Genomic DNA, 130,687 nt, shown 5'->3' on the forward strand with positions numbered 1-130,687 from the left:
CAACAACTCAGGTATTAAAGTATGAAGGTTTCTATTGTACGAGTCTTGTTTTTTTTTTCCACTTTAAAAGTGCGACACTGAAGCACGCGTGAGTATCTCACCCATCTTTACACTCTAACACAGCTAAGGGTTTTGCATATCTCGACCCGATACTGCTTTTTGTCGATTCCACATAGTATTCAGAAAAAGCCACGTGGAACTCATCTTAAAAGAGATATAATGATTGAACAAAACCATCCATGAAACAATGTCTTTAAGGGGCAACAAAAACGTAAGATGGGGGCAACTTTCAAAATTGTTGAAATAACTCCAGAAGCTCTCAAAATGTAAATGTAATATACTAATATTTCTTATACATACCAACGCAAACATGGAAAATCTGGATTGAGGATACTATAGAGGAGAAATGATAAAATTTAGAAGCTAAAGAAGAGAAAACAAAGACAACAGAGTGTAAGAGAATTGTCTGACTACCAGCTAATCTTTAATGGTGAACATAGCACCTGCATGCTCTGCCGCATCTTTATCGAGACTCGAGCACATGTCACAGATTGTAAAACAAAAACAAAAACATAAGTCAAACTCGTAAACTCCGCATTGCAAATGTTATCGTATTCACTGGTTTCTAGTCAATCTTTGACAATAACCGTGACCGTCTACAGAAAAGACTGGTATAGTCACATTATAATGTGGTACTGATCATATAGCATAAACAGGTAAAGTGAATATTGCAACATCTTCATAAGAAAACACACACACACACACACACACACACACACACACTAAAAAACAGATAGCCGGAAAGAAGAGAGACTCAATTACAAAACTCTCTTTGCCCAACCCTTTTTATTAGAGACAGCTGATACAGGATAGCATAAAAACGAATACGTTACAATATGAATCGATACAGTAAAACCAATAAATTAATGAGAGAGCGAGCTTGCTCTTGTCTACGAATACCGATCCTACCAAGTCAAAGCTGGATGACCACGTCCCAAAGATACAGTTCCTTCTCCGGTACTCCTAATGTAAATGTTACCAAACCGGATTCCCCATCACACCGGTACTCCACATCCTCAGAGTCCACCGTAACACTCCGTGGTCGTCCAACAGACGAGTATACCCCAACCAAACCACTTCCTCTTAGTTTCATCTTTACCACACAATTAGTCCCATCATCATCGCATCTTAAACTCACAATAGCTCCTCCAGAATTAAACATCTCTATTAGCCCCACCGGAGCAAACTTGGTTCCATCAGAATATTCTTTCACCGGAACCACAGTAAAAACTTCGTACTCACGTGACTTCAACGTGATTGGTAAAGATGTATCTTTGGGGAGATACACTAATTCACCTGGTAACGCAAACCAAAAAATGTGAATTGTTTGACAAAAAAGAAAGAACAATCAGAGAATTTAAGACTGATTGTTGAGTTTGGTGTTACCTCTGAGATGGGAATAGACGACGGAGTCACCTGTCCATTCAGAGGCTGCTACTTTATGAAGGTAATGAACATCATTGGCTCGGACATAACCAGAAATGGTCCCAGGTTGTTGGTCATGGATCATGTATCTCTTCTCCTTCTTACACCACCCGGCTCCTTGGCAGTTGAACACTCCAATAACTCCCGTGAATTCGTTTAGGTTCCATATTTTCATAAGACTAGCCAAAGTCATCAACAACAACAACAACTGCTGTTAATATACTATTCACTTCTATTGAATCTTTCTTCACTGGAAAAGGAGGGAAATTAGATATACTTACCTTTTATTGTCTCTGACTGGATCACTGAAGAAGCAATCACTGGTTGGTCTTCCTGGAAGCTTTGCCCTGAGGATGGAACCGTCTGGAAGGACTAGCTTCCTTAAGAGGTTGAAGTCATGTTGTCCCGGTTTGTCGCTGTTAACAAAGTTTGAGTTTACTTGCAGCCTATATTACCATATGGTATTTTGTTACTGAATCTTATGATTTACCTGACATAAATGGCACATCCACCAACCGCTCGAGCTGCAGCATGATATTCAGCCATCGGATGCAAACTCTGCAATGAGTCACCAATAGATTCACATTTATCATCATCTCACAAAGTTGGAAAGCACATTATAAATGATAAATGTTGTTGTACAAATTAAACGTACATGGAACATGTCCCAATCCGGCTGCATAAACTCGCCAAGGAAAAGTGTGTTATATGCAACAGAAGCAATGTGGATGGTGTGCGAGGCAGGATCTCTAGGCCAGAAATCGTCTGATGCCCTTATAACAGCCGTCTTTTTTGCGCTGAATATCATCATTACATAAAGAAACAAATCACATTGAATTGAGATGATTCTAGAGAAAATAACTTCACAGGTCTAGATTTTTTTTTTTTTTTAACCTGTAGAGACCATCCGTGTTATGGCTCATGCAAGATATAATACCATTGTCAGGGAAGTTTCTTGAAATGGAAGCTTCCAAAGCATGGTGATACTTCTTTGCTAGTTTGACACGACCGCCATGTCCAGCTCCAAGAGTTTCCAGAATGTTTTGGACGTCGACTTTGACACCGTCGATCCCAACGGAAGCAAGGTAGGAGTGAAGGTCGTTGTAGAAGGTAAAGACTTTCTCAGGGTTCACCAAACCGAGTCCATTCTTAGTAATGCTTTCTAGAGATTCACAGCTCTGGTTGGACATAACTCCTGGTGAAGAAACTGGATAGGAGACCTTTGATTCGTAATGCTCCATACCGGAAACGCCAGGTTTGACTCCTCCCCAGTACCCTGTTAACGCATGCCAAACGTAAACATACTTGAGCGAGTTGTTACTCTTAATGTCTGTGATAACATGTCTAAGACTCAATGCAGGGTCCTCCACTCGGTGGCCCTCTCTCCGATCCTTCTGAAACTTGTAATTCTCCTTGATGTGTGTTAATCTGTTGGCGAAACTGAAGAAGCAAAGATAAAGAGTAGCTATTATTAGCACCAGACGAAATATAGAACCGATACAAATCAAGTATAGTCTTGAAAATAGAGCTTACTTGGCAGCATTATCAGCGTTAAATTCAACACCGGTCTCATCCATGCCAACAGATTGCCATCCATCATCAATAATGACAAATTTTGGGGGAATCCCACCGGCTTCAAGGCTGCAGAGAAATGTTGCAGGTTTAGTCAAAAAGAGAATAAAAAAGATGCATGTGTGGTTTTGAGTAAGAAAGACTCATGAGTACCTTTGAAGACCTTGCTTGACGTCACTAGCTGTGACATTGGTGTAGAAGGCATCCCAAGTGCACCAACCGAACCAGTTCAACATATCTGGCATCTGCACAGCAACCAAAACAGGGGAATGAGATTCTTCACGGTAATTAAATCTGAGAAAATTGATGTAGAGACAGACGGGTTTCCTTACTTTCTTTCTCTCGCGGTGTGAAAATGTCTGAAGATGATGTTCAACAGCCCTGCATAAATCATTGAAAGACAGAGAGATTCTTCTTAACACAAAAATTCTCGATACAAAAGAGAAATGAAGAATCTTTAGTAAGTAAAGAAAAGGTTACAGACTTGACAGCTTTGGTGATGACATCAAAAGGGTCAGACCCAGCAGCCACAAAAACCAAATGATCCCCCTTGAATTGGTCAACGGTAGGATCACCTAACCATACAAACACACAGAGATACTCTAAGCAAAGTTACCAAGTCAAAAATCTAGCACTGTGGAACACATACATACCGCTTTCAAGACAAATCTCAAGCTCATTCGATTGGTTGCCTTGAAGAACAGCTCGAAAATCTCCTTCGAGGATGGGCAAGAACACAACGTAGGAGGCAGGCTGATGTCCTTCCAAATCAGAGCCACCGTTAGCTTCTACGATTAGAAACTGAGTCTCGAAAGGAATCTCTTTCCCGTGAGTCCCCATTCTCTGCGTCATCCACCATAGTTTGAATCGGAACACACACATAAACCTCAAGTCTCTGCCCAAACAAAAATCCAAACTCTATAAATGAAACGGATTCTCAAAATGTGAAGTTTCATTGATTAGCACAATGCTGACAATTTAATTAAGTGAGAGATACAAAGAGAGACAAGAGTACTCGAGTTTCCCTAAGGGGAAGACACGGTGGCTTCCGGTTTGATCCGACGATACGCCGATGAAAGCTCCGTCCATCAACGAGTTCCCTGAAGCAGGAGTGACCACAACATTCTCCGGCACGCCGCAAAGAACACGGTGTCCTAACACCACCAAGTCCGAGTTGATGACGCTGATTCCGGCACCAACCGTCATTGTTGCTTCAACCGGATAAAAGATGAAAAATAATGAAACCTCACGATGAACAAGAGAAGCGTAAACAATGAGTTTATTTATAGAACGTAATTGATGACGTGTCCCCCATCAGCTTAATAATTTTTTATTGTTTTATTTACCACGTTTTTTTTTTACTACTCAGACGTCATAACTTTATTTACCCATCCTGAAAATGCGAAGAAAAAAACAAAAAAAAAGTAAGATATGCATCTTTATCTTGGTACATTAAACTATAAATATGAAAATGCTAATTGGTTTCGATTTTCTTGAAGAACAGATACGCGTATAATTACGTGGAATTGCATGGCATAAACCTAAAACATCATACCCTCTTTTTTCAACCATCTGAATTAACATGTTTTATTTAAGGAAGAAATGATAATCATATAGCTTACGTATACGTAAATGTTATTACCCCCGTATTATTCCATGATTCGGATATGATTGCTGACTGTGTAATCCGTGTTGAAAACGATGTTTACTGTTGTCTGTTTGACAATTACATCTTTGGGAAAATTAAAAAGGAAGAACAATGACTCATATTAGAGCAAGAGCATACTGAACCTCCTTTGCAGTTCATCTTTTTAATTTTTTTATTATTATTATTATTATTTTTTTTTTTGATTTAGAAAAAAAAAAATTAGACTAACCGCGGACCGGCTCGTGCCATGGGGTCTGCGCTACAGTGATGAACTTTAGGAGAGAGGGGTTCACGCGGAAGAAGCAGGACGAACCAAAGTCATCGGTTATACTTATTTTAAATTTTTTTTTTGTAAAACGTGCGACCCCCTGTGAACCCCCGCTGCTCATGCCCTTACTAGTAGATTTAAATAATGAAAATATCTACTTGTGTTGTCAGTTATTATTAATAGAGCGGCGTAGATCTAAAAGAGCAGACTGGGACCATCACATGCACGGCCATTGGACGGTTGTTATAAGAATAAGGTCACACATCTATTACCAATGCGACAGTAACCAACCGATATGGATCCTTGTGTCGGGTAAATAACTTCAAGACAAAGAAAGACTAGATTCATTTTTCTTTTTGATATGTGTAGTGAGTGTGTGGTCACGCTATATATTTTCTTATTTGATAGTAGATACTTGTTCATGCATCTTCTTCTGATAAAGCATTATCCAGAGAGAATATATATGTTCAATAAATGAAAGTATTATCAGAATCTAACCCAAGAAAAGGTTAATCATCCAATCTTTGATTAACTGTCAGTTTACTTTGTAAGTTGCACTTGCACTTTATTCTAAAGAAAACGAAGGCATGAGGGTTACTTATGATTTTAGCATATATATATAGTCCGTATGAATGCGTATGTATAAATCATGAACAATGTAATAATTAATTTGAAGATCATTGTCACCTGAATCATCGTCTACTGCATATCTGAGACGATGTAATCTTTCATCTTTAACACAAACGCAGTAAAGCAAATTAAACGCATAAACTATGAAACTCGTTATCTATAAGCCATATAAACACACAACCATAACTATAATCTATGAAACCGAAGCAAATTGCGCAGGAACAGTTACAGATCCCTAAAGTCATAGTCTTTCATCTTTAACCCACAAACGTAATAATATGATACACATACCAAATTAAAGGATAAATTCTGAAACTCATTAACGGGCAAGTAGCAAACAAACGATGAGGAACATATTACAAGAACAAAAGCATAAGATAAGTACCCACACAAGCAGTAGAAGGGAAGCTAAGCAAATCAATCATCAGCACCATCACTCTTCCCAGCACCAAAAGGGTCATGATTCGGACCCAACTCTTCTCCCATATGACGCTGCACAAGCCTCGACAAATCAGACATCACCTTAGCCTCGCGCTTAGCCTTCTCCTCGTAGTTAAACATCGCCAACGCACGTTTGTCTTCAGCACTGTAAACCTGGTTCTCCTTCCTGATACGAATAGCATTCATCCTCTGATGCCTACTCCCACTCATCACATACCCAAGATCCTCAAACCTCTGAATCTCATCAGCGTTAAGACCCACTTCTCCTCTACGTGGGATACGTTTCCCTTGCTGAACGTACTGAGCTATAGCGTCTCCTTCACCGGGTCGTAAAGCACCACCGTAGCTGATGTGTCCTTCAGCTTTAGGTAACGGCATTGGACCCACCTCAGCTTCTTCTTCTTCATCTTCTGGTAAAGCTTTCTTCTTCGATTCAATAATCATCTTCATCTCCTCTTCGTCAAGCTCAGGCTCCTTCACCGCTTCTTCCAACTTCCCCTTCGAATCAGTGTCCCTCTTGCTCTTTGATTTGCTACGTTCTTCCCCAGAAGAAGAAGAAGCGCTAATCTCAGATTCATCATCAGAATCACTGTATCTCCTCTTCCTCCTATGTCCTCTCCTCTTCCTACTACTCTTCTTCTTCTCCTTCCTCCTCCTATCTTCCTCATCCGAATCATCACTCTCGCTATCTTCAGATTCGCTATCACTATATCGTCTACGCTTGCTCCTAGAGCTCTTACTCTTCCTCTTCTTCCTAGATCTATCAGACTCAGATTCCGACTTACCAGACTCAGATTTCGGATCTTCCTCATCCTTCTCCGGAACCTCCTCGTCGGCGGCGTTCTCGTCAGACTCCACCTCGTTCGGATCTCTAGGCGGACTCGGCGTGTTCCTCCAAATACAGTGCTTACCAGATTTCCTCATCTTGAGGCGTTTAAGCCTCCGGTGCTCCTCGTGACTCAATCCTTTCAGCTCTTCGTCGGAGTCTGAACCGGATCTCCTCCCTCTACGGTGGTCTCGGTCTAGGTATCCTTGATCTCTCCCGAACCTCCTTGGAAGCGAGTTCATCGTCATTCTCAATCCCTAAAATTTCAATCCACACGACGACGAAGACGAACCGTATCTATTTAGGATTTGAGTTCAATATATATGTGTACATTAAGGCCCATCATAAAAGCCCAATTAAAAGAACATTACTATAAGTATATCTCTTATCAAATTTGTTTAATTTTAAACTATTAAAATAAATTTTAAAAAATCACAATAACCATATTATAAAAATTTAGATTTTTCTGTATATGTTATATTTTGAATTTTAAAAAACGACTATAAATTAACTGTTAAAAGTCTTGCATTCAAATTTTGCGGTCCATGGTTTAAAATTTTTATTATGACAAAATACAAATGATTACAAAATCATATAATTAAAAGTCTAATTTAATTAATCATTAAGATTTAAAAAATATATATATATATATATATATATATGTATATATATCATTCTAAATTAAACTATAAACCATATTGAATAAATAAATATTTTAGTTTCAAAATTTACTTTGAATAATTTTTTTTGATAAAAGTTTTGAACTAACATTGATAATTTTTTTAAAATTATAAATTACTAAAATTATTAATCCCACAATGAATTTTTTTTTATCAGTAATTTAAAGTTTTTATTATTAAGGATACACATGATCAAAAAAACATATGAATTGAAAGAATCATTTAATAGAAATTAATATTAGAAATATACTATGTGTGTTAATAACATTTAAATTTTATTACATATGCTATCAAATTTAAAAAAAAAAAATTATTTGGATTAATAAATTTGATTTATACGTTCGCACCAATTTAATTATATACGTAATAGTTACTGACTTTTAATTATTCAGTATATATTTATTATTAAAAACATATAATACATAGAACAAATTTTATATATAATGTTTATCAATCAAGTTACATGTTCACTGTAATCCTAGTCGTTCCAATTAGACATAATAGTATAACATAATCGTCCTACTCGTTCCAAATACATATAGAGTAATACTAAATAATCCTAGTCATCCCAATTATACATAGTAGTCATATGATTATTCTAAGACAAAATCTCTTATAAAGCATTTTAAAATTACACATAATGTAATCCGGAGACTAGTTGTTGTGACTTTGGTATAGTAGTGTCTTACTATTCACACACTAACCAGTATTAGGAAAATTTTGTGGAAATGATAAATTTTCTATCAATTATAGGAATTTATAAACTTGTACGTCTAGTTCGCTATATATAAATACAAATATGAGCATAACAACAATAATTATATGAACTACATCTACTAAAAATATATAATATTAGTAAAAATATGAGTTTTTTTTTTTTTTTATAACTATGCATAATACATAGTACAATGTAATCTTACTCGTTAATGACCCAAACACGAATTGTTATAGTATATTTGTAAACCCTTAATTCCATTTTTTATTTTCGTCAAGTCGTAGTCTGATAAAATCCAAATAAATTTCACTAGAAATAATTTGGGGAAAAGATAATCTCGTCGTCGCCCTAGGGATCAAGATGTCGCCTCCTCCGAGCTGGTTCATGGAGAATCAAGGGGAAGTTTATGAAGGTCGGCGTAGAGGATCGGAATCGGACGAAGAGCTGAAGGGGCTGAGCTACCAGGAGTACCGGAGGCTCAAACGGATCAAGATGAGGAACACTGGTAGGTTCTGCATCTGGAACAACACGCCGAGTCCACCGAGAGATCCGAACGAGGATGAGAACGCCGATGATGATGATGATGATAACCTGACGAAAGCGAAAGGCGAATCTGATTCTGGTAAGTCGCAATCTGAAACTGATCGATCTAGGAAGCGTAGAGGGATGAGATCTTATGATAGCGATAGCGAATCTGTAGAGAGTGAGAGTGATTCTGATAAGGAAGATAGGAGACAACGTAGAAGGAAGATTAAGAGTAAGAGGTCTAGGAGATCTTATGATAGCGATGGTGAATCTGAAGAGAGTGAGGAAGATAGGAAGAAAAGCACAAGTATTAGGAAGAAGAGAAGATACAGTGATTCTGATGAGAGCAGCGATGCATCTGAGATTAGTGCTTCCTCGTCTGGTGATGAACAACACACCAAGTCAAAGATCAACAGGCGGAAGAAGCTCTCAGGCGATGGTTCCGACGAGGGACGAAGAAGTAAGAAGAAGAAAAGAAGCAGAAGTAGTAGAAAGAGGCCAGGACATAGGAGGAAGAGCAGCGACATTAGTGCTTCTGGGGAAGAACGTAGCAAGTCAAAGAGCAGGAGGCGTAAGAAGCTGTCAGGCGATGGTTCTGACACTGATCTGAAGGCGAAACTTGAAGAAAAGGTGAAGGATACTGAGCTTGACGAAGAGGAGTTGAAGAAGTTCAAAGAGATGGTTAATGAATCAAAGAAGAAATCTTTAGCTCCTGAAGATGATGAAGAAGAAGCTGAGGTAGGTCCAATGCCGCTACCTAAATCTGAAGGACACATCAGTTACGGTGGTGCGTTAAGACCCGGTGAAGGAGACGCTATAGCACAGTACGTTCAGCAAGGGAAGCGTATCCCACGAAGAGGAGAAGTGGGTCTTAACGCTGATGAGATTCAGAGGTTTGAGGATCTTGGGTATGTCATGAGTGGGAGTAGGCATCAAAGGATGAATGCTATTCGTATCAGGAAGGAGAACCAGGTTTACAGTGCTGAAGACAAACGTGCGTTGGCTATGTTTAACTATGAGGAGAAGGCCAAGCGTGAGGCTAAGGTGATGTCTGATCTTTCGAGGCTGGTGCAGCGCCATATGGGAGAGGAGTTGGGTCCGAATCATGACCCTTTTGGTGCTGGAAAGGCTGATGGAGCTGACGACTGAATGTGTACTTATCTTACGCTATCTTTCTTGTAGACTGCTCCTTATTGCATCATAGTTACATTATTGCGTTTTTGGGTTAGAGATGAAAGATATAGACTTTAAGGATCTGCAACTGTTCCTGCTCTATTTGCTTCAGCTTCATTGATTATAGATTATGGTTTGTGTGTGTTGAAGATGAAAGATTTGGACTTTTTGGGATCTGCAGCTACTTATGTGCAATTTGCTTCAGCTTTCGTTGACTATGATTGTGTGTTTATATTATGACTTTAGACTTTAGGGAATTGCTTGTGTAACGTTTTATATGATTGTGTTTCTGTTTCTGTTTCGTTAGCTCTCTGTCATTTAATGATTCTGAATGTGAAGCTTTATGGCTTTGTAACAGGGACATACAGAAGCTGCTGCTCCGCTCTGCTTTTGATGCTTCATCCTACTTCTTTGTCTCTCAGCTATCTTTGGTTATGTTTTTTTGTTACCCCGTGACAAAATATTGTCTATAAGCTGCGTGAAGCTTTTCTACAAACGTATGTTTCTTCATCGTCTTTGCGTGTAGTTTGTGACCGTGTTGTAGAGACGACGTTTTGCTATCTTGTTTTGGGTTTTAATATTGTTCTTGTTTTAGTAGCTTTTGTCTTAAAGATCTTTTGCTTTGTATTCATAACTTTTCAGAAAGTACGTTTTCTAAAGCACAAAGTTGGATTCAAATCCTAAGACATGAAAGTAGATGATGATTACGTGGAGTATGTTCCAGTGGCGAAGCGTAGAGCAATGCAAGAGCGGAAGGGAAAGGTGATGGAGGACAAGGAGAAGCTCGCACCTAGCTTACTCGTTAAAGCAACTCAGCAGCATGTCACGGCCCGGTTTAACCCAAAACGTCCATGAAGACAACCAAAGATCGGGTCGGGCCAAAGGTGAATCAAGCCCACTCCACTAAGTATTTTCTTAAGCTTTAAGTCTTTTGTAAAATATCTTAGGAATGGAGAAGTGTAGAGAAGTGTAGAGAAGTGTAGAAAAGTGTAGAAGGTTGTGGAACACTTGAGAAGAAGTTTCACAACCGTTAGATCGGTTTGATCTGAGCCGTTCGTTGAAGAAGAGAAAGTGTATATAAAGGGGATCACCCCTCACTTGTAAAGACACCAAGTTTTAATAAGAAAACACTTCTACAAACTCTCTCTCTCTAAAAATCGTCTATACTCTCTCTAAGTGCTGAGCGAGTTGTCCGAAAGGCTGACTTAGCAAACCACAAGGGTGAAAGTTGCTAAGGCCGCACGTCCTGATTGCTGCGAAGAAATCAGTCCGTGACAGTTGGTATCAGAGCAGAGGTACGATCCAGAAAAGGGGAGACTCTGGCCGAGTGGAGAAAATGGCTAAGGGAGATAAACAAAGAGAAGGGAGCTCACAGTCCGGCGTGGAGGAGCGTGGAAGGGAGTCCACGGCCACACGTGCTGGTACCCAGCGGGAAAAGAGTGTTTCTCGTGAGGCTCTGGGTGTGGCTGTGGGCGAGATGGGTGAGAAGCTCGAGAGGGTCGAGCATACCGTCACTGAGCTGGAGAGTGTTGTGTTCGGTGGGCTTGAGGAAGTCAAGCAAAATGCTGCCGACTTGGACTCTCGGTTCATTCGGCTCGAGGAGCTGGTGACGGGATCCATGCAGGCTTTGCGTGATGACATCGAGGGGATGAAGGCACGCTTTACTGCGATGGAGGAAGACATCACGCTGGTCAAGAGGGCAAGCGCAAACGCTGAAGCCGTTGGCGGAACCAATTTTGGTAAGGTTGAACTTCCGAAACCAAACCGGTTCAACGGTGTGCGGGACGCCAAGGAGGTCGAGAATTTCCTTTGGCAGATGGAGATATACTTCGACAATCTCAACGTGGTGGCTGAGAATGCGAAGGTGAAGGCTGCGACGTCCTACCTGTCGGACACAGCCATGCTATGGTGGCGAAGGAAACATTCCGAGATCGAGCAAGGAACATGCCGGATCGATACTTGGGATGATTTCAAGAAAGAGTTGAAGCGGCAGTTCTACCCGGAGAATGTCGTATATGAGGCTCGCAAGAAGTTGAGGGAACTTCGACAGCGTGGCTCGATCCGGGACTATGTGAAGGAATTCACAACGCTCATGCTCCAGATTCCGAACATGACCGCGGAGGATCTTGTGTTCTACTTCACTGATGGACTGCAATCTTGGGCCAAGCAAGAGTTGCAGCGTCGGGGAGTCAAGACGGTGGACGAAGCCATCGCGGTGGCCGAGTCACTAGTTGACTTCCGCACCTCTGGTCCGTCCGAGTCCTCGAAAAAGAAGGAGCAGGTCGTGGCCAAAGGTGGGGGAGCAAAACGGGATACTGCCCGACCATCCAACTCAAGGAGTTTTGAGAAGGGTGCTCGTCGGGAAGACTTCGAGGCAAGGAAAAAGTCCTTCGTTCCGAAGGGAGGATGCTTTGTGTGCAAGGGGCCACATGCAATGAAGGACTGCCCGAAGATGGGGTCGTTATCGGCTATCATGGAGTGTCGGGACACCGAGACTCCAGCAGAGGAACCAGGGAAGATGGGGTCGTTGCAACTTCTCAACGCCCTGAAGTCTAACCCGGTAGTGAAGCCGACGGGTAAAGGGCTCATGTACGTTGAAGCTCGGATCAACGATAAGCCGACCCGAGTGATGGTGGACACGGGCGCCACTCACAACTTCATGGCGATAGACGAAGCCGTGAGACTTGGGGTCAGGTGGTCCAAGAAGGATGGTTGGATGAAGACGGTGAACGCAAAGGCTCAACCCGTCAATGGGGTAGCTCGAGGGGTCGGGATGAAGCTGGGAAGCTGGAGCGGCCTGGTGAACTTTTCAGTCATTCCCATGGATGACTTCAAAGTAGTCTTGGGTATGGACTTCATGAGACGAGTCTCAGCCATACCCATGCCTGCGTTGAGCTCGGTATGCATCCTCGAGAAGGGATCACCGTGCATGATTCCGGCCTTAGAAGAGAAAACCGAGGAGACGAGGCAACTATCGGCGATGCAGCTCACCAAGGGGGTGAAAAAGGGTGAACCCACGTTTTTGGCCATGATGAAGGTGGAGGATGAGCCCAATAACGTTGAGGACATCCCTCAAGTCATCAGAACCGTCCTTGAGGAGAACAAGGACGTTATGCCGGCAAAGTTGCCAGAGAAGCTACCACCGAGGAGGGCGGTGGACCACCAGATCGAGTTGGAGCCAGGAGCCAAACCACCATCTATGGCGCCTTATAGAATGGCTCCATCCGAACTGGAAGAGTTACGGAAACAACTCGATGAGTTATTATCGACGGGGAAGCTGAGACCGTCGAAGGCACCTTATGGGGCCCCGGTTCTGTTCCAAAAGAAGCATGATGGCTCATTGAGGATGTGCGTGGACTACCGGGCCCTTAACAAGGTAACGATCAAGAACCGTTATCCCATTCCGCTGATTGCTGATCTATTCGATAGGCTTGGTGGGGCAAAAGTCTATACGAAGATGGACTTGCAGAAGGGTTACTACCAAGTCCGGATAGCGGAAGGGGACGAGCAGAAGACTGCGTGCATAACACGGTATGGGTCGTTCGAGTGGCTGGTAATGCCATTCGGTCTTACGAACGCCCCCGCCACATTCTGCACCCTGATGAACCAGATCCTACAGCCCTACTTGGATCGGTTCGTGGTGGCGTACTTGGACGATATCGTTATCTACAGCAACTCGATGGAGGAGCATGTGGAGCACTTGCAGACCGTATTTCGTGTTCTCCGCGAGAACGAGTTGTTTGTGAAGCGAGAGAAGTGTACTTTCGCCACCGAAGAAGTTCAGTTCCTTGGCCATGTTATCGGCCATGGAAAGCTGAAGATGGATGAACCGAAGGTCAAAGCAATTATGGAGTGGGAGGCCCCGACCAAGGTAACGGAGTTGCGATCTTTCCTTGGTCTGGTCAACTACTATCGTCGGTTCATCGAGGGGTATTCAAGAAAGGCGGCACCACTGACGGACCTTCTCAAGAAAGGGAAGACATGGGACTGGTCCGAACCGTGCCAAGAAGCCTTCGAGGGACTAAAGACCGCAGTAAGCCAAGAACCTGTCCTTGCCTTACCTGACTTCAGCCTCCCTTTCGAGTTACACACGGATGCCTCCGACTTTGCCATCGGGGGAGTGCTGATGCAAAATGGACATCCAATTGCCTTTGAAAGCCGTAAGCTTAATGAGACTGAACGGCGGTACACGGTTCAAGAGAAAGAGATGACTGCGATAGTCCACTGTATGCGAGTTTGGAGACACTATCTTCTTGGGGCACATTTCTCGGTCAAGACGGACAACGTGGCGACGAGTTACTTCCAGACCCAGAAGAAGTTGTCCCCAAAACAAGCAAGATGGCAAGACTTCCTGGCTGAGTTCGATTACACTTTGGAGTACAAGCCAGGAAAGGTGAATGTGGTGGCCGATGCACTAAGTCGGAAGGCGGAGCTGGCAGTGATGAGCCAAGTCGAGGGGACCATTATGGCTCGAATCCGAGAGGGGCTGGAACGTGATCCAGTCGCTAGGGAGCTGGTGAAGCTATCCAACGAGGGGAAGGTGCATCGATTTTGGGTAGAAGATGGGTTACTCTACACCAAAGGTCGAAGGCTTTATGTGCCTAAGTGGGAAAGTCTTCGACGAGATATCATTCGGGAGTGCCACGATACGCGATGGGCGGGCCATCCGGGACAGAAAAGAACGATGGCACTTGTCGAAGCTGGGTACTATTGGCCACGGATGAGGGATACCGTGGAGCTTTATGTGAAAACTTGTCTAGTCTGCCAACAAGACAAGTCGGAGAACAAGCAGCCCGCGGGATTGTTACAGCCACTACCCATCCCGGAGCGACCATGGGACTCGGTCTCGCTTGATTTCATCAGTGCGTTACCTAAGTCCGAAGGGTTTGGATCCATCCTGGTGATTGTGGATCGATTCTCTAAATATGGGACGTTTGTGGCTTGTGATCGGGACTGCACTGCGGAAGAGGCAGCAAGGGCGTTCTTCAAGAACGTGGTAAAACTTTGGGGACTGCCTCGGAACATTGTAAGCGACCGAGATCCCCGTTTCACTGGGCGCTTATGGACAGAACTGTTTAAAATACTTGGGACGGAACTGAGCTTCTCAACAAGCTTTCACCCGCAATCTGATGGGCAAACCGAAAGGGTGAATGCCCTACTTGAAAGTTATCTCCGTCACTTTGTAAGCGCCAACCAACGGGACTGGGCGAAGTTGCTGGACATAGCTCAGTTCTCTTACAATCTTCAACGCAGTGAGGCGACAGGACGGAGCCCGTTCGAGCTTGCAACGGGACAGCAGCCATTGACTCCGCACACCTTGGCCACGCCAAGGATTGAAGGGAAGAGTCCCGGAGCGTTCATAATGGCTAAACAGTGGGAAGAACATGCTGACCTTGCCCGAGCATGTTTGGAGAAATCCCGTAAACGGATGAAGAAATGGGCAGATGAGAAGAGACGGCCTTCAGAGTACTCATTGGGCGACCTTGTACTTGTTAAATTGCTTCCACAACAGTTCAAGGCATTCCGGAGCCTGCATAAGGGCTTAATCCGGAAGTACGAAGGACCGTTCGAGATAGTTGGGAAGGTGGGAAAGGTTTCCTACCGACTCGACCTACCGGATACACTTAAGATCCATCCGGTCTTTCATGTTAGCATGCTGAAACCGTACCATGCTGATAAGGACGACCAAACCCGAAGGGTTTCGACTCGAGCACCACCTGTGGTGACTAAGTCTTATGACAAGGAGATCGAAGAGGTTCTGGCGTCCAAGGAGGTAAGGAAGCGGGGAGTCCCGAGACAGACCCATTTTCTCATCAAGTGGAAGGGACTTCCAGAGGCAGAAGCAACATGGGAACCGGAAGAAGACTTGTGGCAATTCCGGGAAATGCTGAAGGCATACACGGTGACGAGGGCGTCACCGGCTTAGGTGGGGGAGGATGTCACGGCCCGGTTTAACCCAAAACGTCCATGAAGACAACCAAAGATCGGGTCGGGCCAAAGGTGAATCAAGCCCACTCCACTAAGTATTTTCTTAAGCTTTAAGTCTTTTGTAAAATATCTTAGGAATGGAGAAGTGTAGAGAAGTGTAGAGAAGTGTAGAAAAGTGTAGAAGGTTGTGGAACACTTGAGAAGAAGTTTCACAACCGTTAGATCGGTTTGATCTGAGCCGTTCGTTGAAGAAGAGAAAGTGTATATAAAGGGGATCACCCCTCACTTGTAAAGACACCAAGTTTTAATAAGAAAACACTTCTACAAACTCTCTCTCTCTAAAAATCGTCTATACTCTCTCTAAGTGCTGAGCGAGTTGTCCGAAAGGCTGACTTAGCAAACCACAAGGGTGAAAGTTGCTAAGGCCGCACGTCCTGATTGCTGCGAAGAAATCAGTCCGTGACAAGCAGCTCAAGAGGAGGAGGAGGAGAGACGTTAGTGCCACGGAGCAAATTATATTACAAGAGAAGGAGATGATGGAGCATTTATCTTGTGATAAGAAGACGCTTATGTCTGTCTGTTCGTGAATTGGCCAAAGGTTGGGAACCACACCCTGGGAGCATCATGTCGAGCAAACAGATTGATTTGACTAGGAAGCAATTTCATATTATAGTTAGTGGCGAAGATATTCCTCCGCCCATCAAGAATTTCAACGATATGAACATTCCGAGAGGTCTTGGCGTTACGCTCAAGGAGAAAGGGATAGTGAAGCCAACTCCGATCCAAGTTCAGGGTCTTCCTGTGATTTTATCAGGAAGAGATATGATCGGGATTGCCTCCACTGGATCTGGAAAGACGTTGGTTTTCGTGCTTCCCATGATCATGATAGCTCTGCAGGAGGAGATGGTGCGTCAAACAAGAAGCAAAGATTGTCACCTCCTCGAGTGCCTGCAGAATACTCTCGTCTCATTCTTATATACGTTTGTAACATGAGAAAATTCATGTGGACACAAGTTGTGTTATTAGCAGCCTTATTACTTAAAGAATCCGGATCTTGTATATGCACTGAGTTCTGGTTAACCCGATAAGTTAGCCGGCCAAGATATGGTAAAACTGCTTGACGTGATTATTGATTAATACTGGTGCACCAAATTTTTAAGCAAGTAGCTCATAGAAGGAGGCTGAAGTTTCTCTTCCATCTCCCACTCCATCAACCAATCCTGGAATGGTGCGTTTTTTCCAAATCTACGACGCACCCTCAAAGTCCATAGACACACCTTGGACGTTAGTGAATCAGATTAATAGTGATTTGAAAATCTTGACACATAGTTTTAATTGAAAAGAAACCAAATAAATACAAGCTATAGCTAGCTCTGTCTTAACTGTTGGACCTAACCTGATGAGCACGTTGCAGCATTACACGACCTTAGTGTTCACTAACCTTTTAATTAAAACTATTTCAACATCTTAAATTTAAATACTTAATGTAACTATACATTTTAACTTAAGATAATTGTAGTCATTTAACTTAAGAAAAGTGTACTTTTCAAAAGAAATAAAACACAATGTATTTTTTAAAAATAAAATCTATTTGCAGAGTATTTTTTTCAAATTTAATCTTGAATACTCAAAAGGTAATGAATAGTCAACACCATATAAAAAAGTAGCTGATGATTAATCTAATCTATAGAAAAAATATATATGCGTGGATGTATAGATCAAACTTTAGTATTGATTTTAATAACTAAGAAAATGAAAAAAAAACTGTATTATTTTAAAAACTAAGAAAACGAAAAATAAAAACTGTATTCTTAAGACGGACAAAAATTTATTTTACATAAAAGTTTTTGTTTGCTAGAAATTTGAAATATTAATAAAGTAGTGTTCTATAAAAAGTAGGGTGGAAGAATTCAAATTGTCATAGTTGGATAGCTGAAAATTAAGTATGAAGGTGGAGATGATTTTAAAGGCGATCGGGGAGATCTGGTCCGTTGATTTTATTCTGACGTGGCGCTCGGATCGTAGCTCACGCAAGGTGGATAAGACCATCAACAATGGTTTGGTTTATTCAACACCCTATTTTTAACAATGTAATCTTTCATCTTTAACACAAATGCAATAAAGCAAATTAAATGCATAAACTATGAAACTCGTTATCTATAAGCCATATAAACACACAACCATAACTATAATCTATGAAACTGAAGCAAATTGCGCAGGAACAGTTGCAGATCCCTAAAGTCAGAGTCTTTCATCTTTAACCCACAAACGTAATAATATGATACACATACCAAATTAAAGGATAAATTCTGAAACTCATTAACGGGCAAGTAGCAAACAAACGATGAGGAACATATTACAAGAACAAAAGCATAAGATAAGTACCCACACAAGCAGTAGAAGGGAAGCTAAGCAAATCAATCATCAGCACCATCAGTCTTCCCAGCACCAAAAGGGTCATGATTCGAACCCAACTCTTCTCCCATATGACGCTGCACAAGCCTCGACAAATCAGACATCACCTTAGCCTCGCGCTTAGCCTTCTCCTCGTAGTTAAACATCGCCAACGCACGTTTGTCTTCGGCACTATAAACCTGGTTCTCTTTCCTGATACGAATAGCATTCATCCTCTGATGCCTACTCCCACTCATCACATACCCAAGATCCTCAAACCTCTGAATCTCATCAGCATTAAGACCCACTTCTCCTCTACGTGGGATACGTTTCCCCTGCTGAACGTACTGAGCTATAGCGTCTCCTTCACCGGGTCGTAAAGCACCACCGTAGCTGATGTGTCCTTCAGCTTTAGGTAACGGCATTGGACCCACCTCAGCTTCTTCTTCTTCATCTTCTGGTAAAGCTTTCTTCTTCGATTCAATAATCATCTTCATCTCCTCTTCGTCAAGCTCAGGCTCCTTCACCGCTTCTTCCAACTTCCCCTTCGAATCAGTGTCCCTCTTGCTCTTTGATTTGCTACGTTCTTCCCCAGAAGAAGAAGAAGCGCTAATCTCAGATTCATCATCAGAATCACTGTATCTCCTCTTCCTCCTATGTCCTCTCCTCTTCCTACTACTCTTCTTCTTCTCCTTCCTCCTCCTATCTTCCTCATCCGAATCATCACTCTCGCTATCTTCAGATTCGCTATCACTATATCGTCTACGCTTGCTCCTAGAGCTCTTACTCTTCCTCTTCTTCCTAGATCTATCAGACTCAGATTCCGACTTACCAGACTCAGATTTCGGATCTTCCTCATCCTTCTCCGGAACCTCCTCGTCGGCGGCGTTCTCGTCGGACTCCACCTCGTTCGGATCTCTAGGCGGACTCGGCGTGTTCCTCCAAATACAGTGCTTACCAGATTTCCTCATCTTGAGGCGTTTAAGCCTCCGGTGCTCCTCGTGACTCAATCCTTTCAGCTCTTCGTCGGAGTCTGAACCGGATCTCCTCCCTCTACGGCGGTCTCGGTCTAGGTATCCTTGATCTCTCCCGAACCTCCTTGGAAGCGAGTTCATCGTCATTCTCAATCCCTAAAATTTCAATCCACACGACGACGAAGACGAACCGTATCTATTTAGGATTTGAGTTCAATATATATGTGTACATTAAGGCCCATCATAAAAGCCCAATTAAAAGAACATTACTATAAGTATATCTCTTATCAAATTTGTTTAATTTTAAACTATTAAAATAAATTTTAAAAAATCACAATAACCATATTATAAAAATTTAGATTTTTCTGTATATGTTATATTTTGAATTTTAAAAAACGACTATAAATTACTAAAACTGTTAAAAGTCTTGCATTCAAATTTTGCGGTCCATGGTTTAAAATTTTTATTATGACAAAATACAAATGATTACAAAATCATATAATTAAAAGTCTAATTTAATTAATCATTAAGATTTAAAATATATATATGTATATATATCATTCTAAATTAAACTATAAACCATATTGAATAAATAAATATTTTAGTTTCAAAATTTACTTTGAATAATTTTTTTTGATAAAAGTTTTGAACTAACATTGATAATTTTTTAAAAATGATAAATTACTAAAATTATTAATCCCACAATAAATTTTTTTTATTCAGTAATTTAAAGTTTTTGTTATTAAGGATACACATGATCAAAAAAACATATGAATTGAAAGAATCATTTAATAGAAATTAATAAGAAATATACTATGTGTGTTAATAACATTTAAATTTTATTACATATCCTATCAAATTTTAAAAAAAAATTATTTGGATTAATAAATTTGATTTATACGTTCGCACCAATTTAATTATATACGTAATAGTTACTGACTTTTAATTATTCAGTATATATTTATTTTTAAAAACATATAATACATAAAACAAATTTTATATATAATGTTTATCAATCTAGTTTCATGTTCACTGTAATCCCAGTCGTTCCAATTAGACATAGTAGTATAACATAATCGTCCTACTCGTTCCAAATACATATAGAGTAATACTAAATAATCCTAGTCATCCCAATTATTACAATTTGAATTCTTCCACCCTACTTGATTTGCAGCGTCATATGGGAGAAGAGTTGGGTCCGAATCATGACCCTTTTGGTGCTGGGAAGACTGATGGTGCTGATGATTGATTTGCTTAGCTTCCCTTCTACTGCTTGTGTGGGTACTTATCTTATGCTTTTGTTCTTGTAATATGTTTCTCATCGTTTGTTTGCTACTTGCCCGTTAATGAGTTTCAGAATTTATCCTTTAGTTTGGTATGTGTATCATATTATTGCGTTTGTGGGTTAAAGATGAAAGACTCTGACTTCCCCGATCTGCAACTGTTCCTGCGCAATTTGCTTCAGTTTCATAGATTATAGTTATGGTTGTGTGTTTATATGGCTTATAGATAACGAGTTTCATAGTTTATGCGTTTAATTTGCTTTATTGCGTTTGTGTTAAAGATGAAAGATTACATTGTTAAAAATAGGGTGATGAATAAACCAAACCATTGTTGATAGTCTTATCCACCTTGCGTGAGCTACGATCCGAGCGCCACGTCAGAATAAAATCAACGGACCAGATCTCCCCAATCGCCTTTAAAATCATCTCCACCTTCATCGTTCATACGAATATCTTTTTCCACAGCAACATCTGTGAAAAAAACATAACTTGACTCGAGCCATGGGCATACTTGATCATCTCTGGGATGATACCGTCGCTGGTCCTCGGCCGGAGAACGGCCTTGGCAAGCTTCGGAAACACCATACCTTCAGTTTCCGGCCTAGCTCCGGCAATGGTACGCCGTGTTTTGCTATCTTGAGCCGGTCATTGACAAATTATTTAAAATATAGAATTAGAGATTTAAAATGACATACAAGTAGCATCAAAGGATATTTATTACATGATATGATGTTTTTTTTATTAATTGGTCGTGTCTTAGATCAATTGGACGGTGGAAACGTGGGATCGTACGGTGGAGATTCGCCGGATGAAGGTTTGAAAGTGACACGCAGCATCATGATAATAAAACCACCAGGATACCAAGGCGGTTCAGCTCCGGTTTCGCCGGCCGGTTCAACTCCACCGATTTCTCCTTTATCTGGTGAGTGTTTTTTTAATTATTACCGCTTTGTCTCCATTAATTATTATTTAGGTCAGTAGGTGTAACAGTTGTACACTCACTCAAATTATTTAGGGGTAGTTTCGTCTATTTAGTGAAAAAATCTGATAGGATGACTTTTAGGGGCCAGTTTTGTCATTTTACCACATCTATGACATTATTGATTAGTGTTCCTTGATTGATACGTATCGTTTTGCAATGTTGTCATACCTACCTAACATATGATATTTGTGGTTGTGTTCATATCTCCATAAATGCTTTTGATATATTGTTTTAAGAATATTTTATGTGAGAGGAGCCATGTTATGGTTTGAAGTGAATGCATGAGAGGTTACTAACGAACTTGGACCCTTTGGGATGTTAACGGAGCAAACGCAAGGTCGACTTCGGACGCGTTCGAGAAGGCAGCAGGATCAGAGAATGGACCAAGGAACTCTCCTCCTACTTACGGCGTGTGATCTCTAATCTCTAACCCCAAATCTTTAACTAGAGAAGGAGAAGAAGAAGAAAAATCAGAGTAAGCGATTTCGTTTTGATACATGGAGGTGGTCGTTGCATGCAGAGTTCGTCTTTATTCCTTTTGTAAGCTAAGCTAAAGAGCTTCTCTTTTGTTTATGCGTGTATGAGGTTGTTTCCATGTTTGTGATTGCGTCTCGCCGTCTCTGTTTTTTTAGTGTGTGGGTATGTGTGCCATCTCGTTTTCGCTATGCTTTCTACGTGTCTGTACATATTTACTGCAATGATAATAAACTTATGTAGTTCTTTTTTTATCTATTGATCCACTACATCCTTCACTCTTCATTTTGGACATCGTACTCTTCCGAGGTCATTATCATTTTCGTTTCACAATTTCTGCAAAAGGAAGGTGGACAAATGGGTTAAGTCGAGGAAGCTTGCATTGCAAGGCCAGAGATGCAGATAGCGTTGAAATATGAAAGTGAATTGGGTCATATAATACTTTATACATGCTACTTTGTAACATCAAGCAGTCTGGCCATTGCAGAGAGAGGGAGAAGCTGGAAGTTTGAATATTTATCTTGATTCATTCAACGTACAAGTGTTTATAAAGACCACTCTGTTACAAACTTACAAGTCAGTTTGATTTTCCTATGTTATAAGAGAGTATCTCACTATCTCTACTATAAACCGAAACAGAACAAGAATATTTGAGCCTTCAGAATAATCCTTCTTTGCAACGACATATATCACATTCGTTAACCATCTTTAAACCGAAACAGACAAACCAGCATGTTTATAAAGTATTTTTAGATTACACATAATGTAATCCGGAGACTAGTAGTGTAATCACACGTTACTATTGACTTACTATTGATACACTAACCAGTATTAGGAAAATTTTGTGGAAAAGATAAGATTTATAAGTATCAATTATTATAGAAATTTATAAATTTGTACGTCTAATTCGCTATATAAATACATATATAAACATGACAACAATAATTATATGAACTACATCTACTAAAAAATATATAAGATTAGTAAAAATATGAGTTTTTATAACTATGCATAAATACATAGTACAATAGAACTTTTATAAATTAATAATGTTAGGACTTTAAAATTTTATTAATTTATAGAGATATTAATTTACAAAAGTTTTTTTATTTAGATTTTTTTTGTTTTAAGATATATTTTATTATATTATTTGGTGTATATGATATATATTGCCTAGAACTTAAATGTGATTTCAGATACAATATTACTAAATCTCATCAAAAATATATTGAGTGTTAAAAAATATAAAGATAATTCCAATGTGAACGCTGAGTACGTGTCTTTCCTCAATCTATAGACAAAATGTTCCAGACTATGTCATCCGGTAGTGAGAGAAAGGAAGGTGGCGGCCGCGGTGGCTCCTCCTCATCCATGAATACTTCAACCGACGCAAGATTTGAAGTTTCCGCCAAATTTTTTTTTCAATTTTTTTTCTCGTTCGCCGTCTCTAAAATTCTACTATTTGATTATGTATTTATTTGGATTTTTTTCAAGTACATAAACTGTTCAGTATTTATCTGATAGTTAATAAAATTAGCTAGTCTCTTTCTAATTATAAACATTAACTCAATATCTTTTAAGAATTTGAATCGATGACAATTTAACAAAATATAAGACATGAAGCAACAACAAAAATATCACATAAAAATAAAGAATCCATATTTTATTGTTGTATTTTAATATTTGAAAATCTAAACTTAATCTAGTGTTATTGGTTCTATGATTTTAAAACCCGTATTTAAATTATGTATTACTGTTTTCATAATTTATAAATTTTATTCAAATCGAATGTTACCCAATCATACTAATTTACTTATAGAATTGATTTCATAATGGATTTTGAATGGATTTATATGAATTTATGTGTTAAAATACAAAAACTCAAATTCGAAAGAAAATTTTCGGATTTGTAAATACTAATTAAAATTTTATGTTAAATTTTAAATTTTTTATATTTTACTTGGATTTTTAAATATTTTGGGTCAATCATTGTTCACGAGGAAATGTGGCATCTGTTATTTTGGCTAAATTTTGAAGTTTTGGCTCAATCATTGTTCATGAGGTTCATGAGCATCATGATGATCTTGTGCTAAGCAGCTCCGAAGGACTTTCAGACCTATTAGTTTATGACTTAAGTCTTATCTATACATCTTATTATTATCATCATCATCAGTTACTTAATTTTCAGCTATCCAACTATGACAATTTGAATTCTTCCACCCTACTTGTTATAGAACACTATTTTATTAATATTTCAAATTTCTAGCAAACAAAAACTTTTATATAAAATAAATTTTTGTCCGTCTTAAGAATACAGTTTTTATTTTTCGTTTTCTTAGTTTTTAAAATAATACAGTTTTTTTTTCATTTTCTTAGTTATTAAAATCAATACTAAAGTTTGATCTATACATCCACGCATATATATTTTTTCTATAGATTAGATTAATCATCAGCTACTTTTTTATATGGTGTTGACTATTCATTACCTTTTGAGTATTCAAGATTAAATTTGAAAAAAATACTCTGCAAATAGATTTTATTTTTAAAAAATACATTGTGTTTTATTTCTTTTGAAAAGTACACTTTTCTTAAGTTAAATGACTACAATTATCTTAAGTTAAAATGTATAGTTACATTAAGTATTTAAATTTAAGATGTTGAAATAGTTTTAATTAAAAGGTTAGTGAACACTAAGGTCGTGTAATGCTGCAACGTGCTCATCAGGTTAGGTCCAACAGTTAAGACAGAGCTAGCTATAGCTTGTATTTATTTGGTTTCTTTTCAATTAAAACTATGTGTCAAGATTTTCAAATCACTATTAATCTGATTCACTAACGTCCAAGGTGTGTCTATGGACTTTGAGGGTGCGTCGTAGATTTGGAAAAACGCACCATTCCAGGATTGGTTGATGGAGTGGGAGATGGAAGAGAAACTTCAGCCTCCTTCTATGAGCTACTTGCTTAAAAATTTGGTGCACCAGTATTAATCAATAATCACGTCAAGCAGTTTTACCATATCTTGGCCGGCTAACTTATCGGGTTAACCAGAACTCAGTGCATATACAAGATCCGGATTCTTTAAGTAATAAGGCTGCTAATAACACAACTTGTGTCCACATGAATTTTCTCATGTTACAAACGTATATAAGAATGAGACGAGAGTATTCTGCAGGCACTCGAGGAGGTGACAATCTTTGCTTCTTGTTTGACGCACCATCTCCTCCTGCAGAGCTATCATGATCATGGGAAGCACGAAAACCAACGTCTTTCCAGATCCAGTGGAGGCAATCCCGATCATATCTCTTCCTGATAAAATCACAGGAAGACCCTGAACTTGGATCGGAGTTGGCTTCACTATCCCTTTCTCCTTGAGCGTAACGCCAAGACCTCTCGGAATGTTCATATCGTTGAAATTCTTGATGGGCGGAGGAATATCTTCGCCACTAACTATAATATGAAATTGCTTCCTAGTCAAATCAATCTGTTTGCTCGACATGATGCTCCCAGGGTGTGGTTCCCAACCTTTGGCCAATTCACGAACAGACAGACATAAGCGTCTTCTTATCACAAGATAAATGCTCCATCATCTCCTTCTCTTGTAATATAATTTGCTCCGTGGCACTAACGTCTCTCCTCCTCCTCCTCTTGAGCTGCTGCTGAGTTGCTTTAACGAGTAAGCTAGGTGCGAGCTTCTCCTTGTCCTCCATCACCTTTCCCTTCCGCTCTTGCATTGCTCTACGCTTCGCCACTGGAACATACTCCACGTAATCATCATCTACTTTCATGTCTTAGGATTTGAATCCAACTTTGTGCTTTAGAAAACGTACTTTCTGAAAAGTTATGAATACAAAGCAAAAGATCTTTAAGACAAAAGCTACTAAAACAAGAACAATATTAAAACCCAAAACAAGATAGCAAAACGTCGTCTCTACAACACGGTCACAAACTACACGCAAAGACGATGAAGAAACATACGTTTGTAGAAAAGCTTCACGCAGCTTATAGACAATATTTTGTCACGGGGTAACAAAAAAACATAACCAAAGATAGCTGAGAGACAAAGAAGTAGGATGAAGCATCAAAAGCAGAGCGGAGCAGCAGCTTCTGTATGTCCCTGTTACAAAGCCATAAAGCTTCACATTCAGAATCATTAAATGACAGAGAGCTAACGAAACAGAAACAGAAACACAATCATATAAAACGTTACACAAGCAATTCCCTAAAGTCTAAAGTCATAATATAAACACACAATCATAGTCAACGAAAGCTGAAGCAAATTGCACATAAGTAGCTGCAGATCCCAAAAAGTCCAAATCTTTCATCTTCAACACACACAAACCATAATCTATAATCAATGAAGCTGAAGCAAATAGAGCAGGAACAGTTGCAGATCCTTAAAGTCTATATCTTTCATCTCTAACCCAAAAACGCAATAATGTAACTATGATGCAATAAGGAGCAGTCTACAAGAAAGATAGCGTAAGATAAGTACACATTCAGTCGTCAGCTCCATCAGCCTTTCCAGCACCAAAAGGGTCATGATTCGGACCCAACTCCTCTCCCATATGGCGCTGCACCAGCCTCGAAAGATCAGACATCACCTTAGCCTCACGCTTGGCCTTCTCCTCATAGTTAAACATAGCCAACGCACGTTTGTCTTCAGCACTGTAAACCTGGTTCTCCTTCCTGATACGAATAGCATTCATCCTTTGATGCCTACTCCCACTCATGACATACCCAAGATCCTCAAACCTCTGAATCTCATCAGCGTTAAGACCCACTTCTCCTCTTCGTGGGATACGCTTCCCTTGCTGAACGTACTGTGCTATAGCGTCTCCTTCACCGGGTCTTAACGCACCACCGTAACTGATGTGTCCTTCAGCTTTAGGTAGCGGCATTGGACCTACCTCAGCTTCTTCTTCATCATCTTCAGGAGCTAAAGATTTCTTCTTTGATTCATTAACCATCTCTTTGAACTTCTTCAACTCCTCTTCGTCAAGCTCAGTATCCTTCACCTTTTCTTCAAGTTTCGCCTTCAGATCAGTGTCAGAACCATCGCCTGACAGCTTCTTACGCCTCCTGCTCTTTGACTTGCTACGTTCTTCCCCAGAAGCACTAATGTCGCTGCTCTTCCTCCTATGTCCTGGCCTCTTTCTACTACTTCTGCTTCTTTTCTTCTTCTTACTTCTTCGTCCCTCGTCGGAACCATCGCCTGAGAGCTTCTTCCGCCTGTTGATCTTTGACTTGGTGTGTTGTTCATCACCAGACGAGGAAGCACTAATCTCAGATGCATCGCTGCTCTCATCAGAATCACTGTATCTTCTCTTCTTCCTAATACTTGTGCTTTTCTTCCTATCTTCCTCACTCTCTTCAGATTCACCATCGCTATCATAAGATCTCCTAGACCTCTTACTCTTAATCTTCCTTCTACGTTGTCTCCTATCTTCCTTATCAGAATCACTCTCACTCTCTACAGATTCGCTATCGCTATCATAAGATCTCATCCCTCTACGCTTCCTAGATCGATCAGTTTCAGATTGCGACTTACCAGAATCAGATTCGCCTTTCGCTTTCGTCAGGTTATCATCATCATCATCATCGGCGTTCTCATCCTCGTTCGGATCTCTCGGTGGACTCGGCGTGTTGTTCCAGATGCAGAACCTACCAGTGTTCCTCATCTTGATCCGTTTGAGCCTCCGGTACTCCTGGTAGCTCAGCCCCTTCAGCTCTTCGTCCGATTCCGATCCTCTACGCCGACCTTCATAAACTTCCCCTTGATTCTCCATGAACCAGCTCGGAGGAGGCGACATCTTGATCCCTAGGGCGACGACGAGATTATCTTTTCCCCAAATTATTTCTAGTGAAATTTATTTGGATTTTATCAGACTACGACTTGACGAAAATAAAAAATGGAATTAAGGGTTTACAAATATACTATAACAATTCGTGTTTGGGTCATTAACGAGTAAGATTACATTGTACTATGTATTATGCATAGTTATAAAAAAAAAAAAAAAACTCATATTTTTACTAATATTATATATTTTTAGTAGATGTAGTTCATATAATTATTGTTGTTATGCTCATATTTGTATTTATATATAGCGAACTAGACGTACAAGTTTATAAATTCCTATAATTGATAGAAAATTTATCATTTCCACAAAATTTTCCTAATACTGGTTAGTGTGTGAATAGTAAGACACTACTATACCAAAGTCACAACAACTAGTCTCCGGATTACATTATGTGTAATTTTAAAATGCTTTATAAGAGATTTTGTCTTAGAATAATCATATGACTACTATGTATAATTGGGATGACTAGGATTATTTAGTATTACTCTATATGTATTTGGAACGAGTAGGACGATTATGTTATACTATTATGTCTAATTGGAACGACTAGGATTACAGTGAACATGTAACTTGATTGATAAACATTATATATAAAATTTGTTCTATGTATTATATGTTTTTAATAATAAATATATACTGAATAATTAAAAGTCAGTAACTATTACGTATATAATTAAATTGGTGCGAACGTATAAATCAAATTTATTAATCCAAATAATTTTTTTTTTAAATTTGATAGCATATGTAATAAAATTTAAATGTTATTAACACACATAGTATATTTCTAATATTAATTTCTATTAAATGATTCTTTCAACTCATATGTTTTTTTGATCATGTGTATCCTTAATAACAAAAACTTTAAATTACTGATAAAAAAAAATTCATCGTGGGATTAATAATTTTAGTAATTTATAATTTTAAAAAAATTATCAATGTTAGTTCAAAACTTTTATCAAAAAAAATTATTCAAAGTAAATTTTGAAACTAAAATATTTATTTATTCAATATGGTTTATAGTTTAATTTAGAATGATATATATACATATATATATATATATATATATTTTTTAAATCTTAATGATTAATTAAATTAGACTTTTAATTATATGATTTTGTAATCATTTGTATTTTGTCATAATAAAAATTTTAAACCATGGACCGCAAAATTTGAATGCAAGACTTTTAACAGTTTTAGTAATTTATAGTCGTTTTTTAAAATTCAAAATATAACATATACAGAAAAATCTAAATTTTTATAATATGGTTATTGTGATTTTTTAAAATTTATTTTAATAGTTTAAAATTAAACAAATTTGATAAGAGATATACTTATAGTAATGTTCTTTTAATTGGGCTTTTATGATGGGCCTTAATGTACACATATATATTGAACTCAAATCCTAAATAGATACGGTTCGTCTTCGTCGTCGTGTGGATTGAAATTTTAGGGATTGAGAATGACGATGAACTCGCTTCCAAGGAGGTTCGGGAGAGATCAAGGATACCTAGACCGAGACCGCCGTAGAGGGAGGAGATCCGGTTCAGACTCCGACGAAGAGCTGAAAGGATTGAGTCACGAGGAGCACCGGAGGCTTAAACGCCTCAAGATGAGGAAATCTGGTAAGCACTGTATTTGGAGGAACACGCCGAGTCCGCCTAGAGATCCGAACGAGGTGGAGTCCGACGAGAACGCCGCCGACGAGGAGGTTCCGGAGAAGGATGAGGAAGATCCGAAATCTGAGTCTGGTAAGTCGGAATCTGAGTCTGATAGATCTAGGAAGAAGAGGAAGAGTAAGAGCTCTAGGAGCAAGCGTAGACGATATAGTGATAGCGAATCTGAAGATAGCGAGAGTGATGATTCGGATGAGGAAGATAGGAGGAGGAAGGAGAAGAAGAAGAGTAGTAGGAAGAGGAGAGGACATAGGAGGAAGAGGAGATACAGTGATTCTGATGATGAATCTGAGATTAGCGCTTCTTCTTCTTCTGGGGAAGAACGTAGCAAATCAAAGAGCAAGAGGGACACTGATTCGAAGGGGAAGTTGGAAGAAGCGGTGAAGGAGCCTGAGCTTGACGAAGAGGAGATGAAGATGATTATTGAATCGAAGAAGAAAGCTTTACCAGAAGATGAAGAAGAAGAAGCTGAGGTGGGTCCAATGCCGTTACCTAAAGCTGAAGGACACATCAGCTACGGTGGTGCTTTACGACCCGGTGAAGGAGACGCTATAGCTCAGTACGTTCAGCAAGGGAAACGTATCCCACGTAGAGGAGAAGTGGGTCTTAACGCTGATGAGATTCAGAGGTTTGAGGATCTTGGGTATGTGATGAGTGGGAGTAGGCATCAGAGGATGAATGCTATTCGTATCAGGAAGGAGAACCAGGTTTACAGTGCTGAAGACAAATGTGCGTTGGCGATGTTTAACTACGAGGAGAAGGCTAAGCGCGAGGCTAAGGTGATGTCTGATTTGTCGAGGCTTGTGCAGCGTCATATGGGAGAAGAGTTGGGTCCGAATCATGACCCTTTTGGTGCTGGGAAGAGTGATGGTGCTGATGATTGATTTGCTTAGCTTCCCTTCTACTGCTTGTGTGGGTACTTATCTTATGCTTTTGTTCTTGTAATATGTTCCTCATCGTTTGTTTGCTACTTGCCCGTTAATGAGTTTCAGAATTTATCCTTTAATTTGGTATGTGTATCATATTATTACGTTTGTGGGTTAAAGATGAAAGACTATGACTTTAGGGATCTGTAACTGTTCCTGCGCAATTTGCTTCGGTTTCATAGATTATAGTTATGGTTGTGTGTTTATATGGCTTATAGATAACGAGTTTCATAGTTTATGCGTTTAATTTGCTTTATTGCGTTTGTGTTAAAGATGAAAGATTACATCGTCTCAGATATGCAGTAGACGATGATTCAGGTGACAATGATCTTCAAATTATTACATTGTTCATGATTTATACATACGCATTCATACGGACTATATATATATATATGCTAAAATCATAAGTAACCCTCGATTCTGTGTTTGACATTTCATGCCTTCGTTTTCTTTAGAATAAAGTGCAAGTGCAACTTACAAAGTAAACTGACAGTTAATCAAAGATTGGATGATTAACCTTTTCTTGGGTTAGATTCTGATAATACTTTCATTTATTGAACATATATATTCTCTCTGGATAATGCTTTATCAGAAGAAGATGCATGAACAAGTATCTACTATCAAATAAGAAAATATATAGCGTGACCACACACTCACTACACATATCAAAAAGAAAAATGTTTTCTTATTTGATAGTAGATACTTGTTTTCTTATTTGATAGTAGATACTTGTTCATGCATCTTCTTCTGATAAAGCATTATCCAGAGAGAATATATATATGTTCAATAAATGAAAGTGTTATCAGAATCTAACCCAAGAAAAGGTTAATCATCCAATCTTTGATTAATTGTCAGTTTACTTTGTAAGTTGCACTTGCACTTTATTCTAAAGAAAACGAAGGCATGAAATGTCAAACACAGAATCGAGGGTTACTTATGATTTTAGCATATATATATATAGTCCGTATGAATGCGTATGTATAAATCATGAACAATGTAATAATTTGAAGATCATTGTCACCTGAATCATCGTCTACTGCATATCTGAGAATTGATAAATAAGTGATTCTGCATAGATTTGACTTGTCCTAATCATTTTTAAGGGATTTGGGAATTCAGATATTTTTTTTAATTATGTATCATGATTTTAGTTTTCGTTGAGAAAAACAAAAACAGTTTGGAGTCTGCATATGAATGCAAATAACCGGCCGGAGCTAATCACTTCGAGACGGAACCATCTCGAATCCACAGCTATGTCTACCTACAGATATCCTGCTAGTACGTTTCAGGTTACAGCTTGCGACAGCCATGGAGTTTCAGCATTTAAAGTTTCTCATTTTTTTCCTATACCAGCTCAGTTATTTCTTTCTTTTCACGATGAGACTTCGATAGTACTCAAAACAGAGTCACATATTTTGTAAATCAGTTTTCTTTTTGAATTAATTTAGTACATTTATTCAAAAAAAAAACTCAAAATATCTGAGTATGCTCCATTGACAACCAAAATCACTCGGCGAATGCATATTTGGTCTCTCAAAACTCTATTTTTTCAGGTAGACTTCAGTTTCTCAAAACACGGATATTTGGATTGGTAAATGCTAGGTATAGACTTTTGTTTTGCCTAAGGGATGTGTTAAGATGATTGAGGAGTTCTGCTCAATATTTTTGTGGTCTGGTATATTGACAAGAAATGCGTTACGAAAGTGGCATGGAATTTGGCCTACCTCTCCAAAAGGATGGTGGTTTTGGCCTGAGAAGCTTCACAGTATCGAATCATTAGGGATGTCAAATAGGATGTCTATGTTCAAATGGATTTGTCCAAATAGACAATCTCGTTTTCTGATATTGATAGTACAACTTAAAAAACATGTTGAAACAAGACTAAACCCAAATAGGACTATGAGCAAATGGACTATTTACGGAGCTTATAAATTTTAAAATTTATACATTTGATGGAAAAGTAATTTCGGGGTTTTAATATAAAACATGATTTTTCATATTTGACAAAAACATCATTTTACGAATTTGACATGAAAATATGTGTATTTAATTTTGGTGGAAAACATATTTTGCAGTTTTGACGGAAAATGTGATTTTACAAATTGGACAAAAAATGTTTTTTATTTTATTTTATTGAAAAAAATGTTTTTTTTTTGGCGAAAACATGATTTTATGGTTTTAAGGGAAAACATGATTTTGCAGTTTTAAAGGAAAACATGATTTTGTGAAATTGGCAAGAAAACTTAAATTAATAGTTTTAGTAAAAAAAAAATGGTGGGTTTAGTACGAAAAAATCACTAAATGTAGTATGTATGTGTTTGTTTTGGGTTTGATAGCTAATTATAATTATTTAGTAATGAATAATTACACAAAATCTGTCAAAAATGAGTATAAAATAATCAAACGTGTTTTAACTTACACAGATGAAAACAAAAAAAAACTTAGGCGGTCAACGCGGAATTAGGCGGGAATTATGCAGTCAACGCGGAAATTAGGCGGTCTTACGCGGATCAACGCCTGGCTACACCGATTCGGACATAATCGCTGCGGTCAACCTTCGAACAGCGCCTAAACGGTCACGTTTTCGAACAGGGAACATAACTAAGAATCTGGTATCGTAAGGTCTTTAGATTATTAATATGATATTTACATTTTACCACAAAGAAAAGACACAGTTTGGCGTTACATTATAATGTGATATACATTACAATTTTGAATTGGTTACAAAAAAGAATCAAGATCAACATTGTACAACTAGTTTGGAGTATTTCTCTTGGTTTATGCATCTATTATTGGATATAAAGATGTGTTTAGCGGGAGTCTCTTTCTCTTTTCCTTTTCTAATGGAATTTGAACTTGGTATCTCAAGATGTCAAGCAAAGTTTAATCATTGAATTTAAATAGTTGTATGAACACTTTAACTTAAAAAAAAAAAGAATCCATAGACACAATTAGTTTTTCACTTCTTCCACTCATTCATCTTTTCTTTTGATTCTCAAAACGCATTAAGAAACCTTTTTCTCATCATGTTTTATATAATTGAATTCGAACCAGGATTCCAATTCGATAAAACAATTTTTTTTTTGACTAATGGACTGAGTTACAAATACTTGGATAACTTTGCTTTAAAAGAAAATTTAGAAGAAATATTAGGGTCTAGAAGAAGAATATTACCTATATATATACCAAAGTTGTGTGGGTGCTTTCTTGGTTAGCTTTAAAGCAAGAAATAGACAAAGCGTTCACGCACCACTCTCTTAATAATCCCTTCACTAAAATCTCCCTCTCTTCTACGCCTCTCTCCACGTTTCTACCCCCTCGCTCTCACAACCAACAACCTAAAGAACCCTCTATATAGGCCCTAAACGTATCTACAATTCTCACAACCTTCTCCGAAAAAGAGAGTGAGGAAAGATGTGTTGTGGAAGGATTTGCATGTTATGCACATGCTTGGTTTTAGTAGTGGTAGCCATTGGTTTGGTGTTTGGTTTTGGTGTATTCAAAAACGGGTACCACAAGATTCACGACACTATTCATCTTGATTGTGATCCGAGATTAGGCTGCAATGGTAGTAGTAGTCGGCGTGCTTACGGTTTCGTACCTCCTCCAAACATATTTTAGCTGAGAACACAGACTCCAATCTAGCCGTCAGTTTGCGTTTGAATGGATGGATTTGGTCTCTTGTCTTTTATTCTTAGATTGTCGTCTTTTTTCTGGTTTGGAATGCTTGTTATAGTGATTTTATTATAATCACAGATCAGTGAAGTTTACGTAAACAAAGCACTTATCTATTTATATTGTCCCATTGTAAACGTATAATAAGGGCTGGGCTTCACGAACAAAATAAACAGTTAGGGTCATAAATGTAATTAGTCAATACCTAATTACCTCTGTATTCTGTATAAATACTGTATGTGTACAAATCCCTATATATTATTTGTGAAACATTACATCTTCTTTTTGTATACACATGTCATCACTAAGATGATTTTTAGAATTATTAGAGAAATAAGTTAGTCCAACTAATTATATAATAAGATTTTTATTAAACTAACCATAAATTCATTATTAATGTCATTTATTATTTTTTAAAATAAATATTATGGAATTGCCTAATGTGGGTAAAGTATATATGACAATTAATGATTTTGAATAATAAAGATCTGATAAAAAAATGTATCTTCTATCAAATTTGTTTAATTTAAAACTATTAAAATAATTTTTTTTAAAAAACACAATAACCATATTATAAAAATTTAGATTTTTCTGTATATTTTATATTATGAATTTTAAAAAATGAGTATAAATTACTAAAACTGTTAAAAGTCTCACATTCAAATTTTGCGATCCATGGTTTAAAATTTTTGTTATGACAAAATACAAATGATTACAAAATCATATAAATAAAAGTATAATTTAATTAATCATTAAGATTTAAAATATATATGTATATATATCATTCTAAATTAAACTATAAACCATATTGAATAAATAAATATTTTAGTTTCAAAATTTACTTTGAATAAATTTTTTTTGATAAAAGTTTTGAACTAACATTGATAAATTTTTTTAAATTATCAATTACTAAAATTATTAATCCCACAATGAAAATTTTGTTATCAGTAATTTAAAGTTTTTACTATTAAAAATACACATGATAAAAAAAACATATGAATAGAAAACATCATTTAAAAAAAAATAGACATTAATATTAAAAATATACTATGTATGTATGTTAATATCATTTAAGTTTAATTAAATATCCTATCAATTTTTTTTAAAAAAATGTTTGGATTAATAAAATTGATTTATACGTTTGCACCAATTTAATTATATATGTAATAGTTACTGACTTTTAATTATTCAATATATATTTATTATTTCACAATATGTAAGAACATATAATACATAAAATAATTTATATATATATAATGTTTAGTCAATAAAGTATTCAGCCTTCTTTCATGCAGTTAGACCATCATGGTGTTCCGCCTTGTATCTCAAGCAACAGTCTATATTTACATTATAAAACTATATTGTTTAGTCGGTAATTATAAGAACTTCACAAAACAGATAAGAGGATTTTGGGAAGTTAACATATTAGGCCAGAAGGCCTAAAAGAAAAGAATCAAACGTATTTTTAAAAGATAATATATATATATACCACAAGGCAATCTTAAACCCTAAACGCCTTCTTTCTCTCCAAGGTTTATTGGCGGCTACTCGATGGGGCCTTGCCGTCCTTGCCGTCCTTGCGGTCTTCGCGGTCCTTACGGTGCTCACGGTACTTACAGTCTTCGCCGTCCTAACCGTCCTTACGGTCGACCAAATATCAAACGGAAGATAATAAGAAGACTACCCCAGGAGATGGAGATGGAGATACGTATTCCTATGTGGTCACGGAGGAGGTCCTTACGAGAATGCCTGCTAAATCATTGATGAGATTCAAGTGCGTCTCAAAGCTTTGGTCATCCCTCATCAGCTCACCATGCTTCAGAGACCGTTTCCTCACTGTCCCAACCCGACAACGCCCACATCTTTTCATGTGTTTGCAGGATGTCAATGACCACAGTAGCTCTGTCACGCTATCATTGGTTCCAGACGTTAACAGTCATGATACTCCGTCTTCTTCTTCTTCTTCCTTTGTAGTTGACCTCACCATCCCACGGATGAGAGGCGGCTACATCTGCCAAAATCTACGCGGCTTCATGTGCTACGACCTATGGCAAAAGCCGCGTATCTTTAACCCTGCCACTAGACAGCTTGTCACTTTACCCCCTGCCTTCAATCCCAATACTACCAAAGGCACCGTCTCCTACTATTTCGGACACGACCCTATTACAGACCAGTACAAAGTGGTCTGCTCAGTTGGTGTCCGTTTGACCGACACGCAAGAGGTAAGGTCCCATCATCGTGTCTTTGTCCTCAAACCTGGAGGAGGAGGTTCCTGGAGAAAGGCGTATCGACTTCCTCCTCCGGACTTTATTCCTCATATTGCGGCCAGAGGAGGCGTGTGTATCAATGGGGTTATCTATTACCTTGGTTGGACTGCTGCTGATAACTGTATGCTTGTGAGTTTCCATATTAGATCTCATGACTTCAAAATGATCCAAGTACCTCTTGCGGAGGAGCTGCCTCCTCCTGCAAAGATGAAGAATGTGTGTCTTGTAGAGTACGGTGGCAAAGTAACTGTCGTTGATCAGACCAATCTTAGAGATAAGGGTAGGCTTGATTTATGGTCATTGGAAGATGCTGCAAACCAAAAATGGTCGAGTAAGAGACTGGTTGTGAAGCCTTCTCAGCTAGGTTTTGTCAGAAACATTGAATTCGTTGTCAGAGGTACAAGTCGAAATGGCAAGGTTTTCTTGATTCCAACGGATTTGGTTTCTCCCTTTCAAATTCTTTGTTATGATCTGCAAAGCAACGATATGATAAAGATGGATATCAAAGGTGTACCGGACCACTGGTTTAGTAAGGACAAATCCACCGTTGAAGTGATGTTGATGGATCACAGTGAAACTCTCATGTCCTTGATGAATACTTGAGAGAGTTTAACCATTCCTTTCTTTCTACCAAGCTTTTTGTGTGTTTAGTTGATAAAAGATATTTTATTGTTGGTTTTATATATGGATGATATGTTAAAAATTTTATTAGTGTTTTGTCATTGGCTTACATGATATAAGACGAGACAAGCGTAATCAAGATTATCTTTCTTTTCCAACAGTCTGTTTGTTTTGTGAGGCCATAAATTCCTGCGGAGTATCATGTAAGAAAGATATCTGTAGAACACACAGGGAACTTTTGTATGTGCTTCCTAGAGATAGATGATGTGGTGAAACTAAAGGATTCAGGAATGAGGAAGGAGAGACATGCTGACTACTAGAAGAGGCAAGTGATAAAAGAATTTGGTGTATTACTTGCAAATGAAGAAACCTAAAAAAGCTAAGTGAACTTTGTTTTTTTTTTTTTTTTTTTTTTTGTAACGTCATTCTTTAATTAGAAATGATTTGAGTTTACATAATCTTCGTGAAGAAGATTTGAAATAAAAGTTGGTACATAGAAATGAAACTGGAAAATATTATAATCCGAAGTTCCATGTTTTGCCAACTTGTCTGCAACTTGGTTTGCTTCACGTTCAATCCACTGATAAGAAATATCTTCAAATCGTCGTTCCCACCATTTAATCTCCCTTATCCAATTATATAAGCCAAAGTGTCGTTGCTTATTGTTGAGTAAATTAACAGCTTTTTGACAATCTCCTTCTAAAATAACTCTACTCCAACAGAATTGCATTGCCATTAAGATTGCTTGCAATTCACTCTCCAATGGTGAACTAACCTCCATACCTTCAGCTTGTACCGATCCGCTGTATGGACCTTTATCATCCCGGATAACCCATCCCGCTTTACTTGTAGAATTCTCATCAATAAAAGAACCATCAACATTACACTTTAACCAACCACTATTTGGTTTCTTCCATCTATGTCTTCTTCGAATCTGTGGTGAAGTTGTATGTGAGTTTGAAACTTCATCTGACTTCCCTGCATCTCTCCATTCTTGAGCATCCAACCGTGCATAACGTAGTGTAGAGATCCAACTCTGACCTCTCTGTTGGAAGATCAATGTATTTCGGTTTTTCCAAAGACGCCATAAAATCCACAAAGGTAGATCTTGGAAATGAGATAACCTTGAAGATGAAGAAATTTGTAGACAAGCTGCTAGTTTCTCCTCCAATGTTGATGTACTACTATTAATGATCATATTTGATATTCCAGAAGCCCGCCAAACACACTGAGCACAAGGACAAGTGAAAAATAGATGTAAATCTGTTTCATCCTCAAGTCCACATCGTCTACACTGTGACTGTTGAGTAACATGTCTTCGTCTAAGATTATCACCAGTGGCCAAACTCCTTGATAAGAGCCTCCAAACAAAATGCTTAATCTTCGGTGTTGTTTGTGTTTTCCAGAGTCTTCGTTTCAAATCAACATCTCCATAAGTTGGTTGAACTGGATGTTGTTGTGGCAAATGAGTACCCAACCAATACCCTGATTTGACCGTATATAAGCCATCTTCATTATAATTCCACCCCAGTAGATCTTGTTGTCCTTGGGGACTAATTTTGAGTTTCATTATCCATTGCACATCTTCATGTATCACTTCATCTCTTAATTTTCGTTCATCCCATTCATGACCTCCTGGTTTGAAATAATCAGAAACCTTGAAACCAGTAGTCATTCCATTTTCTCGTGAGCGCAGTGCTCTTGGCAGATGATCTGGTAACCACGGATCATTCCACATATTAATGTGTGAGCCATCTCCAATAATATATCTCATTCCTTTTGAAACCAAATCCTATCCATATAGAATTGATTTCCAGGCATAGGAAACTTTCTTCTTTTGAACTGCTTCCAAAATACTACAATCCGGAAAGTACCTTGCCTTGAGGATCCTAACCATCAGACAAGAAGGATTCTGCAATATTCTCCACACTTGTTTGCCTAATAAAGCTTGATTGAATATTTCCAAATCTCTGAATCCAAGACCCCCTTCTCGTTTAGGAACACATACTCTATTCCATGCATACCAATGCATTCCTCCTCTATCTCCTTTTCCCCACCAAAACTTTGCCAGTATACTTTTAATCTCCTCACAAACTTCTTTTGGTTGACGAAACACATTCATAGAAAAGATCGGCATAGCAAGTGCTATAAACTTCAGAAGTACTTCTTTACCCCCTTGTCGATAAATGTCTCTGTTTCCAGCTCTGTGTAACCGACTTGACCTTCTCTATAATATAAGCAAACATCTCACTCTTCTTATTACCAAATTGCTCAGGTAGACCCAAGTATTTACCAATTCCCCCCTCGTTATGTATTCCTAGAATGTTCCTCATTTGAGTCTTTACATGCGCCTTAACCTTGCTCCCAAATAAAATAGACGATTTAGAGAGGTTGATAGACTGACCCGATACATCCTCGTAAAGCTTGAATATCTTCTTTAGTTTTAGAGCAGCCTTTCTATTTGCCAATGAGAAAAATAGTGAATCATCTGCAAAGAGGAGATGATTCACAGGAGGAGCTTGATTGGCAATCTTTATAACCAATAAAGATCTGTCTGTCATTGCTTGGTTCATCATATGAGAAAGATTCAGAAAGAACTTCTGCACACAGGATGAAAAGGTAAGGAGACAGAGGATCTCCTTGCCTAATTCTACGTTGTGGAAGAATGTAACTCTCAGGAGATACATTTATCAACACAGAGTAGCTAACCGAAGTTATACAGGACATTATCAATCTGATCCATCTCTCATCAAAACCTATATATCTCATTGTCTCCTCCCAGAAACTCCACTCCAAACGATCATATGCCTTAGTTATGTCCGTCTTTACAGCCATATATGACATAGCTTGTCTTTTCCTCGCTTTTAGACTGTGAAATCTCATGAGCTACAACTACATTATCAGTTATAATCCTTCCAGGGATAAAGGCAGACTGATTCTCAGAAATGATGCCTGATAGATGACTCTTCAAACGATTGACAAGAATCTTTGAAATAATTTTATAGGACACATTGCATAATGCAATTGGTCTAAACTCAGCCATGCCTGTTGGAGGATATACCTTTGGAATTAAACAAAGATTGGTATGATTATGTTGTGCATCCAACCCTTCGCCTTGAAAGAAACTGATAACCTCTTGCACAATCTCTGTCTTTGTATCCTCCCAAAAACGTTGATAAAATAGAGCCGAAAAGCAATCTGGACCCGGAGTACGATGAGAGCCCATATCAAGATTGCATTCTTCACTTCTTCCTCTGTTACCATACGAAGTAGATCTTCATTCATCTCATTTGTGACTCGCTTTTGGAATCTTTGAAACATTCCCCTATAGAGACTAGGGTCTGTATTTACAGAGGTGTATAAATTGTTGAAGTAGTCCTCTGCAATCTTTGCTACTTCCTCTGTCCTTTTCCAATAACTCCATTCCTATCTTGTATAGAAGAGATAGTATTCCGGATTCTCTTACCTCTTGTGACAGCATGAAAATACCGGGTGTTTTTCTTTTATAAAAAGCTATCTACAAGCTGCTATATACATAAACAAAGTTCATTCCTGATACAAATTATTAGTTTTGATGACCTCATTACTAGGAAGCTATAAACACTTGCCACATGGACATGTTAAACTGAATGTCCATTATGAATTATGTTATTGGGCCAAAAGGCCCATTAGTAGGGAATGATTTTATGAAATTTCGAAAGTAAATATTCTTCGCCGCATCTTTTATGGAACAAGTAGGAGAGATTCGATTCCCTCCCTCTCCGGTGGAGGGAGAGCAGCATTAGGTCCTCCGGATTTGAATTCGAAGATGAACAAGGCCGATTCTGGTGATCGCTATCAAAAATGTAAGTCCTCGCTGCTCTCTTTGCATCCTTGAACACTCATCCTTGGATATTCCCTCCTCGGAAATCACTGATGCTACATACGCATCTTGCTGTTAATTTTTTTTTTGTCTTGTCTTCATGAGTTTTTGGGTATTAAGTATTGTTGGCATCTCATACGAAGAGTACGTATTGTTCTTGTCATTGATATGTCTAATTTTGCCAACGGCATCTGAAATCACTTATATAGCAATTGATTCAGTCCACCTGAGGAGCTATTTCTTGATTTTGATTTTTCCATATAAACGCCATATACATAGAGAGTTTGTGATATGTAGTGTGCTACTAGAGTAGAAAGAACTTGTTTGGTTCTGTGAAATGACTCAGAATTTATTCCTGTCGATTTGCTCCTAAGTCCTATCCTATGACGAAAATGTTACCACCATACATGGGAGGGTTTTCTTATTATTTCTTTAGCTTGGCCTCTATGTTTATTATAATATATAAGCCTTTCATCAATACTAAGCTATTATCTCTTTGCCTCCCCTGCACTTGCTACTCAGATTCATGAACCAACTTGTCATTGCTGAAACATGATTTTAAATTTTATACTAGAAAGACATATAAATCTGATAACAGGTAGTTGTTATAGGTCAACGATTTAAAGTTCAAGCTCGAATTCTTGTGCTCCTAGAGTAAAAACATATATGTGTGTATATCTGTTGAAACTGTACTAGTTTGCTTGTGTGAAATGACTCTGCATTGTTTTCTGTAGAATTGCTCCTATGATATTGGGGAGGGGGGATTTGCTTATTAGCTCTCTAGCTTGGCCTAAGTTTAGAACAAGTCTTTAACCAATTCCTACTCAAAATCATGAACCTACTTCATGATAATGTTATCTGATAAAAAGTAATCTGATGTTATAGGTCAACGATTCAAACTTGGAAGTTTGCATTCAATCAAATCATGAATTTACATTGTTGCTGTTTTTAACCTTTTGCAAGGACAAATACTTGTTTGGGGGGGTTTTTGAGTTTAAAAACAAATCTTTATAATCTGTACATAAAAGACCCAACAAATCCATTCTTCTGCACCAAAAACAAATAGAGCAGTCCATAAATGAATGTTTTTGTATAACAATACCACACACTAAAACCCTTTCCATGTAGTGAGGACTTCGTGGAAGACTTCAGATATCAAATCTCTGTCTGCGCACTGCATGAATACGTTGAACTCCTCACGGATCTCAAATATCTTCCCAAACTTCACAAGATACCTCATGCAGCTAGCCTTCAGTTCAGGCAACTGATAGAGATAAGCGTTCTGCAGCCTCTCGAGCACATTCTTCGTGTCTATATCCTCTACAAGACTCTTGTGGCACGCGTCTTTCAGATCAGCAATATCATATTTATCAGCTGCTTGGAGAAGCGCCAACCTGTGCGTTAGAAAGTCTTCGTTCTGGATGTTTCCGTAGATATAACTTAGGAACGCTCGGCAAGCTTCGAGCGGCATGTCAGGTATGTTTATGGCTGAGAGTTCTTTCTCTTTCAGGTCATGCAGAAACATGCTGCGGAAAACAGGCGAACGGGCAGCGAGAACAGCTCGGTGCGCTCCGATGCTTCCATCAGAGGCGTTGATTGTTATGTCGGTGTAAATGCTTTCTGTCAACATACGTCCAAGGGATGTTACCGCTGTAACTTCGGATTGGTTCTGCGTTGAACCGTCTGCCCAGATTGAGTAAAACTCCCCACTCTGCCAATATCAACTAAATATCAGTAAATAAAAGAAAAAAGGTTCTGTCTATTTTCTAACACTTACATCTTGAGACAGAACCTTGAGGTCAAGAAACTCGACGTCGATGATGATTTTTCCAGTCAAGGGAACTTCAATTGTCCAGAGGAAATCTTCGTTTGTCTTGATCCTCTTATCTATTACTTCTGCATCATTCGAGTAAATCATTAAAGAAACAATGTTTTTCAAAATTCATCTTTTGTTGTGGAACAGGAACAAAGCAAGATCTTGTCTCTACCTGGATGAGAAAAAGCTTTCCTCTCACCAGTAGAAGAGACAACACGAAGAACAAAGGAAGCAACAGGTGGGTTTTCTCTGGAAAGGCTGGATACTTCTGGATACAACTTAACATTTAATAGCATCTTGCTTTTCTCCACAGACAAATGCCTTCAAATCAATAACCCACCATATAGTGTCAAAATCATTCTTATTACCAAACACATCAACTACTAAAAAAGGTGTGTCCACTTTTTTTTCATTCATTCATCATCATCATGTCGGATCATTAATTGGTCAGGTGAACAAAAAAGGAAGGAGAGAGAGAGATACCAGTTCCAAAGACCCATCTTGAAAGGATCGGACTTGCGGTAAGTGGAGGAAGAGAGATTGAGGATACGCCATTGGGCGAGCCTGGAGATGGTGTCTACTCTGTAAGCTGAATCAGTCATCCTAGAGAAAGCCAGAGCTGCAGAGATGTCATGGATGCAATCCAACCAACCCTCCAGCAGATTCTCCCCTGACTTTCCCAGGTTTGCTCTCTTCTTCTTCTCCCCTTCTTCTTACCATATAATAGTATATGTACACGCAACACTAGAATCAAGGAGATATGGGGTTTAGGGAGATGAATTGTTTAATGGATGGATGGGAGGAATCATTAGCGTTTCTTGGATTGGTAATTCTTAGGGGGAAGCAAAGTCTGTGCTTTGCTTTTACGTCATTTGAATAAGAGAGAGAGACAGGGGGAAAGAGTAAAGTCTGAAGTGTGTTGGTTCAATATGACCATATGTTTCTTAACACTTGGCCTTATTTCTCACCCTGGCCCACCCTTATGGGGCGTGTGTCTGTTTTATTGGACGTCTTTGAGTCTTCTCTTCCAACTAATTTCAGACTTTAGGTTTATAGACACTTCAACATTTCTTGGGTTTGATATGGTTTGTCACATTACATAAATACCCCTAGCGAATTATCATTTGGTATTATTATAGATTGATCTGCTGGTACACGTAGTTTGAATTAGTCCATAATATTTTTGGTTATTGTCGAATTGTCATTTGTCATTAGTTATATGTCATTGTATGTGGTTAACTACATAGTCTACATATAATCATCCACTTTATTATTTTAATGAATAATTACTTGATAGTGAGTGTTTACTATAGTCTTCATAGGAAAATCTTGATTTATTAGGAATCTAATTGCATAGTTATCAGTGTGAGGATAGCATTGGAGTGTGATGGAAGCAATTAGAATTCTTTTGTGTGCTTCCAAGGTAGGCAAATCTACTTTACGATTAGTGTATTGATATATAATTATGTATAAGTAAATTTGCGTGACAAAGAAAGAAGATTATATAGTACAGTAGTATTAGATTAATGTGAAGTGTTCTTTTCAGCCCTCACATAGATTTGCGTGTTTTCCCTGCCAACTTGGTTCCTTCTGCCCATTCCTTTGCAAGTTACAACTTCATCGGATCCTTCAACTTGATTTTCCCATACATTCTCACATATTCAAAATTATAGTGATATATCAAATAAATATTATTATTGTCCACGGCCATCACAAAACTTGATTATATGGGCTCACTAAAATTCAGATTCTTATCTAAACCATTACCCATTAGCTAATCATGTTTAAATGTTTTGAAAAAGTAAAGTAGAAGAATGTTTCTAATTGCATATTCTTGAATACCAGAGTATGATTAGTATAATCAAGTTGATTGATAAAATATAGTATTATTCATAGATATTTATAAAAAGAGAAAGCAAGATTCTATCATTGTTAAGAGGAAAGGCAACAAATGGTGGGGTCTTTGTGGAATCTTGAAATCCATTAAAAGAGTGCAAGTTTTCTCTTATGATCTCATCTTTGATGTGCATATTGTTTGAATTACTTCACATATATGTATATATTGTAACCTTTAAATTTGAAGCTTATTTCTTAATACCCATATGGTATTTAATAAACGTATAACAATGTGAATTACCTTTTGAGTGATGAATAGCAAAGAAACAAAATATTTGGAAAAATAAGTAATTAAAGCTTAGAACAAGTTGCTATATATTATTGGTCCAAGTGGAGAAGAAAGGTATCTGTGTTTTGTCATTTTCTGGGACATTGAATCTAGAATCTATTCAACAACCCTATCTTACAAGCAACCTCTAAAAATCATGTCAAAATTGATCGTGATCGTACATTTCTGAAAAATATCAGATTTTAATCATGAGTCTTAATTATTATATCTCCAAGCTTGTCACTCGGTTATTCTAGTTTACCTTTTTTTATAAAAGAGAGAAATATTGAGTTGATATAGATAAATCAAAATACTTAACTACATTCGTTACATTATGAATATGGTAGAGGTTAACGTGGAGTTGGAGTTTGGAGAACAATTTGACTAGAAAAATTGCATGATGGGTCGAGTAGATCTCCACCATTGGTTTCATTTGTTACTGGATCTCAACTACCCACCATTGTTTTGCTTTTACACATTTTTCTACATCGCCTAATCATATTGTCTGTGATCATTTTCTTTTATATTGAAGATAGGGAATTATCTTCTAAATAAACTTGATTGATTCAGTTTCATCTTAATCAAACCAAATAAATGGACTGAAACTGAATATATGTTCTTATGAATACATAAGATCGACCTGGTTATATACAATCCAAACTGAAACCGTATAGATTAAGTCAAGAATAGTAAGTTTGGTTTTACTTTGATAACCGTATAAACCAACATTATGAACCTATTTATATGTGTCACAGTTTGGGCCCAGTGGACAGTATTCATCTGGGCTGGATCTCAATATTGTAACATGTACATTCTTTTGTCAAAAAAATGCATTTCATTGTTGAAAATTGACATTGTATTTGATCATGAAACTATGAAAAAGAAACTCTTTTTGATGTTTTTATTTAATGCAATGCAATGATACATATAAATCAATACAAGAAAAAGTTGACAAAAAATCAAACAAACAACAAAATATTGTACGGTAACATTCAAATGTTGGGAGTTAATCTCATGTTAACATTTTGTTAATCACCAAAGCATTTTTGCACAGTTTAAGAAAAACTAGGTTTCTCTGAGAAAGCTCTGCATCATTTCCGGCGCCTGACTCCAACTCATTGCTACAAGATTTGATGGCGCTGATTGCAGCGTTCAGCCAGACATCGACGTCGGCGTGTGCATCAGTAAGCATGGCGGATATCGAGTCGTCGAGCTGCTCCACGGCATCTTGGTAATTCTTCTGGCAGTCCTCGAATGTGGCCTCCGTAGCCGGCTCCAGATCCTCTCGGCTAAGCATTTCCTTAATATAGGCGGAAGTGGAGGAGGCATTAGCTGAGGCGGCAGAGATAGCTATGATCTCGATCTGGTTGGTGGTGGCTGCAAACTCCCCTGACTCGGGACGGGCATATATGCTCGAGAGACAGAGTTTTGGATCGTCACAGTGTTTGCAGAGACTGGTAATAAGGCTGGAATCAGCATTGACAGATGATAAATAGAGAACGGAAATGAAGAGAAGTCTCGAGAATTGCTTCATCTTTGATTATTGATTAGGTTTGGAATGAGGATTATAAGAATGATGAAGAGAAGATTTATATTTGAAAAAACGAAACCTACGAAACAATAATCAAAGTTCAAAGCGAATTTCGTTTATTTGTTGTTGAAGAATTCTGTTTTTAGCAATTTTTTTTATAGTGAAATGGAAAACTAATCCCGACTTAAAAAATAAGGCGGGTAATATGCAACTGCAAACAGAAAACAATTTGGCCTATAGGATGAGATGCTATTTCTGAACGAGACTGAAACCAATATTTCATATTATTGTTGGATTTTGATGGTCTCAGTTAGGCATAAGCTTTCAATTTTCAGTCCAATTCTGGTTTGACTCGGTTAAGTCGTTTTTGGCTCAAATAACAATGTTAGGAAACGACTAATGTCCGATAAAATTCCAGTTCCAATTTGGTTCTGGTTTTCTGATAATTCAGGAAAATCACATTTTTGATTTTTTTTTCCAGTTTTTCGGATTAAATATCAAGTTATTCGAATAAATTTAAATATTTTGGATAAAAATTATTTAGACAATTCGGTTATTTTGGTTAATTTGGAACATTTTAAAATATTTCAGATAAAAAATAATCGAGTAATTCAATTTTCTTTAGGTAATTTGGTTTATAAGTAATATTGTAAAGTTAAATATAATTAATATTTTAGGTCTATAAACTATATTTTAGATATTCACGTATTCATTCGGTTCTCAGTTTGATTTTGTTTTTTTTGTTCCGTTATTTGTGAACATCGGTTGGTTTTGGATTCGATTCCGGTTCGGTTATCGGTTCTCTCGGTTTATATCCCTAGACCTAGTCTTGATATATGTATTTATTATCAGCTCATACAATATATATACGATCCTTTGAATATTAAGAGTATTTTAGCTTTTGATTCGTAACCAATTCAGTTTCTTCATTTGTGCAGTTTCCTTAGGACTGAGAATCGATCTTTTATACTGAGTTGCCAGAAAAGGAAATAAACAATTGATAATTGACACGATCACGCTTCCCGCGTTTGAGGCCGATAATATACGAAGGAATTTAAGTATTTAAAAAACAAAAGTGTTTCGTTGGACATGTCTCCAGCAAAGAACATGCAATAAGCAAAACTTGAGACCCAAATAAATTCAAATGTCAACCCTTTCTAGTATTACTTTACGTAAAAGAAACTAGACCAAATATTAACGAGTTTGAATACACAGTCTTATTTTTTGTTTGTTTGAGTATATAAGGCGATCATGAAACATTACATTTTACCCTTTTTAAAAAAAAAAACATTACATTTTACTTTTATTTAGGGGTTTAGTAAACCTTTTCCTGAGTCCACTGTCGCAACATTACAGCATCACGAATTTGGCAATCTCTAATCTTTTTCTTAAAAAAAAAAAAACAAAAATCACTCAAGAGTTGCAAAATTCGTGCATCACTTGATTCTGCAATTATCAGAATCTTCACGGTAACCACCGTACATCACCGGAGGTGGATACGGAGAAGGTACCATCTGGTAAGGGGTTTCACGCATAGATCTACAAAATCCACAGTAACCCAAATTCGGTATCTCGCATATGCATCTTCTCGCCGGAGCCATCTCATTGTGATATTCCATCAGATGCGGCTGCGGTGGCTGCTTCTGCTGCTGCGATGGCTGCGGCGGTGGTGGTGCGGCCTGAACTGTGACAATGGTCGTGTGACAAACTTTCTTCCGAAGTTCACGAGTTAGCTCCGCCGTATCAATCCCTTCTCCAATTATAACCAGCTGATCGTTCTGTCCCTGAATCGAGACAGATCTCACACCTGCACGCGCGAAAACAAACAAAGTTGCTGAAACGTTTTTCAAATTACCTAACTTGGCGTGCAAGTTATTTGCAAAAAAAGTCATAGAGATGTTTACCAGATGCTCCAGATGCAATTTTCATAGCTTTCTTGATTGATTTCTCACTCTCGCTCATATCCATCTTCAGAACTATCCTTTGCTGAATAAACAACCATTTGGTATTAGAAAACAATTATAGATTTAACTAATAATTTTTTTTTCCAGGAATGGATAGAAATGTTTCTTGTTTTACAAGAAAGTTGTTTCAATGAAGGGAGCAATATGAATGAAAAATTAAGACACTTACCCTCATCGTACTGCCGGAAAAACCCACCGGAGAGGATATTCCGATAAGGGTTAGAGAAACCAAGTGCAATAGGTGAAAATGCAAGAACCGATATGGGATTGAGTGTTTATCCTCTGGTGATTAAATACAGATATGAGATAACAATGGCCATAAGCAATGAATGATAAAATATCTAGATTCCTGATTTGCATACAAAACATTCAATATTATTATATGAATTCTAATATATCATTAAAAATGTTCCTTATTAGATAATAAAACAAATCTTATAGAATTGACATATTTAACGACTAACGACCAAGAACATAAATTTAAGGGCAAATCTCCAAAATAGCACCTTTCTAAGTTTATATCACAAAAATAGCACTCAAAAACTAAAATGACCAAAATAGCATTTTATCTTTTGAAAATTTTAATTTTTTTATTTTTCAAAATTTGAAATCTTATCTCAACTCTAAACCCTAAACCCTAAACTCTAAACCCTAAACCCTAAACTCTAAATCCTAAACCCTAAACCCTAAACTCTAAACCATAAACCCTAAACTCTAAACTCTAAACCCTAAAATTTAAACCTTAAACCCTAAACTCTAAACCCTAAACCCTAAACCCTAAATCCTAAACCCCACCCTTTAACTCTAAACCCTATGACTTTTGATAAAACATTAAGTGCTATTTTTGTGACTTTTGACCTTGAATGCTAGTTTGGGAACAAAAACTTGATTTAATGCTATTTTTGTCTTTTTCTCTAAATTTAATACTATTAAAAGTTCATATATCTTATTGGAAGGTTCTGTCAATCAAAATGTATGTGTTTCATAGTAATTCTATTAAAAGTTCATATATCTTATTGGAAGGTTCTGTCAATCAAAATGTATGTGTTTCGTAGTAATTCTATAAGCAGATTCCCTGAAATTTACAAGTTCTGTTTATTATTATTATTTTCTCACTATCAATTTCGTTGCATTTTGCTTGAAACTTTCATAATTGTTCAATTAATTATTAATTCAATGAAAGTGAAGTTTATGCCGTTGCCTTCTTGGCTAAGCTTGAGTTTATAAACTATAAACCTATTTGTAAGTTTACCTACCATTACCATAGTAAAAGAAATAAGTGAAAATTCAAGCACCTAGTGTCATAGTGTGGAGATAACAGGAGGTATACCGTTAAAAGACAAGGCACTGCAAGTTTCTCTTTTAAGACAAGTTACTCTCAACACCATTTTCACAACACAACTTATTAGATACATATACCAAATGATCATTCTCCGTACTGAGAGATCATTGTGGTTTGAGCTGTCAGTAAGTTGCCCAACTACTATTTCACAAACGACTTTTTTAGTGACTCTAAGCTTCAGCCACCTTAGGTTGTTTCCATCAAAGTTATCCTGAGAAGTTCTTTGATGATCTTCATGATATACACAAAGAACAATGATTTACCAGTGCCGTGGAGGCTAAATGTTGAGGTTCCATTGCCTACTCAAGCTTCCTTCTTGTGATTCCCCAGTGTATGGATGAGGAAAGCTGTGACTTGTTAACATTGATCTTCCTCTTTCCCCGTTATAAATTTCATGAGAAACTCCATTTAAATGGTAGCGTTGGAAGAATGGTTCTTGACGGCGTCTTTCTGGTGATTCTCTAGTGTACAGATGAGGAAAGCTCGTCTGTGTTAACGTACTCTGCTTTCTCCTGACATAAATATCAAGCGGAACTCCCTCAAAGCGGCTTGAGCATTCAAAGAAGGATCGTTCTTCTTGAGGATGGAGACTAGGTTGAAAAGGGAAGTCACGAGAGCTTCTTTCAGTGTATCTGAGCTGCTTTGAGTTTTCTTGAAACCGGACATGGTTAAACGTTGCTGGACTTTGAGTTGCTCTAATTGAGCTAGCAATAGCATCTTCAAACTGTGAACATCTATGTTCTTGGTAAGGAAACAATGGAGATGTTCTTTGTCTTGATTGAACCAAAGGATCATTTACTTGCCTAAGGTTATGGTCCTGGTGATAGCTGAGACCAAATGTAAGTGCTGGTCTCTGCCACTTTGATTCACGTTCCTTCATCTCTCTGCCTTTCACCTTCTCAGCATAAATCTCTTTAGCCACGCGAGAGACTCTGAACTTGAAGGTACTGCACTCTCCCAAGAGGAAAGGCATGTCACATCTAGACCCATCTCCTCTCTTATTCTCATAGCCAGGGTACTCGCTCTTCTCGAACGCCACGCACTGTGTCAACGCAAGAGAGCATTTGCTAGCGAGCTCTTCAAGCTTCCAGTGACAGAAAGGTGGTTTGTTCTTGTGAGAGACATGAACTTCTCCATCAGCCCAGACCATATGGCTTGCACCATGGAGAAATCCAAACACCAGTTCTCTATGCTTCCTACCAAGAAAACACACAAAAGAACATCTGATAAAAAATCAAAAGTCCCCAAAGTTGCAGCACTAGCCAGTATACAAGCATTTACTTAATAAGAGAGGAGTCAGTCTCTTTGCCGTGGAAACCGGCGTGGGGGAAGTTGAAGATGATTCGGTCAAATATTCTGGAGTTAAGATGAGGATGTAGTTGGAGTTTGGTTGCATCAACTCCATGTAAAAGAGAAGCTCCAAGTCTCTTCAAAGTCTCAAGGTTTGATCTTGCCTTCTTGTACTTTCTAACCACTTCATCTGCTTCAAATTACCACCATAGGAGACAGAGCTTATAAGGTACATAAACAGTAGTTTACCCCTAGACATTATTTTCCATTTGAAACATGGGAGTCTTTTAGCTCTATAGAAAACCCCTAGACTCTCGCCACAGGAAATTAACCCTAAAAAAGTCTCACAAAGTACCGTATGAGTCGAGAGAGGAGGCGCAGATGTTGGAAGCAGAGCGGAAGCGAGTGGCTAAGCTACAGGAGAATGAGAAATCTCCTTCGCCCACGAGAAGTATCTGATGCTTTGATGAATAGTGCGTGATCCATACTTCTTCATCACCATGATCTCTGATAAGTCTGGAGAGCTCTCTGATCGTCGCCATTGGGAGTGATGAATGATGGATGATACTTTGGAAAGCTGTTGTTTTTTTGTATTTTAGTATAATATTAGTGCCGTTACTGTTTCACAAAAGCAAAAGGGAATAGTGACTGTCGCCTCTTGTCGGATAAGCTTTAGTCTATATATGCGTCCCACCACCAAACCTTCTGGTCAGGGCAGAGCCTTTGTTGCAGAAACAGAGAGTTTACCAAATGAGAAAGTACTACTAAGCCAGTCCCTAGCAGTAGCTGTAATGGAGAGAGGTTGTATCTCCTTCAGACAGACAATGCAGATCACAACCATTTCCTCTGTTTTACCAGAATTTGAGGATGTTCTTTATACGTGCTCATGCTTCTTCTGCTGTTAGAAACATTCAAACAGTGGTTCTTGGCTAGGGAAGTCTTAACAACGTGTGCTTCTGATGAATCTTTAGTGCACTCATGAGGAGATCTCTTTCACCTCGTCTGAATAAACCTCTTTAGACACCCACAGAGAAACCCACCTCCTCTCTTATTCTCATAACCAGGACATGAACAATGCAAGACTATATATCATTTTATCAAAGCTATAAAGAATGAACGCTTTGAATACTAGAAAACCAGAACTCGAATTAATTTAAAAACAAACTCTCTCATAAGAGAAACATAAAACAGATCTAGCGAGTGGACTCGGAGGGAGTCTTGGAGACGATGGAAAGCGCGTGCAATCCACTATCAAGCTCCTCCCTGAGCAGATCGTACACTAGCCTGTGCCTCTTCACCAGATTCATCCCTTCGAATCCTTTCGATACGATCTTCACATTGAAATGCGTCTCTTCGTCGGTTCCTCTACCTTTCATCCCCGCGTGACCCGCGTGCTGGTACGAGACGTCCTCGATCACTAGCTCCACCGGCTCCAGCTCCTTCTCCAGCTTCTCCTTAATCCTGCTCGCCCGATTCCCCGAGTTCGATCCGGTTTTGTCAACGCTGCTCATGGTGATTCTACTGTCGCTGAAACGAGGGGAGCTTGAGTGGAAGAATCTAGGCACGGAGGTGAAGAGCGTCGGAGGATTTACCGCCGGCGATTTCAGGGTCGGAGTACGGTGAAGTCCGGATACGATTATTGACCTAATCGAAGACGAAAACATGGCCTACCCTCACTGTGTGTGAGAACCCCAAAAGAGAGAAAACGTCGCCGTTCGTTATTGGGTTAACTTCCTTCCACAAAATTTGCAAGTATAACAAAACTACCCCCATATTTCTTCGAAATTATGAAAAGAGGAGCAAAACTCTGAAAGGATCTAAATTTATCCCCAGCTTCAAATTCCATTTAAAAAGGACATTATATTATTCGACCACACCCAACCACTGCCTGTCGCTGCATCCTCTGAAAGTAGGACCCACATCCGAGTCGGAGATGACGTGGATCCTCGATCACCCTCTCGAAGACGCGTGAATTTACAAGAAATGCCCAGAGAGAGCGTTTTAAGTGGGAAGGGTAGTATCGTAAAGAGCAAGAAACCATCTCCTGGTTTTCGCAAATAATCCCGTCTCCGCCGCTGCATCTTTCCTTCATCTCTCTCTCTCTCTCTTTCATCTGTATATATATATATATGTAGATATAAAACTCAGCTTTTGTTGTCTATGCATCATCGAGTTTAACAGGCAATGCTCGTGTCTCCCTCTCTCTCTCTGTCTATTTATGATTGGGTTCTTTATCTGAAACTGGGAAGCGTTTGTGTAACTAAGCTTATCGGTGATCGATCTGAAAGCTATTCCAATCCCATTTTTCGTGAGTTTTTGTGAAAGTATGGTTTCTATGATCATTGAACATTTCTTCTTGTTCTAGGTTTTCGTTCTTTTTTTTTTTTTTTTGCATGGATTTGATCTACATATCTCCCCACCTTTTCTTTCTTTTCTTTTCCCGGGAAACGATCGCGTTTTCCTTTTAGGATCGGCGTTACATTTTAGGACGAATCTGATCGATCATGATCCGAGTGTCTTTCTTTTTTCTTGCTTTAAAACGGGATTTGAGTAAATGGGTATCACGGCAGCATTGGTGGCACCTGTGGAGTTTAAATTACTACAAAGTTGGATTCTTTTTGTCTTTGTTTGAGGAATATATTTGTCTGAAAGCAAAAAGTAGGTTTTCCTTTACTCACTCATACATTGTTATAACTGATAACAAAAAGGTGGTAGCTTTGTATTCCTCCTTACAGGTGTTTTCATGTGATTTTTAAAACGTTACATTTTGGTTTACGTAGGAGGAATATGGCTTCAAAGTTGGCTGTTGATGCGATAGAAACATCCACCAAGGTCCATTTCTCAGGCTTTCATTTAGATTCAGCTAAATCAAACCATATGGCTGCCTCAGCTGAAGAAGAACAACAACAACATGGACAGCCTTTTGTAATCGGTGAGAGATGCTACTGATGACCTGCTTTAAAGATAGTTAGGATCACAAAATGTTAATTCTTTGCGTTGTTTCCAGGAGTTGCTGGAGGAGCAGCATCCGGGAAAACAACTGTCTGCGATATGATTATGCAGCAACTTCATGATCAGAGAGCCGTTGTTGTTAACCAGGTGATTCTTCTACTTGACATCAGCTTTTTTGGTTCTGATAAGTATTCATCACAAGTTGTTGCAAGTCATATAGATACAATGCATTGAAGTTGATATTTAATTTGCAGGATTCTTTCTACCATAATGTAAATGAAAAGGAGCTTGCAAGAGTTCATGATTACAATTTTGATCATCCTGGTTAGCAAGCAACTCTCTCAAAACTGCAAAAAAAAAAAAAAAAACTAATGGCGTATGATTGCTTGTAAGTTTGAATTGTGCTCCCTGTCTTGTCTTTGTAGACGCTTTTGATACGGAGCAACTATTGTGTTCAATGGAGAAGTTAAGAAAAGGGCAAGCAGTAGACATCCCCAACTACGACTTCAAAAGTTACAAAAACAACGTCTTCCCACCAAGAAGGGTAAGCAGGTTCTTTTTCTTCTTCTGATGACGCTATAGTATTTTTCCTATATAATTTGCCTATCTAAGAGTTATGCATAAACTAATATCTCTCTGTTTATGTGATGTTATATTTGTCAGGTGAACCCTTCTGATGTTATCATCCTTGAAGGGATACTCATTTTCCATGACCCTCGTGTACGAGATTTGATGAACATGAAGATATTTGTAGATGCAGGTCTTTCCCATACTGCAATACTTATACAAATCCGTGGAATATGACTTGTGCATTACATTTAGCAAGTGTAGTATATACAACTCATGTTGATGATAAATTGGTTATCAATGCAGATGCTGATGTGCGTTTAGCGAGAAGGATTAAACGCGATACCGTTGAGAAGGGCAGAGATATAGCGACTGTTCTTGACCAGGTTCGTTGGAACCTTCTTCAATATTTAAGCTTTCCTGCATATATAGGACTCTTGTTCATTGTTTGTTTTTGAACTATTTATCTTAACAGTACTCAAAGTTTGTGAAGCCAGCATTTGAGGATTTCATACTCCCAACAAAGAAGTACGCAGATATAATAATCCCCCGTGGTGGTGATAATCATGTTGCTATTGATTTGATTGTGCAACACATTCGCACTAAGCTTGGTCAACATGATCTCTGTAAAATATATCCTAATCTTTACGTCATTCAATCAACTTTTCAGGTTCTTACTTACTTACTACTCCCTTTCCTTATTATGTTTAGTGACACAAAAAGGCTGATTCCTTTAGTTTGGCAGATACGTGGGATGCACACTCTAATCAGAGACTCCAAAACAACAAAGCATGACTTCATCTTCTACTCTGATCGATTGATTCGTTTGGTAGGGTGCAAAACCAGAGTTATATTATTTTACCATGTTCGTTTTAATAATGTCTTTTTTGCTAGGTTGTTGAGCATGGCCTAGGGCACCTTCCCTTTACAGAAAAGCAAGTGGTCACTCCCACAGGCAAGCTGATGAAACATTTCTCATATTAGAGTAAAGATTATAGACTGATTGTTTTTGGGTGTTTGTCTGTAAACTTTAGGATCTGTGTATTCGGGGGTGGACTTCTGTAAGAGGCTGTGTGGTGTCTCGGTTATCAGAAGGTAAAGAAACTTGCTACAAATATAGTCAAGGGACAATATATAATTAAATGATTGAAACTCTTTTACCAAAATATGAAACAGCGGTGAGAGTATGGAGAATGCTCTGAGAGCATGCTGCAAAGGCATCAAGCTTGGGAAGATTCTGATTCACAGAGAAGGCGACAACGGTCAGCAGGTTTGTGCTTATTTCCCTTGTTCATCCGTCACTTGTCCTAAATAATGCTTTCTGGAATTAAAAAAAAAAAAAGAAAAAGGGCTGAACAAATGGCAAACTAGCAGCTTAGATACGAGAAGCTACCCTCAGACATTTCGGAAAGGCACGTGCTTTTGCTGGACCCAATCCTTGGGACAGGGAACTCGGCGGTGCAAGCGATAAGACTGCTGATAAGTAAAGGAGTACCTGAATCCAACATAATATTTCTCAATCTCATATCTGTAAGTTGATAACATGAACTCCAAAACCAACTTTGTCTTCTTGTCTCCATAGCTTAGCTTCACAATGTGTGTGTATGTGTGTGTGTTCAGGCACCGCAAGGAGTAAATGTGGTGTGCAAAAGGTTCCCGAGGATAAAGATTGTGACATCTGAGATAGAACTAGGTTTAAACGACGAGTTCAGAGTTGTTCCTGGTATGGGAGAGTTTGGAGACCGCTATTTTGGCACTGATGATGAGTGAGTGAGTGAGAGAGAGAGAGATAGAGCTTATTAACACTCTCGAGAATCTTTGAGTTGAAAGTTTTGGAATTCTTTGATGATTTTGTTTTTGGTTTTGAGCTGTTTATTATCGGATTCACACGCACATCACATGTATACCAGACACAAAATTTTCCAGTTGAATTTATGAAGAAGAAGCCTTTTATCTTGATAGAGAGGTCTCAAACAGAGTTAAATAAATGTTAAAAGCCCACCACCACAGATTACATCTTTTCAGTCATTTTATACAATTTTAAAATATTGGATCTTTCCTTATATAAATTGTGTTATGTGTTCCCTTTTGAGAAAATCTATCTAGTGAAAGAAAGAGAAGCTGATATGTATAGATTAAAGTGTGTAGTACACATGTAGCACACAGTAGGATCTGCTGGCACATGTTGTCCTTCTTCATCATCATTTATTGTCTATTTCATGGCTGAGTTCAAGAGAACAATCCCTTGCTTTTTTTTTTTTTTTTGTGCAATCCCTTGCTTCTTCACATTATTGTTGACAATAACTATTGATAGCCACTACAAGCAGAGTAAGGACTCTGTATATATATAGTTAATTCACCACTTGAACTGTTCGCATCTTTTGATAAAAAAAAAAAAGAACTGTTCGCATCTATATGAGATTTGTTTTTATTTTTTGGAGCTAAAATTAACAGGAATATATTGGAGAAATGAACATTATCATTTTTGAACGGTAAGAGATTTTCCGTATGCGGGATGTTAGGTCGAATTTTAGAAGCATTTATAAGAAGGATAAAAAACGGAATATGGGGAATATGTTGTGAATCTAAATTATTTATCTTATTTTGTTATAGCTAAAAATAAGTAGAAAACCGACACAAAAAGATAATAAAAATAAAGAAAGGAAAAAAGGCAAGGAAGATGGTTGACGATGATGCATGTGTCATATGGGATTGCACTTAATATTGGGAATGAATGAGAATGAGTGAATAACTAACACATGACATGACGATGTTAATGGACACTTATGTTCCGTTGAACTCTCACTTTATGATATTCTTAAAAAATAATGTGTGTTTGTTTTTTGCTTGATAAAACATTGAATTGAATGGTGGGTGCACGCATCTTGTTCTCCTTTTGTTGCATTCTTACAGCATCCGCGACACCAATCTTCTAGCGCGAGTCTTTAAAAAAAATAAAAATTAAATAATCGGTGGATTCTATCAAAAGCTAAGGATTCAATCATTAAAATTCTTAAATAAAAACTTTTTCTAAGTATAGGTCTCACGACATATGGCAGCCCGCGATTGGTTGATATTTTTTTTTTTAAATCTGAAAAAGAAAAAAATAAGAATTAAAAAATCAAAAAATCAAAAAACACTTTTTCTAAGGATTCCAATGGGGTATCACCATTGGAGATGCTCTTGAGCCAACTAGTATAAGTATATCTTTTTATAGAAAAAAATATTTTCTCTCCCGAAAGAGGATGACATTATGTTAATTAATTAAAACCATAGTCTTAACTGATTAATAATTCACTTTGTTATTGAGTAGTGCGTATGTACTGGATATAAAAATAATCAAATTCGAAAGAACAATATTCCATGATATTTTCAAATTTCGGAGTTTTCCTTTAATAATCTTTATGAATTTATTATAATCATCATGGTAAATTAGTCAATCACAAGAATTTATTCTTTGATGGATTGATATTAAAACATTATTAACGGCGAATGCCTTTATTTCCAAGCATGTGAAAAATGTCATTAAATTACGTAGATTAATTTCGGGAAAGAATATATTTAGGTGGAATCAAAATAAGTAAAGTTTGACGAAAATGGAACAAAAGTTAGCAAAAAATAAAAATAAAAGAGGCATGCTAAAATTTATTTGACATTAGAGAGAAAATGGTAAAAGAGGCATGCGAAGAGAATAAGAAAATTAATTAGTAAAAAATATACAAAAAAAATCTGCATCTCTTCTTCTGCTTCTTCTTCTTATTTATTAGGACAAGAAGAGATGATATGTTTCTAACTAACCGGAGAAGAATGAATGGAATAAGAAGAAGACATAACTTATAGAGTTTCTCTCTCTCAAAAAAGTTAAAAAAAAACAATCTTTCTCTCACTTCACTTCCTTTGAGAGAGGAACTATTAAGATCAGAGCTTTTACACTTCAAGATTTTTTTTCTTCACATCTGAGCTGAGATCTCTCTAGAGAGAAAAATGGGAACTGCTAGTGAGGAAGCAGTCAAGCAATTACGTACTTTAATGGAAGATGGTCTCTGCTTCTTTCGGTTTCTTCATGTTTTGTTCAAATTCCTAAATCTTTTTTTGTTAAAGCTAATTTCATTTTTTTTCTGGTATGGACAGTTGATGATGAATCACTGAGGGAGTCGTATCGGGTTAGTAATTTCACTTGCTTTCTCTTTAGATGCCTCAGGATAATGATTGAACAACTCCAGCATCTTTTGCTTATTGAACCCCATCTTTTGCTTATTGAACCCCCACCAAGATTTGGTATTTTGGGGGGGGGGGGGGGGGGGGGGTTTGTTTAAATGGCAAATCTTGTGTCATGTCGGCAATGATCTGGATCTATATTTTGAATCATGCTTTAAGATGTTTTGCATTTGGTTTATTCAATATTATCCAATGTTGTTAGAAGGATCTGTAGTTGTTGTAGTTAGAAGATCAATACTGGGCTGATCCAGAGTATTCAGTTGGATCTTTACCTACTGGTAGCTTCAGAAAAGACAAATGATTGATAAAAAATGTTGTGTAATGCTTGCAGAACATTCATCAAGGGTATCCCACAGAGACCTTGTTGCGCTTCCTTAAGGCCAGGGACTATAATGTCCACAAATCTCATCAAATGGTTTCAATCTCTTTGTTTTTTTTTTAATTTCTTCTTGTTATATCAGCCCTTTTTTTGGTCTGGGGGCTTAAACTAACACTTGTTACAGTTGCTCGACTGTTTACAATGGAGGACCCAAAACGAGATTGACAATATACTAAATGTGAGTTTTCTGCTTTTGAATCTAATTTCTGTGACCCTTTCATCTTATCCTGTAAATTGTTTTTTTTTTGGTTCTGTAGAAACCAATTGTTCCTGTTGAGCTGTACAGAGGAATCAGAGACTCTCAGCTTGTTGGTCTCTCTGGTTATTCAAAGGAGGTAACAAGTCTACTACTACTACTAGTTTGAGTTTCTTTCTTCTTTGACTTTTCTAATAAGCATGTTTGTTTCCAACTAATAAGTTTTGTTTGATTAACTTTTAGGGTCTACCTGTCATTGCCATTGGTGTGGGGCTTAGCACATATGACAAAGCCTCAGTAAGCATCTCTCTTTCTCTTCATTTTAGTCTCAAAATACTTTATATGAAGTTCAAACTCTTGACCATATCCTTCATTCAGGTTCACTACTATATACAGTCTCACATTCAAATGAATGAGTACCGAGATCGTGTAGTACTGGTCAGTCCAAAACTCTACTTTCTTTTAGCTTTTTTTTTTCCTTTTCTACTTTTATGATCTTATTAGTTGTGTGATTTACTTTTCTGCAGCCATCTGCTACAAAGAAACAGGGACGACCAATCTGCACCTGTTTGAAAGTTTTGGATATGTCTGGTCTAAAGTTTTCAGCATTAAGTCAAATTAAGGTATTTGATCTAACCTTTGTTCTTTTACTAATTCACATTTGCTTGCTTATGGTTTATCTATAATAATTTGTACTTGTTTGCGTAGTTAATGACTGCTATAACCACAATTGACGATTTAAACTACCCAGAGAAGACGGAGACATATTACATTGTCAATGTCCCCTACATATTCTCGGCTTGCTGGAAAACCATAAAGCCTCTGTTGCAAGAGAGAACCAAGAAGAAGATTCAAGTTCTAAAAGGCTGCGGTAAAGATGAGTTGCTTAAGGTAAGCAGCGATTGAACAAACTCATGTGCCCACCAGCAAGTGTAAATCTTGTGCAACCTAATGCAGGTAATGGACTATGAGTCTCTGCCACATTTCTGTAGAAGGGAAGGGTCTGGATCTGGTAGGCACATCTCAAATGGAACAGTAGACAATTGTTTCTCTTTGGACCACTCATTCCACCAAGAGCTTTACGACTATGTCCATCAACAGGCTCTGGTTAAAGGGTCTAGTGCACCGATCAGACATGGTTCGGTCCACGTTAAGTTCCCCGAGCCAGACACGGAAGGCACCAAGATATTCGACACCTTAGAATCTGAGTTCCAGAAGCTTGGAAATGACAAGGCCTGATAAAGATGAACCCAAAAGTTATAAGTGAAGTTATGAGCAAAAGTATTTTAAGATAAGAATCACCTCCTACTTGTTGAGCATCACAACAAAGACTGTATTACTAGATTTGCTTGCATCAGCTAAATGCAGGTTTTGTTGGAAAAAAAAGAGAGAGAAAAACGCACAATTTCCTCAGGAATGGATCTTTATGTTCATTTTGCAAATAGAGAAAGCTTCTTCTTGCTCTGTCTGCTTCATATTTTACAAGAATACAAAACCTGCACTCATTCTTGTTTTCCCTCTCCAGGAAAAGATTCCACCAACACTCCATTTCCTGTCTTGAAGTCTGTTATTTGCAACCATATGCTAAAGTCTAAAACATCAGCTTCAGCCTTTTATCTCTTCCTATTGATTTGTCTCATTTTACTAACTAAAACAACTGCCTCCACTAAATTCTCTCTACATATACCACCAACAAGAAGAGACGTTTCTCTTTTATCTTTTACCCCTTCCACTAATCTCTCTAGTCTCTGATTCAACCTTTTATCTCTTAAAGAGAAAAGAGAAACCATGTGTTTCAGTCTCGCTTGTTAGTCCACAACGTCATGGTGGTGATTCTTGATTTTAGCATACAGCACTGCCCAAGATTTAGATACCTTTGACTACTCAGCAACAACCATATGCTAAAGTCTAAAACATCAGCTTCAACCTTTTATCTCTTTCTACCGATAAGTCTCATCTTATTCACTAAAACGACTGCCTCCACTAATTCTCTCTACATATACCAACAATAAGAGACGTTTCTCTCATTCTCTGTTATCTTTAACCCCTTCCACTCATCTCTCCCTACAATGATGAGAAAAGGAGACGACCGGTTTAGAGCGGTTCACGAAGACGAACCGCTTTTTATCACCGGTAGTAGAACCGGAAGGGTGATAGCGTACCGGGTTTTCTCAGCCTCGGTTTTCTTTTGCATCTGTTGGATTTGGCTCTACAGAGTGACCGCACCGGTAGAGACTGATGAGAACCGGACCGGTTTAGTTCGGTTCATCTGGTTGGTTATGCTAGTCACAGAGATTTGGTTCGGTTTGTATTGGATAGTCATGCAATCTCCCCGCTGGAACCCGGTTTGGCGGTTCACCTTCACCGATAGACTATCCCGGAGGTACGGTGACGATCTCCCTAGGCTCGACGTTTTCGTATGCACGGCGGATCCGGTGATTGAGCCGCCGTTGATGGTGGTCAACACAGTCTTATCCGTAGCGGCTCTCGATTACCCACCGGAGAAACTTGCCGTGTATCTCTCGGACGACGGTGGTTCCGAGCTCACGTTCTATGCTCTTGCGGAGGCAGCTGAGTTTGCTAAAGTTTGGGTTCCGTATTGCAAAAGATTCGACGTTGAACCGAGATCCCCTGCTGCTTACTTGTCGTGCAAGGCAAGTGGTTTTGATTCAGCTGAAGCAGAGGAAGTGGCTAGGTTGTATAAAGAAATGGCGGCGAGGATCGAAACGGCGGCGAGACCCGGGATAATACCAGATGAGGCGCGTTTGAAGTACGGTGACGGGTTCTCCCAGTGGGACTCTGACGCTACCCGCAGAAACCATGGAACCATTCTTCAAGTAAGTAACTGTTATTATGGTTCTGCAAGAAAACTTCAGATAACTGAATCTTTGTGTGTTTGTTTCCTTTAATCAGATTTTGGTAGATGGAAGAAAAGGTAATACAGTAACAGTACCAACGTTGGTGTACTTATCGAGAGAGAAGAGACCAGAGCATCATCATCACTTCAAGGCTGGAGCCATGAACGCATTGGTAATAGTTTACGTGTTCCACAAGGCATCTTCCTTTCTCTTAATGTAACACCGTTTTTCATTCTCTTACAGATAAGGGTGTCTTCGAAGATTACCTGTGGGAGAATCATACTAAACTTGGACTGTGATATGTACTCAAACAACTCAAAGTCAGCACGTGACGCGCTCTGCATTCTACTTGATGAGAAAGAGGGGAAGGAGATTGCTTTCGTGCAGTTCCCGCAGTGTTTTGAGAACCTTACCAAGAATGATTTATATGCAAGCATGATGCGAGTTGGATATGATGTAAGTTTGTATATATATAGAGGAAGTATTATTATTGATTCTGCTTATAAGTAAGCTTTAAAGTTTTTGGAATGTTTTTAATAAAGGTGGAGTTTAATGGATTGGATGGAAATGGCGGTCCATTATACATTGGAACTGGCTGCTTTCACAGAAGAGATGTGATCTGCGGAAGAAAGTATGGAGAGGTAGAGGTAGAAGAAGAAGAATCTGACTATATTTCAGAGACTGAGATGATTAAGGCTCTTGCAAGCTGCACTTATGAAGAAAACTCTCAATGGGGAAAGGAGGTAAAGCTGTGATTTAATACTTGCTTACTACGAAATGTTTCTTGAGCCGGACGCAAACCGGTTTTTTAATATCTCATTCACTCAAAACTAAAGTTAAGAATGTTTGTTTCAATGGGCAGATGGGTGTGAAATATGGTTGCCCGGTAGAGGATGTAATAACCGGTTTAGAGATTAAATGCCGTGGATGGAAATCAGCATACTTGAACCCGAAAAAGAAAGCTTTTGTCGGTGTAGCGCCGACCAATTTGCATCAAATGCTTGTGCAGCATAGGAGATGGTCGGAAGGTGACTTTCAGGTTCTGCTTTCAGAGTATAGTCCGGTTTGGTATGGCCAAGGGAAGATCGGTTTAGGATTGATACTTGGTTACTGTTGCTATTGCCTTTGGGCTCCAAGTTCAGTACCTGTGCTTCTTTACTCTGTTTTGACTTCTCTCTGTCTCCTCAAAGGCATTCCTCTGTTTCCAAAGGTGAAATAAATAGCTTTACTCTGTTTTTGTTAAATCTTGGGTAAAAAACCGGTCTGCTCTTTCCAGGTATGGAGCTCGTGGTGGTTTATCCCGTTTGGATACGTGACTGTTGCAGCTAATGCTTATAGTCTAGCCGAGTTCTTGTGGTGCGGAGGAACGTTACGTGGATGGTGGAACGAGCAAAGGATGTGGCTTTACAGAAGAACAAGCTCGTTTCTTTTCGGACTCATAGACACGATTAAGAAGAAGGTTGGGGTTTCGGAGTCTGCGTTTGTGATCACAGCGAAAGTAGCAGAAGAGGAGGCTGCAGAGAGGTACGAGAAAGAGGTGATGGAGTTTGGAGTGGAGTCTCCGATGTTTCTCCTCCTCGGAACACTCGGGATGCTCCATCTTTTCTGCTTGGCCACAGCGTTTATGAGACTAGTAATGACTTCTAGAGAGGATGTAGAGACAATGGGTTTGCAGTTTGTGGTAACAGGAGTACTTGTGGTACTAAACTGGCCTTTATATGAAGGCATGTTGTTGAGGAGAGACAAAGGGAAGATGCCTATGACCGTGACAGTTAACTCCTTTGTCTTAGCTTTATCTGCTTGCACTTGTGTTGCATTTTTGTAAAGAAAGATAGAGCCAATGTAGTATTTTAACTACTGGGGCAGCAATTGTATGTTTTTCTTATTTTTTATTTTGCCACTAAAATGGAAAGTTTGCAACAGCTTGTCTTATATTTTTGCAATGAAGAATCCATGTCCAACTCTTTATTATCCGATTAGTATATATTAGACTTTATTTATCTAAATTTCTACTATAAAACTTTGTTTGATATCTCATAAATGTCTTACAATTATGATCTTTCTATGATCTTTTTGCTGGGGTCTATGGTTTAGTGTCTGTTCTTTGTGGTATCAAATCTTTTATCTGGAATAGACTTCGGTAAGGTATTAGTGTCAAGGTTATGATTAACATTACATTATACTTTTTTTTGTTAACATGTATAGTGAACAATTTTATAATGAAAATTACATTTATCAATGTTATCTATAATGTATTTTGCAACTATTTAACACTTTAGTGGAAAGTAAATTAAATTATTTTCATGATACTCTCGCTCCAACGCAAGACGTAGATCTTTAATCTAATCTATTAATTTTGGATCTTATTTTTATCTACTATTAATAAGTAATAGTAAGACCACTCAAAAAATTAGTTAATATAACATGTTTGATTATTTACATTAATAATAAGCCAGCTATAAATTTTATTTTTATTTTTTAATTATAGCAAAATCTGTTGAGAAAAAATCTAACAAAATCTTATTAAAAATGTAAATATTTTTATAAAATAACACATTAATTAATTTCATAATTAGTAATATAATATTATTATAAATCAGTGTTAATTAAAATTTTATTATAAAACAAGAAAATAAAAATTATATACTATTTTTATAAATTTTATAATTATATTATGTATTATATAAAAATAAAAGTGATTCATAAATTAAATATGACAAAATTATATTAAATAGATAAATTAACAAATTTTATTTTTTAGAATAGTTTCATTTAAATAAATTATCACTCACCATTAAAATAGTTAAAATTCTTATACGAAATAATATTTTTATACAAAAGTAAATTTATTAACATAGGTTAAAAAAATTTATACCTAAAACTATATGTCATCTTTTTATTTATTTTGAAACTCTCAACAATATATTTTTTTTTAAATGTTTATATACAAAAATATAATAGTATATAATAACCTTTTAGTTCATATACTATGTAAAAAATATGTTATTATAAAATTATAAATTTTAATAATTTAAAATATTAAAGACAAATCAAATTTAATTATAAATTTATTTTTATTTTATTATAAAAAACTGATGAGAAAATTCTAGAAAATATTATCAAAGTTCAAATATTTTTTATAAAATAATGTATTAATGCACCACAAAAAAAACAAACTATATATGTTGTAAAAATTAAAGTAATTAATATATTGAAATCTTAATTTAAAAAAAAAAGAAAACTTGATATCATAACATCCAAAAAATATCATATATGAATAAAAATTACTAAAATAATATGATAGATGCTACTATGTATAAAATTTACTAAAATAATAGGCTATATTATTTAAACAAAACAATGTTTTTACTTATAAATCATGTAAAATACTAAAATGATATATGTTAAATTATATTTTTAAACACAACATGAAATAGAAATTATCTTAAACATATATCTGTTCTATAATATAAATAAATCAATTTTAAAAATGTATTATATCTAAAATTTATAAGTTTAAGAAAAAACATATTTTGGAGGAGGTTCTCTATTTGATTATTTTAGATTGTTATTTAATTGTAAGTAACTCAAAAATATATTTGTAAATAATAAAAATAATAACAAAGTAAAATGTAGTAAGCAAATCACCATATATTAATAATGTCGAATAATAAATATATAAAATAATATTATAGAGGTACAAAATATATAACACTAAAATATAAATTATATATTTAAACCATATGTAATAATATCAAATATATTTATAAAATGAAAAAGTATTCGCACGAACGTGCGTGTTAAAATCTAGTTAGTTTGTTGTTAGAGAAATTTTGGAAAAATACATCAATATAAGATTTTAATTTGAAAACTACACTATTATTTAATTTTTTTGAAAACTACACTTGTGTATATGTAAATTGACTAAACTATCCAATATATATATTTATCTATTATAAATTATTCTATATTATTGTTTCTTCTTTTTTTCGCATGGTATATTCTCTCGTGTATCGCCGACATCGTCTCTTTCAATGGCAACATCAACTACGTTTTTCAAAACTTAGAGAAACAGACATTGTATGGTGGATCTGTTGAAAATTATTATGCTTTTTGTAAATTTATTGCAGGATACTATGCTTTTGATCAAAACTATACAGCTAATGAAACAAGAAAGAGCTCTGTTTTATTCACGAAAAACAGAATAAATCTGTTTTATACACAGAAACAAAATTCCCAGATATAAGCATACAAGCAAACCAACACAAACACGAACTAAAATAACCACAACGTATTCATGAATTAAATAATTGAACATATATAACTTTGATAAAAAAAATGATTGTACAGAAACACCGAACACGACCTAACACCAAAGCACCACCTCCGAACGACTTAACCCAAAATCCTAATCAAGAGCAATTTCAAAGCATAAAAAGAATTCACTCATGAAAAGTCACATACTTAACACTTCCAACCAAGTCATCAATGGAATGTGTTACAATTCCAGATATCTACTTTAAGATCCCTAGGCCTTTAAGCAAAATGAACCGTAGCTTCTCATGGAATACAACGCTTGTTTCACCATTTTAAGAATTATAAAATATTAACATTTTCAAATTATAAGAATCAACAATAGGGATTTGTACAGGTTCTGGTTTATAACGTAGTGGTCTAAGTTTTTGTGATTCAACTACACATTAAGTTGTCGATTGTATCTTATATATTAAAACAGAAGTCACAACTTTGATTTATGTGTAATTTTTTAAAAAATGGACCTAATAGACCTATTCATAGAAAGTCATGTTACATTTAATCTCTAATCTTATCTTTTAAATTTTGGGCCTACCAGAAATTTTTATTGGGCTATCAATAATAGGATTTAAACAATAGATGATTCATTTGATTTATAGATAATATAAATTAAATATATATAATTTAATGTTGTAATATTATACATCCATATGTTAAATATTTAAATATTTGTCGCTGTTAACTTTTAAAATTATGAAGATTTTTTTTTAAATAACAAAAATCGTATTATCTAACAATGATTAATCTTTACTACCTTAAACCAATGAAAATAAATTTTAAACTATATAGTTTATTTTAAAAATTAAACAAAAACTAAATGTTTAATTATTTACTCGATAATATAAATCCATGAAGCGAAAAGTTTAATTTTTCTAAATTTGTGAAATGTTACAATATTTTGAATATAAGAGTAAAACAATATTTTACTAATCTTTATATATATAGTTATGATTTTAATAATGAAATAATAATTCGAAAATATATATATAGAAGAAGATACAAATACTTGTGAAAGTTTGAAACAATATGTTCAATGAAAAAAATATACTGTAAATTTATTATGTTTTAAAAATTGATAGACACGTATATATTATAATATACACCAATTTAGAATTGAAAACAAAATATTTATATAAAAATAAATAAAAACAAAAACTCGCGCGGTTGCGCGGATCGAGATCTAGTTTAACTTTAAAAACAAATCTAATACACGAACAACCAAACATACATGAATCCAAAAATCATATGGTGATTCATGAATTAAATTATTAACATGTATTTATTTCATAATTGTGTTTATCTCAGAACAAAATAATTTATTATTTTAATATTTTTTTAGTTTTTAGTTTAAAAAAAAATCTGGATATAAATGGCTTTTCACATATAAGAAAGTGCAGTTTTCAAAAAGAAAAAATCAAAATGTATTCTTAGAATTTAAAATCATAAATATGGTATTTTTCAAATTATCGCTTGTTATTATTGGGTTGTCCACTCGCTAGCAACGTTATAAATGTCAACAGCTATCTGTCATAATATTATTTTTCACTCGAGGATTGGAGGTGTTTTGGGATTTTGTTTTCTTACTTTTCGAAAATTAAGGTTTTTTGGATAAAGGATTTAGATGGTTTAGACTAAACTATATGGGTTTTCCTTGCACTTGCTACTTAGAACGTTATTAATTATCAACAGCCGTGTGTCCAAATTTTATTTTTTCCCTACCTAGTCATGGTTCCATTTGTACAGATTCACACGAACAGATTCATTTATATATCAAATTTTATATTTGTTCATTAACAAATAATTAAAAGGTGTTCAAAAAAACTAATAATTATAAAATGAAATGCTTTTGGTTGACTTAGTAATATATATCAAATTTGTTCGTGTTTTCTCTGTTTAATTTCATAAAATATAAAATAAGGAAAATATAATGGAAAGACATAGAAATATAGAATGTAATTATATTTTTTATACACGTTGATACAAATAATTTCCTGTGGGCTTTCATATTTCTTGATCATGTCATTTTCGTCAAACAAATACATATTGCTCGTGGATAACATTGTTGTGAGTCCAAGTATTTCTTTCTCCTCTTCTGGAGTCATCTTCTTTTCTGCTTTCTTCAATTCAATCTGAATACTCACAGTGGTGTCGTTGCTTCTGTCTAGGGTAGTTCTGAAGCAAAAAAAAAAAAAAAAAAAAAAAAAGAACCAGTAAAAAATAAGGAAATTGGGCTGTATAGCTATGAAAAAAAACACTAATTAGCTAGATGGCCATTTTTCCTAATACACCTATACATGGTGTGGCTTTTATATAATATTGTCATTTTGTCCTTCTATTCTACCGGCAAAACCTGCAAACAAAAACAGTTTCCATTATTAATTATTAACAACAAAAGTAATTCGTGGCCCTCCAACATTCACATACTTTTTGTAAATTATTTTTTATTTGGTAAATCCATAATAGTTTTGGGAAGAAGAAGTCTATTTTTGCAAAGGCTTTAGCGGTGATGGACGGGAAGCATCAGAGATTCGAAAATCTACATATGCGACGAGCAATTCTAGGCGCGGTGCCAATATGACTAAACTCTTGCCAAATTCCCATGTACGTTTTTCGGAAAATACTTTTAACTACTGTAAGTCACGGTTGCAATATTGTTCCATTCCATTTGACAATTTTATTATGTTCCATTCCATTTGACAATACTATTTTAGCATGTTCCATTCCACTTGACAATTACTAAAGAGTGTTCTATTTTGTTTAAAAATATAGTTTGTAATTTTCTTAAGTTAATATTTGGGTTTATGGTATATGGATTTAGGGTTTAGTGATTAGGATTTAGGTTTTAGTATTTAGAAGATGAGTGGTTATAGTTGGGGTCAGCATTAACTTATTCTATGGAATCAGAGACATTTCATAATTTCATCACAATATACTATGCTATTTATTTTGTTCCATTCTATTTGAGTTTAGGGTTTATATGTGAGTTTATAGTTTAGTGATTAGAGTTTAGAGTTTATATTTGGATTGATGGCTTATATTAGGGTTTAGGGTTTAGGATTCATAATTTCATCAGTATATACTATGCTATTTATTTTGTTCCATTCTATTTGGGTTTAAGGTTTATACGTGGGTTTATGGTTTAGTGATTAGGGTTTAGAGTTTAGAGTTTATATTTGGGTTTAAGGTTTATTGATTAGGGTTTTAGATTTAGTATTTAGGGGTTGAGGTGGGGTTGGGATAAAGTTTAGTTTATAGAGGTTAGATTCATATACTACTTGTGTGGTATGGAATACACTCTTTATTAATTTTTTATTTATTTATATGAGGTAAAGAAGTGTTTGATGTAGCTGATTTACGTGAGGTAAAAATAATGGTGTTTTACTCTTATCCATAACACCAAGTGACAACGTCATGCACTCTCTCTCTTCCTTTCACCGGAAACTTGCTAATGAAAAAGATATAACCGGAAAAAATATGAGACAAAAGCTAGTTACTTAATAACGTCAAAATCAATGCTATTTTCTTAATTTTCATTCAAAATTTGGCTACCGAGCAAATTCTCCCTAAAAAATATGAATAAAAGATACAGAAGAATAAAACAAAAACACCAAAATCTTGTCTTGTACCTCGATAAAAGCAGACACTTTACCACGATTTTCCTTTCCTTTATCTAAGGAAGAAACATAATTATTCGTCCAGACTTCGATCGGCAGCTCTGTCACGAGACGGGTTTCGGCGTTACCAGAAGACTCCAGTCGACCAAAAGTTTTGTATCGATTTTCCCCGTCTTTCGTAATAGTCCCTTCAAACCCTTCATACCATGGATCCATGGGCTCTGTCTTCTCATCATTGAGTAGATGCTCTACATTGGAGATAACATCTTTGAGTTTATAATTTGGGATGAAGGTACTCCAACCACTTGCAATCCCTCTACATCCATTAACTAGTACCATACTTCACAATTTTGAACTTTAAATAAAATAAATACATATACATAGTAAATAGTAATTATGACATATTTAAACCATCACTTAAAAGTGTCACAAGAAAGTAATTTATACAATAAATTTGCATAAATAAATTCTAAATTTCATATTATTCAATCTATAAAAATAAATACATGTTCATACAAAAGTTACATATGAACATATATATATATATATATATAAATATATAAGAACTTTTAAAGGAAAATAAAAGGCAAAACTAAAAGTAAATTTAAATTAATCTACATGAGAGTTAAGTGGAGTTGAAGATAAATAGAAAAACAACTTCAATCCACTTTTCTCATTTTTTTCCTTAGTCCTCATATTCTTTTTTTTTCATCAAAATATTGTCCTATTCTAAAACAATAAAAAATTCGTTTTAACCAAAAATATATTATTTATTTGTTAGAAAGTTATGGAAAATTAAGATAATAGTTTTATAAGAAACTAATACGAAAATAATTCTCCTAATTTTCAAAAATAAAATGTAAAAACAAATTAAAATATATAATTACGAATCTATTACGTCTAAAAGAGAGAGAAAGAGAGCTGACATTATAAGTAGGTCTATTATTCAATAGGAACACAAGAAGTCAAGTCACACTTGAGTGTTGAGAAAAACGAGCAGATTTAGGATGCAAATAGGCAAGGAAAATAAGAGAGCTCTCTCCAGTTCTCACTACTCACTACTACTCACCATGCTTGTAGCATATAAAAGCTCCGACTCCAATCTGCAAAAATCAATTAATGAAGAATCAACCATACAAGAATCAAAAGTAAAGACACTTGGTAGACAGATATTTTGCTACCTTTGTTTCTTGGCGGCGACATTTGTCTTGGCATTACCATAGTATTTCACTATCAAAAGCAATCAAAATGCAATGAGTTTCAGGAAACAAACACAGATATATAAAGAAGAAGTTAACAAACCTCCAATAATATTGGGTTTAGGTCTGCAGAAGATGTACTCAGTGAAGGTATCGTTGAGGTAGCGTACCCTTGCTTGGAAGGGTTTGGTCTTGCCATCATAAGGATCAATGACTTCAAATGTTATCAGAAACATAAGCCCCGCAGAGAAGTGGAAATTGGATTTAACAACCCTGACAAACTCGAATTCTCTCTTCTGTTTTGAAAAAGACACAAATTAAAAAAAAAAAAAACAATTAGCACATCAACGTCCTGCTGTTTCATAGAGGACACTTTTGTACCCAAAATAAATAAATAAACGAATTTGAAAGTGCATTTTACCTCCTTTACATTGTGGTCCTCAAGAGATTTCTGAGCGAGTCTGGTGAGAAAATCCCCAGTGGTTTCCGGCTCGTTCCCGAATTCACCAAATTCAATATCATCGAGATAGGCACGATGGTAGTTGAAAACGCAGCGGTAGTAATCGAAATCGATATCAAAACCCTGTCGTCGTGATTAAACAAACAAAAACTCAGCTCTGATTAAATTAAACAAACACATACATACGTGTATAATCAAAAAACCAAACACACATACATCGCTTTGATTGACTTGTTCGCGCATCCTGTCAAGTTCTTCCTGAGCCGTAAACTTAGCCTTTTCAGGATCGTACACAGGTCTCTCATAGTCAGGATCCTCAGGTTTCCACAGTAAAAACGCAGGTTCCACCCACCGATTCCACCTTGTCACCATGTAAAGTTTGAATCCCGCGATACTCAATTATAAACACAAAATTTGAATCTTACCTTCGAATTCACCCATCGCCTCGTCACGTTAGTGCACTGCGGTCCCTTTCTTGCTTTTCCTTTTCGCCCTCGCAGTTTTATTTTGATTATCTCCCATGGACCAATATATCTAATATATAAGAGAATAACAAAAGGGAAATTTTGCTTGAAAAAAAAAGGGAAATTTTAATTTTAACACAAATTTGATATTTCTTAAATTCATCTCTAATGGACAATCATTTTGATAAATACCTTAAATGTGATTAAAAAATTAACTTAATCTTTCTAAATCATCTATCAATAAATAATTAATATTATTAAAACAGAATCATTGTAGCTAGTTTTATTTAATTACTATCCAAGATCTATTTTTCATAAGCTATAGCGGTTACGTTTATTTGTCTAGTAAACACTTCCTTTTATTGACAACCATTTACATGTAATTTCTCATCATCATCTAGGGATGGCAATTGGGACCACTCGCCCAGCCACGGTCTCCATCTCCAGCGGTTCTGTGCGGGTCAGCCCGCTGTGACCCGAGGTATCCAATACCTCTACCCAACCCCCCCCCCCCTTCCCCCGCTAATTACCTAAGGCTTTGCGGTCTGGCCCGCGGGTTGTGACCTTTGCTGACGCGTCAACGATGCTTGATTCGCTTGCTTGGTGAGTCTCGAATTTTAAGCTTGACGATGTTGCAGTCAGCTCCATCTCGAGAGCTATGATGTCTCTTTTGCCGAACCCGCTTCGTTGCCATGCTCCAAGAATGTAGAAGAAGCAACATAAGCTAAATACAAGGAAGATCTGAATAGAGCTTCTGGTTTTATTATCAGAAGATCAGAGCGTCTGGATTCCTTTTGTCCTAAAATTGTTGAAAAAAAACTAAAAGTTCTAGAAAAAGACATAAAACTGTAGAGAAGATTGCAGTTTTGTTCAATACCCAACTGGCCATGAACTCGTCAAACAAACTAATAACATACTTGGTTTCTTTCTCTCCAAAAGAACAGATGTATCTGCCATGGTACGTTCCAAACAAGTTACAAGTCTGTCAAAAGAGTCGAGAAGCTAAAGGTTATGAAGACGAACCCTTTAGGCTTGTTCACATTAACATAGATAATGTCTCCCGTTGGATCAACACGAGTCTACATAAACCAAAACGTGCTAACATTTTTGTCATAATCACAAAAAAATAGAACCCAGTAGACTGCAAGGATAATGTTTCGATAAAGATAAGAAGCTATGTTACAAGCATGATGTAGAGTCTGATGGATCTCAAATAGTTAAAGAACACTAACCTGCAATTTTTTTCCTTACATCATCCAAATAAAACTACATCAATTTATAATAGCAAACACCTAAAGTAACTACCCAATCTCCCAACTATCACACATTAGACAATCTATTATTATAAAGTAGTGTTTGTTTCACTCTAATGAAGCCACGTCGGATTCCAGCTAGATAAGTTGTCTCTTGACGTTGCAACACTTGTCCAGACTTAAAACTCACAGTTTCATTAACTCGCCGTCTCATTAATGTGATGAGTTTGTAATTACTAGGCTACATTTGTTTTTTATGTGGGCTTAAGATATTACTCAAGCAAGACATCCTGATAACGAGAAACCCGAATCTTCTTCATCTGCGTTCTATCAAAATTTAGGGTTCTTCGTGCTCTTCGATCCCAGACAATGATGATCTTCTGATACGTTCTCCCACATCAACAATGGAGTTTCGAGAGCTTGAGATGCTCAAATCGACGTGAATAATCTCTCAACAGGATTTCAATCGCGTCATTTAATATTCCTTATTTTATGGGTTGTTATAGCCTGTGATATTGATTTTCTCATAGTATTGTTTTGTTAAAGTTTTGGGCAGTTTCTTTGAATACCTAAGTAACTAGGTAGAGATCCGCGCCTTGCGCGGGGTAAGAGTGTCGGGTAAATAATTTTATTTAGTAAACATTGTTGTGCTAATTAGTTTGAAAAAAAATACATTACTAACATGTATAATATGTTCATTGTTTGAGCTTTGTGGATTGTTCCTTTGTTGTTTTTATCTGTGTTAATTACTTTCTATTCAAATTAATGAAACTCATGTGTTCAAAAAACATGTATAATATGTGATGTTCAACCCATAAGCATTTTTTGTAACGTTCAATCATTAATATATTGTACGTTGTTAAAATAAAAATTATTATATTCTCGTGCAAACTCGTCGCTCTTAAACGATATGGACCTAGCCTGGTGACACATGTAATGGGCAGAAGAAATGATTGGCTCTTTTGATATGAAGAAGAAATTATTAGTCCCAACCAATATTAAACCCTAAATTTCTTATAAATTTAGGGTTGTCAATTACTCCAGAATTTATTAAGCTGGCGAATATATCTATTATACAATAAAATTCGAATTTGCAATATCTGCTCATTAAATGGTTATCTACGGATTTTGATCTATGATGGCAATAAACATCTATCTATCTATATCTATATATATAAAGAAATGTTCACCTCTCTCCCGTGAAGCCACGTCATCAAGTCGTGCGTTATGGGAGTGACACGTGTCCCATTTTATATTTGGAGCTAAAATAAATGAATGCAGTCAGGGGTAATCGAACCCAACATCTCTAGCACTGGTAATTTCTCTTAGAACCACTAGGCTGTTAGGTGAGCTCCGGTGCTTTCAATTCGGAGGTAAGGCTAGAGCTAGGTGTGCAGGCGGAGTTGGCACCTGGTCTCTGTCCAGTCTTGCGTCGTGGCTTTAAGGGAGTTGTATCCGCTTGCTTTTCGGTGGATTCCGTTGGTCGTCTATGGCCTCCGGAGACTGTCTTCTCTCCGGGTTATGGTCTCGCCGTGCTTCATTTTCTAACCCTGTCTGTTGGCACTGGCCGAGGGTTTTTGCAGCGTGGTTATGGTCTTCGGTTCTCGATGACCACAAGTGTGGAGGTGGTTCTCGGGGAGTCATGACCACCTCCGTGTCAACGCTTGATCTCAGTTCACATCCCGGCGCCGCTTCAGCTTCTTTGCTCTCTCGCGGTGGTGATCTTGATATACTATGTAGGTTTCTCGAGGCTTTCAGGTTTGTTGGTGGCGGTGATTACAACCCGCTCTTGTTCGGTGGTGGCGGCTTGGAGGTGTGTATAGCTTCGGCTCTCAAGTATCTTCTCGGTAAGGTTCTTGATTCCACCACGTCTTTAGTTCGTCAAGTGCTTCATAGTCAGTGACAGTTACGAGTCTCGAGCATCGGGAACTAGCTACTCCGGAAGCAACTTGGGAAGTCCCGACATCCAAGGAAACGAGGAGAACCTCAGCTTCTCGCGATCATTGCCAATGGTTGAGAACGGCGACCGATTCTTAAGGATTTCGAAAATCAGACTAGTGGAACGTGCCGAGTTTAGTGGGTGGGCGAAACTAGAATGTAATAGATTGACTTGGGAGCTTTTGTTCAATTCGAACTTGTAACCGAAACTTGAATTCCCGTTTTTCGGGTGGATTTATAATATATATATAAACTATTAGTAAATGATTATTTAGCAATATAGAAAAAATAGAGAACAGAAAGAACAGTATAATTTCCATCCACATGTTTGTGAAGAATCAGTGTTTCTAATGAAAAGCAATTTCTGTGAACTTGCTTGATGAAACATCATCCTAAAAGTTTAAACCATTACTAAGCAAAGTTCAGCCCTGTTTAATAAAAATCGATGATGATGCCACCAGCACAAACAAAATATACTAATTTTGAAGAATCATGGTTACCAATGAAATCTAAGTATTATAAACACAGTTTACATACTTTTAGCAAACATTTAAGCAAACATTTAAGGTGAAATAATCAACCACAGTCACAATCCGATGAGTCAAAGTTTCTTACTGGTGTCCATTTTCTAATTTACATGAAACTCAACTGTTTTGAAGCCATCAAATTGGAATATAATTTTATGTCAGTCTGCAGCCTGTTTTGTAGTCGACATGTAGGTTTGATGTGGAATTGTTCAATGTAAAGCTTCAATGTTGTAAAGTTGTGTTATTTCTTGTTTTTTAACCGATGAATTTTTTTTTTTGGTAAAAGAGAGTAGAGCAGTCAATAAAAAAATTATGACTAGAAGGAAAAAAAAGAGTCAATATGAGTGAGTGGCATTGCACAAATAATAAAATATACAAAACCGAGTTCCAAACAGAGTAATCATGTATTTCGTGGAAATCCCCTTGATCTAGTGGTTTGACTAAGGATTCATTAATGATTTTACGCTAAAAAATCTGAAGTTCGATTCCCAAAGAAAGCAAAATTATGCGAATTAATTGAAAATATACTCACATGAGATCTGCAGCATGGCGCAATGAGTACATTCAAGCGTGAATCCGATATGGCGGTTCAGGTGATTCAGTCAGCTGTGAATCCTCATAAGGGAGGTAAATTATTAATCGTCCGTAATAGTTTGTAATAGCGTAATTATCTGGCTTAAAAAAAAAAAAAGAGTAATCATGTGTCCAAATAGACCAAGTGGGTTTATTTCTACTAAACAGACCTTGTTAATGACTTCTCTCTGTCTCCTCAAAGGCATCCCTCTGTTTCCAAAGGTAAATAAATAGTTTTCCTCTGTTTTTGTTAAATCTTGGGTAAAAAACGGTCTGTTCTTTGCAAGTTTGGAGCTGGTGGTTTATCCCGTTTGGATAAGTGACTGTCACAGCTAATGCTTATAGCCTAGCCGAGTTCTTGTGGTGCGGAGGGACGTTACGTGGGTGGTGGAACTAGCAAAGGATGTGGCTATACAGAAGAACAAGCTCCTTTCTTTTCGGATTCGTGGACACGATTAAGAAGAAGCTTGGGGTTTCGGAGTCTGCTTTTGTGATCACAGCGAAAGTAGCTGAAGAAGAAGCAGCAGAGAGGTACGAGAAAGAGGTAATGGAATTCAGAGTGGAGTCTCTGATGTTTCTCCTCCTCGGAACACTCGGGATGCTCAATCTTTTCTGTTTGGCCGCATCGATTATGAGACTGGTGATGACTTCTAGAGAGGCTGGAGGAGATGTACAGACAATGGGTATGCAATTTGTGATAACATGAGTTCTTGTGGTATTAAACTGGCCTTTGTATGAAGGCATGTTGTTTAGGAGAGACAGAGGGAAGATCCCTACAACCATGACAGTTAAATCATTTGTCTTAGCTTTGTCTGCTTGGACTTGTGCCGCATTTTTGTAAAGAAAGATAGAAGCCAATGTAGTATTTCAAATAATGGGCAGCAATTGTGTATTTTTCTTATTTTTTATTTTGCCACTAAAATGAAAAATTTGCAACAACATTTCTTATATTTAAAAGATTTATGCTTTATAAGAATCATCTAAACTATGGCTTGTGGTTTATCCTTGGGATCTAAATATGATCTTCTTGTCCTTCTGCAATTTGTTGGTCTTGAGGCAGTGATAGTTGGTGGTTATATACTGTTTGCGGTTAGGGTCTCTTGGTTGGGTTTATGGTTCTGTCATTTGTTTTATGTGGTATCAAGTCTTTTAGCCGGATTTGTTTTCAGTAAGGGATAGGTGCTCGACATGTGGGGCTTTGTGTTGAACAGTGTAAAGTTTCGATGTTGTGAACTTGTACAGGCTTTTGGTTTTTAATCGATGGATTTTTCAATTTTTTTAGTAAAGGACTATGGAGTTTTAGTTCAATCGGTTCAGTCGTTGAATAGTTTGATTGTCAACTATGTTCTTTGTCACTTATTCGGGTGAATATTTGTTTATTTGTGGCTTTTGTCAGTTGAAGTTTGTTCTTTAGACGCAATGGCTGTTTTTTTTTTAACCGGAATTTGTCTTTGAACTTTTCTATTATCTAAAATAGTTACGATATTCAACATTTTCTCGTTTAATTTGGTTTCCCTTATTGATTTACTTCGCTTCTTTGGTGATTATTTTTTTGTTCCACAAGTTCTTAGTGATTATGTCTTTCTTTGTTTTATGTTAATTAGATGTGTTCTAGCCTTCTAGGTTACATCTTTAGCATTGGGTTGTAATGTTTATCTTGCTGATTTTCTATTTTTGATTTTGGAAAGTATCGTATATTTACCGGTTTGAATAAAAATGTAAATAGCAAAAATATGACTACAAAAATTAAGAAAAAGAAGTCAACAATTAATATTGGTGTCAGGTCTGAACACATTTATTCGGAAATGTATAACTGAATCGAACTGAACCGAAAAATGAATTTTGGTTCGGATATGGATCCTATCAATTAATCGAACGAATCAATATATCTTTAGAACCAAAAACAAAATGAAACCGAAAACTATATTTTATTTTAAAATATTATTTATAGACCGAAATAATAAAAACAAATAATTAGGATACTTTTTATCTGAAATATTTAAAACTATTAGAACAATCCAATTTTTTTTATCTAAAAACCCAAAAAACCTTATATTTAATCCAATTTTCTGATTGTTAATCCGAATTAACCAAAAAACTGGACTCGAATGAGATCTGAAATAACCTCAAGTATTAGTTGGTTCCTATTTGTTACCAAACCGAACAAAAAAAAAACCAAAATAACCTGAATTGAAATTTCTAAATATCTGAACGGACTGTAAACTTCTAGAATAGAACCGAACCTAATGTCCGCCGAGGCTAATTGGTGGTGTGGAGAAAAATAAATAAACCGAGTACCAAACAGCGTACTCCTGTATCCAAACAGACCAATTTGGGTTATTATTTTTACATTGTCCGATCATTACAAAACCCTACTTCAACCCCCCCCCAGGGGAAAAACAGACGCCGAAATCGGGAAATGGCTTCGTCTATTGCTATTCGATCTCGCCTTGTGCCGAGTTTACTCAAGCTTCGATCTCGCAACCCAAGGAGGGCGTTATTCTCTACGGAAGCATCTTCTTCTTCTTCGAATCCTTCATCGAAGGTCTCCTCTAGCCAGCAGCAGTCCCTCTTTTCTGATTTTCCACCGCCAAATCACCTCCCTCCTCCTGAAGCAGCCGCGGAGGGAGCGGTGGGGAAGGAGCGGAAAGGTCTAAAGTACCTAAGTAACGGACTCATCTGGGCATTCACTGGTGCTACCGCTGCAGTTGGTTACACAAGCTATGGTATGTCGTTATCATCTTCTATTGACTTTGCATTTAATTCAAGTTTCTTTTGGATTGATGACTGTGTTTAATTAATATCCATTGTCTTACTCTCTCTACTGTTGATCTCAGACTCTTTTTAGATCTCTCATGATTCTTGTTTGTTGTTGATTGGTGCAGCTTACACATTAGATGAAGTGAATGAAAAGACTAAGTCCTTCCGTGAATCAGCTATGAAGCCACCACCTCCTGCTCTTGATTCTTCCTCCGCCATTGATGTGAGTTGTTACAACACTCTCTCTCAAGACTAACCTTTGTTTCTGTAGTTGCTCCTTGATCATTCATCTATTTTTGAGGCTTTAAATCTCTCTCTTTTTTTTTTTTTTTTTTTTAAATCTCTCTTTGCAGAAATATCAGGCAATGTTGTACTCTGCTGCCATCAAAGGTATTATAATATCCCTTTTGCCCTATATGTCATCATAACTAGTAGCAATATCTCTTTAGTTAAGCATATCATGACTTGGGTTTTGCTTGAATTATGTTCAGTTCCTGCTAGAGCCATTGAAATGTATTTGGAGCTCAGGGAACGTGTGGAGGAACATGTTAAAGTATGTTCCCTTTCACTCTCTCACACAGTATTCTGCATCTTCTTTTCTTTTTTTCTCTTCTTATTTCTTTTTTTTTTTTATAGGGCTTTACAGAACCTCTCTCGGAAAAGCTTCTTCCTGATTTGCATCCCTCCGAACAGAATGTAGTCTACACTCTCGTTCTTGATTTGAATGAGACCCTTCTTTACACTGACTGGAAGGTAGGTAACACCCACCCCATATTCTTCAATTTGGATACTGATTACCACCAATTTCTTCATAGATGTGTGTGAATATTTTGCTTAAGAGTGTCTGTCTACGTTATGGGACAAATCATTCCTGTTAATTTTTTTTTAAGGAACACCTTGCTTATTCTTTTCTGTCTTTTTTATTTACAACCAGCGAGAAAGAGGGTGGAGGACGTTCAAAAGACCCGGTGTGGATGCATTCTTGGAGCACCTTGGCAAATTCTATGAGATTGTCGTCTATTCTGACCAGATGGATATGGTAGGTTTTTTATTCAGTTCCTCCTAGTCCTTTTGCATGTGCGTAATATTGCTGGCAATTAACACTTTCGTTTCATTGGCTTCTAGTATGTATATCCGGTCTGTGAGAAGTTAGACCCGAATGGCTATATACGTTATAAGCTAGCAAGAGGTGCTACTAAATATGAGAATGGGAAGCACTACAGGGTACGTAAGCAGCAGCCTATCTCCTTGTCAATAAAATACCGAAAGCAGCTGCTATTTTAAAATCCCCTTGCTGCAGGATCTGTCGAAGCTGAACAGAGACCCGAAGAGGATTCTGTATGTTAGCGGGAATGCTTTTGATACAAGCCTTCAGCCTGAGAACTGTGTGCCAATCAAGCCTTACAAACTGGAGTCTGATGATACGGCGCTTGTTGATCTTATACCCTTCCTCGAATGTAAGTATAGTTACTATTCCAATCTTGTGAACTGCATTTATCAATGTTGGTTAATCCTTTTTTTGGTTTGTTTGGGTCTGCAGATGTTGCACGTAACGGTCCAGCGGATATCAGACCGGTCCTAGCCTCTTACGAGAGAAAAGATGTTGCCAAAGAGTTCCTTGAGAGGTCCATTGAGTATCAAAAGTGAGTCTTCTTTTCATTACCTATCATAACAATGCAAAATCTGTTGCTAGTTGTCTAATCAGAAGACTGTGTTATTGAATATGGCAGGCGAATGCAAGGACAAAGACAAGGTCGACTCTGGAGGCGCTAGAAGGATCTAAAAACATTTTATGTATAGTGAGAGACGATTATATCCTCATTGATGCATTACACCATAAAAACAGGAGCAGGAGCTTACTGTTCTTCGCTCTGGGGGAGTTTTAGGTAAACTCCAAACTAAAAATCGTGTCTTTACTCATCAAAAAAGAGTTGTGTTATGTGTGACCTTCTGTCTCGGATTTACAAAGTAAACTTTTTCCATGAGAGTTTCCTTTTTATACGATTAGCAAATTTATGTTGCTCTAATCTAACTACCAAATGAATTAATTATGATTATGAATTTTGAGAAGGAAGTTGGTTGAAACGTCTATTTTGTATGTATTGCATTGGTGGTAAAAATAGAATGATTTACCTGTCAGTTTCATTGCGTGCCTTAAGGTGCAATGACTAATGCAGTTAGGTCAGTCAACCTCTCCAAAGAGGGTCACAAGCCTAACGACCAATTACAAAGATCCTTCACCTGTAAATCATTTTCAATATCGTAGCAGTCAGTAGTTGTTAGAATAACCTAGAACCACAAAATTATTGTACTACAAAACAGAGTCTTGACTTTTATATTGTACGACTCTTAAAACTCACCCACTCATATTTATTACACGACATATATCACAACTTGGAATCACAGACACACACAATCCCACTCTCAAGTTTCACATGTCTCGTCCTCTTGTCTTCTTCTTCTTCTTCCTCTTTCTTGTCTTGGTCGTCCCTTGTCTTTCCCATGGAGGCGGAGGAGACCACGACGACGATGAAGCTCCACCCGCCAAGAGTTCTGATCTCAAATCAAAATCATTAATCACTGTCAAAATCGCGTGTCTTGTCATCATCTTCGTGCTCACGTTCATCAGCGGCGTGTCTCCCTACTTCTTGAAATGGAGCCAAGGGTTTCTGGTCCTGGGAACACAGTTCGCAGGAGGAGTGTTTCTCGCGACGGCCCTGATGCATTTCTTGTCAGATGCAGACGAGACGTTTAGGGATTTGCTGACGGCGGAAGGAGAGTCGGAGCCGTCTCCGGCTTACCCATTTGCTTATATGTTGGCTTGTACTGGTTATATGCTGACCATGCTCGCCGATTCCGTCATCGCTCATGTCTACTCCAAGACCCCATCCAAAGACGTGGAGCTTCAAGGTACCAAACTTGAAAGATTCTTGATTTCTCAAATCTCAATCAAGAATTATGCTGAAAGGTTGCTTCTTTTTTCGTTTTCAGGAGAAGAGAAACCGAATCAAGGTTCAGGGATAGGAGATAGCATTCTACTGATCGTAGCTCTCTGTTTCCACTCTGTTTTTGAAGGCATAGCCATAGGGATCTCAGAGACAAAGGCTGATGCGTGGAGAGCTCTATGGACAATAACACTCCACAAGGTATTCGCAGCTATAGCCATGGGAATAGCTCTTCTCCGTATGATCCCTGACCGTCCTCTGCTCTCATCCATCATGTATTCTTTCGCGTTCGCCATCTCGAGCCCAATAGGTGTTGCGATAGGAATAGTGATCGACGCAACGACGCAAGGGACCGTGGCGGATTGGATATTCGCAGTGTCCATGAGCTTCGCGTGTGGGGTGTTCGTGTACGTGTCGGTGAATCATTTGTTGGCAAAAGGGTATCTTCCCAACCAAAAGGTTAATGTGGATGAGCCTAGGTTTAAGTTTTTGGCTGTTTTGTCTGGAGTTGTTGTCATTGCCATTGTTATGATATGGGACACTTGAATTGTTCTCAAAAGTACTACAGATTTTAGAATTATAAAATTGGGTTTTAAAAAATGTGTAAGAAAAACAAAAGGTTATTTGATACTATATAGTTCATTGATTTTTGATGTTTATGTATGGAACAGTCCGGTTTTGTAGAATCAAGTGAACACTAATCGATAGAATGGTTTCCCAAAACATAACAAACGCAATCTCTAGATTGAACAGACTGTATTTATCAATAGGCATGGGCATTTTCCTGTAACTCGAAAAGAAGACAACCGAAAACTATTTTGGATCGGTCCAGATGTATACATTTTATTCTATTGAGTACACTAGATTTTGATCCGGACTTCAAAAACTCAAAGTTCTTTGGTTATAAAAAGTGTGTAATATAGATTAGTATTTGGTTTTGTAGTACATAATTATATTACTAAATAGTTTTATATCGAAGAAGGAAATAGTTTATTTTAAATTAAATCATTTCTGAATTAATTTATTTGAGATTTTATGTACGTTTTTATTTAAGATTTAACTAGATTATGATCCGCGCGACATAACATATATTTTTTTAAATAATTAAATGTTGTTTAGTATCAAGAGATTTTAGCGGTATAAAATTATTTTTTTGTAGTTTATCTTGCTAATAATTTGGTTTATATTATAATCAGTTTAATTTTTTGTTTATAATTATTTTAAGAATTTACTTTCAAATAATATGTTTTAACATTATTATCTAAGTGTATTTTAATATATATAGATATATAATTATTTTGTTTTGTATAAATTAAATATGAAATTGTATAATACATTATTTAATTTAATTTTTAGTTAGTTCAACTCTTTTCGTTGTGAATTTTTAATAAAATCTGAGTAATTTATTTGATTAATTGTATGATATATTTAAATAAAATTTTAAGTATAAAGTTTATTTGATGTCAATTTATTTCATTTTATTTATATACAATATTTAATGTAATATGAAATTTTATTTGAATTAAAAAAATGTCATTTTTTATTTATGAAAAAATAAATACAATAACCCATTAATTTAATTGATTTGATATTGATTGAATTTTTTTTGTATTATCTATATCTGCAAAAATAAGTTATTCTTATTTTTAATTTTTTCATAAATTATTTGAATGTTCTAATCAGTTATTTGATGTAAATATTTGAAAGAAAATTAATAAAAGTTACTGAGAAATAAGACTTAGTGTTTTATATTGTTTGGACACAACATCAATTATTGTGTTGTTTGGAAACATATATACTAGTACAATATTATTTCCATAATTACTCTATAAAAGAGGACCGTATTTAATTTAAAATGCTACAAAAATATGGTCCAAATAAATGTTTCTGTTTTAAAGAGAAATTGACAGATTTTGAGCTAATTTAACAGATAGATTTGTAGGGGTTTAAAGAGTTTTCATAATTACATAGTTTGTAATGGGTATTTTATACCTTTAAATGTTGTGAAATTATATATCAAAATATTTTATTTTGTAAAATTTTAGTTAAAAACTCGCAATTAAAAACCGGATAAAACTTGGTAAAAACTTGAAAATCCGTCATTAACCCGCAACTGGCACTGGTTACCCAGATAAAAACTGGTGATATTTTCTAAACATATAATAAACCCTGATATACTTTTAAATTTTACATAAAATTTAATAAACTAAATTATTTGTAATTCTTTAGTTTTGATAAAAAAAATTACTATAATTTAAAGAAAATGAAGAAAATGGTGATAAAAAAACTAAAATTCATTGTTATAATTCAATATCATTTTATTTTCGTTATTGTTAATCTATTTAAAAATTTTGTCAATTTTATTTTCAATAATTTTTATTAATTTTATTATAACTTTCGTTAAAAGTTAATTATATAGTAATTGTTATTTACTCATTTATTAATTTTAACTAAAGTCTTAAGTTGGTATAAAAATTAGTTAATAATATTTTTTATGAGAAGGTAAAATTAAATAAAAGATTTTAAGTATTTAATTATATTTTGTGTAAACATGAATTTTTTTATATTTAACTATTTTCAATATTATATAAATATATTATTATATATTAAAATTTATTAATGTATTGATCCATAGTCCACCATAGTCGATCCAGTAATCTGGTGACCGAGAAAATAATCCGGTTCAGTGTTCGGATCAGATTAAAAACAAGAACAAAAGATGTATATAATGCAAGATAATGAATTGGTCCATGATGCAGATTGTTACTAATAAATAATAATGAATATATGTTGAATTACTAGAATATTTTATATCCAAAATTTTTTAAATTATCTTAATCATCCAAAAAATTATCAAAAATTCAGAAAATTTGACATTAATCCAAAACTCGATTTTTTTACTTTTCTAACCGAATTAACCAAAAAACCAGAACCGAATGGGATCTGAAATTATTCTGATGTAAGCCGGTTCCCAAGTTTGTTACCCAAACCGAACCAAAAAACCGAAAGAAACAAATCGAAACCCAATCGAACTTTCTAAATGTTCGAACGCATCCTACAGCTATAGAACCGAACCGAGTACCGAATGTCCACGGCTAATTCTGCACGTTGCTCACGGAACTACTCTAATAATTTTATATAGGCAAATTATGATATCTGAAAAAATAGATAAGAAAATAAAAGATAAATAAAAGGAGCTGGTAGAAATCTATTATATTCCCCATGAATTAGGAGCAAGAGTTCCGATCAACCCTCCGGTAACCTATTTCAAGGTTTTGAATTTTTGATGCTTATACAATTTTGCTTAGTCACATTTGGTAACTTTTCTATAAGATGATGATCATAAATAAGAGCTTTGCAGGCACACTTGTAAAATCTGGAGAGGCTATGGCTCCCAAAAAGGTTGAAACTGGTGGTAGAGATTTGATCAGTAGCTTACCAGATGAGCTTCTGAGTGAGATCCTATCTTTGCTTCCAACTAAAACTGCTGCTTCCACATCAATTCTCTCAAAGAGATGGAAGAATCTGTTGTCTCTGGTTCACAACCTTGATTTCGATGAGTCCACCATGGTCTTTGATCCCTCACTACCAAAAGCTGGTCTTCGCTTCATTGATTTCGTGAGGAGAACCCTTGTATTGCTAGGTGATTCTCCCATTCACAAATTATCTTTGGAATGGAAATCTGAGAAAGCTCAGCATCTTATCTACCCTCTGATCTACAATGCCCTACAACGTGAAGTCTTGGAGCTACATTTGATATCACCAAAACGTCAGTTCGTACCGTCTGAGTTGTTCTTTAGCAAGACACTGGTTAAGCTCACTCTAACACTTGGATGTTTTGCCCGAGAAACGACAACGTGCAGTGTGCTTTTCCCTGCGCTTAAATCTCTTTCTCTCTTTTCAGTCATGTTTGCTGCATCTTCTGAAATGTATGGTGTCCTCCTCGTTTTGGATCAAACAGGTTTGGGGTTCATCCATCAAGAGGATAACCATTTTCTACCGTTCTTGTGATCTAGATGATTACTCATGTTTTATCTTTAAGACCCCCAGTCTTGTGTTCCTTGACTACTCTAGTTACGCCGCACAAGATTATCTTGTTCAGTTTGATGATTCTCTTGTCGAAGCTAGATTGGATAGTCGGTTGTGGAAGTATTATAATCATGTCCTACCATTACCTATCTCATATGGTTATCAACTTTCAAAGCATGGTGAATATTGGGGGGATGCAACCAAACTCATTCTAGGAGTAAGCAATGTTGTGACCCTTCACTTGTCTCCTGATTCTCTTGAGGTGTTTTATTTCTGTTTTATTTGTGATCATGGGAAAATGATGAGGAGTTGCTGCTTATTGTCCTGTCGGGTGAAGGTGTTGAAGGTATATGGGTATGAAGGAAGTTGTGAAGAGTTGAATCAGATGAGACATTTCTTGAAGAATTTGAGGTTTCTCAAACTGGTTAAAGTTAAGGTTCAAGAGCAAGTTAACTACTTGTCGCTTACCATTGACCTAACTAAGCTCCTCTCTACAGCTTCTTCCAATAATTGCAAGATCCAATTCATTTGATTTCTCTTTCTTCACATTGTTTTCATTCGTAACTACATTCTTTACATTTCATTTCATTTCCAATGGTAAAAAACTGTACTCTGCATGCATGATTCCAAATCATATACAACACTCCTAAGCCTCTCCTCAGGTTTGCTCACAGCACAATCAGGGTCACTCTTTAAGATCATCATGCACTCCCCTCTCCACGATCACATTGATTCTCCATAACAGTATCCTGCTTTCCATTTTCATGGCTTTGATTGCGTAGAGCCTCGAAAGCAGACCCTTGACGAATCTGTAGTCGCTCGTACTGTACCATTTCACCTGTTTCTTGACAACTTTCTCCAAATCTCTGAAAGCTCTCCTCACAACCCCAACTTCCATTCCTCCTCTTTCCACAAGCTCTCTCACCGAATCTATCATCTTCAAAGTAATCTCCTTAACAGAATCAGCATGACTTGTGACCTCTACCAAGTGAATCGCTGCACAAAAAGCACCCACAAACGCCAAGACCCAGCAACTATTATCTTCTACCAGAAGCAGCTGTAGCCTTGCGTTGATCTCAGGGAGAAGAATATCAATCACATGAATCAAAATATCCATATCATCAAGCATCATTGTTAGAGACTGGAAGATATAGACCGCTTTCTCGAACTGTGTTTTGCATTGTGATGCAATATATTCCCATAGATCGAACCATTTGTCTTCTCCTTCGTTGCTTAACACTTCATTAGCAACGTGGAACACCACTTCGCCTAGGACTTTGAACATGCTGTCTGAGACTGAGAGCCGGTCTTCCTTAAGGCAAGAAATGAGCAGTGGCTGGAGCTGTCTCATCACTGAAACCTCTATCACCACCTTCTTGGTAGCGTGATCAGAGAGCAGGAGGTTTAGCCTTCTGATAGCCAACTCTCTGGAACTCTCTTCGAGATCGGTTACCGCAAAGATTCTCAAGATCTCAAGTGGTGATGATAAGGTGGACAAATGGTTACACCAATCAATTTCAAACCCTCCTGATATGTGATCATCATCATCATCATCATCATCATGGCCATACATGTTGGGTTTCCGAAGCACATTCGAAATCTCACTCTTTACCTTCTTGCCTTGTTTCTTAGATTCGTGACGGCAAGAAGCAATCTTGAAAGCTAACTCCGCTACAAAGGTGCGCTGTTCCTTATTGTACTTAGAGAGGGTGCCGTCTCGTGCAAGGAACGTCTTGAGATCTTCAAGCCCTCTATCAACAAACTCTCCCATTCCTTTCTTCACCACATCACTCGCTAACTTGAGAACACGCTCCATCAAGGTCGATTCCATCTCCGAATCCGCGGCATGAACCCCAATTTTAACAACAGTTTCAAACGCCAAGACCCAATCTTGGACTCCAACTCTCTCAGGGCTAAGCAGCACCAACTCGGCTTCATCGTAAACTCTCTGCATAACTGGTAGGCTGATGAAGTCATCGCAGACCGCAGGCACATCGAGGAAGACATGAAAAGCTCTGCAAGGGTAGCTATCAGTAAGTCCGAGGATGCAACCGTTGAGCTCCTCCCATCCTCCATCATCTAACATACCAACGTTGTAAGCCACGAAAGAGACGATTCTCCGGAGGATCTTGATGTCAGATTCTCCCGTTTCTTCCATCTCCAAGCACGAGATCACGAGCGGTTTGACGTCGCGGAGAGCGGAGGGAGAGAACTGGAAGTTGCGGCTTCTGAGCTCGGTGGTTGCTTGGGAGAGAAGATAGATCATCCGGAACCTGAGGAGGCCATCGGTGGAACAGCTTCGATACGCCTTGAGGAGCTTTAGGGTTAAGAAGTCTGCGAAATGAGCGACGCAGCATTCGTAGAGAGCACGCGCCGATTTGTACTCGATGCTTTCTTGGCTCTTGAAGAGCGCGTCGAGGACGGCCGCTACTTCGTTGCAGGTTTCGGTTTTGAGAAAATCTCTGGCTTTCGACATCTGATTCCAAGATTCCTCCAGTGCAGCAATCCATGGATCCTCCATTGCAGCTTCTTCTTCTTCTTCTTCGGCCATTTTCTTTTCTTTTTCCCGAGAAAATTTCGCTTCTTTTGTCTGGAAAATGGGGCTTAGTAAGAGACGTTGCGGTTTATTTGTTTTGAGGACGAATGTATAAACCGGAGTGAACCTAATTGAACCAACGGAGGCACGTGCTGTGCATATGGCTCCAAGAGGGCTTAGTTTGATATGGGCTTATAATGGGCCCATTTGTGTGTGATAATGGTGGCGTTTGCGTCTTTGTCCCGCCACTCTGTATTAAATCAGGTTTTCAAATAAGTGTGTATCTGCTTCGGGAAGGATTGAATCTTAGGGCGGGGATGAATTTGGGGGAATTAAACAAGGTGTGGGAGATTAAAGCGCTTAAGAAGAAACCGAGGGAAGAAGAAGCGAGGAAGATTCTGGAGAAAGTGGCGAATCAGGTTCAGCCCATTATGACTCGACGCAAATGGCGTGTCAAGCTTCTCTCCGAGTTCTGGTAATTTTTTTTTATTAAAAAGGGGCTCTCTTTCCTCTTTTAATCATCTGATGTTCTTAGGGTTTATTAATGCTATTGTTGATTTCAGCCCAACGAATCCAAGGCTTTTGGGGGTGAATGTTAATAGAGGCGTTCACGTCAAATTGAGGCTTCGCAGGGTAAACCACGATGGAGACTTCTTATCATATCACGAAGTTCTTGACACTATGCTCCACGAGCTTTGCCACAACGCCCATGGCCCTCACAACGCTTCTTTCTACAAGCTCTGGGATGAACTTCGAAAGGTACTCTTTCTTCCTTTCCTTTGAATATTATCTGATGTTTGATGTTTTTTTTTGTAATGGTAGGATGTTCTCTTTGTTGAATATTATCATTGTTCTAAGCTCATGTTTAGCTGCATCACTGTACCTTATTTTAGATAAAATCTAATTGGTGGAATTGTGATTCTTATGTAGGGGATAGTCATTTGCCTTTTCTGAAAGTAAAATGACTTTAGATTTTGGCTACTTGTTACTTGCTGCTGCATTACTAATTTTGTCCATGTGTTTGTTTTGTGCCAGGAATGTGAGGAGTTGATGTCAAAGGGTATTACAGGGACAGGCCGGGGCTTTGATGTTCCTGGCAAGCGCTTGGGTGGCTTTTCTCGTCAGCCTCCCCTCTCTTCTCTTCGCGCAACGGCAGCTACAGCAGCTGAAAAGAGAGTGCGTGCGGGTAATCTGTTACCCTCAGGACCTCAACGTCTTGGCGGTGATAGCAGCATTATGTCACATCTTACCCCAATCCAGGCTGCTGCAATGGCTGCTGAAAGGCGTTTCCTTGATGATGTATGGTGTGGTTCCCAATCCGCAGAGGCTTTTGAAGAGAAAGAAAATGATAGTCACACATGTACGGAACCCCTTTCGGTAAGGTCAGCAAAAAGAAGCAGTAGCTGCTCAAATGCTACCAATTCATCAGGCCCTCCATCTTCCTGGGGATCAGATGTCATTGATTTAACAGAGGAAGAAGCGTCTGAAAGTAGTAGATGTACTAAAAGAAGTTGCAACCCAGCTGGTGATCAAGGTCCTTCGTCTTCATCATCGACTGGTTACAATGCAAACCAAGGCAGAGAAGATACTGCTATGTGGGAGTGTGCAGAATGCACCTTACTGAACCCGGTGAGTCTTGTAAATATTGAGATAAATTGAAGCTTCATGCTATCTAATCCGTAGAATTCATGTTCTGTCCCGTTTTCTTGGAGCAGTTGTTGGCTCCAATATGCGAGCTATGCACTGCGGCAAAGCCAAAGGAAAGGGAGATGAAGCACAAAGTCTGGTCTTGCAAGTTCTGCACGCTTGAAAATGAGGTGATGCTGGAGAAATGTGAGGCTTGTGGTCAGTGGAGATACTCGTATGGACAGCCATTGGCGACTCGTGCTCCTAATGTTGGCACTTGAGGAGGCAGTCCCAGTGTTCTACATGGACTAAAAGTCCAGTCTTACCCATTTTTTTCATATAGCCAACGAGCAGTGACAACAAGATTCTCCAAGTTCTGTAAACCGAATCCCAACTTGGGCATTTAGACCTTTTAACTCCATTTGATATAAAGAATATTTCTATTTGGCAGCAAAGCAAAACACAAAACACAAAACACAAATAGATGAGCAAACGCAATTCCAAGAAAAATTGCCTTATTTTATACTCTTGTATCATTGCTATCCTTTTGCATTATATCAAACTGTCTGAACTTCCCAGTTCAGCCTGAATTTGAGGATTTTGTCTGTTGTTGTGAACAATCATTTTGATACTTATCTCTGTGTGTGAATTCAGGTATCAAGTTCTTCTTCAATCAGTGCAGGCGCGGAAAAGGTACAATTTGTACTGTCAGAACATACTACAATAGCTCACTTCTGTATGTAGAATTTGTCCACATCTCGTCCCTTGTGAAATAGATTGCCTTATTTCATTACGCTTACTCTTAGAAAGACTACGTAGTGAAACTTTACAACACTGCTCTTTTTTGGTGAGGTAGGCCGTAGGCCTCGAAGTTTGTATGTTGGTTAATATGACTCTATCTAGTACATGGGAATTGGATGGTTCTTAAGATCTTTTGACCAAGTCCATTGGCTATTAACTGTGTGCTGCATCTTCTCTGTGTTTGGGATGTATCTCTTTTACTCGAATGGAATTTATGGATTTGGCACATGGTAGACTATGTTATAAGGCTTTATGAAGAGATTCAGTATCCTTAAAAAGGTGGTGATGTTTCTGCTAGCAGATGGCACAAAAGCAAGAGATTGTGAATAGTTTATGATAAAGAGATGGTCAACAACCACACCATGTATTATAACAAAACGAAACATAGAAAGAGACGAACTGTTCTTGTGTTAAGATTAAAATATAAAAGAAACACACAAATCTAAGCATCACTAGAAGTGTCGAAGTTGTCGATTTTCAAGGGACTGATGTCATCTGCAACTTGGAACCCTCCGACGACTCGGGCAAAGAACACCATTTGTTGCTCCAGTGTGTATTTGATGTTCTCTGCCTGTTAACCAAATTATAAATATGCTTTTGCATTATTACTATAATCATATCTTTAAGACTCAGTCGTTGTACATGCAAAGTGATCAAAGAAAATGTTTACCTTGCGAAAACCGTGTTGTTCTCCTTCGTACTCGACAAGGGCAACAGGCAGACCTTTTTCCTTTAGTGCTTGATAGATTTTACGAGATTGATCCGGGGTTACAACCTGCAACACATACGAAGATGATGAATTCAATCTTCACACACGAGTGGTGAAAAAAACAAGAAGCAAGAGTGGCAAATTTAAAAACCTTGTCTTCCAATCCTTGGAAAAGGATGATGGGGCAAGAGAACCTATCGACGAAGTTGATTGGTGATCTCTCATAGAAATACTTTTCTTCTCCTACATTTGCGTACGTACTAGAGAATTATGGCAGCTGATCCAAAACAAAATTAAAGCAAATATAAATGAGCTCTTCGAGGCATTTGACTCACCAACAAGATTGTCGATATAGCGGGATTCAAACTTATGACCTTCTTCTTTCAGCATTTTTAAGTCAGCCACCTGCATTAAACAGAAGCCAAAGCAAAATATGAATTATCTACCTAGCTCATAAGGTCTTCAAGCACCAATCACCATATGTATTTGAAGAGAAGTGTAAAATTTCTGTTACGGTATTATAATATTAGTGTACTCACCCCGTATAAAGATGCTCCAGCCTTGAAGACATCTCTGAATGCCAATGCTGCAAGAGTTGTGTAACCTCCTGCAGAACCTCCAGATATACAGAGCCGCTTAACATCTGCCTTTCCAGAAGATACCTGCCCAAACCAAACATGTTTTGGAATTTTTGTTTCAACATAAAAATAGGCAAAGAAAATGCATACCAAGTACTTAGCACATCCACAACAGTCATCCACGTCGACAATCCCCCACCTCCGTAACAACCGCTCCCGATACTCTCGACCATAACCTTCAAAATAATGCAACATTTTGTCACAATAGACCAACGTTGTATGCAGACACGCTGAGAATGGGGCACTGAAAACAGGACGTCTCAAGACAATCTTCGTTGACAAAAATGATATAACTGTAGTACAAACCTGTGCTTCCACCATAATTGACATCAACAAATGCCCACCCTCGGCTTGTCCAGTACTGGATATTCAGGTTTAAGGATCCACGTGATTCAGCAGTAGGGCCTCCTGTAGATTCAGATGGTTGAAATTTTTTTATTAAAGAGGCATGCATAGCTGATTTTGCAATATTAGGATGAACAAGTTTGAACTAAGCAAGTTTAAAAGCATATGCAAATGGGTATGTTTGCATACCGTGACTCTTGACTAGCAATGGAGGTTTCTCCTCCATGCTAGCGTTGTAGAGCGGATTGGTTGGAGGATAATAGTAAGCATAAGCGTTTTGACCAGGAACCTCTGTTGGAAATTCAATCAATTCTGGCACGCTGAAGAAAGCCTTGTACTTTAGAACATCGGGGGAAGAAGACCAAACAATCTCAGAACTGAGTGCTTTCATCTTATGCTGATCCAGTGTTACCTGTTAATAGAAGAAGCTATAAATCTACTGCTATCCTCAGACACAATATATCCTCAATTAAAACCTACACTGTGAATCAGTTTTTACCTTGGCAACTGATGGTGGTAGAACTGCTGATGCTCCCTCAACATAAAGGCATTGATTACCCAATGTCTGAAAATGGAAGCACAGTTTTTCGTTACTTTTGGATTCAACTGGGAATCAAAGGCACAAACTTGAAAAGGACAAAAAAAAAAAACGAATATATTACAATGTTATCATAATCAGTTAAAGGAATATCAAGCAGAGAACATGAACCCTTGGAATCATCCAAAATGCCAAGATATGACTTTCCTTTTTGCCTGCATTCAGGAACAAAAAGTTGTTACCAAACAGAAACACAATTTTTCGATCGCAAATCTACATGGAATATCAGAGAACGGTTGAAGTACTTAAATTTTAGGTTTGCTCCGTATTACCTGTAGCTACACGCAATTATGTTCTTCTCTTCAGAGCACTCGATAATTTCGTAGGAGTTTGTACCGAAAACCCATAACGGTTTTGCAAACTCACCATCCAGAGGATATACTGAAACAACCTCATTGGTACTTTCAATCTGTGACAAAAATTTCATGTATTGATCAAAGGGAGACTAGAAAACTAAAATGTAACTATAAGTGGCAAATGGAAGAGTTTTTTTAACCCATTTATGTATATTCCAAAATCCGTTCTTTCTGTCAGTTACAAAAAAGAGTTCACCTGCACAATAAAGTCAGAGAGTCACAATCTTGGTTAATTGGTTAGAAGAAGAAAGATGATTGCAACGAGTGATTCCTTTTTTATTGTCAGAGACCCTAGTTTAGCCTAAAACTTATGAGAAACAAATGGAATATGGTAGATCGTTTTCTGCATATAATTTCATCTCAGACAAATACCTCTGGGTGACCACTTGGGCTCAGTGGGAGATTCCACATACTCGGGATCACAACCAGCAACACATACACGTTTATCAACAATTCTGCAAAAAAAAAGGTATAGGTCTCTGATTAATAATACAATGCAAGTGTAAAGGAATACAAAAAAGAACTATAAAAGCATGAACATGATCAGCGCTTCGGTATAAAGAAATCTAAAGTAATCCATCATATGCAAGTGGAAAGTAGCAGATGCTCACCCGGCCTGGGAAATGTAGCCAACCCAGAGCTGTGCTTTATCCCAAGGCATGTTAGGGTGACTCCATTCAATCCATGCCAATCGCTCACAGTTGGGGTCCAATCGTGGAAAGGCATAAAAATCATTGCCACTGACAAGAACTTTTGGTTCTGGATCACAAAAGAAGTACATTGCAAGTGTCAATGATCACCCACCCGGCACCCATATGAATTAATATCAGGGCAAGTAATAATACTTGACCCACTACAAAAAAAGTTGGATATATGATGATGATGATTTTACCTTCAAGTGTCTCTGCACTTAAATTGACCTCCACAATGGTGGTAATAGGGTTTGATGTGTCCTGGCGACCATCTACAAAGTCCATCCAGCCAGTCAGATGAGTTATAAAATCACTGACACAACACAAACACAACGAACGAACGAACCTTCCCTAACAGTAATGTAGCGGTGAAAGCGGGCATCAAAGACTCCATCGGCATAAGTAACAGCTGGGGAACCATAATCAGGGGTGATTGGCTTCGGAGGTGAATCTGAAAGTAAAGAACAACAAACAACATTGAGCCAATTAAGCAAACTCGAAGAGAGAGAGAGAGAGAGAGAGAGAGAGGTGTTCTAATTACCTTTGTGAAGAATGTGTTGCTTGTAAAGGCGCTGATCTTTGTAATTGGAGAAAACAAGTTGATCATCATCGTCTGAGGATGAAATCCGGAAAGCACCACCACCGTACTCTTGAGTTAGAGTCCTCACTGCCAACTCTTTTGGTGTGATATCAATTGGTTCCTTTTCTCCTCCCACCACCAAAACCCCTCTCCTTCCAAATTCAAATCATTCGCATCAGTGTTTCTGATTGAAATCAAAGTAGGTAGGAAGATAAGATACCCTGATTCGTTGGGGCGAGACTCGAGCCAGACGAGACGGCCGCGGGAATCGACGGCGGTGCCGCCGAGACGCTTCGAAGAACCGGAAACGATGTCGGCCGTGATCGGGGACTTCCAGGAGCCATAAGGAGCGGTGATTTTCTCTTGAAGAGGAGGGGAAGAAGAAGACGACGACATGGATGCGAAAGAGCGAGATGGTTTGAAGGAGAAGAGATTGAATCTTTGTTTGATGGAAGAAGAAGAAGATGGAGAAAGGAAGAGATGGCGAGCGTTAGAGGACAAGGAGGAAGAAGAAGGGAAACGAGTGAGTGAGGTCAAGACTGCCATTTACTCTCATCCTAGAATTTAATTTACTAATTTACCAACAACACTCAGGCACGTGCTTGGGCTTGGTTTGTGATGGGCTTATAATGGTGGCTCCGTTATGTTGTCTACTAGTATTATACCCCTTTTTTAACTCCATTATCCGATATTCAGTATCACTAAAAGGTGGTATTGTTGTTTCTGCCAGCAAGAGAATAGGATCAAGCTTAGATCATATTTTAGTGATACGATCTTGATATTTATTCAAGTTCCAACTTGATAAGATAATTCACTCATTGGTTTAAAGGAATGTGGATTACCCAAAAGTTTATAAGGTGTACATTGTTTATCACAAAGATATTCATTCAGATTCTTGTTATAACCACAGATATCCTAGAGTATATTCGACATTCTTCAATATTCTGTGAGAAGCAAACTAAATAGTAGTGTAGGGATTTTGTGTGTTTCGGTAAACTGAAGAGCCACTCTCATTTGAACGGTTGAAGTTGAAATGAAAACCAAATCATGTATGTGTGGTTGTGGGCAATGATAACGAAAGATTAGGATGTGATTTTGATTTTTTTTCCTTGTTGTTTTCTGATGTCAAAGACCCTTAAATTCCAACTAGATAAGATATTTTAACTCATCGGTTTACAGAATATGGATTCTTACACAACCAATATTTTGTCACATTATACCATGTGTCAAAGCATCGTTTAGACGCAATTGACAATAATGATAATATAACGTTTCTCTATACTTTTAAGTTTAATAACCAGTCAGTTGATTATCCTTACAATTTGGAATTTCCACTATTGACTAGTGAATTTATGTAACCATAATAATGGTCTTTCTAACCTTTTTCTTTGTGAACTAGCTTTTCATGTGTGCTATAAATTATACTATAAATGTAGATTTTCTTGCGTGAGTAAAATACTATCAAATTTTGTAGTTTACTCTAATCACACTTGAAACCTGTCAGTAGTGTAAAACCAAAATTGTGTGTAAAAGAACTGGTCACTAGTATGATACTATCAACACTGAAGATAAAAGCAATAATACAATTAATCAAATTAATCAGATCCTAATTATAAGAATGAGAAATAGGATTAGATTCATTCTTCTTGCTTGAAAGAGGAAAATGATTAGATTCAGCCATTCCGGTAACCTTGAAGAATCAATGGAGACTTTAGACAAACATATATGTCATTACAAACGTCACCGTTCTTCTTGTTTTACTTTTCTACAAATAATGTTTCATGTGTGATAAAAAGAACTGGTATTTTATTGTTTCGCAGAAATTTAGATAAGGACAAAATTTTATACCCGTAGAAACTCTAACACTGATAGAAAGATTTTATCAGAGAGAAGATAAATTTGAGGTTTAGAGATGCGTAATACAACGAACGTAAATGTTCGTATATATAGAAAGAAATTCACTGTGTAAATAGTGCAGCGGACCCCACATATTTTATATTTTTCAACATAAACGGCTGGCTGCTGGCTTTCTTAGCTGTCTTTCATAACACTCCCCCTTGGGGACCGGTGTCACTATCCACTCTCGCTTAACGTCTTTGTTGCCTCGTTAAAAACCTTTCCAGGAAAACCCAATGGGAAAAACCATAGTAAGGTAAAAAGAGTACAACCACGTAAGCTCCCCCTCGAATAAGCAGTCATATATCCTTCTGATGGCGCATTCCAATGTTGTGGATGTGTTTTCTGAATACCGAGGTAGGGAGTGATTTTTTGAAGAGGTCGGCTGCATTGTCGCATGATCGAACATATCTTACTTCAATCTCTTTATTCTTCTCGAGCTCTTGAGTGTATGAGAAGAACTTCGGAGGTATATGTTTGGTTCTATCGCTTTTGATATATCCTTCCTTCGTTTGAGCAACACATGCCGCGTTATCTTCATATAGATAGTTGGCTCCGCATTTTCGTCAATCCCACTGCTTGAACAGATGTGTCGGCTTATTGATCTTAGCCATACACATTCTCTACTTGCTTCATGGAGTGCAATGATCTCAGCGTGATTTGAAGAAGTAGCAACAAGTGTCTGCTTCTGAGAACGCCAAGATATGGCGGTGCCTCCAATTGTAAAAACATATCCTGTCTGGGATCGAGCTTTGTGTGGATCTGACAAATAACCTGCATCTGCAAAACCAATCATTTGACCTTTTGAACTTTTAGGATAAAACAAGCCTAAATCAGTTGTTCCTTGAAGGTAACGAAAGACATGTTTAATTCCATTCCAATGTCTTCGTGTAGGAGACGAACTGAATCTCGCTAAAAGATTAACAGCAAAAGATATGTCAGGTCGAGTACAATTTGCAAGATACATAAGAGCTCCAATTGCACTTAAGTATGGAGTTTCAGGACCAAGTATTTCTTCATTTTCCTCAGATGGTCGAAACGGATCATTTTCAACATTAAGTGATCTAACGACCATCGGGGTGCTAAGAGGAGTTGCTTTATCCATGTTAAAGCGTTTCAATACTCGTTTGGTATATGTAGACTGGTGTACAAATATACCCTTTCGAGAATGCTCAATTTGTAATCCTAGACAATATTTTGTCTGGCCGAGATCTTTCATCTCAAATTCTCCTTTCAGATAGTTTGATGCCTTTTGGATTTCGTTTTGAGTTCCAATAATATTAAGATCATCAACGTACACCGCGATTATCACAAATCCGGATGTTGTTTTCTTTATGAAAACACAAGGGCATATAGGATCATTCGTGTATCCTTCTTTTGTTAAGTGTTCGCTGAGACGATTATACCACATTCGTCCAGATTGTTTTAACCCATATAATGATCTTTGCAATTTTATTGCACATAACTCTTTAGGTTTGGAACTTAACGTTTCTGGCATTTTAAATCCATCTGGGATTCTCATATAGATATCAGTATCTAATGATCCATATAAATATGCCGTAACGACATCCATGAGACGCATTTCTAAATTTTCATTGGCCGCTAGGCTCATCAGGAATCTAAATGTGATTGCGTCCATGACAGGAGAATAAGTTTCCTCATAATCAATTCCTGGCCTTTGAGAGAAACCTTGGGCTACGAGACGAGCTTTGTATCTTGTAATCTCGTTTTTCTCATTTCTTTTTCGGACAAACACCCATTTGTACCCAACAGGTTTTACATCTTTGGGTGTGAGCACAATAGGTCCGAATACATTTCGTTTGTTAAGCGAATCTAATTCGACTTGAATTGCATCTTTCCATTTTATCCAGTCATGTCTCTTTTGACATTCATATACAGACTTTGGTTCTGGATCTTCGTTTTCTTCATTTATTTCCTTTGCTAAAAGGTATGAGAAAACGTCATCAATATCATCCATCTCATTTCGTTTCCATATCTTTCCATTATGGATGTAATTGATAGAAATCTCATGATTTCCTTCAGATTCAAGATGCTTTATATTGTCGTTAGATTCACAATTTTCTTCGTCCAAAATATTTTCTGTTATTTTGGGAGTATCATGCTTTTCACATTCCTTACGTTTTCTAGGAAGTTTATCCTTTGAACCAATAGGTCTACCGCGCTTTAAACGTGTTCCTGATTCACGTGTATCAACTGCCGTTCCACCATTTTGTGGTATTTCAATACGAGCAGGAGTATTTGCAGCGGGTATATGTGATTTAGTTACCATTTTGGTATCAGCAAATGCATCAGGTAGCTGATTTGCTATATTTTGTAAATGCATGATACGTCGAACTTCTAGTTCTGACTGTTTCGTAGGAGGATCAAGGTGTAATAACGATGGTACACTCCATTTGATCTCTTTTCCTACTTGTTTATTGTCTCCCCCTAGAGTTGGGAATTCTTTCTCATTGAAATGACAATCGGCAAATCGTGCCGTAAACACATCACCAGTTTGTGGTTCTAGGTATCTTATTATTGATGGAGAATCATAGCCAATATATATTCCCAACCGTCTTTGCGGTCCCATCTTTGTACGTTGCGGTGGTGCTATTGGAATATAAACCGCACAACCAAAGATTTTTAGATGAGAGATATTTGGTTCTTTTCCAAATGCTAACTGTAATGGGGAATATCTATGGTATGCACTTGGTCTTATCCGAATTAGTGCTTCTGCATGCAAAATAGCATGTCCCCATACAGAGGTTGGGAGTTTTGATCTCATGATCAATGGCCTTGCAATTAGTTGCAGCCGTTTAATTAATGATTCTGCCAAACCATTTTGTGTATGAACATGAGCAACAGAATGCTCTACTTCAATCCCTGATACCATACAATAATCATTAAAAGCTTGGGATGTGAATTCACCAGCGTTATCTAATCTAACTCTTTTAATTGGATAATCTGAGAACTGTGCTCTTAATTTGATTATCTGAGTTAGAAATCTCGCAAATGCCATATTTCGAGATGATAACAAACAAACATGTGACCATCTACTCGATGCATCGATTAATACCATAAAGTAGTAGAATGGTCCACACGGTGGATGTATTGGTCCACAAATATCACCTTGGATTCTTTCCAAAAACTTTGGTGATTCTTTGTCAACTTTGGTTGGTGATGGTCTTATGATTAATTTCCCAAGAGCACACGCATCACATGTCATTTTATTACTTTGGTATATATCTTGGGTTTTTATTGAATGACCATGTGAGCTTTCAATGATTTTTCGCATCATTGTAGTGCCTGGATGACCAAGGCGATCATGCCATAATGTAACATCTTCTGGATTTCTTTTTATCACAAGATGTGATTCTATAGCATCAATATAAGTGTGATGCAATCCAGAAGGAAGTTCTGGAAATTTTTCCAGTACAAGGCCTTTGCCTGATTTTTCAGAAGTTATATACAAATACTTCTTTCCATTCTCAGTTGCAGACTGAGTGTTATACCCTTGACGGTATATATCTTTGAAACTCAACAAATTTCTCTTAGAATTTGGAGAATATAAGGCATTATCTATGGAAAACTTTGTTCCATTAGGCAACATAAAGTTCGCCTTGCCAATTCCTTCGATCAGGTCTGTAGGACCTGATATTGTGTTTATAGTCATTTTTACTGACTTTAAAGTAGAGAAATATCTCTTATCCTTCAGTATAGTGTGCGTTGTGCCACTATCTGGTATGCAAACTTCTCTACCAATTTGTTTAGTTGTTGTTCCATTTGCTTTCTTATCCATTTCTGTAACACACAGTTAATATTAATAAAGAAAATAAACTTTCATAAGTAAACATATTATTCATCAATAACAAGTACACAATAATTATACATTATATATTTTGAAATACAACATTATTTTGAAAGTGAAATACATAATATTTTATGGCATCACTAGGCATTATTAAGCTTGATCAGTACAAGCACTTCAATTATTTTGATGAGTGGCCTCGTCGAAATCTCCCATAAAGTCAGAGGATTCGAGGTATGTCGATGTTGTACCCACAAGGTGTTCATTGAGATTTACTTCCTTTGCCTTGCCTTTAATAGATTCTTGGTACAATTGGCATAGATGCCGAGGAGTTCGACATACTTGAGACCAGTGTCCCTTCGATCCACATCTGTAACAGACGTTCTCATTTTTATGAGTAGGGTTTTCTTGGGTTTCTTTCCCTTTTACCCGATCAGATCGATTCCATGTGTTGGATCCCCTTCCTCTTGGGTTGTTACTCCTTTCATGGTTGCGGTTAAATCGATAACCACGACCACGACCAAAACCACGATTGTGACCACGGCCACGACCACGCCCACGATAGGAATAATTTCCTTTTTCCGGATTTTTTATATCCGTTGCATTTACCTCAGGAAATGCTTTGGTTCCCGTGGGTCGGGCATTGTGGTTTTTAATGAGGAGTTCATTATTTCTCTCCGCTATTATAAGCGCCACAGCGAGTTCAGAGAACCTCGTATACCCACAATTTCTATATTGTTCTTGTAGAACATAATGATTTTTGTGGAACGTTTGGTAAGTTTTCTCGAGCATTTCTGCTTCCGAGACAGGCTTACCGCAATAATCTAATTGCGCCGCTATTCTCAATATAGCGGAATTGTACGTTTCCACTTTTTCAAAATCTTGAAATCGTAGATTTTTCCACTCATCGAGTGCATGGGGGAGAGTAATTTTCTTTTGGTTATCAAACCTCTCCTTCAGAGCTTTCCAAAGATCTAAGGGATCTTTGGTTCTCGCATAATCATGCGTAAGATTTTCATCTAGATGCCTTCTCAGAAATATCACGGCCTTAGCCTTTTCATGAGAGGTTGATATATTGCCGTCTTTTATTGTTCCGAGTATTTCCTCGGAATCTAGATGAAGCTCCATGTTTGTAACCCATGCCGTGTAGTTTGTCCCAGTTACTTCCAATGCCGGAAACTGAAGTTTCTCGATTTTTGCCATTTGTATTTCTAAAGCACATAAATAAAAAATTATTAAAATATTATTCATATTAAAAGGAACCGTTTACATTAATCATGCAAGCAATTACAAGGAGAAGCGATGTAAAGAAAATTAAACCGATATTCATCTTAAATTCACTCGGAGTAAATTCTCCAACGAATAAACCATAAATAGAAACACAAATAAAAATGGCACATAAAAACAAAAGTGCGCGAATCATCTTTCTTGAAATGAGAAATCGGAGGAGAGCGATTTGAAATTTTTTTTTGAGAGAAGATGAAATGTTTTGGATGATGAAATGGAGTGAAAATGAGTTGTATTTATAGATGAAAATTACTGTTCATGACCGTTGGAGAAAGGGGAAACTTTTGAAAAAATTTCTTTGTGACCGTTGGGGTTAAATCGAGTGCACTAAAAATCAGTCTGAAAATATCGTATTAAACAGTCAATCAAATCTATAAAAATTCATAAAAGTAAAAATTATGGCAATGAAATATTTATGTTATGACAACAAATCATGCGACGGCTCAGCCGATCAATGCAGAGTAATAAATAAATTATACGGCGGCTCGGCCGACCAATTAATAATAAACAGAATATAAGGCGGCTCGGCCGACCAATAAATAATAAACAGAATATAAGGCGGCTCGGCCGACCAATAAATAATAAACAGAATATAAGGCGGCTCGGCCGACCAATAAATAATAAACAGAATATAAGGCGGCTCGGCCGACCAATAAATAAATTAAATTACTAGTAAATAATATAGGCGGTATTCCGGCCATTATAACATGATATAAATAATAGTAGAGGCGGTATACCAACCGTTATAACAGGGTATAAATGATACAAATAAATTTTACCGAATCGCAGAGTGATCGTGCTGATAACGTGTTATAAAAAGAATTGGTATTTTATTGTTTCGCAGGAATTTAGATAAGGGCGAAATTTTATATCCGTAAAAACTTTAACACTGATAGAAAGATTTTATCAGAGAGAGAAGAGAAATTTGAGGTTTAGAGATGCGTAATACAACGAACGTAAATGTTCGTATATATAGAAAGAAATTCACTGTACAAATAATGCAACGGACCCCACATCTTTTATATTTTTCAACATAAACGGCTGGCTGCTGGCTTTCTTTAGCTGTCTTTCATAACATCATGTTCTTTTTCTTAGCTTTACAAAACTGGTCCAAATCATTAATTTGTTTTCTCAATAATTAGATAAAATCAAAATTGAATAGTATATACAACTACTAGTGTTAGTTATTTTTATTGTTGCTTTGAACTACTTATAGAAATAAAATAAAGAACAATTTAGGAGCTCGATGATATTGATTAAAAAGCATTAACCTGCTTAGAAAATTTCGAATGTAAAACTTTATTTTTTTTCTTTCCGAAATGGAGTAAATAGAATATAAAGTAAAAATGTTCAAATCCTACTTTTATCTCGTACTCCATAATAAAGTTATGAACAAAAAAATATATTACTCCATTTATGGAATAAATTTCGGAGTATAGTTTACTCCATATTCTATTTTACTCTATTTTGGAAAAAAATAAAATAAGATTAGAGACGTCCTAGATAAAGTTAAACAGGTTAATATTACAGCGAACCAATAAAATTTACAAAATGTGTCTTTTGTGTTACTTGCCGTCTTAGTTAACGACTTTTTTACTATAATACAAAATCACTAGATAAAAGATTATAATTCACTAGATCCGCTATATTCGAGGCATAGTGATATCAATGTCCAAAAAATCGTTAGATGGTAATTCTTCGTTTGTTGTAAAGGATGAACGACTAGACGAATTTTCTGAAAGTTAGGCGGAGACTAATTGTTAATAAATTATTAATTTATTAATTTTTATATTTTTCAATTATATTATATATTTTATTTTTAAGTTTAATTATATAATTATTTTGTTGAATTATTAAAACTATATACAAAGAAAAAATATTATTGTTTGTGAATTTTCATTAACATTATTGTTTGATTTAAGAGATTTGGATCAATTATAACGATTTAAACCGAGTTAAACTGTTTTTAACCAATTTAAAAATTGTAACCCAATTTGAATCGCTGAGAAAATCGTTTTATCTATAACTGATTTGTTGTTTAAGTGGGCGCCAACGCTCCGCAGAAATTGATTTTTAGAACATGGAGTGATATAGTTTGCAACTTCTTTTATGATATTGTCCTCTGTTGTTTAAAATTGGCTATGAGACTATTTTAGTTTTATCAGTAGAACTAAATATAGAGTATGCATGTACTATGTAAGATTTGTCAAAGAGTATATAAAGATTTGTGTATATTTGGAAAACGTGTAACATGTGGAAGGGGAATATAGTGTAGATTTTTGATTATGGTGATGATACTATAATGACCGTCACGTTATTACTTTTCATGTATATTCTCTTACAAATTTACCCATACAAAAAAAAAGAAAGAAAGGGAAGTGTGGTGAACATGTTCTCCTCTATATAAAGGTCTCTGTTTATCTTCTTCTCCACACAACACAACCATTCCCTCTCTCTCTCTCTCTCTTCCTTTCTTGCAATTAGATTATACAACAATGGCACCCTGCATCGACACTTCCAGAAGCACCGGAAAAGCCCTTCTTTCTCAAGACGATAATTCTCGCTTCCATTACATAAATCTCTTCCCACCCGGCGGTCGAATTTCACGATCACCCATCACAATCACAAGCTCTCTGTTTCAAGACAATCGAGTCGATGGTGATGTCTGGGCTAAGATGCTTGACGAAGCTAAATCCGACGTCGAGCAAGAACCGGTTTTGTCAAGCTACTATCACTCTTCCATTGCATCGCACGGATCCTTAGAATCCGCTTTGGCGAACATTCTCTCGGTAAAGCTCAGCACTTTAGCCTTACCAAGCAACACCCTCTTCGAACTCTTCATCAGCGTCTTGGAAGAAAGCCCAGAGATCATCGAATCGGCGAAACAAGACCTGTTAGCAGCAAAGGAAAGAGACCCAGCTTGCGTAAGCTACGTCCACTGCTTCCTAAGCTTCAAAGGCTTTCTCGCTTGTCAAGCTCATCGCATCGCTCACAAGCTCTGGGCCCAAGACAGAAAGATCCTCGCTTTGCTCATCCAAAACAGAGTATCCGAAGCTTTCGCCGTCGATATCCATCCCGGAGCTAAGATCGGGAAAGGGGTTTTGTTAGACCACGCGACGGCCGTGGTGATCGGAGAGACTGCGGTGGTTGGAGACAACGTTTCGATTCTCCACGGCGTGACGCTCGGAGGAACAGGGAAGCAGTCCGGCGATCGGCATCCGAAGATTGGCGACGGAGTCTTGATCGGAGCAGGGACTTGTGTTTTGGGGAACATAACAATCGGTGAGGGAGCTAAGGTTGGATCGGGGTCGGTGGTGCTTAAAGACGTGCCGCCGCACACGACGGCGGTGGGAAACCCGGCGAGATTGATCGGTGGGAAAGAGAATCCGAAAATGCTTGATAAGATACCCGGTTTGAGCATGGACCAGACATCCTACTTAACCGAGTGGTCTGATTATGTCATCTAAAACACAAACAAAACAAAAGGTGTAATTATTGTCTTCGCGGCGTGTTATCTAATCCACGTGTAAATAAATTAAATATAAATCAAAGTACAAAAAAATTACTCTGATTTGCAAACAAACTACATTTTTGTACTGGGTTAAGGTACCAATTAAACAGTTAACCAAGAAATTGAACCGGTTCGCCTATGCATCACGGAGTCGAAAGCTAAAACCTTTCTCCGCTTTGCCTCACGGAGTCGAAAGCTAAAACCTTTCTCCGCTTTGCCTCACGGAGTCGAAAGCTAAAACCTTTCTCCGCTTTGCCTTTGCACTTTCTCCTATGCATATGGCACTTCACAGGTTCTTAAGGTTATTAGAGAACAAGGTTTAATCTGAGCTGCTCTTCTCCATGGCTGAGACCTCCATTACCACTCTCTGGCCGTCAGAGCCGGACCGGACCTGTACATAGTGTTACGAAACATTGGGATGGGCCCCCATTCTATGGGCCCCACTTCTAAATTTTTTATATATATATGTACATGTATCTATGTTACTAAAAGAGAAGTACCCATTTGAAAATATTTTTATTTCATTAATTAAACTCTCTTTTTTATGTTTGTTTTTTTCAGTTGCATTTATGAAATATCCTAAAACGAATAAAGCTGCCTAATTTATTACTTGTCTTTTCAGTTACATTAATGAAATATGCTTAAATGAATTTAAATTTCCTATTTTATTGTTTGTCTTTTTCAGTTACCTTAATGAAATATTCTTAATTAATAAATTTGGACATAATGTCATTTAATCAACCAAAAAACTCATGAGTTATCCTTACGTGCATAATTTTAATAATGGAGATTTTTAAAAACGTACATCATTAAAATGTTACCTAAAACATGCAGCACTAATATATAACATGCATCAATAAAACTAGAATTTGACTCACACAATTGTACGGATATTATTTTCAGTTGATTAAATTTAAAAATAATTATTTATTCAAAAAATATTTAAGAATGACTATGTTTTTAAAAATTATATGGTATTATTTGCTCATAACTCATTTGTCATTTGATAAATTGTTAGAAAGAAAATTTTAGCATAATATAACTCAGTTGTCATTTGCTAAATTTATGGTTTTTATTTTTATTTTTTTATTATTTAATTATAATATTTTCATTTTATATTTGAAAGATAAATGAATTTTCTTTCAAACAATATTTTTGTAAATGTATTTTTTAAAAAATAATCAATTAAAATTGTTATTATCATTGAATATCATTATTTTTGACATAATTTGAGTTTTCGTTTACATCAAAACTTATCATATTTTAGGATAATTTTAATTTAAAATGTAATTTTCATATTTTTCAAACAAATTCTAAAAATATTTTCTTCTCTCTTTTCCTCCTGGACCAAACGTACTCAGGTGACATTTCACTAAAAAAGTTAAAAAAACTGAAAAAATTCTTGGTTTTTAGGTAGAATTCAAAATTGTAACTGATTTTAACATATATTTTGTTGGCACTCATCATAATCTCAACGGATTTAATTGTTTCTAATTTGAAAATTTTAATAGTCAAATTTTATAATATAAAAAATAAATTACAATATATACATATCAAATTTATATTTTTTTTTAAATAGGGCCCCCAATTTTACAGGTCCGGCTCTGCTGGCCGTGGAAGGTAATGGATAAACCATATCGTTGATTTAAGTAATGCCAATGATGATAAGTTGATGGATTTGTTCTGAAATGTGGATGTGTTTTGTCTTCACTTAAGGTGCGTGAGTTAGCTGAAAAGGAGCCTGTAAATGCTGCTGCAGTGATTTTACCAGATTCTTGACTATCATACTCATTGGAACAACGTATTGCTTTTTTTTTTCTTTACTAGTTGGAATGTTGTTTTCATCTTTGGGTATATCCCAAAGACTGGTGAAAACTAGAGGTATGCAATAGCACTTCCCTTTGCACCATATTCTTATCCTTTTTTTTTGTGTGGACAGATAATAGCAGGGAACGCCAGAAAAGTGAGTGCAGTCCGGTTTGAAAGAGTTAAATGATATGAATAAAATTTTTGAGGCACGCGATGTAAGAAACATGGTTCCCAAGTTCGTGAGAAAATGGAGCAGTGAGGAAGAGTCTGAGGGTAACCAGCATGCTCGCTCTGATGAACATTTAATTCCTGAAAATGAAAGTATGAAAACAGAGTAATGATCGTTGTTCCTGTTTTGGAGTAATGGTTTTATGCTCTTTCTCTCTGTTTAAGATAGTTAGCTTCTTTAGCATCTCATTCAAAAGTATGAAAACAGAGTAATTCATTAAGTTATATATTTCACCGTTATTGCGGTCATAGTGGATGTAGTCTCACAAGATGCAATGAGTAAAGCTAAATATAAGCTCCACAGATCTTTCCACATTCACCATATCACCTTCTTTCTTCACCTCATCTATCATTATCTCCATGAAGTCTCCATATCTTTAATTCAATAGATGATACTTCATCTCTCCTCTCTTCAAACGTTTTCTTTTTTCATCTTCGTCACATTTCGGCGTGCCTTTTAGTTGAAAAAAATGGATGCCGAGTGCAAATAAGTAGACGAATCCTTATATGGACCAGAGATATTACCATAAGACCAACGTAGAGAGCCTTCCAGAAACAAGGATCAAAAGGAGACTTTAACTAAATCAAAACTGAAATCTCTACAGGTTACTACTAAACTCTCCAAGTCAAAGATACCTCTGAGGGAGTCATGATAGATCTCCAAGTATACATCAAAAGCTCTCATCTGGTTCAGAAGTCTACTGTATGATACATCGTCATGTTATGCTTCGACTGATGCCTCCTCCAAAGCCAAATTCATGTGGATTCAAACTTGTCAGATTTGTGTTCACTCGCTGCCAAGTTTGCGGGGAGTATTAACACAAGACATCATATCAAGACCAAGCCCAAGACAATACCAACAAGCCCAATACTATGATGTAAACCCATGTGTGTTAGGGTTTCTTGCAAGTGAATTAGTAGTAGTATAAATAGAGTTGTGTTATGTAATGAAGAGGTAACTTTGGCTGCGTTTGTGCATCCCTCTCTTTATCATTCATATGAATCAATCCAAACTTTATTTATCTTGGTGACAAATCTAAAGTCTTTCCCTTTTCTCTTTTCTTGTTCTTTGTACTTCAATAAAGCCATTGAGCTATCTAGTTTATATTTCAATAAAACACAACTCTATCTTGTTTTGAGATTATCTACAGTTACAACAAGTTTGTTTTTTTATTCCTCAGGTTTGATGATCATTTGTTCTAGTATCAACTGCAATACAATAAAGATATAAACCCCAACCAAACACAGAGAAGTGAGTAAGATAGATGTTTGACCACTTCAATATATTGAGTTATGGTTCAACAAACCGTGCCTGAAGCACAAACCAGAGAGAAGAAAGAAGAGATATGAGGCAGAATATTGAAACCTATAAAAACCAACTTTGACATTCGTTTCTTGACAGATGAAGGGATCTCGTCGAAACTGTGAGGTTTAAAGAACTCATGAATAGTTTCTCCAATTAGTGGAAACTCCCATTGAACCAGGAGTTAAGTTGCTGGAGCATTTAGGGTTTGCCCATCTATAAAGCCAGAGACTGATCTTGATGACCACTTAAGCTATACGTTAACAACACTCAATGCAGCACCCCACATTTCTTCCTAAATTTCTGAATCAGCTTAATATATTCAAATACTAGTGGTTTTCCGGCGCTACGCGCCGGGTTCGTGTGTTTTATTTTGTAAAAAATAAAATTAATTTTATGGTATTAGTAAATAAAATATTTTCAAATATATGAAGATGAAAATATATTTAAAGAGAATGATAATTTTTTGATCCATTTGATAGTGGTTAGCGACCGTAGTGTATTACTTTGTTTTGAAGTTGCCTAGGTCAAAGAAGAATAGCATAAATAATTTTTAATTTTCTGTATTTTGTGTTATATTAGTAAACATTCGTTATATTAAAAATTATCTCTATTTTAAATTTGGTAAGATTTAAAATATACTAAATATATTATTTAAATATTTAATCAAATATTAACAAAACGGAAAATATAGAAATTTTTGTAATATTTTAGAATGTGTTGCTTGGTGCTCTCTCTTTATTCAGGTGTTGAAGTGGTGCATTGTGAAGAAAGTATTATATTTTATTAGTATAAACATTTATCCTCTCATGTCTCTAAATAAAATCAATTAATATTTTAAATCAACCAAATTATTTTAAATCAACCAACCTCTACTTATATAATGAATGAATATTTTCTCATTAAGTATATTTTAATTAAATAGGCAATCAAAATTTATAAACTTTAAAATGAAATGCTAAATTGTGGTTTTATATTTGTGTTGTTTGTTGTTGTTAATTTTTTGGATGTATATTTGTTGAGCAAACTTAAATCTGCGTAGTGGTTTCATATATAGTAGAAACTCTATAAATTAATATTCAAAAAATTAACAAATACTATAAATTAATAATTTTTACGATCCCAAATTAAACTATAACACCAATCGATAAGATAATACATTTTCTAAAAAAGTATATGTAGATATATGGTCTCATTAAAATTATAAATTAATAACATGCTATTTATGCTAATCATTTTAAATTACCAATTATGTATTATTGACCGCCGGACTATTTTAGATAAACATTTGGCAAAAATAATTAGATGTTAAGTAAAAGATTTTGTTCTCTAAGATGTCAGTTGACTATGAAGAAACTATAGTTATTTTATATTGTATACTTTTAATCTTGAACTGTATTAAGACAGTATTTTAAACCAAGGGGAATATATAAATATTGAAGATTTTGAAAAAATACTATTTACTTTTAGTAGGCAAAATTTATTATTTTCTGAACTTCAACTGTGATGATGTCTAAAGTTTTGCCCGAATGATTGATTGAAAAAACAAATGCAAGTTTGTTCAGTTATAAAAACTGAAGAACAAATACATATTGAGTATGAAGTTTTAGTAATATATATGACAACAAATCCGCTGATTGTCATGGTTCGAAAGTTATACAGAACATTTTCTTGAAAACGCATTTTCTTGAAAACGTTGATTAAGCATAAAATTAAATAAGCACCCTTATCGAAACCTTACTAAAATGAGAAGAATGTCTTTAACAACATTTTGCAGAATATTTTTTCAAAAAAGAAAAAAAAAAACATTTTGCAGAATATTTATACGTAAGCACCCTTATACGAAGGAAAATGGTTGGTCTTCTAAAATTAAGTAAGCACCATATCGAAATTTTATTAAAATAAGAAGATTGTCTTTAACAACATTTTGCATAATATTTATACGTACTGGCAGGACGTAGGAAAATATGGTTGCACTGAGCTCACCTTGGATGTCTGACAATTTTAAAAGTAAAGTTGTGTAAATATAGCAGTTAGAATCGTAAACAAGAGTTACACGTAGAGGATTAGAACAAAACCAGGTAGCTGTCGTGGTTACAAAAGCGAATCTGCTCAATTGGTATCGGTTTTAGACGAATCCGTAACCAAACCAAAAGAACATGAACGTTTTCATAGCTACAAAATATCCACCTTAAGGTCATTAAAAATACAATTGAGACTAATAAACAGCTTCCGGCACACCTGTTAATAACATGAACATGAGGATCACTTGACGTTTCTCAAGTGGTGGGCATTCGAGAGAAGTGATCTAAAATGGCTTGTGAAGACTAATAAAGAGCTTCAGGTACAACACTGGGTAGTAGGTAATACTTTGTAAAAAGTAAAAAATGAGAAACAAACAAAACTCACAGCAAATGCATCCTATCAACGTTAGACTAAAGCAATCAGAGACTCACCACATACAACTAAACAATCTGAGTTTTCAATCTCCATGAAAAACGCTGAGCCAAAGATGTAGAGCAGCTCTTCAACGGTTTGTCTCACAATTTCTGTAGCAGTAACTCTAAAATGTCTACCCCAACCGGTTACTATATCAATCCCTGCAGGGCGGAACCTGAGACTAACATCTGCTTACGGAACCAAGCAAACGTCTTTTTTACAGTCCGTTTGACAATACATGGAGATTAAGCTAGTAGTTGCTGCTCTTCTCTCTTTATACATCATGGAAAATGCTTTTTTCTTCTGCAACTTCTTAAACAGATCCGACCTATTCTTTTAAGAAAACAGAGGAAGAACGCCAAGCATTTATTCCTTGGCACTGGAAGAAAACTAAGAAAGAAAACTCATTATATAGGTTGAAATTTCTTAGCTTGTACATGTTTAAGTATATCTTAGCTTGTACATGCTTAAGTATCTTAGGTCTTACCGGTCCTTGTCGTTGTTCAACGCAATCACGCAAAGCCAATCATGGAGATTGTACTTTCTCAAATATATCTGGTCAGATACTTGGAAGTTCCTCAAAATGAAAATCGTGATGTACCATTTGGAGAGGTTGGGAGCGGTGATGACGATAACGGTGATCTTGCCTTTGTCTCTCTCGCATAATGGAAACGGTGTCACTAAGAGTTCCGGCTTGGCGCCGACTTTGATTTGTTCCTGAAGAAACTTCTCAAGCGTGGAGAAATCCATGTTCGTATCATCAGCTGGTTTAGAGCAATCAATAACAAAAACCACTCACTTGACTTAACGGCCACTCCTCGAGCATGCACACGACAATTTGTAACTCTAGCTGAAATGCAAAAATTGTCAAGTTAGTGGAAGATTAGAGAAAATAGTATCCTAATTTCGATCCTGACATAATCTTAATATCACCGTTTAGTAGCAAATTTATTTAAAAATTACCAATTCTCTTGGTGACAATAGTTGTGATAAGAATATAAGATCTAGATACTCATCACTGTTTATTAGTTAAAGTGTTCGCTCCAAATTCAGGCATCAAATATGCTTGGCTCACACTCAATCTATAAAACAAAGAAGACAGAGAAAAGTTAGAAACCCAAGAACATCCATATCCATGCAAAGCTAAACAGCAAAAAAGAACTTTCTGCGTCTTTTTTTTTACTGGAAGACTTCTTTTTTTCTGAAAGACCAAGTTAACAACGGAAGACTGAAAACCTCAGAGGTTGTTATAAATCTGAGAATCATGCAAGCATACACTTCAAGTACCACCAGATACATATCATGAATTAGTATAAGTGATATTGCTTCCTTTTTATTTACTATTGCTAATAATACTTGCATAAAGTCTATAAGACAATCATGAGAGAACCAAAAGAAATAAACTTTACCATGAGATTAGTACGGAGGCATCATGAGCACTGAGCAGTAGAAGGCAAAGCTGAAAGCCTTTTTCAGATACCCTCATATCCTTCTGCTAACTCATTTAAAATCTTGGGTCTTTTGCAAATTTCTCTCCGTCTGCAGAATCTCCAAGGAATATACTCAAAGCCTCTTGTTCAGCTTCATCTTCCGTTTTATTCTCTGAAGTCCCAACCCTTTCACCGCCTCTTCCCCTTACACCGTTTCCTTCAGCTTCACCGTGGGAAAGCTGGGTCCTTGCTCTTCTCCAGTCTCTTCTGGACTCAATTGGGGCGATGGAGTTTCATCCTTGGGTGGTTGAACTCGCGTCTGATGCAGCTGCGGAGGTTGAGGCCGATTTTATCAATCGTAATATCTGCATCAAGTAATACACTTTTGCCACTTCTGAACAACCTTCAGATGATGTCGGAATCCTCCGTTGAATCTTCCGCCACAGCAGCAACCGCCTGATTCTTATTTGCCAGAGACAACTTTATAGCTGAACTCTGATCCTTTGCCTTCGGGCCGCTTCACAAATCCACTAATCATTATTATCGTAACAAATATCAGAGATCATAAGAAAAAGAGTTCCAAGTTTGCCTTTAAAATAGAGAGGAGACGACGAGAAACTGTTATCAAATAAATTTTGGGAGGAGGATCGTCTACGGAAACAAACTTATTAGGGTATTTGGAAAGGCAAGAAATAGGATCAGAAAGAGAGATTAACAACGACGGGAGGTGATGAGTATGCCACGTGTCTGTAAAAGCCTCTTCTTCCATGCTGATGTGGCAGCAGGAGGTGAGAGAAAACTCTACTTTATGTATATAGATAGATATATATATATATATACAAGGAAACCAAATCTCACAAGTTACTACCGTAAATCTATTACAACTGATGCATAGTACAAGACAGACTAATACATACTAATAAGATAAAGAAAATACATTAATTAAGATACAAGTTTTCATTCATTTTCTGCTTTGTTTTCTTAATTCTGCATAAGATTTAAAGTTACAAAAATTAGTAGACCAAATATAAGATCATGACAACTAGTAAAGCTTTAACAACACACAATGGTATCAGCCCACATGTCTTTTTTAATTATTAATCAGCTATTAGTAAACATTGATTTTGTTCACAAGTTCTGCTGGGAGCAGTACCCTTGGCCCTTGGCTGTACAATCAATTATTCCATCATGTTCACTGGTATTGATGTCTCATATATAGTATTTTTGTTTAATAGTTACACCGAAAGAAATGAACTATCTGATGAAATTCTTATGTATAATAATGTCTTAAGTGGTATTTTACATGAGTTGTAACAAGAGTGAGGGAAATGTTTGTACAATCAGACACGCACCCTTGAGGAATAGTTCCAATCATGAATATGAATATAGCAATAATGACTAATAATGTCATCAATTCCAAGCAGTGCTTGGAATGCCAATGTCGGTCAAGAGGCTCTCGGAGGTACCTTCCCCATAACTTTGTGATTCTTTAGCCCCGATGCTTCCATCGATCTTAGTGAGCTGGCTCAGCAGAGCTCTGAGAACCATCTGATCTGAAGAACAGAACGAGTCTAGCCCTGGGAGGGTGGCGGGGGCTGAACCACTAGTGAACAAGGGGATAGGGTTGTTCTTGCAAGGAGTCTTGAATTCAGAGACTGGGTTGGTTAGGGTTTGGTTCTGTGACAAATTGGAGAAGCAGGGCACTTGCTCACTGGTGATGAAGTGCTGATCATCACCGAGGTAAGAAGAGGGTTCTTGGTCAAAGTTGATGTAAGAATCCATCAGTGGAGGAAGAGAAGCGGAGACTGTCTCGTCAAAACAGCTTCCCATGTTGTCTCTACTTAAAAGTCCTTCTGTTTTCTTGTGGAACACTCTACACAGGACCCAGTCTTCCTCCTGTACCTCTGGAGAGTTCAGATTAGGAGGATCAAAGGAACCCTGGAGACGAAACTCGTGCATGACCCAATCAGTTTTACGACCACGGGGAGCTCGACCTTGATAAAACACCAATGTCTTCCTCATCCCAACAAGCTTTCCCTTTCTTAGAATGGCTCTGTCTTTCCCTGTGGCTTTCCAGTATCCGGTGGCCGTTGCTCTGTTTGTTCTCAGGCCAGTCGCGTATTTCCTATCTCTCTGGCTGTAGAAATACCAATCCTTGCCACCCACGCATGCCGCTTCTGATCATTTGAATTTTGAAACATACAACCAAAACATTTTTTTAACTTTATATTCTGTTTTCTTGTTTTTAGCTTGTTAAAACATAAGTACAAAACTCAGTAAATCAGTGACAACAAAAAACAATGATTAGAACATTTTTATTCAAACAAGAAAATTATTAGTATGTAGTGCAATTTATTATTTAATTTTGTAAAAATGAATCAATACTAAAGGACAATTTATTATTTAATTTTGTAAAAATGAACCAATACTAAAGGACAATTTAACCAATTTACTTGTTTCATAAAATCTTCATGTGCTTTTCAAATATTTATTTAAGAACTTTGTTTTATTCTTTATCTTATTTTTTATTGGGAGATACTTTTTTAATAAAATGCTTTTAATGTTGATTTTTTGAAAAGAAGTATATACAGGTTTGATTAAGTAAAATATTTCAATGAGACCCTATATTTATTTTTATAAAATGAGAATACAATATTATATAGGTTCATGCTGTTATATTTTAGATATAAATAAATTTAATACTAAAAATAAAAATAAAATATTATTATTATTATTAGAATATTATTATAGTTTAAAACATAAAATTTTGTTTTTCTTATTTTCTATGATTATTTTAGATGTTTTTTTATATTAAGAAAACTATAACAATAACTGTATGTATAAGATCCGTAGTTAAAAGTATTGATCATGTATATTTATTTGAGTAAAACATGTAGCAGGTTATGCATAATTATCTAACGTTAAAAAACCATGTATTAGACTATGATTAATTCGGGGGTTATAGAGTGGAGTTTTTAGCGGAAGTTAAGAAATAGTTTCTTAACCTCGGCTAAGAACTCATTCCTAAGAACCCGGGTTAATCACGTTTTTTTTGTTATTTACTGATGTAGTATTTACAAAAGAAATATATATATATAAACACATCCGTCAACATGTGATTCTTGAAGCAAAAGTCTCAAATTGGAACCCAACACGTGTGGATGAGTTGTATGAATGAATTTCAAGTTTGTTATTATATAAATGGGAGCTTTGTTTGAATAAAGAAAAAAGTATATTTATAAAATGAGTGCCGACTCATTTGATAATTACGTAGTTGAAGGGTCAATATCTTGATTTGAAAAATAATCAAGGACCCATTAAAGGCGTACGCGAAGGAGAAGAAGAAGAATCTAATTATGATCAAACAGAACGAATATTTTTTGAAATTTTCCAAAACTTTTTAAATATGTCCACTTAGCCAAAAAAAAAAAATCACACTCAAAGGTTACAAACCAACAAAACCTAGATATTGACTTATTCGTCGTTATTATCTTATCTTATGATATTCCTATCCAAACTTTTTTCAAGTATTTTTGTTTGACGATAACGCCAAGAGTGTCAACTTCTCTTGTAAATACATCCTACTATATAAAAGGGACTAAATCTCTCCTTTTTAAGCCTTGCCACATAGGCAAAATATTGTGAACCAACCAAGATGCCATGTCATCCGGACTGGGCTTGAGTTAAAAAAAACTATTTTCAGAGCCCATTCGACCGATTTCGAAGCCCATTCCCGAACCACTCTCTCATAAGCATAATCCTATGTTCTAAACATCCCGTGTTAAATTTTTTTCAATACTCATATCTTAGTAATAGTTTAGAAAATATCTTTATATAAATGTTTTTTTCTTGAATAATATTTAACTATAATTTTTTGTATCTTTTTAACTTTTATAATAAAAATATTGTTTTTAGATAGCAACAAAATATATATAAGAATTATCTTATTTTTCAAATTTTTGATAATTTTATTATATTATTTTAGAATCAATTATTTAATATTAATATAACATATAAATTTTATATGATTAAAATAAAATTCGTTTTTAATTATATATAAAATTCATTAAGGGTATTGTTTTAATTAACACACTAGCGAATCAGTTAAAAATTAATAATAAATCAATAACCTATCTAAGAGTCTAAAACCTAATAAAATATGACAAATAAGAAAAACTAACTAAATTTTAATATAAAATAGAAATTTAATATTACTAAAATAAAATTCATTTTTAATATATATATATATATAATATTAATAAATTATTGACTTAGCTAAAAATAAATAATAAATCAATGATTTAGCTAAAACCTAATAAAAACATGACAAATACGCAAATTTACTAAAATTATGGATAATATAAAATATGATTGATTCTTTAATACAAAATTAAAATAAGAGTTTTGTTAAATAAAACATAAGTTTGTCGTATCGGTGTTACAAAAAAAAACAATCATTAATAGTGTCGTAGGAATTATGTCCTTTCCATTAGCGAATAAAATTGAAGCAGAGTATTGGAGGATAGCTCAACGTATAGACGAGATTATGGAGATTGATATGGGAGTTGAGGTAACGGACACAACTGTTCCTCCGCAAAGAAACGCTCCTGCTAGACATCCTGGATAAATGCAAGAGACATATCTGGACTTGGCTTTGTGTTAATGGATGGTGACTTTCCAATGCTATTTGGAGCAAGGGCCGATATAAACGCCCCAAATCACCACTGCAAGCGGAAGCTGAAGGTTTGCTATGGGCAATGCAAGTAATACAAAAGTTTGGACACAGAGAGATGGTCTTTCAATCGACTGTGAACAACTGGTTATACTCATTCAAAAGGAGGAAGATTGGCCTGCGTTGGACTCGGAGCTCGACGAAATACAGGCTGTATGCAAAGAATTTTCTGAATTTTCTATTGCTTATATTCCTAGATCTTTAAAATTCCGTACGAATAGCCTAGCAAAAGATGTCTGATCACGCGCATCTCGATCAGCTTTTGTAAACCCTTTTGCACCAAGTTGGCTAGCCCCACAAGCTAGCACGAGGGTGCCAAAAAAGAGAATAAAGTTGAAAGTGAAACCAAATATCTCAATGAACAAATTTATCAGAAGTCCATAATATGTGGATGTCTATATGGGACAAACAATTTTTTAAGACAATTATAGAATATAGTCACAAAAACCAATCCTAAAATATATAATTAAAAAAAACCATTTAAACAAACCATCAAAATTTTCAATATTATACCAAATAAGAATATAAAGACCAACTATATTCTCTTCATGTATAATGTGTTGTGGTAAGATTCAAAAAAATTAACTTACTTTACAGTAAGGAAAAAATAGATTTTTAATTCCAAATTTACAGTAATAATAAAACATTTTATAAAACTAAACAATTGACATAATAGTACAAAAATATGAAAAAAAATCAAACTACTATCCGTGCGTAGCGCGGACAAGGACCTAGTGTCCCTAATTTTCTCTTTTGCAGTTATTTGTAAGAACTATGGGTTTGTTTGTAAGAATTATGTGTTTGTTTGTAAGAATTATGTGTTTGTTTGTTTATATGAGTAGTTTTCCTAATCTATAAGAGATACATACATGCCAATAATGGTAATGATATGTTTGAATAAGGATTAGTAATATGTAATTATATGCATAGACTATATTGTAAAATATCTAGAATTATAATAATCTTATTAAGTGACATCATTGGATGGTTATTAGACATCACTACGGATTTTTTTAGTGGATATGGATTAACTAACCTCGATCTTTTGATTTAAGGGATAATATTTCATAAGAAAATAGAAGAAAAATCATTTGATCTTGGTTCTTAATTATGTTTCTAGACCAAAATCACAAACACTAACACGAACGAACAAGGTATCTAAAATATAATCATGACGGTGAATTCACTAATATCCATAAAAAAAAACTAAAGAAACTTTTAGCTACATGTATGTATCAAGTATGTGATGGAAGTTAAGCACGTGATCTTAAAGTTAGAAAGATAAGATTGTAGTAATTAAGAGACGTACTGGGGATGTCCCAAGGCTCGCACTTGTTGAGATCGACTTGGATCAAGAGGAGTGGAGGAGGTTGTTTAGTATTGTGACCAAGCGATCGTGCCATCAAGTAATCGCAGACAAGCTCGTCGTCCTTTGGGTGAAATCTGAATCCTGGGGGCAACTTTGCCTCCACCATGCTTATACTACTCCCCTTCTCCTCCTCCGTCTCCATGCTCCTCTCTCTCTCTCTCTCTCTCTCTCTTTGTTGAGATCCTTTGATCACTGAATGGTTAGATTTTAGGTTTATAATATTTGATGATGATCTTTTTGATTAGCAGACAATTAGTTAAGAGGGAAAGAGGGAGAAAATAATGATTATTGGTGATCATGGGTGTGTCCGAGGAGGAGACCCGTGGTTTAAGTAGTAATTAATAACTGCCCAACTTATAGTACTCCCATCGTTTCCCATCGTTTCACAAAGAATGTAACTTATTAAACACTTTTCACACATATTAAAGAACTCATTAAAATGCATTTATGTTTTCATTAATATCACATATCTAACCAATAATATTTTAGATAAATCAATTTATTTATAAAATTAATGCATTTTACAGTTAATTTTTAGCTGAAAGGTTGTATAAATTGCATTGGTATTGTAGAATGACACTCTTTGTGAAACAAAAAAAATGATCTAAAGTGACACTTAATATGAAACAGAAAGAATAGTAATTAATAACTGCCCAACTTATAGTAGTATATTATATTGAGTTTCATCAAACTTGGTTTTTTTACTATTCAACAAACTAATAAGTAATTTTTCAAATTACAACCAAAATCTCGTTTTAAAGAAATTGTTACTATAATCATATGTGAGAATTTCCTTTGAAAGAGCAAATTTTAAATTATTAAATTACATTTTTTTTGAACAAACCATACTTTCATTAGAGATTAAGCCGAGTTCATAAGTGCATATTGAAAATATAAAATTATTAAGTTCATAAGACGGGATTAAGAAATTATTAAATTACATATTTAACTGAAAATAGTTAATCAAAAGAAAATATCACATATATTTTTTTAGCAACACAAAACCAAAGAAGATAATTATTTTGGTTAATTGTTCCCCTAAATATTTTTGTCTCGGTAAATTTTCTGCAAATCTAATTTGTGCTTTCATATTAGACTAGCTTAGAACACACGCAACTGAGTAGGATGAATGTTATATATAAAAATAATTTTATCTATTATTATTTATTTGTATTCATTTACGTATTATGTATATAATTAAATTAGAGTAAACACATAAATCAAAACAATATATCTTGTTTATTTACGATAATTTTTTGGTAGATAAATCAAAACAATCATTTTATTTATTTTATATGGTATATAACTAAATTTCAATGATATGGACATATATATATAGAGTATATTTCAATATAAATATTTATTATTGAGAATCCATACTTATATGATAAACACAAAATTTCTAATGCGTGATTTTTTGAATGAAAATTTCAAAATTAAAATATTAAGGTTTCAATAACTTTTCAATAAAAATTTAGAAATTATCATATTTAATTATTTTTCTATGTTATACTCCCTCTGTTTCTGAATAAGTGTCACTTTGACATTTTTCACACAGATTAAGAAAGTGGCTGAAATATATGTAAATTGTTATTAAATACACCTCTCTGGCCAATAGTATTTGAGATAAATAAAATAATTTATAAAATCAATACAATTTACAATTAATTTTCAGCTGAAAGTAAATATAATTTGCATTTGAATTGTAAAGTGACACTTTTTGTGTAACAAGAAAAAAATGCTAGAATGACACTTATTATGAAACAGATGGAGTATTGTTTAATTTTAAACTATATTAATGTATAATATAAATATCTAGTAAATGATACTTCATATTCATACGATTTATGATCGTTTGTATCTTGTTATTACCAAAATAGTTAAATCATTGATCACAAAATTTTAGTGTGAGACATTTAATGTTTTTAGTAATTTACAGTCGTTTTAAAAATTCAAAATATAACATATAAAAAATTGTTTTTAATTATTATATGGTTAATGTGGTTGTTTAATATCTTTTAATAATATAAAACTAAACAAAAAAAAAGAGCTAAGATACAAAATTATTATCAAATATTTATTATTCATAATCATTAATTCTCATATATACGTTAATCATATTAGGCAATTCCCTAGCTTTTATTTAAGAAAAGTGCGAGAATATTATTTTGTACACTATTTATCAATTTAATTGTTAGTTTAATAAAAATATAATATAAGTTAAGATAGACCGATCTATTTTTATAAGAATTCTGAATTTCATTCTGATGGTGACACGTGACTAAAAAATGTTGTAATGTTTCTCAATTAGATATTAAAACAAACTCTTTTCATTTTACAACAAATATGTCGTTCTGACATTTGTATACAAAACATTCATATTAAAATTCTTTTATATCTTAATGTGAAACATACCTAATGTGAACCGGGAAGAGTACCAAATTTGGATTCGCGACTATAACACGAACATGTAAGTGAAAAAATGGTTACGGTTTAATTAAACCTTTAATATTGCATTATGACATGTTTATGTATACATAAACAGTGGGGTGGCTGCCATGAAACAGGAGACAACAATTAAAAATTGTAATACCGTCCATTTGATTAAAAAAATTTTTTGAACACTATTAATTTCTTATTTACTAGTGGGTTTTAATATATTTACCGTCTCTGAATTATTTTTGAAGTACTTGGAAATAGTCTTGTGAAACGTACATGTGAGTATTTCTGTTTATTTTTTGTCTTGGTCATTGTAAAATGGTCTCGCATTGTAATCTCCGTCTTTAAATACGCCAACTTATATAATTTGTCGTAGTCATAAACATAATTGCTTCGTTTTTAAAACAGCATAATCCGAGTAAATCAAATGAATAATTCATGGGAACAGCTGGATCCGAAAGGCCCGCGTGGCCCAAAGACGTAGACCATTCATCTTTCCCTCTGCAAAATTCCACAGATTATATTTATAATAAAAACGGTAAATAGTTTAATTAATTAACCAATGGTTCATTACATGGATAATTACAGACATAAAATAATCTAAAGCTTGGCCTAAAATGTGAACATGTCTTTATAATAGCTTTGCCATATAAACAAATCCCGTTTCATTTTAGTCGTCACCTCAGATCATCACCATCTGCAACATGCTGCTACTACTACTAGTCGTTTAAAAAAAAGGAAATTGTGGATACGTTTTATCGGCCGCTACAATAAAGATAGAGTCATTAAATGTTAAATTATTAAACACAAATAAGAATATTGAATAATGAAGAAGAAGCTGGTCCATAAATATATGTAAGATTCATTGAAAGTGCAGGGAAGGTATTGAAAGTTCAGAGAGTACAAATAACAGGAACAAAACACGAGATACCAAGAACGCTTTCTTGTATATTAGAAATATGTTAAACAATCTTCTTAGATCTGTTTAATCCGAATTACTCTCAGTCACACGCGACTAGAGACAGACCAGTTTCTAATCTCACGAAACAGAAACGCGAGAGATTTAGGGCAGCAAAATCTAAGTTGTTGATTTTTGACATCTGAAATCATATATTTCATTCTTAGGATTTATAATGTTCTTATAATGCATACAAGACAATCAGATATATAATACAAATTGGTCACACGACCAAACGAATATGATGCATTTAGTTCATACTATTATGCATGCATGATATGCTAACAAGCCGCACGGCTACAATCTTAGCAAAAGGTTTTAATGCAATCAATACAATGGTTATTCGTTTTCAATCTTAGCAAACGGTTTTCTAAGAGTTCAATGTGTAATTGCAATCAAACAGTCGAGCAATGCAACAAATAGGGTTCATTCGAGAATGTATGAAAACTATCAATACTAGCCGGATCATTATCAAGACGAGAATGCATAAATCATTTAACCTAGCAAGCGATTTCTATTTCAATTCAACAATTCAGTTTTAATCAATCAAACAAAATAGTATTCGATTTTAATTTCAAGACATTAGGGTTTCGATCAAACAATCAATACGACTTTAATTTGAAAATCATTCAATCAATTTTATCAATTCAAACAACCAAATTCAAGAATGAGATTATCAATCCTAGCAATCGATTTCTATGTGATCAAATTCAATACGGTTTTAATTAATCAAGGCTAGCATACTATATCCAAACATACAATCATTCAAACAATCAATTTCGATTAAAAGCATTAGATTAGAGTTTCGATTTTAATTCGTTCAATCAATCAATTTGATTTCGAATTAGGGTTTATAAAATCGAATGTTTTTTAGTATTAGGGTTTTAAATAAAATCGATTTCATGCATTCATTAGAAAAATAATTATAACATTCTGTATTATTTGTTTATACAATATAACTCCAGTTTTAAAAAGTATATTCTTAAATTTTACTCTTCAGTTTGATTATTTATCAAAACTATACTTCAAAATGATTCTAACAAACGTAACCATAATTCACGGATCAAAATTATTATCCCTAACCAATTCTAACCAAATAAAATACTTATCTCTACCGTGATTTGATATGTTCCACGTGATCTATTGTTTTGAGAAGTGAGCCAATAAAGCTTTGCAAATGTGTTCATTTGTTATAATTCCATTTTTACTCCTTTTTTAATATATGGTCCAAAAAAACATTTAACTCAATATATTTTATATGTCAAACTTTTCTTAGACGTTGAGTTATATAATTCAATAGATTTTAATACATCTGGTCCAACTATTTAATCAATACTAAAAATTTATATAATTTAATAAAAATATATAGTTTTAACATTTCTAAGTGTTTACACGTTTACATGTGTTCTTTTCCTTATTAGACATTTCAATTTGTCTTTCAGAATTCAAATCTTAACAAAACAATACCACAAGATAGATTATCCACTATGCAATTGTATATATATATATATATATATATAGTTTGCAAATTTTAAATAAAAATCTACAAAATCGTCTCAGTGACAAGTTTTATTAAAAAAAAAGGTACATTAAAATTGCATTACATAAATTTTATAATACTGTTTTTAAATTTTAAATATTCAATATTATTTTTAAATTATGATTTCAAATTATTTTTAAATTATGATTTCAAATTTAAAATTTGTCAGAAGTTAGAACATAATATGCGCTATAATAAATTTTCTAATGTGTATTAGTCTACTCTTCATATGTTCAAAAATTAATTTATTTAACATTTTAAAATGTATTTCAGTATATAGTTACAAATAAAAAATAGAAAATCAAAACTTACAATATAATCAAAATAAAATGATATGTTTAATATATTATTTATAACAAAATTTTAATAATTTTAATAAAATAATGAAAATAATAATTTATTTGATTATACATAAGGAAATTAAAAATTCAAATAGTTTAAAATAAAAAAATATTACCCGCGTTCACAAGCAAGAATCTAGTTTGGTTTCTAAAAACAAGACGTGATAGGTGTTCAAATACACTTGTTACTTTCTAGCGTATATATAGTGAGAGTCAATTACTGAATAACCAAAATGTAATTTATAATTGATCAATCTTATTCTATTATTTAAAGAGTAACAAAGAAAAATAAAACTATGACTTTTAAAAATGCAAGAGGGTAATATGACATTTAATACATGCAATATGAACTTTATAGTAATATTCAAGTAGCTATTAGATTCAAATTTGTAACAAAAGTTATTGAATTGTTACATAACGATAAGGTATAATGTAGTATTAAAGAGCTGTTTACCCTTTTTTACCAACAAATTGCTTGGTGTATGGCTAAATGTTTTGAGAACTTTAATCTTCTATTTGTCATCTATACAACATAAACTCCAAATAAATTAGAACAATAGTATAAATAGTTAATATTTATAGCAACCTAGTTCATAAAAAATAATACAGAGTCAATGTTAAATAACATAGAACATTATTTTTACTAGTTTCTAAAATCATGCTATAGATAAATTTAAATTAAAAATTCTTAAAACTTACCTTAAAAGTCATATTTTAATTCTGAAAATAAGTTTCAAACTTATAAATAAATGCAAGACATTCAGATTTTATTAGTTATCCAAAATAAGCGTATTAGTATTTTATTTTTTTTATAAATTAAAACAGAATGATATTCTATTATATATTATGGTGAAAATTTTATAATTGTTTTGATATTTTTTGTGTAAAAAATCTAGAATGTGATATAGAGACAAATTAATATTTTCAAATGATTTCTAATTTAAATCAATATCTTAAATAGGCTGTACCAAATATTAATGTAGAAGTAAAAATAAGAAAGGGAAAAATCAAAAAGTATTGTATATATTATAATTATAGTTGATTCAGAGAATGTCAAAATATAAAATGGTTAGCTGATGAATTTTAATATATTTTCTTTCTCTAATGAAATACAATTTTTGAGTTATTGCACCTAGTTTTCCATATTGTGAGAAATGATATAAGATTATTTTAAATTGATGTATATATCTATACACTGATTTGACTTTGAATGCAGACAAAATACGCGACCGGTGGGTGAGATATTAGTTTTTATGTTAAATCACAAGCTTTGTTCCAAGAGTCACTTCAGATTTTTGTCTTTGCATAGATTCTAATTTTACTTACCAACCAGATCCGCGCAATGAATGTTGTATAAAAATAAATTTTTATTATTATTATTTATTTGTATTTATTTACGTATTATGTATATAATTATATTAGAATAAATACATAAATTAAAACAATACATCTTGTTTATTTACGATATTTTTTGGTAAATAAATCAAAACAATCATTTTATTTATTTTATACGGTATATAACTAAATTTCAATGACATAAACATAGATATATAGTATATTTTAATATAAATATTTATTATTAAGAATTCATACTCATATGATAAAAACAAAATTTCTAATGTGTGATTTTTCTAATGTAAATTTAAAAATTAAAATATTAAGGTCTCAATACTTTTTCAATACAAATTTAGAAATGATCATGTATTTTTCTATGTTATATAGTTTAATTTTAGACTATATTAATATATAATATGAATGTCTAGTAAATGAGACTTCATATTCATACGATTTATGATCATTTGTATCTTGTTATTACCAAAAAAAGTTAAACCATTGATCACAAAATTTTAGTGTGAGACATTTAATGTTTTTCGTAATTTATAGTCGTTTTAAAATTCAAAATATAATTTTTTTATTATTATATGGTTAATGTGGTTGTTTAATATCTTTTAATAATATAAAATAAAACAAAAAAGAGCTAGGGTAGAAAAAATATTATCAAATATTTATTATTCATAATCATTAATTGTCATATATACGTTAATCATATTAGGCAATTCCGTAGCTTTATGTAAGGAAAGTGCGACAATATTCCTTTGTACAATATTTATCAATTTAATACTAGTTAGTTTAATAAGAAGTATAATCTATATTATTAAAACTGAAGTACCTTTTGGTACTGTTTGGAAACTTAGATAGTAGATTAAATGAAAGTTGTTTGGAAACAAATATAGCAGATTAAATATTTTTTTTATTTACATATTTATTCACTGTATTTCTTTCTCATTTACAGATTCTGTCGTTTGGAAACTTGGATAACAGATTAAATGAGAATTGTTTGGAAACACGGATAACATATTAAATATTTTTTTTATTTACACATTTAGCCATTGCATTTCTTTCTTATTTACAAATCTGTCACTTCACTTAAAATCAAAAATTTAAATTAATTAATTGCAATGAATTGTTATTTATTTTTGCTGAAAATAAAAACACAAACAGTAATATATAGTATATATTAATCTGCTACAATACAATTTTCAAGAAAATCAAATATCATAAAATCAATAATAATTTATAAAAACCTACTCTAAAAAATTAAATCATTTTTAAATAAATAAACAAAAAAGTCAATAGGTTAATATATGAATATTACAATTACATCAAATTACATCAAGTTATAAAATTATAAATATAATATTACGTAGAGATAAAAAATTATTATCAAACATCTATATTATAATATAATATATTCTACTCGATAAATGGACATTTTATAAAATCAATAGTTTATAAATTTACATTGAACACAAGTTAAATCCAACACCCGCGCAGGGTCGCGGGTCAAGATCTAGTATAAATTAAGATTGACCAACCTATTTCCCTAAGAATTCTGAATTTCATTCTCATGGTGACACATATATTGTAATGTTTTTCAACTAATATATAAGATATTTTTATTATCCGGTCTATATATGATTGACAAATACTCTATATATTTCATAAAGAATGTCAACCTTTTTTTAATACATAAACAATATTATTTAGATTTTTAATGGAACATATACGCATTTTAAATTTAATATTAATTGAAAAATACATTAATACTATAAATAATTATATTTATCTCAAACACTATTGATTAAAAAATATAATTATTAAGAACATAAATAAACTTCAAGTAATGGGCTTACGTTATCAAGAAAAATTGGAAATTCTTTATATTATGAAAACTATATATATTGGCCAGCTTTAAAATATACGAAAATGATTGCCTCAATCTAATTATCTAAAAACATCTTTGTCTAAAATAATCATAAAACAAAATTTAAATTTTATATCTATATTATTAAAACTGAAGTACCTTTTGGTACTGTTTGGAAACTTAGATAGTAGATTAATTGAAAGTTGTTTGGAAACAAATATAGCAGATTAAATATTTTTTTATTTACATATTTATTCACTGTATTTCTTTCTCATTAACAGATTCTGTCGTTTGGAAACTTGGATAACAGATTAAATGAGAATTGTTTGGAAACACTGATAACAGATTAAATATTTTTTTTATTTACACATTTAGCCATTGCATTTCTTTCTTATTTACAAATCTGCCACTCCACTTAAAATCAAAAATTTAAATTAATTAATTGCAATGAATTGTTATTTATTTTTGCTGAAAATAAAAACACAAATAGTAATATATAGTATATATTAATCTGCTACAATACAATTTTCAAGAAAACCAAATATCATAAAATTAATAATAATTCATAAAAACCAACTGTAAAAAATTAAATCATTTTTAAATAAATAAACAAAAAAATCAATAGGTTAATATATGAATATTACAATTACAACAAATTACATCAAATTATAAAATTATAAATATAATATTACGTACAAATAAAAAATTATTATCAAACATCTATATTATAATATAATATATTCTACTCGATAAATGGACATTTTATAAAATCAATAGTTTATAAATTTACATTGAACACAAGTTAAATCCAACACCAGCGCGGGGGCGCGGGTCAAGATCTAGTATAAATTAAGATTGACCAACCTATTTCTCTACTGAATTTCATTCTCATGGTGACACATATATTGTAATGTTTCTCAACTAATATATAAGAGATTTTCATTATCCGGTCTATATATGATTGACAAATACTCTATATATTTCAAAAAGAATGTCAACCTTTTTTTAATACAGAAACAATATTATTTAGATTTTTAATGGAACATATACGCATTTTAAATTTAATATTAATTGAACAATACATTAATACTATAAATAATTATATTTATCTCAAACACTATTGATTAAAAAATATAATTATTAAGAACCTAAATAAACTTCAAGTAATGGGCTTACATTATCAAGAAAAATTAGAAATTCTTTATATTATGAAAACTATATATATTGGCCAGCTTTAAAATATACGAAAATGATTGCCTCAATCTAAATTTTATATATGTATTTCAAATCAAAATATTAATTTAAAATTGATTTATATCAAAAATTGATTTTACTAAAATGTCTTTTTTATAACCATTATAAAAATGTTTTAAATATATTTAAGAAAAATACAGTACAAAGCAATTTCAAACACCAACGTAAATTATGATTTTTACATTTCATATTGTTTTTTTTGTTTTTTTTTTGTTTTTTTTTGTTTTTTTTTTCTCTCTAACAACGGCGATGACATTGGCGACTAGGGTTTGATGATTTTACGAAGATGGAATCCGGGAATTCGAGCAGGGGATTGGGTGGACTCGATCTATGGTGATCACAACAAGGATTATGGGAATCAAGGCTTTTATTTGGTCCGATTTGGGAGAGATCCGGGAATCGGAAAGGGGATATGTGGGAGTTTAAGGAAATTGAAGATCTGGGTCCAAGGGCGGTGGAGTCTGGACGCATAATAAAAACCACGATTAATTATATGATGACGCATATATGATATTTAATAGTGACATGAAAAAATAAATAACAACATATTTTTGCAATATTATATCTTCTATCTTATTAAAGTAGAAGTACCTTTGAAAATGTTTGGAAACAAGAATAACATATTAAAAAGAAATATAATGTTGTTTGAAAATATGAATAGCAGTATATTAAAAAAAAGACTTATGTTATTAAAAAATTGAAGTCCATTATATTTTTATAAATTATCTGCTTGGAGCAGATTTAAAATATACGAAAATGACTCAATCTAATTTCTTTTTTTTGTGCAACTGTCCAATCTAATTAACTAAAAACATATTTTGTCTAAATAAATCATTAAACAAAGTTCAAAACAAAAATTGATTCAAAAATATACATGCATTCAAATCTATCTTATTAAAGTATAAGTATTTTAAACTTTTGTTTGACAACATAGATAGCAGTTAATAAAATATAGTGTTGTTTGGAAACATGGATATCAATATATTAAAGAAAAAAAAAGTAATGAGCTTATGTTATCAAGAAATATTGGAAATTCATTATATATGAAAACTATATATATATATATATATATATGAGTCAGCTTTAAAATATACAAAAATGGCTGGCCAATCTAATTACCTAAAAACATCTTTATCTAAAATAATCATAAAACAAAATGTAAATTTTATATACATATTTCAAATCAAAACATTAATTTAAAATTGATTTATATCAAAAATTGATTCAAAAATATACATATATTCAAAAATTGATTTTACTTAAATGTTTTTTATAACCATTATAAAAATGTTTTAAATATATTTAATAAAAAATACAATACAAAGCAATTTCAAACACCAACGTAAATTATGATTTTTATATTTCATATTAAGTTTTTAAAATATAATATATATATGATTATTTATATGATGGTACATACAAAATATTAATTATATGATTACTTATATGATGGTAGGTAAAAACATGATTAATTATATGATGACACATATATGATATTTAATAGCGACATGAAAAAATAAATAACAACATATTTTTGCAATATTATATCTTCTATCTTATTATAGTAGAAGTACCTTTGGGAATGTTTGGAAACAAGAATAACATAATTAAAAAGAAATATAATGTTGTTTGGAAATATAGATAGCATTATATTAAAAAAATGGACTTATGTTATTAAAAAAAATTGAAGTCCATTATATTTTTATAAATTATCTGTTTGGATCAGATTTAAAATATACGAAAATGACTCAATCTAATTACTTTATTTGTGCAACTGGTCCAATCTAATTAACTAAAAACATATTTTGTCTAAATTAATCATTAAACAAATTTCAAAACAAAAATTGATTCAAAAATACACATGTATTCAAAAATTGATTTTTACTAATGTATTTTCCAATAACCATTATCAAATTTTTTTTTAATATATATAAAAAATACAATACAAAGGAACTAATAGATTGAGTAAACGTTCTTTCTAATTTTTTTTATGGACCACCGAAATAGAATTAGATATACAATACT

At 35.4% G+C, this 130,687-nt stretch overlaps 25 protein-coding genes, 2 long non-coding RNA genes and 1 pseudogene across 44 annotated transcripts; 15 read left to right on the top strand and 13 right to left on the bottom strand.

Annotated features, from left to right (window-relative positions):
- Positions 1 to 818: 818 nt before the first annotated feature.
- LOC106418461 (probable galactinol--sucrose galactosyltransferase 1) lies at positions 819 to 4,336 on the bottom strand. Its single transcript, XM_013859179.3, has 12 exons — positions 4,073 to 4,336; positions 3,711 to 3,952; positions 3,542 to 3,632; positions 3,390 to 3,438; positions 3,211 to 3,302; positions 3,019 to 3,126; positions 2,380 to 2,925; positions 2,141 to 2,282; positions 1,976 to 2,043; positions 1,767 to 1,901; positions 1,447 to 1,664; positions 819 to 1,356 (listed from the first exon to the last, which is right to left on the bottom strand). The coding sequence occupies exons 1-12, from the start codon at positions 4,261 to 4,263 to the stop codon at positions 974 to 976; spliced, it is 2,265 nt and encodes a 754-aa protein (XP_013714633.2). The 5' UTR covers positions 4,264 to 4,336; the 3' UTR covers positions 819 to 973.
- Positions 4,337 to 5,772: 1,436 nt separating this feature from the next.
- LOC111214016 (NF-kappa-B-activating protein-like) lies at positions 5,773 to 7,237 on the bottom strand. The gene has a single exon (XM_022715860.2). It carries the CDS (start codon positions 7,116 to 7,118, stop codon positions 6,021 to 6,023), a length of 1,098 nt encoding a protein of 365 aa, XP_022571581.2. The 5' UTR covers positions 7,119 to 7,237; the 3' UTR covers positions 5,773 to 6,020.
- A 1,255-nt stretch (positions 7,238 to 8,492) lies between these two features.
- On the top strand, positions 8,493 to 10,560 carry LOC125583923 (NF-kappa-B-activating protein-like). The gene is made up of 2 exons (XM_048751502.1): positions 8,493 to 9,943; positions 10,322 to 10,560. Exon 1 carries the CDS (start codon positions 8,626 to 8,628, stop codon positions 9,937 to 9,939), a length of 1,314 nt encoding a protein of 437 aa, XP_048607459.1. The 5' UTR covers positions 8,493 to 8,625; the 3' UTR covers positions 9,940 to 9,943; positions 10,322 to 10,560.
- Positions 10,561 to 18,186: 7,626 nt separating this feature from the next.
- On the bottom strand, positions 18,187 to 19,599 carry LOC106439306 (NF-kappa-B-activating protein-like). Its single transcript, XM_048751504.1, has one exon. The coding sequence runs from the start codon at positions 19,404 to 19,406 to the stop codon at positions 18,309 to 18,311; it is 1,098 nt and encodes a 365-aa protein (XP_048607461.1). The 5' UTR covers positions 19,407 to 19,599; the 3' UTR covers positions 18,187 to 18,308.
- Positions 19,600 to 20,788: 1,189 nt separating this feature from the next.
- LOC106439303 (dormancy-associated protein homolog 3) lies at positions 20,789 to 22,250 on the top strand. 4 transcript variants are annotated; one of them, XM_048751507.1, is made up of 3 exons: positions 20,789 to 21,158; positions 21,303 to 21,464; positions 21,761 to 22,250. In XM_048751507.1, exons 1-3 carry the CDS (start codon positions 21,044 to 21,046, stop codon positions 21,772 to 21,774), a joined length of 291 nt encoding a protein of 96 aa, XP_048607464.1. In that variant the 5' UTR covers positions 20,789 to 21,043; the 3' UTR covers positions 21,775 to 22,250. The 4 variants fall into 4 exon arrangements, with proteins under 4 accessions (XP_048607464.1, XP_048607465.1, XP_048607462.1 ...); XM_048751508.1 differs by having other exon boundaries at positions 21,799 to 22,250; XM_048751505.1 differs by having other exon boundaries at positions 21,850 to 22,250.
- A 2,730-nt stretch (positions 22,251 to 24,980) lies between these two features.
- On the bottom strand, positions 24,981 to 27,940 carry LOC106439304 (NF-kappa-B-activating protein). Of its 2 annotated transcripts, XR_001287512.3 has the most exons (3): positions 26,490 to 27,940; positions 25,973 to 26,111; positions 24,981 to 25,827 (listed from the first exon to the last, which is right to left on the bottom strand). XR_001287512.3 is itself a non-coding variant. In XM_013880714.3 (2 exons), exon 1 carries the CDS (start codon positions 27,805 to 27,807, stop codon positions 26,494 to 26,496), a length of 1,314 nt encoding a protein of 437 aa, XP_013736168.2. In that variant the 5' UTR covers positions 27,808 to 27,940; the 3' UTR covers positions 25,873 to 26,111; positions 26,490 to 26,493. The 2 variants fall into 2 exon arrangements, 1 of the variants encoding a protein (XP_013736168.2); XM_013880714.3 differs by lacking the exon at positions 24,981 to 25,827 and having other exon boundaries at positions 25,873 to 26,111.
- Positions 27,941 to 29,168: 1,228 nt separating this feature from the next.
- On the top strand, positions 29,169 to 30,660 carry LOC106392177 (NF-kappa-B-activating protein-like). Its single transcript, XM_013832965.3, has one exon. The coding sequence runs from the start codon at positions 29,315 to 29,317 to the stop codon at positions 30,410 to 30,412; it is 1,098 nt and encodes a 365-aa protein (XP_013688419.1). The 5' UTR covers positions 29,169 to 29,314; the 3' UTR covers positions 30,413 to 30,660.
- Positions 30,661 to 35,430: 4,770 nt separating this feature from the next.
- Positions 35,431 to 37,427, top strand: LOC106394302 (annotated as a pseudogene).
- A 3,293-nt stretch (positions 37,428 to 40,720) lies between these two features.
- Positions 40,721 to 44,397, top strand: LOC106392183. Of its 2 annotated transcripts, none has more exons than XR_007320939.1 (5): positions 40,721 to 40,862; positions 42,008 to 42,575; positions 42,669 to 42,933; positions 43,009 to 43,087; positions 43,147 to 43,381. It is a non-coding gene; the product is annotated as an uncharacterized LOC106392183 (long non-coding RNA). The 2 variants fall into 2 exon arrangements; XR_001278728.3 differs by having other exon boundaries at positions 40,722 to 40,862; positions 43,160 to 44,397.
- On the bottom strand, positions 41,771 to 43,539 carry LOC106392180 (BTB/POZ domain-containing protein At1g55760). The gene is made up of 4 exons (XM_013832972.3): positions 43,179 to 43,539; positions 42,868 to 43,016; positions 42,657 to 42,775; positions 41,771 to 42,590 (listed from the first exon to the last, which is right to left on the bottom strand). The coding sequence occupies exons 1-4, from the start codon at positions 43,295 to 43,297 to the stop codon at positions 41,988 to 41,990; spliced, it is 990 nt and encodes a 329-aa protein (XP_013688426.1). The 5' UTR covers positions 43,298 to 43,539; the 3' UTR covers positions 41,771 to 41,987.
- Positions 44,398 to 44,717: 320 nt separating the features above from the next.
- LOC106392182 (pectinesterase inhibitor) lies at positions 44,718 to 47,241 on the bottom strand. Its single transcript, XM_022710073.2, has one exon. The coding sequence runs from the start codon at positions 46,391 to 46,393 to the stop codon at positions 45,872 to 45,874; it is 522 nt and encodes a 173-aa protein (XP_022565794.1). The 5' UTR covers positions 46,394 to 47,241; the 3' UTR covers positions 44,718 to 45,871.
- Positions 47,242 to 47,594: 353 nt separating this feature from the next.
- LOC111209401 (heavy metal-associated isoprenylated plant protein 41) lies at positions 47,595 to 48,529 on the bottom strand. The gene is made up of 3 exons (XM_048750247.1): positions 48,524 to 48,529; positions 48,295 to 48,382; positions 47,595 to 48,197 (listed from the first exon to the last, which is right to left on the bottom strand). Exons 1-3 carry the CDS (start codon positions 48,527 to 48,529, stop codon positions 47,827 to 47,829), a joined length of 465 nt encoding a protein of 154 aa, XP_048606204.1. The 3' UTR covers positions 47,595 to 47,826.
- Positions 48,530 to 49,681: 1,152 nt separating this feature from the next.
- Positions 49,682 to 51,921, bottom strand: LOC106394303 (heavy metal-associated isoprenylated plant protein 41). 3 transcript variants are annotated; one of them, XM_048751510.1, is made up of 3 exons: positions 51,342 to 51,918; positions 50,978 to 51,179; positions 49,682 to 50,892 (listed from the first exon to the last, which is right to left on the bottom strand). In XM_048751510.1, the coding sequence occupies exons 1-3, from the start codon at positions 51,526 to 51,528 to the stop codon at positions 49,974 to 49,976; spliced, it is 1,308 nt and encodes a 435-aa protein (XP_048607467.1). In that variant the 5' UTR covers positions 51,529 to 51,918; the 3' UTR covers positions 49,682 to 49,973. The 3 variants fall into 3 exon arrangements, with proteins under 3 accessions (XP_048607467.1, XP_048607468.1, XP_022565751.2); XM_048751511.1 differs by having other exon boundaries at positions 50,978 to 51,176; positions 51,342 to 51,576; XM_022710030.2 differs by having other exon boundaries at positions 50,653 to 51,176; positions 51,342 to 51,921.
- A 191-nt stretch (positions 51,922 to 52,112) lies between these two features.
- LOC106392185 (protein BOLA1, chloroplastic) lies at positions 52,113 to 52,650 on the bottom strand. The gene has a single exon (XM_048751512.1). The coding sequence runs from the start codon at positions 52,648 to 52,650 to the stop codon at positions 52,180 to 52,182; it is 471 nt and encodes a 156-aa protein (XP_048607469.1). The 3' UTR covers positions 52,113 to 52,179.
- A 259-nt stretch (positions 52,651 to 52,909) lies between these two features.
- Positions 52,910 to 56,464, top strand: LOC106392184 (uridine kinase-like protein 3). 3 transcript variants are annotated; one of them, XM_013832977.3, is made up of 14 exons: positions 52,910 to 53,294; positions 53,767 to 53,918; positions 53,994 to 54,085; positions 54,193 to 54,262; positions 54,364 to 54,482; positions 54,602 to 54,698; positions 54,812 to 54,891; positions 54,981 to 55,175; positions 55,251 to 55,334; positions 55,400 to 55,460; positions 55,540 to 55,600; positions 55,682 to 55,775; positions 55,880 to 56,035; positions 56,126 to 56,464. In XM_013832977.3, exons 2-14 carry the CDS (start codon positions 53,774 to 53,776, stop codon positions 56,273 to 56,275), a joined length of 1,404 nt encoding a protein of 467 aa, XP_013688431.1. In that variant the 5' UTR covers positions 52,910 to 53,294; positions 53,767 to 53,773; the 3' UTR covers positions 56,276 to 56,464. The 3 variants fall into 3 exon arrangements, with proteins under 3 accessions (XP_013688431.1, XP_013688429.1, XP_013688428.1); XM_013832975.3 differs by having other exon boundaries at positions 52,911 to 53,310; XM_013832974.3 differs by having other exon boundaries at positions 52,911 to 53,167.
- Positions 56,465 to 58,257: 1,793 nt separating this feature from the next.
- On the top strand, positions 58,258 to 60,762 carry LOC106392187 (SEC14 cytosolic factor). The gene is made up of 10 exons (XM_013832981.3): positions 58,258 to 58,544; positions 58,637 to 58,668; positions 59,055 to 59,138; positions 59,227 to 59,280; positions 59,360 to 59,437; positions 59,542 to 59,595; positions 59,677 to 59,736; positions 59,826 to 59,921; positions 60,007 to 60,189; positions 60,256 to 60,762. Exons 1-10 carry the CDS (start codon positions 58,490 to 58,492, stop codon positions 60,535 to 60,537), a joined length of 978 nt encoding a protein of 325 aa, XP_013688435.1. The 5' UTR covers positions 58,258 to 58,489; the 3' UTR covers positions 60,538 to 60,762.
- Positions 60,763 to 61,001: 239 nt separating this feature from the next.
- On the top strand, positions 61,002 to 64,124 carry LOC106392186 (cellulose synthase-like protein E1). Its single transcript, XM_048751509.1, has 6 exons — positions 61,002 to 62,135; positions 62,212 to 62,328; positions 62,400 to 62,612; positions 62,699 to 62,899; positions 63,019 to 63,366; positions 63,433 to 64,124. The coding sequence occupies exons 1-6, from the start codon at positions 61,368 to 61,370 to the stop codon at positions 63,979 to 63,981; spliced, it is 2,196 nt and encodes a 731-aa protein (XP_048607466.1). The 5' UTR covers positions 61,002 to 61,367; the 3' UTR covers positions 63,982 to 64,124.
- Positions 64,125 to 69,960: 5,836 nt separating this feature from the next.
- On the bottom strand, positions 69,961 to 72,663 carry LOC106429053. Of its 4 annotated transcripts, XM_048751515.1 has the most exons (7): positions 72,169 to 72,260; positions 71,960 to 72,104; positions 71,705 to 71,866; positions 71,387 to 71,579; positions 71,266 to 71,314; positions 71,154 to 71,187; positions 69,961 to 70,332 (listed from the first exon to the last, which is right to left on the bottom strand). In XM_048751515.1, exons 2-7 carry the CDS (start codon positions 71,984 to 71,986, stop codon positions 70,189 to 70,191), a joined length of 609 nt encoding a protein of 202 aa, XP_048607472.1. In that variant the 5' UTR covers positions 71,987 to 72,104; positions 72,169 to 72,260; the 3' UTR covers positions 69,961 to 70,188. The 4 variants fall into 4 exon arrangements, with proteins under 4 accessions (XP_048607472.1, XP_048607470.1, XP_048607471.1 ...); XM_048751513.1 differs by having other exon boundaries at positions 69,961 to 70,413; positions 71,960 to 72,663; XM_048751514.1 differs by having other exon boundaries at positions 69,961 to 70,400; positions 71,960 to 72,360.
- A 4,238-nt stretch (positions 72,664 to 76,901) lies between these two features.
- On the top strand, positions 76,902 to 77,339 carry LOC106429078 (cellulose synthase-like protein E1). The gene is made up of 2 exons (XM_048750248.1): positions 76,902 to 77,181; positions 77,239 to 77,339. Exons 1-2 carry the CDS (start codon positions 76,902 to 76,904, stop codon positions 77,337 to 77,339), a joined length of 381 nt encoding a protein of 126 aa, XP_048606205.1.
- A 1,412-nt stretch (positions 77,340 to 78,751) lies between these two features.
- On the top strand, positions 78,752 to 81,328 carry LOC106429062 (mitochondrial import inner membrane translocase subunit TIM50-like). Its single transcript, XM_013869805.3, has 10 exons — positions 78,752 to 79,224; positions 79,384 to 79,481; positions 79,612 to 79,648; positions 79,750 to 79,811; positions 79,895 to 80,011; positions 80,193 to 80,297; positions 80,384 to 80,482; positions 80,559 to 80,715; positions 80,799 to 80,901; positions 80,989 to 81,328. Exons 1-10 carry the CDS (start codon positions 78,918 to 78,920, stop codon positions 81,029 to 81,031), a joined length of 1,128 nt encoding a protein of 375 aa, XP_013725259.2. The 5' UTR covers positions 78,752 to 78,917; the 3' UTR covers positions 81,032 to 81,328.
- Positions 81,329 to 81,626: 298 nt separating this feature from the next.
- Positions 81,627 to 82,860, top strand: LOC106429063 (zinc transporter 11-like). The gene is made up of 2 exons (XM_013869806.3): positions 81,627 to 82,168; positions 82,250 to 82,860. The coding sequence occupies exons 1-2, from the start codon at positions 81,694 to 81,696 to the stop codon at positions 82,747 to 82,749; spliced, it is 975 nt and encodes a 324-aa protein (XP_013725260.2). The 5' UTR covers positions 81,627 to 81,693; the 3' UTR covers positions 82,750 to 82,860.
- Positions 82,861 to 84,804: 1,944 nt separating this feature from the next.
- On the top strand, positions 84,805 to 86,239 carry LOC106354104 (F-box/LRR-repeat protein At1g48400-like). Its single transcript, XM_048751517.1, has 2 exons — positions 84,805 to 85,475; positions 85,565 to 86,239. Exon 2 carries the CDS (start codon positions 85,591 to 85,593, stop codon positions 86,212 to 86,214), a length of 624 nt encoding a protein of 207 aa, XP_048607474.1. The 5' UTR covers positions 84,805 to 85,475; positions 85,565 to 85,590; the 3' UTR covers positions 86,215 to 86,239.
- A 500-nt stretch (positions 86,240 to 86,739) lies between these two features.
- LOC106429056 lies at positions 86,740 to 88,952 on the bottom strand. The gene has a single exon (XM_013869800.3). The coding sequence runs from the start codon at positions 88,781 to 88,783 to the stop codon at positions 86,918 to 86,920; it is 1,866 nt and encodes a 621-aa protein (XP_013725254.2). The 5' UTR covers positions 88,784 to 88,952; the 3' UTR covers positions 86,740 to 86,917.
- Positions 88,901 to 90,839, top strand: LOC106354105. The gene is made up of 4 exons (XM_013793963.3): positions 88,901 to 89,243; positions 89,332 to 89,527; positions 89,804 to 90,397; positions 90,484 to 90,839. The coding sequence occupies exons 1-4, from the start codon at positions 88,966 to 88,968 to the stop codon at positions 90,673 to 90,675; spliced, it is 1,260 nt and encodes a 419-aa protein (XP_013649417.2). The 5' UTR covers positions 88,901 to 88,965; the 3' UTR covers positions 90,676 to 90,839.
- A 673-nt stretch (positions 90,840 to 91,512) lies between these two features.
- Positions 91,513 to 95,685, bottom strand: LOC106429057. Its single transcript, XM_048751516.1, has 18 exons — positions 95,334 to 95,685; positions 95,075 to 95,265; positions 94,880 to 94,984; positions 94,734 to 94,805; positions 94,453 to 94,600; positions 94,214 to 94,296; positions 93,982 to 94,037; positions 93,758 to 93,894; positions 93,550 to 93,640; positions 93,387 to 93,452; positions 93,077 to 93,299; positions 92,849 to 92,950; positions 92,633 to 92,718; positions 92,444 to 92,566; positions 92,240 to 92,309; positions 92,056 to 92,147; positions 91,866 to 91,970; positions 91,513 to 91,766 (listed from the first exon to the last, which is right to left on the bottom strand). Exons 1-18 carry the CDS (start codon positions 95,657 to 95,659, stop codon positions 91,638 to 91,640), a joined length of 2,205 nt encoding a protein of 734 aa, XP_048607473.1. The 5' UTR covers positions 95,660 to 95,685; the 3' UTR covers positions 91,513 to 91,637.
- Positions 95,686 to 104,435: 8,750 nt separating this feature from the next.
- On the top strand, positions 104,436 to 105,675 carry LOC106429085 (serine acetyltransferase 1, chloroplastic-like). The gene has a single exon (XM_013869829.3). The coding sequence runs from the start codon at positions 104,600 to 104,602 to the stop codon at positions 105,569 to 105,571; it is 972 nt and encodes a 323-aa protein (XP_013725283.2). The 5' UTR covers positions 104,436 to 104,599; the 3' UTR covers positions 105,572 to 105,675.
- A 1,601-nt stretch (positions 105,676 to 107,276) lies between these two features.
- LOC106429051 lies at positions 107,277 to 110,982 on the top strand. Its single transcript, XR_007320940.1, has 3 exons — positions 107,277 to 107,416; positions 107,555 to 108,693; positions 108,834 to 110,982. It is a non-coding gene; the product is annotated as an uncharacterized LOC106429051 (long non-coding RNA).
- A 277-nt stretch (positions 110,983 to 111,259) lies between these two features.
- On the bottom strand, positions 111,260 to 119,257 carry LOC106429030 (NAC domain-containing protein 21/22). Of its 6 annotated transcripts, none has more exons than XM_048749322.1 (5): positions 118,866 to 119,257; positions 112,804 to 115,001; positions 112,358 to 112,476; positions 111,882 to 112,244; positions 111,260 to 111,722 (listed from the first exon to the last, which is right to left on the bottom strand). In XM_048749322.1, the coding sequence occupies exons 1-2, from the start codon at positions 119,065 to 119,067 to the stop codon at positions 114,235 to 114,237; spliced, it is 969 nt and encodes a 322-aa protein (XP_048605279.1). In that variant the 5' UTR covers positions 119,068 to 119,257; the 3' UTR covers positions 111,260 to 111,722; positions 111,882 to 112,244; positions 112,358 to 112,476; positions 112,804 to 114,234.
- Between the last annotated feature and the right edge of the window lie 11,430 nt (positions 119,258 to 130,687).

The sequence above is a fragment of the Brassica napus genome, chromosome C3 (genome assembly GCF_020379485.1).
Source record: "Brassica napus cultivar Da-Ae chromosome C3, Da-Ae, whole genome shotgun sequence".
In the NCBI taxonomy this organism is placed as follows: Eukaryota; Viridiplantae; Streptophyta; class Magnoliopsida; order Brassicales; family Brassicaceae; genus Brassica; species Brassica napus.

Bases quoted from the DNA above. Each gene is read 5' to 3' on its own strand.
- LOC106392187 (XM_013832981.3), top strand. From the start codon at position 58,490: ATGGGAACTGCTAGTGAGGAAGCAGTCAAGCAATTACGTACTTTAATG. The intron at 59,438-59,541 runs GTAACAAGTCTA...ATTAACTTTTAG, and splicing joins TCTCTGGTTATTCAAAGGAG to GGTCTACCTGTCATTGCCAT. The intron at 59,737-59,825 runs GTCAGTCCAAAA...ACTTTTCTGCAG, and splicing joins ACCGAGATCGTGTAGTACTG to CCATCTGCTACAAAGAAACA.
- LOC106418461 (XM_013859179.3), bottom strand. From the start codon at position 4,263: ATGACGGTTGGTGCCGGAATCAGCGTCATCAACTCGGACTTGGTGGTG. The intron at 3,633-3,710 runs GTATGTATGTGT...TTGTATGGTTAG, and splicing joins TGAGATTTGTCTTGAAAGCG to GTGATCCTACCGTTGACCAA. The intron at 1,665-1,766 runs GTAAGTATATCT...GACTTTGGCTAG, and splicing joins CCAGTCAGAGACAATAAAAG to TCTTATGAAAATATGGAACC.
- LOC106392180 (XM_013832972.3), bottom strand. From the start codon at position 43,297: ATGACTGATTCAGCTTACAGAGTAGACACCATCTCCAGGCTCGCCCAA. The intron at 42,776-42,867 runs GTAGAGACAAGA...CGAATGATGCAG, and splicing joins GAAAGCTTTTTCTCATCCAG to AAGTAATAGATAAGAGGATC. The intron at 42,591-42,656 runs GTAAGTGTTAGA...TGATATTGGCAG, and splicing joins TCAAGGTTCTGTCTCAAGAT to AGTGGGGAGTTTTACTCAAT.
- LOC106354105 (XM_013793963.3), top strand. From the start codon at position 88,966: ATGGGCCCATTTGTGTGTGATAATGGTGGCGTTTGCGTCTTTGTCCCG. The intron at 89,244-89,331 runs GTAATTTTTTTT...TGTTGATTTCAG, and splicing joins AAGCTTCTCTCCGAGTTCTG to CCCAACGAATCCAAGGCTTT. The intron at 90,398-90,483 runs GTGAGTCTTGTA...TTCTTGGAGCAG, and splicing joins AATGCACCTTACTGAACCCG to TTGTTGGCTCCAATATGCGA.
- LOC106392182 (XM_022710073.2), bottom strand. From the start codon at position 46,393: ATGAAGCAATTCTCGAGACTTCTCTTCATTTCCGTTCTCTATTTATCA.
- LOC106429057 (XM_048751516.1), bottom strand. From the start codon at position 95,659: ATGGCAGTCTTGACCTCACTCACTCGTTTCCCTTCTTCTTCCTCCTTG. The intron at 93,453-93,549 runs GTAATATATTCG...TTCCATTTTCAG, and splicing joins TAACTGATTATGATAACATT to ACATTGGGTAATCAATGCCT. The intron at 93,300-93,386 runs GTAAAAACTGAT...TTCTATTAACAG, and splicing joins TACCACCATCAGTTGCCAAG to GTAACACTGGATCAGCATAA.
- LOC106392185 (XM_048751512.1), bottom strand. From the start codon at position 52,650: ATGTTTTCGTCTTCGATTAGGTCAATAATCGTATCCGGACTTCACCGT.
- LOC106429030 (XM_048749324.1), bottom strand. From the start codon at position 119,067: ATGGAGACGGAGGAGGAGAAGGGGAGTAGTATAAGCATGGTGGAGGCA. The intron at 115,002-118,865 runs GTACGTCTCTTA...TCAAATGATCAG, and splicing joins CGAGCCTTGGGACATCCCCA to AAGCGGCATGCGTGGGTGGC.
- LOC106429056 (XM_013869800.3), bottom strand. From the start codon at position 88,783: ATGGCCGAAGAAGAAGAAGAAGAAGCTGCAATGGAGGATCCATGGATT.
- LOC125583923 (XM_048751502.1), top strand. From the start codon at position 8,626: ATGTCGCCTCCTCCGAGCTGGTTCATGGAGAATCAAGGGGAAGTTTAT.
- LOC106429078 (XM_048750248.1), top strand. From the start codon at position 76,902: ATGTGGCTATACAGAAGAACAAGCTCCTTTCTTTTCGGATTCGTGGAC. The intron at 77,182-77,238 runs GTATGCAATTTG...CTTTGTATGAAG, and splicing joins AGGAGATGTACAGACAATGG to GCATGTTGTTTAGGAGAGAC.
- LOC106354104 (XM_048751517.1), top strand. From the start codon at position 85,591: ATGGCTCCCAAAAAGGTTGAAACTGGTGGTAGAGATTTGATCAGTAGC.
- LOC106429063 (XM_013869806.3), top strand. From the start codon at position 81,694: ATGTCTCGTCCTCTTGTCTTCTTCTTCTTCTTCCTCTTTCTTGTCTTG. The intron at 82,169-82,249 runs GTACCAAACTTG...TTTCGTTTTCAG, and splicing joins CAAAGACGTGGAGCTTCAAG to GAGAAGAGAAACCGAATCAA.
- LOC111209401 (XM_048750247.1), bottom strand. The intron at 48,198-48,294 runs GTAAACATCTCT...TCGCGCGTGCAG, and splicing joins AATTGCATCTGGAGCATCTG to GTGTGAGATCTGTCTCGATT.
- LOC106392184 (XM_013832977.3), top strand. From the start codon at position 53,774: ATGGCTTCAAAGTTGGCTGTTGATGCGATAGAAACATCCACCAAGGTC. The intron at 54,483-54,601 runs GTAAGCAGGTTC...TATATTTGTCAG, and splicing joins ACGTCTTCCCACCAAGAAGG to GTGAACCCTTCTGATGTTAT. The intron at 54,699-54,811 runs GTCTTTCCCATA...TTATCAATGCAG, and splicing joins GAAGATATTTGTAGATGCAG to ATGCTGATGTGCGTTTAGCG.
- LOC111214016 (XM_022715860.2), bottom strand. From the start codon at position 7,118: ATGACGATGAACTCGCTTCCAAGGAGGTTCGGGAGAGATCAAGGATAC.
- LOC106429053 (XM_022698368.2), bottom strand. From the start codon at position 72,115: ATGGTGACAAGGTGGAATCGGTGGGTGGAACCTGCGTTTTTACTGTGG. The intron at 71,867-71,959 runs GTATGTGTGTTT...TCACGACGACAG, and splicing joins AACAAGTCAATCAAAGCGAT to GGTTTTGATATCGATTTCGA. The intron at 70,333-71,153 runs GTGAGTAGTAGT...TCTCCAATGTAG, and splicing joins TTTTATATGCTACAAGCATG to AGCATCTACTCAATGATGAG.
- LOC106394303 (XM_048751510.1), bottom strand. From the start codon at position 51,528: ATGGCGACGATCAGAGAGCTCTCCAGACTTATCAGAGATCATGGTGAT. The intron at 51,180-51,341 runs GTACTTTGTGAG...GGTAATTTGAAG, and splicing joins CTCCTCTCTCGACTCATACG to CAGATGAAGTGGTTAGAAAG. The intron at 50,893-50,977 runs GTAAATGCTTGT...TTTTCTTGGTAG, and splicing joins ACTGACTCCTCTCTTATTAA to GAAGCATAGAGAACTGGTGT.
- LOC106392186 (XM_048751509.1), top strand. From the start codon at position 61,368: ATGATGAGAAAAGGAGACGACCGGTTTAGAGCGGTTCACGAAGACGAA. The intron at 62,136-62,211 runs GTAAGTAACTGT...TCCTTTAATCAG, and splicing joins ACCATGGAACCATTCTTCAA to ATTTTGGTAGATGGAAGAAA. The intron at 62,900-63,018 runs GTAAAGCTGTGA...TTCAATGGGCAG, and splicing joins ACTCTCAATGGGGAAAGGAG to ATGGGTGTGAAATATGGTTG.
- LOC106439303 (XM_048751505.1), top strand. From the start codon at position 21,044: ATGGGCATACTTGATCATCTCTGGGATGATACCGTCGCTGGTCCTCGG. The intron at 21,159-21,302 runs GTACGCCGTGTT...GTCGTGTCTTAG, and splicing joins CCGGCCTAGCTCCGGCAATG to ATCAATTGGACGGTGGAAAC. The intron at 21,465-21,849 runs GTGAGTGTTTTT...GGATGTTAACGG, and splicing joins ACCGATTTCTCCTTTATCTG to AGCAAACGCAAGGTCGACTT.
- LOC106429085 (XM_013869829.3), top strand. From the start codon at position 104,600: ATGGCACCCTGCATCGACACTTCCAGAAGCACCGGAAAAGCCCTTCTT.
- LOC106439304 (XM_013880714.3), bottom strand. From the start codon at position 27,807: ATGTCGCCTCCTCCGAGCTGGTTCATGGAGAATCAAGGGGAAGTTTAT.
- LOC106429062 (XM_013869805.3), top strand. From the start codon at position 78,918: ATGGCTTCGTCTATTGCTATTCGATCTCGCCTTGTGCCGAGTTTACTC. The intron at 79,482-79,611 runs GTGAGTTGTTAC...CTCTCTTTGCAG, and splicing joins ATTCTTCCTCCGCCATTGAT to AAATATCAGGCAATGTTGTA. The intron at 79,812-79,894 runs GTATGTTCCCTT...TTTTTTTTATAG, and splicing joins GTGTGGAGGAACATGTTAAA to GGCTTTACAGAACCTCTCTC.
- LOC106392177 (XM_013832965.3), top strand. From the start codon at position 29,315: ATGACGATGAACTCGCTTCCAAGGAGGTTCGGGAGAGATCAAGGATAC.
- LOC106439306 (XM_048751504.1), bottom strand. From the start codon at position 19,406: ATGACGATGAACTCGCTTCCAAGGAGGTTCGGGAGAGATCAAGGATAC.